A 134,252-nucleotide genomic window follows, 5' to 3' on the forward strand; every position below is an offset into this window, starting at 1 on the left:
AATGATTTGGCATGTCTAGATTGCCTCTAGGATTGTTTTGAACTTCATATGGATTTTATTTTTTATACTATGGATATACATTTAAAATAAGATAACGTTATATCTGGGCCTAAATGTCAGTCTAAGACACGGCCAGAAGATCGGTGCAGTTTTTAAGCCCTATTTCACTAGTCCTCGAAGCGTGTCGCTCGTCCTGTTTGAACGAGATAAACATGTTTGCTATGTTTACCTTGTCTGTTAGTTTATTCAGTTCCAACTTGTAGCTAAATTGAAACATTGGAGCATTACAACCCTGAAATGTTACAACTGAGGTGGGTGCTACATCTCTATAGTCTTACTTGTCCTCAGCACAGTTTAGCAGTATCGGGCTAGAAAGAGGTGGTGGTTCTGGTTATTATTATTATGGGGAAATGTTAGTTGACAGGAGTAATGGTGATTCTCAGATGTGTGTGTGTGTGTGTGTGTGTGTGTGTGTGTGTGTGTGTGTGTGTGTGTGTGCGCGCGTGGGTGTGTGTGTGTGGATGGGCGTGCGTGCGTGCGTCTGCGTATAGGGATAGGGATGTTGGGTGGTGATATATAGTTGTTGTTGTTGTTGTTGTTGTTGTTGTTGGAGGTTGTTGTCAGGGATAGGTTGTGGTCGTCAAGGACCAATGTTGTTTTGTACCAGTTAAGGGTGGTGTTGCCATGAGGTAGTGACGTTCATTTTCAACGGGCGACTATAGTTGGCAGGATGCTGTTAAACCGGAATATAACATCATTTTCAAATACTCCTTCGTCATCGATTACAGTTTAGGTATTTTGTCACCTAAAGAATAAGTCTAGCTGAACTTAAATCTGTCTCTAGTAATTACCGCTTTCCCAGGTATGAATTGATCAAGGGATGTATATAACAGGAAACAGTGCATAGATGACAGCCTATTGTGTCGGATTCTCTCTGTGTCATTCTGTGTCTATAATTTAGGTTTTCCGAAAATAAAAGTTTTCAGGGAGAGAGAATTACACAAGGAAAGTCTTTCTTATTTGTGTTTACAGCATCATGACGCTAAATAGTGTTTCTCGTCTTCAAGGACAAAGCAATGATCTCAAACATGTAAAAGAACTAAAGAAACAGAAAATAATGAACCGGCATGTTCGTTGTGCGACATTTAACGAATCATTTGTTTAATCTAAGGCAACATCTGTACAAAAATACTTTTAATATTTAAGCGTTATAATTACCATGCGCAATGTGACTGTGTGGTGCACTCAAATATCCAGATACGTTTGTTTGGAATATGTGAGTGAGTGAGTGAGTATGGTTTTACGCCGCTTTTAGCAATATTCCAGCAATATTCCAGCAATATCACGGCGGGGTACACCAGAAATGGGCTTCACACATTGTACCCATGTCGGGAATCGAACCCGGGTCTTCGGCATGACGAGCTAACGCTTTAACCACTAGGCTACCCGACCGCCCCTTGGAATATGTGAGATGGGATAACTCATGTGGATGGACTGCCACTGTTCACAATACACATAGAGCTTCACCGGGGCCTTCGTACTGTTATGGATTTTAACTCCAACTCAAGCCTTGACTTCATATCTGGGCAACATACCTTTGGTATCAGAATTTGAGTTAGCTGATGCCATTTACGGTCGGTAGGTGGAAAATATAACAAACGAAAAAAATCCAATTTCAAATATTTTTTTCAAAAGAATAAGTAGTTAATGTTTGTTTTCAGGTACAATTGAGCATACCCTATATGCGAAGATTTCACAGGGCGCCATACGACTCTTGCTCTAAAGTTGTTTGATCTTAGTAAAGTTTTCAAAATATTTTTTGGTAGACATGCGGAGGCCATTTCCAAATTAGCGCATGCCTATTTTGACTTGTAACCATATGTTACCCTGTTTTTTCTTCAGATGAAGTCTTGACTTGCCTTTGCATGTGTTTATTACGTGTATTACCGGTAGGGCAGGATACGCTCATCATTTAATCGCTAACACCCGGTATCATCACTATTTGAGAGTGATTAATAAAACACATGCTTATGATCTAGTTTGAATCGTACAACGGATTCAGCTTTAAGCAGACATTTTTTTATTATTGTTATGGAAACGTTTTCTGTCGGTTTTACTCTAATGTTTGTTTTTATATTTAAACGATATTTAAAACTTCTGATATAGTTTATCATAGGACAAACTTAACTATTTCACTGATGTGCTCACTCCAAGAGCAGTCGTGTTGGAGAGTAATAACTTAATGTTTGTGGGATTGAACTTCCTTGATCATAGTGTCTTTCATTTTATATTTTGGTTTAGGATTAAGAGTTAGTTTACGTGTGAACTGGATAGATTCAGTCTTGTTTGGATTGAATTTAACTTGTCTTTTGTTCGCCCAAGTAGAAATTCTACTTAAACCACGTTTTAGGTATTTTGCAATACGTATATTGACAGTAACATTTATATAAATAATGAATAAGAAAGGTCCCAGTGCTGATCCGTGTGGTACTCCAATCATCATCGGTCTTACATCAGAGATGTAATCGTGAATACTTAATTTTTTAACTCTTTTTTTTTCTAAATAAGTCTCAAACAATTTAAGCTATTTCCCCTTACCTTATGAATTAGGTTGGTGTATGATCCCCATGTGGCAAATATATCGATAGCTTTACTCAGATAAAAAAAAACCAGCTCTATTTTTTGCCATTATCTACAGCACATACAATGCAGTTGTACAAATACGTTCACTCGTTCGAAATGGAATCGCCAGCCATAAAGCCATATTGTAAATTAGTCAACCTATTTTTGTCTCTTAAGTAATTGAATACTGTTATATCCTTCTCTGTTGATGAACCACGTGGCATTGTTTACATTGTAGGGTCACGGTCACTTAATGACCCGACCCTGACCCGGAGGTCATGTTAACTTGTTACGTCATGATGTTACGTCACTTGTAGTCAGTTGAGACCTCCACATTACGGGGAGTAAAGTGTCAGTAGTGTTGTCATTTGTTGTGTTCGACCCTGTAAGATACCAGAGAGATATAACTACAGATATCAAAAATACATACTTTTAAGTGCATTTTTCAAACATCTTAGGCACACAGCTGTAAGTACTACATGTTTATAATTAAAACATTCATTTTCAATACGGGGGCACGGGTGGCCCAGGCTCTGTTCAGAGTTGCGTCCCTTGGGCACGTCAGAAACCAATGATTGTGGGTTCGAATCCCTGTTATGTTTCTAGGTTTGTCAGTACCATATTCGTGCTCGCACTCAGCAATATTCCAGCTATATGACGGCGGTCTGTAAATAATCGAGTCTGGACCAGGCAATCTAGTGATTGACGTCTTGAGCATTGATTTATCCTAATGCCTTTTAGCTAATAATGTCTTTAACACCAAAAGAAAATATCTGTCACCATGTTTACATTTTTTGGCAATAATGTTCCAAATTACGTATCTAAGAAGATATATATTTGTATGTATGTCTATGCATGTACATATCTTATATTTGCTTCTTTTACTTATCCTGTAAATACTCTCTAAATGTTACATGTATGATTAAGTCAATTGATAATGATTGTGTATGGCAACAAAATGGCCTCTGTCCCGTAATGGAATGTTTCTTGCAATAGATACATCTTCTGTTATCGGTAAAATGTACAATTAATGCTTTGTGGAAAGTGCCCCCCCCCCCCCCCCCCCCCCCTTCCTCTGTTCCTATTAGACTAACATATCACCTATGAAATCTTTTAATACACAATACAATTCTCACCCCGACTGAAAAAAAAAGTCTTTTCTGGTGCTGATTCCATATAGATCTGGCTAGAATTGGTTTCTAAATCTAAATTGTTGTGGGGTTTTTTAAATATAAAATACACATATGCCACAGTCATGGTGCAGGACTATACTCCTGTCGGTTGATTTTCTTGCAGCTTTCCGGTGAACGCTACTTTGACGATGTGCTTTTTAATGGGCACAGATAGCTTGCATGGCGTTATATAGCGCAGCACAGCAGTCGTCCATTTGCAGCAAAATTGCCTAATTATGGAACACAGTCCCTTGTGTTTAAGAAAGTCATAACGCATTGACTAGAGATAAATCTGTCTATCCAACAGGCTTAGCAACTTTGTCAAGTTTCAACGTCAAAATCGGAAACGCCACTCCTGACCTTCGTTATAACGTAAAAGTTTCAATTGCAATGCAAATCGTTCTTATTATAAAGTTTATTTTAGACAAACAATAGATATACAATAAACTATCAAAAGTGTTGTTTTGATCTCAGTTTCATTGTTACACGTCTTCTGATGTTGCGTTATATCGAGGTCCATGTATCCGTCTGCCAGGTGTGATGTCGATCTGACGAGCCAAAAATGTCTTCCCGTGTTATTAGATCTGCTCTGTTGACAGTGAAAACACGTTTTTAGTTTTTGTAGTGAACACCTGTTGGAAGCTAATAAAGACTGGCCAAGTACGCGAACTCCACGGTCAAAGTCATACCCACATCAATCATATTCAAACAATCCCCAACACCTGTTTAAGGCAAAATGATTTTTAATCTCTTTCAAATATATCGTGTATGGGTAATGCACATGCAATTTAATTCAATATGAACTTAAATAGTAGTATGATAATATATACATAATATTGTAAAAAGTCGAACTTCATATTTTGTGAAATGTTACTTCTTGCGTTGCACAAACTATACAATAGCTTAAGTACGATATTCAACAGTATATTAACAATTGGCCGTTTAGAATATAGTAAATAGCAGCTTTTAAGATGTGTCAATTTTCAAAAAGCTTGAACAAATGAATGTCCATCATGGTCTGGTTATCGATTTGGCTTAAAACATTTCCACAATCCTCAAGGTTCGTTGAGGGGTATGGATTAGCCTCGTCTAAATCCCTAAGGCTATGCATTGTCTTGCCATCTTCACAGATGACGGAGAAAGCACCGCCTGTAAATTACAATATTAAACTACTACAGCTCGCTTGCTTCCAACCCGAATAAAGGAGTACTTGCGATCCGAGTTCGTTTGTATTGAAAAAGGAAAAGATAACCGCTGCAAATGCGGAATACGGAATTGATTTTGTGGCCGCCCAACATGCACAAGTAAGGCCTGAGGGTTGAATGGGAAGGGTTGAAAACACATAGTGGCTGTTTCTGAGAGATTGTTTGGAGTTCCCGTTTCCTAGCTTGAAATAATAACAGTCCGTCGGCAACTTTTTTCATTTATATTATTTCAAGAGTTCTCATGTGTACGCATGTATACAAGGCGGTTGAAAAAGGAATTCGTATGTTTTCGAAAGCCTGGGGTTGGAATGATAATTGCGAAGTGTTCAGGTTTGTAGCAGTATAGAGGAACTACTTCTGAAACTGTTCATGAAAAATTGGATCTTTCCCGAGAGCTGAATCAAGAATCGGGTATCTTTAACCAGACGCCGTCGTTTAACTGATGGTGGAAAAAAGCCTTGTAATATTAGACTATATATATATACTAAACCGCAAAAGAAACGTCACTTCATGAAAATAATTCATGAAAGTTTCCCATTGCCATATCAATGCCTTTTTTCAGGTATCTCCCTGTTAACAGCCAAAAAGTGACCCAAATATGAATATAATGCGTCGCCAAAACGCAGCTTAACAAACGACCATGTAGACTAACATTTAGTCTCTGAAATCTTATATTACACAATATCCTTCTTGACTCTAAAAATAATAAAAAATTCCCTATGCTGATTTCAGAATTGTGATTGTGGAATAGAGCTAGCTTGAGCTGGCTAGACTTGCTTTTGTATGCATTTCTAGATTATTTTTTTTCATTAAAGAAATATATTCCACGGTCATGGTGCAGGACTAACGACCATGGTACAAAGTCCCGAATGCTTTTCACGAAAATCAAAATTCACACGCGTTTGTTTGTGCCTTTCTGATAAACGGCACCCCAACACGTGGATCCAACATTCTTGTATCGATACTAGCACCATGCCACGACTGACTGGCCAGACTGCACGAATGGTTGCCAATGATTTCAATGTCCACGCGAGAAGCATCTACAAAGGACAGCAACGATACCAGGTCACCAACAGCATGCAGTTGTAAGAGGCGACGCCCGGGATCGGGTGGTCAGGCTCGCTGACTTGGTTGATGCATGTCATCGTATCCCAACTGCGTAGATCGATGATCATGATGTCAATCACTGGATTGTCTGGTTCAGACCGCCGTCATATAGCTAGAATATTGCTGAGTGCAGCGTTAAACAACAAACAAACAAACAAACAAACAAACAAAAAAGACACATATATCTATACACACCACTAAGTTACGGAATCTCTCAGATCTTGATCGGAGTTTGCGCAAGGGGTGTGTATATTTAGTGATTTTAACTTTGCTGACAGTAAATAAAATTTCAACCATCGTTACATATACTACATCCATAATTACAAGGCTCTGTTGCAATATCCGATTACAGAATAACTTTTGTCATCTGAAGAAATCGAACGTATTTTAATTCCCGTTGATAGTATATAGAGAATCTCACCCGAGTGTCTTTTTGCCACTTTTATCAACGAGTGTTAATATATTTGAAATCAAAAGACACGAGGGTGAGATTTTATTTATCATCCAACATCATTTTTCAAACTTTTTCAGTTTGCAGGCAGTAATTAGCAGTGTCTTCAGTGTAAAAAGTACTGCTAACAGCTTCAGTTTCAGTAGCAGAGCTATTAGTGATGTCATTTGATTGTGACGTCACAATGGTCTGCAAAGCATTGTGATGCAATTTCATTGCAGCGATATCTACAGTGTAGATATAGCTTGATCTCATCCAGGCGATATCTCCCGTGGGAGCCAGTTTTGGATGATAAACAAATATATACGACGAAGTTAATATCTATTGTTATTACCCACGTGGTGAAGATACAGGTGGTAAGATACTAAATCCGTACGTCACACGTGTGTCGTACAAGGTTGACCTTGTGTTATTCGTTTTGATTGGATAACCGTGACCTCTGTCACACCGGGACTACTTTTTTCATTCATAAAAAAATCGCGAGACGTCATTCATTTTGCGATTACAAGGCAGAACTGAAGAAATTCATGAGAATGAGAGATATCTACAAACACTGTATTAAACCAAACAAGATAGTCACACGCATCAAATTCGGTTTGCATTCTATATAAGTTATGCATAGAGCTTCTACAGACATATAATCGAGCTAGATCTATAAATCGATTTACAATGTACGACTGCCGATCGAGCGCGTCCCTTGAGCGTGACGCACCCGTCCACTTTCGCAACTTTCAGATTGATTTAACGTAAAAGGATAAGCGTGGTGAAATGAAGTCTGTTTAAACTATCTGGACAGATATCTAGACTTACTTGGGATGATCCGGTTGTGCCATCGGTGTCCCCTTTGAAGCGTATTTTGTGGCGCTGTTTCGGTAGGTGTTGTTCATGAATGAACGAACACGACAGCACGACCAGATCACTTAAAGTTCACAGTTCCGATAAAAATCATTCGAAAACTCCGTGGAAGTGTGCCTGACTTCTGATTTTGTGGCCCCAAACATCCCAAATGTGAACAGTAACATTCCCTATCTCTAGCGTAAAACGCTGTGAGTGGATCGCGGTTGTCTTTTCTTATTCCGGTGGCGACCTTGCCCTTCGATCGTTCGAAGCTGTCACTGACATGCAAGCAGATTTGAGTCTGTTGATTTTCACGTCTTCAGTATATAGGGTGGTACAGTTAACATGAATGTCTTTGGCGAACAGTCTGATTTCCCTCTTCCAAAATGGTACGGACATGATATAAATTCAGCTGATAGATCAAGGAAACCGAACCATTTTGATTGCACAGACGGGACCCCGCAGTGTGATTGTTGGTCCGATATTCAAAGCGCGGCGCTAATGTGACATTTCTTATCGGTGTCCTGCTTACTAACAACATGGCGCTTGAATTACCATAAGTTGAAGACTTTCTTCCAAAAGGATCTTGAGCGTCGGTGCTGGTTTGTTTGCAAACAGATCAGCAGGCGCATGTTGTTAATACGTATGCATAAACATGTCAACAATGCCCATATTTGGTCATATATCAATATTCATGCGCAACCAAATTTTGCAACCGGTTTCAGTTTCAAACGATCGCAAGTTGTTATGTATTTACGCTTAAATATATATTTAACGTGGGTAATAAATAAAATACCACACTCATTCTCGTTAGATACCATTTTTACGAAACTCGTGAACTTTCTATGGTATCTGACCTCGCTTTCGCTCGGTCAGATACCATAGAAAGTCCACTCGTTTCGTAAAAATGGTATCTAACGAGAAGGAGTGTAGTATTCTCTATATAAGTCTGTCTTTCAGTACCTAGCCATCGCGACCCGTGAAGATTCCTGGGTAGAATAAGTCTTCAGCAACCCATGCTTGCCGTAAAAGGTGACTCTGCTTGTCGTTAAAGGCGACTAACGGGATCGGGTGGTCAGGCTCGCTGACTTGGTTGATGCATGTCATCGATCCCAATTGCGTGGATCGATGCTCATGATATTAATCACTGGATTGTCCGGTCCAGACTCGATTATTTACAGACCGCCGTCATATAGCTGGAATATTGCCAACCAACCGACCTAGCCCTCGCGCCTTGTCTGCATCACCGACAATCTGAGAATTGTTGCGAAATGCATGTCAAAACACTCTAACAGACATGAACGGAACTAAATTCATATATGAAATGTGTCCATGGTTCTTTAAAAATTGGGCCCTTGTGTTTTGGCACTCGTTGCATTCCTATCGGCCGATCTGAGAGACGCCACAATTTCCATTTAAATGCGAAATCCGCAATTGAAAAGGAAACATTATCACCGTTGATGTGAGGCGTACTTATACAGGGCTGGCTTGAACCGCCAGAAATAAACTGCCATCGGCACTTCTGTTTCCGTTTCCTGTACGAGTTAAAGTTTTAATATTTCCCGTCAAGTGGTCAAATCTAACGTGTTGAGAATAAATGTGTTCAGCACGTGGGTAACGGCAAGGGTTTTCGCCTCGGATTCAGCCATATCAAAATGATGGCAGTATTAAGGATGTGCGACCTCCTAGCTATAGACCACACTAGATATAAGTTATAACTTCAACCTCTACTGTAACACTATAACTACTACAACAACAACAACAACAACAACAACAACAACAACAACTACTACTACTACTACTACTACTACTACTACTATCCCAATTGCGTCGATCCATACGCATGATGTCAATCACTGCATTGTCTGCCCCAGACTCGATTACTTGCACACCGCCGTCATATAACTGGAATATTGCTGAGTGTGGCGTTAAATAACAAATTACTGCTGCTGCTACAACCACAAGTACCACTACTACTGGGGCTGCTTTTCCTCCTCCTCTTCCTCCTCCCTCTCCTCCACTCACTACTACTACTACTCTAATATACCATTACTATCTCTACTACTAATTTTTTGACCGCCTCCGTGGTCTAGTGGTAGAGCGTCCGCCCGGAGAGCGGAAGGTCCAGGGTTCGCGTCATACCAAAAGACGTTAAAAGATGGTACTTGTTGTTACCCTGCCTGGCGCTCGGCATTAAGGGGCTAAAACAAGGACTGGTTGGCCCGGAGTCAGTATACTGTGTCTGAGTGGGGTATTCATGTTAAACTGCGGCATGGTATCTCAGTGTGCTAGCACTATAAATCGGCATCAGTCCGGACTAGTACAAGCAGCCACACACACACACACACACACACACACACGCGCGCGCGTACATGCACGTCGCTATATAAGTGCAATAATCTTTGACGCGACGTTAAACCCCATTTCACCTCACCTACTTATTTTTTATTACTATTTTCCCATAGACATGTGATCGCCAGCAACATTGATCAAGCTCGGAAACCTGGTTGATTGCTTCTCATTGTACTGCGACGACGTTGACAGTGTTGCATGACGCTGACAGTTGCGCATGATAGCAATCACTGGTCCGTCTGATCCAGGCTGTATTATTGACTGTCATAAAGTTGGAATATTACTTAGGACTCCGTTGAAACAAGATACGATTACCAGTTACTGCTGCTTATATTACTACGACTACTGCTACTCGTGTTACTACGACTGCTGCTAATCATGTTACTACGTCTGCTGCTAATCATGTTACTATGGTTACTGCTACTCATGTTACTACGACTACTGCTACTCATGTTACTATGACCACTGCTAATCATGTTACTACGACTACTGCTAATCATGTTACTATGGTTACTGCTACTCATATTACTACGACTACTGCTAATCATGTTACTATGGTTACTGCTACTCATGTTACTGCGATGATTGCTACACATGTTCCTACGAAGAACCAGGTTCGATTCCCGACATGGGTACAGTGTGTGAAGCCATTTGTGGTGTCCCTCGCCGTGATATTGCTGGAATGTAGCGGCGTAAAACCATACTTCCTTAGTGTGGTGTTAATTTATTCGTTACTCCGATTAGTATATTTTTCACTTTGAAACATTTCTGTTGGAAATTTCAGGGCACGAGAGAAGGGCATTGTATACATCATTGCTATCTGTTGTCCACGACAACAATAAAAAATCAATATGTTCACTACTAATTCTAGGTGAGGCTTAAAACTTATGTTTCACCCCTCGTATCACCAGATAGATCAGCAAACGATCACTGCACGTGTTATACTGGTATTGAATGTCTACAACACGACGCACCTGGCGTTATAGCTGAGTGTATGGCTGTCATTACATACTGCGTGATGGATAAATTGTCACAAACTGAAAAGCCGCCTTTGTCAAATAAGTTTTTATGATTATCCGGTATTTGATATCAACATTATAAAACGTCCAACGGCCTTACTGATGATTTCTGCGATATTGATTGAGAAATTTCTATCGCTTATCGGCCTCCTTGATCCATATGGATAGCATTATCGTAATTAGAGCCAATTGATCTCTGTAACTCCATGGGGATGTAGATTGTGCCATGTAACATGTCTAATAATGATTATCAACGTGTGTATAAAGGCGCTGCCATTTGCTGTGATCGTTATTGAGCGTTGAACAACGCTGACGGAAGCTTGCAGCCGCATCGTCCAAATACAAATACCTTAGCTACACAATCGCGCTAACCTCCTTTGAGTGACCAAAGGCACATCTAAAGATTAAACTATAAATACATGTATTTTAATCTGAAGGCATACCAGTATTTAACATACACTTGAAATTGGATTTGACCAAAAAATTACGAACGTTATCAAAACATTACTAGGTTGAAAACAGTCTCCAAAACAATGAAAATGAAAGGTTCAAAACACAACTATCATACCTGTGTCAAATACATCACATTCGAATAACTATTTCCTTTTTGTTTCATTTTTGTTTCATGAGCGTATACTTTCTTTTGCCCAGCAGTGTAAATAATATCATTAAAGGTTACCGTCGCATACTACGTTTGAATTGTTTGATAGGCATTATTTAAGAAGTTGACGGAAGACAGAGCCTTGACAACGGTATAAGGAAACATCGCCATTACAGTAAAATAAGTTGTTATCCATAAATTGTGTCTACTTTGGCATACGTTTTTTTTATAAATGAATTCAAGCTTTATATGATGAACATTTGGTTAATATGGATTGGATATTAACTGCACGTTTAAAATGAGGATATCATTTCACAGGACACGGAAAATATACATGTGCAGTCATTATATATATCTGTACTGTTTCATAAGTCATCGTTTCACTTTGACCACTTTGACAGGAAGTGTGCCTAGTGTACGTATTTTACGAGCGCTTCAACAGCTGTAAACTACAACTTGAGCTTTTCACGTCGATTTATAAGTGCAGTTTCAGTGAAACATTGGGTAAATACAGATATCAATTAACAGATCACGAAATGATTCGAGTCACGTTTCAATTTACTGACAAAATTAAAACAAATTATGTTGTCAGTTCAGCCATAAATAAAGCGGGTGAGCGTGAGGAGGGTGATTTCATTGGACTAAGGGGCATAACTCGTGCCTGCCTTTGGATGACTGGCCAACGGGACACACAATTCGATGACGTGTGATCATCATGCATCAAGCAAGGATGGTAATGGTTACTGGTGACTTTTTAGTAAATATAAATGACTATATCACAGTAATAGTGTGTACCAGTTGGGTATTTTTAATATCATTGGAACCAAATGAGATTTCAAAAGGAACTCAAGATAAAGCCCCACCACACTTTTATTGTGGGATATATTCATTGCTATATATTTACTAGAATATTTCGATCTATGTGTTTGTTTCATGTTGAAAGCTGTTCTATTTAAAGTTAGATAATTTTTTTCGTGAATGTTAACTTATTATAAATTCTTTGATAATAAAAAAGGATAAAATACTGAACAGAAACAGACTTGCCAAATCTTGGACCAAATGTATCAGCCATATTTGAATCTCTATTTAAATCCACTCCTTCTCAAATAGGTTCTCTTCTGAAGTTTATTTCTGTTAGGTAAAGAATGAAGACCATTATTTCAACAACATATCAGTGTTATTCTGCTTGTAGACTAACATATAGTCTCTGAAGTGAACATATCATACAGAAAAAAACCAGTTGTTCAGTTATCTTAATAAAAATCTAATAAAAAGGGAGCCCAGTGATTCTCTTCATTTCCTGATACTGCAGTAATCTAGACTTGCCAAACATTATAGACTTGCATGGGCTGTAGTTGATATAAAAGTATCAGGGTCTGTAAGACAGACTATTCTGCTTGGATCAGTAATAATTAATTTTGTTATCTTACTTCTGTTAATATTTTTTAAGAACCAATCAGTGTACCCACAAGACCAGGGATTAAAACTTGTATTCCATTGGAGGGATGCACAGGTGGCCCAGTGGTCTTAGGCCTTTCAATTCACTGTGACATCCCTTCAGTCTGCCAGAATCAGGTGAATGTGGTGTGATACACATTCGTTATACCGGAAACCTATCCGCCATGCTTGTTTGATGCTCCTAATAAAGCTGCAGGCGGTAGCATAACTATTTGTAAAATAGGGCGATAAAGCTAAAAATAATAAGATTAAACCTTCAAATTGAACATCAAAGCGTTGCATTAACGTTGACAATTGGCCATCAATGTTGAAAAAAGTACTCGAAAATAGAAGTTCTAGTTAATGGCGTGCTGCAACCTCATCAGTGACATCTGTCGGAACCCATGCTTCAGCAAACACATATTTTGTACTTTGGTAATTAAATAATACATTTACTTATGAAAAGATTTAATTCAAGCCCCCTAAACCCCCTGCTATTTTGTGACAAAAATGGCCTCTGAAAACCTTAGAAACTGTTAGGGCCTACAAAGAATGAGCTCGTGCATATCCCTTACCAAAATGGCGAAAGTTGTCCTGTATACTGATTGTTGCTGTGGTTTGAACCCCTAGTTTGTACTGTTAAAGATCTTCGCTCAAGTGTTTAACTAAGTTAACGTGATAAACATCTACAAACTCCCTCACGTCAGCTGGCCTCTCACGTTCAGTTGACATGCTGTAATGTACTGGAAACACTGTTCAAGGTAGCGTTCAACTCGCACTGACATTCCCCTTGTACCGAGGGCGCTCTCAAAATTAGAAATAGGGGCTCTTAGAATATGATTTTGGTGAAAAAAAAACAGAGTTAAAAGATAAATTTTGCGGTTTATGCTGACAGCCTGAAATCTTTATATACAAGAGATACATTTTTCCAGAATTTTATTGCCCATAATTAAGGGTGCATATAACACACGAGTGTGTATTATACGCGAATAGATAAGTCTTGTGTACATTGATCAATTGGAAGGGGTGCTAATAGGTATTGTTCACTAGCCAATATCTTAGGAAATATCGCTGTGGGCGCTTATTAGAGCGGGGTGCTTATTACGTCGAATACGGTATGTTGTATTGCAGCTCACAACTCAAAGACGAGGCAGTGATGCTAATTGCAGCTCTGAACCTGAGACTCTGGTCAAACAGACCAGGAAAACAACAAAATGGATCTGTCAAAAGTAGATGATGGATTGGAAGTCAGTCAGACAAGGGTCAAAGGAATGACTATAACAAGGCTGAGTGTGAGTATTTGTGTTGTTTCTGCTGTATTCTGGGACAGTACAACCAGGTGACTGTGTAGACAAGGATCTCGCTGGTCACCCATCCATACTGTATTAATACTGCAGTATTGCATCCTCCCAATCATACTTGAGGTTCTGGAGGGGCCATCAACTCTGGAACAGCCATCAGGGTTTCAGAAAATGGGACACAATTATCATCTTAGGCCAGATCAATTTATTTTGTATTTTGCAGATTTTGCTTTTTGTCAATATGCCAAGATGCAGGAGACAAAAAAAACCCATTAAATGAAATGATTAGGGTGATTAAAGTTTACTTCCTAAAAAGCTATGAAATATGATACAAATACAAAGATCATACAGCATGTATCTTTTTCATTTTTTTAAAACTATCATACTATCAACTTTCCTCCCACATCATGATAATATTGAAATACTGTTCAATGCAGAATTAAACTCACTCACTCACTCACTCACTCACTCACTCACTCACTCACTCACTCACGACAGACAGACAGACAGACAGACAGACAGACAGACAGACAGACAGACAGACGCCCATGCTCAGATGCTTAGTTGACCAAGGCAGCTGATGAAGCTCATGTGAGGTGAAATGGGATTTGACGTCATGTTCAAGACTATGCACTAAATATATATGCTCAGCTGTTTGTCCTAGTCCCATGAAGATCCGGGTTAGAATAGGTCTTCAGCAACCCATGCTTGCTTTAAGAGGCGACTATGCTTGTTGTAAGAGGCGACTAACGGGATGAGGTGGTCAGACTCACTGGTTGCTGCATGTCATTATGTCCTAATTGCTTAGATCGATGCTCATGATGTCATACACTGGAGTGTTTGGTCCAGACTCAATTATTTACAGACTGTCATCATAGCTGGAATATTGCTGAGTGCAGCATTAAACAACAAACTCAACCGAAGCTTGTACTTGTCCGGACTAATGACAGTTTTATAGTGTTAGCCCACTAACATGGATACCCCACTCACACACAGTATTTTGACTCCGAGATGACCAGACCTGACCAGGGATTAAACCCTGTTAGCCCACTGCCACAGTTTAACATGGATATCCCACTCACATACAGTATTTTGACTCCGAGACGGTCAGACCACCGACCATCCACTCTCTGGGCAGACACTCTCTCCGCTATCATGGATGCTGTCAATGAGCAATGTCAGACAGCAGGGTGGAAGCCACAGCCTTGTGCTCCTTGAACCCAACTCACTCAGTATTCACTGACTAAAGTTGAGTCCAAATCATTTCTCCAGAGATCTGTTCACACAAAACAACATTCACTTAAAACAAATCCATGCCAAGTTCCAATTTGCCAAATGTGATACAAAACATTAGGCCCTCAAGTTAAAATGTATAAAAAAATTCTCATATGAATAAAATTATAACAACCTTCCCCCTCACGATGATCTTAGAATCTGCATTTGTCACATGGTATATGTCAATACATCAACATTATATCAAACCGCAATGGTAGATTTAACAGGGACAGGGTCAAAGCTTGTCAGCACTACGGCAAGCCAACACAGTTTTATGTGCAACAACACAAACATGTTTATGGGGCTTGAACTCAGGTTAATGTGGGAGCTGAACCGCTAAATGTCGCTTTACCTGCCGGCACAGACGTACAAATATTGTAGCAGTTCTGGAATGCAATATCACCTGAGCCACTTTAAGGCTCTATTACGGCTCATGTTTAAAATGATTCTTTTCAGTGCAGTTACTTTTATGAGGATATGCATATTTGACATCTGTGTGCATGTAGACTGGCATATTAGCTTTGTTTTTATCACCATATTTAGTAGGAGACAAGGTCACATTTAAAAGGAGACAATGTCGCATGTAATGGAAGACGAGGTCACCCTTTATAGAAGATGGCGTTTAGTTTGTTCCATTTTAATGAAGAAATTATAGAAATTGCCCTAAGAATATCTTTGATAAGCATTAAGAAGTTGTAAGAAGATGAAGACATGAAACATTTATAGATAGCAACTTCTATATTGTTTGTGACAATGTTTCAAGGCTACTTCTGTTCCCTTAAGGGGCAGTTGGGTAGCCTTGTGGTTAAAGCGTTCCCTCGTCACACCTAAGACCTGGGTTCAATTCCCATCATGGGTACAATGTGTGAAGCCCATTTCTGGTGTCCCCCGTCATGATATTGCTGTAATATTGCTAAAAGCGGTGTAAAACCATACTCACTCACTCACTCTTTCCCCTTCATCATGTGATAACAACTTCTATATTGTTTGTAACGGTGGTTTAGGGGAATAGCATGCTAATATGGTGCTATCTGGTTCGGTTGATTGTTCTTCTCATGGACATATATTTAGGTGAAATAATGATATAAAGAAAGAAGAATTTTGTTTGAAATTTTATCAATTGAATTTTGTTTGAAAATATGAACTTTGTAATACAAATATATGAAGTAGTCATTTGGTTATAATTAAAAAATATTCAACAATTTGTTTCGAAATGACTTAGAACATAATCTCTGGATATGCTTGTCAAGATATGCACGTTGTGCAATCTCCAAGTTTTCATGCCTTGCCAAATGGAGCTGACTCGGTTACGTTCCCAGAACATATGTATAACATATTCTGTTTCATTTGAACAATAACTACAACTTTTACTGTTTTTTTATTTTGCATTGGTTGGTTTGAAAAGTATTTTCCAAGTAATGTTATTCTTAAAGCTAATTGGTTTCACATTTTAATTCAATCTTGAATAAGATAATTTTAATGAATTATAATTAACTAGGCTCTGACACGTTATATGTACTCTGATATGCAGCAGGGAAATTGAACTTTCAAATGTTGATGTAAATGCTTTAAAATCAATGCAACTTTGATGTTCATTTTGCATCTCTGTTGGATGTTCAATGAGTTATTTTGAGCTTTCTTATCATTTTACATACCATGGCTGCTTTGTCAAGTAATGAAACACATGTTTACGTCTCACAGTTGTTGGGGTGGCCGGGTAGCTTAGTGGTTAAAGGTTCGATTCCCAACATGGGTACAGTGTGTGAAGCCCATTCTTGTGTCCCCCGCCATATTGTCCCCTGCTGGAATATTGAACGATGTAAAAACCTCACTCACTCACTCACTCACAGTTCAATCTCATTAAAATCAGGTCTTAGTTCTCGCTGAACAAAGATCTGAGGACATCCCATTACGCGTCACGTCAGGCCGACCTTTCGCGAACTCTGACCGACCAATGGAATTACTGGCAAGAAGTCGACATTAGCCAATCAGAAAGCAGCTTTCTCGTGTTTTACTGCACTAATTTCAAATTGGTGACTACTCTTCAAAACATATTTTGACAAATTCTCACTTCAAAATTTGAATCCTGAACAAAAGAACATTCTCGAATGGCTAATATATGGTCCAAATTGTATAGATTCAGTCGTTAAGCCCGTAACTATCGTTCGGAATACCCCGTTTTAAAGTTTTCGAGGCTGCATGATTAGAAATCACATTCCGACTGTCACTTTCATGATCTGGCAAGCGACGCTCTGATTGGTCAGATGAAAGCTCGTTCTGACGTGACCCCTAATGGGATGTCCTCAGATTTTTGTTAAGTTGTAGCGAGAACTAAGATCTGATTTTAATGAGATTGCTCACAGTTGTGTGTTATGGCAGTACACATGTCTGTTGTGTTTCTCCTTGTCATGGCTGCCATTCTATATCATGTCTAAGGATCACTATTTATACATTTCATTCTGGCTACTGCCCCAAGTTATGCTTGTTTTACTCTGCTAACTCAGGATGAATCGAGTCAGCCCTGCTTGCCAGAAAACCAGTAACCTCCTTTGACTTAGGTCACTTAAATTTTAATAATCGAATGCACATATTACAATGATCACAAGACTTTTCAATGTACTCTAGCCTTCACATTATTCCAGGGTGTTCCTTAATGCAGCTTCTATGGCTGTGACATTGTCTAATATTGTTCAGACTGTTACGATCTCCCCATTCAGCCGATTCACTCACTCCGTTTCTTCTATAGAAAATGTTTCACGCAGTGAGCATACGCCCCATTAACTTGCAGGAGATTCACAATCTAACAACCGTTATCAAAGTTATCAATAGAAAGTTATTTTCTGTGAAATTGGCTTGTCATTGTATATCTACATATGTGTATGCTATACATGTTTTCCCCACGGCATACATAGGTATGGCAATATTGCTCGTAGGGCGTACGGCAGGCTGGTATTGTTGTGGTATTCAATAGGGAAAGGTATTGGCATATTAAAGAATAGTAACGCCAGTGTATGTTGGCTGTGATTGGGAAATTAAAAATCCGTGGATACGGCAGAGTTACATGGAAATAGAATGGGAGATTTTGAGATTGTGTTTTAACAAGGTCAGTCACGGTTTGGATACATTGTTGAACAATACAAGAAATGTGCAGTATGGATACAATATAGTGAAAGCTCAACTGGGCTGTTTACGCTAACCTGAGACAAGTTTCCATATAGGTGAGTTGATCATATATCAGTGTAGTGTATCCAGAGACTATGAATAAAGTGTATTTGTATTTACTTGTCAAATTACATGTTTGTCTCATCGAGTGGCCGGACAAAGTTGATATTTTCATGAGACTTGATGTGAACATGTCAAGTTTGTCAGGTCGTGAGGAGATTGCTATGTTGTAATGTGCCCCTGTGTATACATGGGTACATACTAGAGCTGGGACAAGTCCAGATTTACTACCCAGGACCCTATTACCCACCCCTACCCGGGTACCTAAACCCTTATTACCCGACCCTACCCAGGTACCTTACCCCCTATCACCTGACCCTACCCAGGTACCTTACCCCCTATCACCTGACCCTACCCAGGTACCTTACCCCCTATCACCTGACCCTACCCTGGTACCTGACCCCCTATCACCCAACCCTACTCTGGTACCTGACCCCCTATTACCCGACCCTACCCTGGTACCTGACCCCCTATTACCCGACCCTATCTGGGTACCTGACCCCCTATAACCTGACACTACCCGGGTACCTGACCCCCTATTACCCGACCCTACCCAGGTACCTGACCCCCTATCACCCAACACTACCCGGGTACCTAAACCCCTATTACCCAACCCTACCCAGGTACCTGAGCCCCTATCACCCAACCCTGCCTGGGTACCTAAACCCCTATTACCCGACCCTACCCAGGTACCTGAGCCCCTATCACCCAACACTACCCGGGTACCTAAACCCCTATTACCCAACCCTACCCAGGTACCTGAGCCCCTATCACCCAACACTACCCGGGTACCTAAACCCCTATTACCCGACCCTACCCAGGTACCTGAGCCCCTATCACCCGACCCTACCCAGGTACCTGACACCCTAATACCTGACCCTTTCCGGGTAACTGACACCCTATCACCTGATCCTACCTGGCTATGTTTACTGGCTAGAAAATACAAGAAAAGTGAGTAACAACATCCATTAAATCTTGGTACATGATGAAGACAAACTCATTCATGCACATGTGTCAATATTTCAAAGAATTATTATCTTATCAGTAAAATCCACAAGCATTGAAATGTAGCGGCATTGAAAGCTGATTATATCATGTATTTGTTCAATGTGTTTCCTTTTATATTCCATGAATGAGGGTTATGACCTTATATAGCCAACCTCACATGATAAGGAGTGAGTGAGTCTGGTTTAATGCCACTTTCAACAGTATTTCAGTTATACCACGGCATGTGAGTTTCATGTGGGAGGAGAGCCCGAAGTGATGCATGTCTCAGATGTTTACCATTTTGGTGAAACACACTTAAATGGGAATGGTGCTGACAAACCAAGAAACATTATCAGGGTGATCTAAGATTCGAACCCACGTTCATAAATTCCAGGCACACCTAAGGGACAGAACTCTGATGACCAGAGGGATGCACTGGTTGCATGAAGTGATTTCTGACTTCTGAGCTATATATAATGGTACACACAGATAAACATTAAGTGTTTTCATATTTGTAGATGTTATTGAGTATTTGATCTCCAGAAATTTCAAGTAGAACTGACGACTTTTGCCAGAGGTTTATAATGTTAAAATTTTAAGTGCATCAAATTCTTAATAACGCCTGCAAATCTGAAAACACATGTTTATTGACATTGTTAAGTACTAAAGTTGACAGTAGTTTTCCGTAGCACAATCCCTCTGTGTGAACTCTCACAGCTGTGACACAAACCTAATGACGCTCTGAAATGCTCGGATGTTACGACTCAATGAATAATAATAATAATGAGTCCATCTGTATGGTGCCAAACATACCAGCTCGTGTGCTCATGGAACTTACATTATTACCCCAGTCAATGGATCAGTGAGCACTCGATTTTCATTCTCATCTCCCTGGGGAGTATACAACCCAAGCTGCCTGTGAAGCGCTAGAAGGTTAACAGTCTCATTACCATCTCATCCTACCGGGTACCCACTCACTGCTGGATGTACAGAGGCACATTTCGAACAAAGTCACTTGCCTAAGGAGACACCACATGTGGTACTTGTGCTTCAGTGTGGGGCAGGACCGAAGCTCTAGAAACTCACAGGAGTCGAGCTGCTTAACGTGGTCACCCATTCACCTACTCTCCGAGACCGACGTTGCTTAACTTCACCTGATTAGTGATCTGTGCACTGTGCACAGGACCACATGCCACCACATCTGGTGATGAATGAATGATGTCAATATGCAAATAAATCAATTAGTTCTGAAAAATATTGATGAAAGTTAATGTAATTAATCAGGAAACCATTTGACCAGGCCAAATGACACTTTTCTTTTCAAATTTGTGATTGATAAAAGTAAATTCTTTTCACAGCACATTCCCCGGCAGTACACACATCTCCAGCCATGGATTACCTGACTCCAGACTACCGACCCACATCTTCACGACGAGGGTCCAATGTCTCCCGCCGGTCGTCAGGGCCACGCCCACTCATAGCATGTCCTCCTGCGATGTCATACTCCCCTGAAGGCTCCCCCCGCCCCGACTCAGCGTTACACCGTGGTTCAGTAATATCATTGTTCCGTGAGTTGCCGTCCATGACGTCGACCCCCCTTGACGGGAAAAGATCGAGATGGAACAGCAAAGCCAGGAAAGCTTCTAGATACTCAGTTGTAAGTATGTTGCAACTTGAGGCAAGACATTTATGGAAAAATGTGAATGATGAAGTGCCAGAGAACCAAGAATAACTTTTAGTTTCAGAGTTTTTACCGGGGCCAATCAAGCAGTTATGAGCCCTTCATGGCATACTTGAAATGACATATTAGAAACTTGTGGAAACTTTGAAATATTGATATGAAAATATTAGACATGTTCAAATGGCTAACAACTAGGCTTTATCTTTCATACAATTGAATTTGTAGACTTCTGACAGGATGAAAGGCATAAGGATAACGAAAATAAATGGAAAGGCAGATTTTTCGAACTTCAAGGGAAATCTAACTATGAGCAAATCTTCGACCTAAGATGAATTTTTTCCACATGCTAATTCTCATGAAAACTAATACTGATTAATCAAGCTCCTTCCCAGCGTGTGACACCTTCGTTGTACTCTTGGTAACATCGCTGCCACCAGTGTGGGCGCGGCCATTACAAGAATCTTGAAATTTGCCCTCTAAGCCCATATGTAGGGTGGGTGATTTAACTTTGACTTAGCCCCCAGTGACTATTTCCTGTGCCGGCAAATGAAATCTGCCCTACGTGGAAGAAGCTTCCAGGATGATGAGGTCATAATGGCTGCCACAGAGGCGTGGTTAGAAGGCCAATCTGCGGATTTCTATAAAAGTGGTATTAAAAGCTTGAAGGACAAATGGAATAAGTGTATTGAGGTGAATGAAGATTATATGGAAAAGTAAAAGTGCAAAAGATATTCTGCGACTTGGTCTTATATTGAAGTTGCATAAGTTATTGGACGCCCCTCGTATTTCTCAGATCAATTTAACTTTTTGTTTGTTTGATCAGATTGGTTCGAGATTGCAGATGAACGGAAAATCACTCAAATTTCCCATTACATTCTTACTATGCCAATTACATGATAGCTGAAATGAAAGAAAAATTCAAATTGAGAAACAAAGAAAATAGTTCAGTTAGGGCAAGAGTATTCGCAGTCATTGCTTATTTGTAAACATAATGGAACGTCGGGTGCGAGTTCAACTCCAAGCATGGTTGTGACTACCTATCACTGTGGGGAGTTTTGACTGGTGGCAGTGATAGTATAGAGAGCTCAGCGAATAGGCTATCGCTGTGCGGAGCTTGACTCATTCATATGAACACATTAATAACTTTCATCATGATTTATAAACGTCTCCTCACATTTTGAATTATGCATATCCCATGAGCCAACAAGGGCCTTTTTCTCACACCTTGCCCTTTTGGCCAGTGAATTTTAATTGTGGTCAGATATAAAAAGAATTTATCAGATTCAAATTTGGTCAGAATTCAAGCCCAAATCTAGACTTTTATGGTTGCTTCATAGAAGAGAGCTTTACTGATTGTGAAATTTCCAGCAGATGAGATGAGGTGAAATGGGGTTTTACGTCGCGTCCAAGATTATTACACTTATATAGCGGCGTGCATGCATGTGTGTGTGTGTGTATGTGTGTGTGTGTGTGTGTGTGGCTGCTTGTACTACTACTAGTCCGGACTGATGCCGATATATAGTGCTAGCAGTTTAACATGAATACCCCACTCAGACACAGTATACTGACTTCAAGCCGACCAGTCCTTGTTTTAGCCCCTTAATGCTGAGCGCCAGACAGGGTAACAACAAGTACCATCTTTTAATGTCTTTTGGTATTACAGCAGATGAAATAAAGATGAATTCGAATAGGAATTTGAAAAGAATGAGACATATAAGGTTAGACAGGACACTTCTGAGCACCTTGTGCATGGTAAATACACTTACTGATATATGTATGTACACACAACATTTTGTGACAAACGTGGCTGACAAAGTTGACACAATTTGACAAAGTTGACGTTAATTACTATAAAGGCGTCATTTCGGTATATATCCTTGTCCTTGGTTGACAGCGGTATAAAGATCTATACCGAAATGTCACCATTACAGTAATTAAAGAAGTTGTTATCCATAAATTGTGTCTACTTTGTCATCCGTCAACTTCTAAGTAACGCCTGTCAAACAATTCAGAAGTGGGAGAATAGCCTCTATCTGGGCTGATCATTATTCACATAAACAATAGCTTTAGTTACCACTGGGTGGGGTAGAAGTAAGCCTTTTTATCCCTAGCTGATCTTGTTTGTCATATTTCAAATGATAGCACAGAGGGAGAAGTTTGGACTTTCAAAATGGGTGCTGTGTTGGACTATTTGTTATCCTAAATTGTTGCAGGTTTTGTGAGTTTGTTTGTTGTTTAAGGGACCTGTATTTACTATAGGGTATGGAGGGTGAGTGAGTATGGTTTTACGCCGCTTTTAGCAATATTCCAGCAATATCACGGTGGGGAACACCACAAATGGGCTTTACTCATTGTACCCATGTGGGAATCGAACCCAGGGCTTCGGCATGACGAACGAACACTTTAACCACTAGGCTACCCGACCGCCTCTGGTGGGTCAGAGGAATCAGGGGAGGGTCAGCAAAAGTAGGATAAGTCTCTAGGGGAGGGTCATAAAGATAATACACATGCTTGGGAAGGGTCATGAATACAACGTACAAGGACATGGGGAGGGTCATCTAAATATATGACAAACATAAGGGGAGAGTCATTATTTTCAGTACATTAGTGAATCAAAAGCCTCTGACCCCACTACCCCTGTAACCAATGACCGGTCCCTGACACCACATGAAGTAATATATATATTCCAGCTATATTACCAGCAATATTCCAGCTATTTGACAGCGGTCTGTAAATAATCGACATTCTAGTGATTGATATAATGAACAACGATCCACGCAATTCGGATTTGATGACAGGCATCAACAAGTCAGCGAGCCTGACCACCCGATTCTGTTACTCACCTCTTACTTCAAGCATAGTGTCTTTTTATGGTAAGTATGGGTTGCTGAAGACCTATTCTAACCCGGGTCTTCACGGAGGGATTGATATGGGCAATGTCAAACTCCTTAAGGGTATGATGACAATTACACAAGTCACTGAGCATGACCACCCAATCAATTTGGTCGCCTCTGACAAACCGGCAAAGGTTGCTGGGGCTCAACTCTAGCCCAGGTTCACCAGGGGGTTTGTTGAAGGCAGACTTGAATGTATCAGGATGAGGTGAAATCGCATTTCAAATTTTATTCCACTCTAAAGACCTATAGTGTGAACAATACACTTTCGAAAAGGTATTTGATTGTGGTGATAGTCAATCATTATCAACATAACAAGCCAGTGATATTCATGTTTATTATAATAATATCTACACATCACAAGTCAGGATTTACTCAAATCATTATTGACATAACAAGCCAGTGATATTCATGTTTATTGTAATAATATCTACACATCACAAGTCAGGATTTACTCAAATCATTATCAACATAACAAGCCAGTGATATTCATGTTTATTGTAATAATATCTACACATGACAAGTCAGGATTTACTCAAATCATTATCGATATAACAAGCCAGTGATATTCATGTTTATTGTAATAATATCTACACATGACAAGTCAGGATTTACTCAAATCATTATCGACATAACAAGCCAGTGATATTCATGTTTATTGTAATAATATCTACACATGACAAGTCAGGATTTACTCAAATCATTATCGACATAACAAGCCAGTGATATTCATGTTTATTGTAATAATATCTACACATCACAAGTCAGGATTTACTCAAATCATTATCGACATTGCAAGTCAGTGATATTCATTATAACCATTATAATAATATCTAAACATTACAAGTCAGTACTGACATAACAAGCCAATGATATGAAATGTCAATGCCAGAGAATAACCAGTCTCAATTATCCACCCAAACAGATACCATTGGGTGTAAAATGCAAAATATTAGAAGAATAGACCACCGAAAATCAGCGACGATACTCATGTTCATTATAATCATTATGCTACTATCTATACATCACAAACCAGTATTACTCATTATCATGACGACTGCCTCCGTGGTCTAGTGGTAGAGCGTCCGCCCAGAGAGCGGAAGGTCTGGGGTTCGATCCCCGACCGCGTCATACCAAAAGACATTAAAAGATGGTACTTGTTACCCTGTCTGGCACTCGGCATTAAGGGGCTAAAACAAGGACTGGTCGGCTCGGAGTCAGTATACTGTGTCTGAGTGGGGTATTCATGTTAAACTGCGGCATGGTACCTCAGTGTGCTAGCACTATAAATCGGCATCAGTCCGGACTAGTACAAGCAGCCACACACACATACGTGCATGCACGTCGCTATATAAGTGCAATAATCTTGGACGCGACGTTAAACCCCATTTCACCTCACCTCACCATTATCATGACATCTACATAAGAAGCCATTGATACTTACGATCATTATCTACATAACATGGCAGTGATATTCATGATCATAATAATAATATCTACAAAGTTATCCAATCTCAATATTGACGGAGCCAGTAGCTAATGGCCCAGTACATAAGTTTGTCATTTCAATTCATGTTATGTCAATAATGTAAAGTTTTACCCCACATTGCACAAGAAATGTTTTTATGTGGTCTGTATTGTCAAGCAGTATAGGTGGCAGCCCTTATCAGTCCGCCCTTTTAACAATTGACTATACAAACACTCAGATCTTTTGTTCGGTAGCTCATGCTGTCCCCTAGAAACGGGGCAGTCAATTAATTTATTTTTCGCATATTTCTTAATAAGTGTTTCTTATCATTCTGGTCATATAATAAAAGGCAGGGACTCTTCGGTGATGTTAAAGAAAATGAACACAAGAAGAGACAGGCCTATTGTTGAACTATCTTCCCCTGGGACAACCTGACTTTATGAAGGAGTACCTACACTATAGGCTGGTTTCTCAGCACCGCCACCAGTCAGTGCATTGAGGGAGGATATAAGAGGATTGTTTAAAACTTGTTTCGTTGCTGGGATGTCAAAGGAAAATTTACGTCAGTCTGACTTGGACCGATATGTGTAAATCAGTACGAAATTAATTCAAACAGGATGTGAAAAATTCACAATTGTGGAATTAGGGGATTAATTCAGAGGAATTTTATCTTTCATGCAGGGGTCTAATGAACACTTTTTAAAAGATTTAACATGAAAGGGATGTCATGTAGTTATTTATTGCGCGAGCTGCATTGTTCTGAGCATGCTCGGTTGGATTACTGCTGCACGGTGCAGGCGACTTATGCGTTGAAGAGTTGAGACATTTCAATGTAGTGACTACCCTGCCCAGAGACGTCCATTGTGTTGGGTATCTGGAGATATTTCAGGTGGATGCTGGGTTAGAGGGAGGTGACATGAAGCCTGGGGGACAGGATGAGAGGGACTCGGGGGAAGGGGGCAGTAATGGGGGGGATAGGACTGCTCTGCCTGACAGTGAGGAGGGCAGTGTCACTGGGATGAGTAAAACGACGAAGAATCGGAACGGAAAACCTCCCAATGGACTTTCAAGGACGCCATCTGGAAATCTTGTGCAGGTTATATTGTCTGAGTTTATGTTTGATATGATCTGTTTTGCCAAAGGATTATTATTACTAATTCTAATTTGAATTAATTATTTTCTTTGACAATGTGGTCTGTATTTTATATTTATTATCGTAATACCATATTTTCATGATGATTTTTTCATTGTGTTGAATGTTTTTGTGTATTAGTTGGTATTCGCCTTAAAATTGTTTCTTTTTCAAATAAATTGCTGGGTAAAAGAAAGTATGCACCCATGCTTGAGGGTGGCTAATAATGACACAGATAAGAAATTGTTCTTTGATGGTGTATTTGATATGGGTGTCATAGGAGTGTTTTTGTCCTTAAGTTTGAGTTGTTTGCGAAACTGTAACCTGGTATCATTTTGAAAATGTTAGTAATTTTTTGGTCAAATCCAGTTTTCAAGAGTATGCTATCTTTTCCTAGAAGTGTATGTAACCCAAATGGGGATTGTGGGTTAGAATTGGTCTCCAGCAACCTTGCCTGTTATAAGATGCGATTTAATGGATTGGGTGGTCAGGCTCAGTGACTTGGTTGAGTGAGTGAGGTGGGATTTATGCCACTTTGAACAGTATTTTAGTTATATCAGGGTATGCCAGCTTGATGTGGGTGGAAATCCCCAACTAAAGCAGGTCTTAGACATTTACCACTTTGGTTAAACCAACAAGTACGGGATGGTGCTGACAACCGTAGAATTATGATAACATTGAATCTGGGATTGGAACCATGATCATAGGTTTCTGGAATGCCTAAGGGACGCAAATCTGCACCTACTTCCAGAGACTGTGAGAACATGCTTATTAGTGCCTTGATTTACAGATGAATAGTTAAGTTATGCTTAATCATGACTATAAAATTAGCATAATATTATATGTAAAAAGAAAAGTTATCTAAATCTAAATTATCTAAATTTCCTTGATATAAACCAAGATGGTACTGGTAGACAAAGCCGTTTTACCCAATATCAGCATCTAGAAATAATATATGTCTCCTTGCACCTTGACGAGGAGATAAATATGATTAATTATGTAACACAATGATGTCTCAAGTTGACGTATGACTTCATAAATAACTTGAATAAATCATTGCAGTCTTTCAGTGAAACTTAGATAATGTGTGTGGCATCCTTTTCATATGTTTTGAGTGAGTGAGTGAGCTTTTTTAGCAATATCACGGCGGGGGACACCAGAAATGGGCTTCACACATTGTAACCATATCCGGAATCTAACCCGAGTCTTCGGTGTGACAAGCGAACCCTTTAAACCACTAGGCTACCCGACTGCCCCTCATATGTTTGAACATAACGATGCGTGTATGTATGGAGCTCTGACTCCAAACATCAAAATGACTCAGAAATCATGTGAACACCTTGTTGAAAAGTTGACTGAAAACAATGTTCTCCCACATCAAATCCTGCAGATAACTGGTTACAGGAACATCCATTCTGTGAACAGTTATAGCCACATATTCTGATCAGCCAATATCTACATAATGTCAGGACATACACCCTTGCCACACACTGACATCCCAGCTTGATGTTTCTGAAACACCCATTATTGATATTTTCAAAGTCTTGGTTGATATTTCCCATATTGAAAAGGCCACCCATGGTCCAGTAGATAGAGTGTTTGCCTGGAGAGCGGAAGGTCAGTGTTTTGATCTCCAGCCGAGTCATACTTAAACAAGTTCAAAGATGGGGCTTGTTGTTACCCTGCCTGGTGATCAGCATTAAGGAGCTAAAACAAGGACTGGTTGACTCATACTGTGTTAAAACACAGACCTATATATTATATAGGTCTGTGGTTAAACCTGTGGCATTGTATCTCAGTGGGCTAACCCTGTAAAACCGATGAAGTCCAGACTAGTTCAAGCAGACAGACACACACACATATAGTTGATCTCACAGTCCCTGAACATTAATTTTCCTTTCTGCCTAGCCCTTTCTATAATGCAAAAGCTCTAAATGAAGTAAGTCTAGATTTTACACAAGTTCCTTCCTATCTCACTGGGCTCCTTTTCAATTTAAATGGAGTTGTTTGTTTCCACACATGCAGACACACACACAGAGACAGAAAGACACACAGAGAAACACACAAACACACACACAAGCACGCGCACACTCACGCATTCACTCACTCTCTCACTCACTCACTCACTCACTCACTCACTCACTCAAGACAATGGACTCACAGGCTGGCAACATGTGGACTGCTTAAATTCATTTCCAACAATTTTACTGATCGATGACAAAACATTGCACATTATCTGAAGCCTCAAACCTCACAGATGGGATTTCAATGTTAGAGTGAAGAAAATCAACTATCGATTTGTTCCCAATTCCTATTTCTTTTGAGAACAGAAAATGTCACTTATATCATGTTTGAATAATGTTACATGCAGTGTACAATATTGATTAGTTTTAATGATTCAAACAGCATAATTGTCGCCCACTACTTGTAATATGAATTAATGGTGTTCATTCTCAAGTTGTATGTGTTTAAGATGCAATCTTTTGAATTTTGTAAAACCATGTATCTTGTTTTGTAATATATGTAGCCCTTTGTGGGTTGAAATTTTTTTAACACTCTCTTCTGCAGAAACCTTTATAGATTTGCTTCAGGGGAATCTTTGCTTGAGGAAGTCAGAGAGAACGAACTCAATCAAAATAGAAGGGTAACTGTAGTAGGCCTGGGATGGGTAACTCGGGTTAGGTGGGTCCTGAGTAGGACCCGGGTACCCACAGGACTACCCAGACCCGTGGTTAGTCATGTGATATGTTATTTGATGACGAAAACTCACTACAGCCTTGTAGTTACACTACAAGTTGCTAATGCTCGCATTTCTTTCTGACGATGCACACATTCCTTTTGACTTGTATTTGTTTGAGTAAAGATAAAGCTTCAGTCAACTTCTGTGTGCGCATGATCTTAGCAAGGGCTACGGTAAAACAATTACCAATCAGACATTTTGTTCCTAACTCTTGAGACCTACAGTGGGTACCCGGGTAGGGTTGGGTAATAGGGGGTCGGGTACCGAAAAATGGAATAATCTGATCTTTGATTTCTCATTTTAGTTTTGCAAACAGCTCTTTTGGTATTATGTTTGACCCGTGAAGATCTGGGGTAGAATAGGTCTTCAGCAACCCATGCTTGCCGTAACAGGCGACTATGCTTGTTGTAAGAGGTGACTAATGGGATCGGGTGGTCAGGCTTGCTGACTTGGTTGATGCATGTCATTGTATCCCATGTCAGTTACTGGATTGTCTGGTCCAGACTTGATTAGTTACAGACTGCCATCATATAGCTGGAATATTGCTGAGTGCAGGGTTAAACAAACCAACAGACAAACAAACAGCAATATTATGTTTTAGTCATTTTCAATATTGGTTTCTTTCCATTGCGATTCTAATTTTAAAATTCCAGATTAACCGGAGAGGGGACAAGATAGGATAAGGACCTCTTTGCCCACTGGAAATGTTAAATTTAAAAGTTACAGAAATTTTTAAATATTGGTATGACAATTATCAGACATGTTTAAATGGGGGAAACTGGCCTTTGTTTCTAAGGCCTTTCCATGGTGTTATGTGCAACCAGTGAAATGACAGGAAGAAGGATGTTCCAATAAATGAGTTTTCCAGGAATATTTAATATTTCAATATAATGAGATTGATGTAAAGTACACATAGCCTTCACCAATCAGGGCCATGCAGAACACCTAATGTAGTTACATTTTATGTCTCTTCCTTCACTTCAACCCAGAAGAATGGTGTACTCTAATATCTGTGATCAACTATACAGTGACTGATATGGATTCTCACTAATTCTCACAAAAAAAGCCGCTTTGAATCCAATGATAATATATCAAAGACACATAAAAATTGTGTGTTTACTTAATATTTAAGGCTACACATATTTTATATTTCGTTTCACAGGCCCACCACCCTACTGAAAAGCATCTGGAAAAGAAACAAAGTAAACATTAAAATATTTATTTTTATAATGTGTCCCACGAGTAATATAGACCCTCTTATACAATATAAAATGTTCCATGTCTACATCACTATCAGTGATTCATGAAGCCAGCTGCAGTTTGAACTCCATAGCAGCGTGACTTTCGTATAAATCAATAAATGATTGACAGCTATTTAATTTTATTTTTATTTCAACCCACCTTGTGTAGAAAAGCTGGGATAGATCTGTGAAACAAAATTGAAAAAGTGTGGCCTATGTTTCAAAGCTGTTGTATCCATGATGACACTTGATTGATATATTTCAACTTCTTCCTTCTTTCTATGCAACATTTCGGTAAACTTCTCAGGCCTTTTTCCCCTTATTGTAATGACGGGATTACAAGTCACTGTTGTAAAACTAAAACTAAAACGTATAACCTCATGTTTTATGAATTGTAATAAACTGAACTGAACAAAACAAACATATTTAAGCAAAGTAAGTAAGTAAGTAAGTAAGTCTTTATTCTGTAAGTAAGTGTGTGAGTGAGTGAGATAGTAAGTCTTTATTCTGTAAGTAAGTAAGTAAGTAAGTAAGTAAGTAAGTAAGTAAAGGGATGTTAAATAGTTCCTATCCAGTGAGTAGACATGCATTATCTTGTAGAAGGCAAACACAATACACGTTATAGCAATATCTCAATTTTGAATTTGTTTCAATTCTTTTACAATGTCCTATTAAAACATGCTGGTTTGTTGTTGCACAAGGGGTACATGAGGTTTTAGCCCACGAGCCGGAGACGCATAAAACCCAGTGTACCTGATATGATACTACTTACCTTACATGATTATCTTATCCAATGTGTTAATCTGCCATTGTAAAAGAAATAAAACAAATTGAAAATTGATAGAAAGCAGCTGTTTGATTTAGCAGAGGCTAACTTGTGCTATGTCACATGACTTCCTTTGGAAAAAGCGTGCAGCTTTTTGCTCCTGCTCAGAAATCCACATGCAGCCTGTCTTCTTCATGATGGGGTATAAGGGATTTATCCGCTTGCTCAGAAATGTATTTCCCTCCCAGGTGGGATGTATCATACTTTATCAAGATCATGTGAACAAATCAGATCTCATCATTCTGAAATGGAGGGGTGATAATCAATGCTGTACAGGTTGTTCTGAGTTTAATTGAGTGAAACTTTAGAGAAATGATTGATGTAAATCTAGCACATAAATACAAACAAGTAGATTTCAAAATACCGGGTAAGCATATTCTCAATCACTGCATAGTTATATCTTCTGCAAAAGGAAGGTCAGATTCATGTAAAAAATAGGAAATTCTTTTTGTCTGACCTTAATTTCAGCAATAATTTAATTATTTTTAATCTGTAAAATGATATTGGCTTATATTGGCACATACATAGATTGCAAGATTATCATCACCCTCATCTCACATCTCACATCTCCATCTACAAGAACCTGAAGATAAAGAAAATCACCATATGTGTTTCCTTCTTTCCTTATGTTATGACGAGGGAGCAAGGGTGGCCCAGTTGTCCAAGGCGCCGTGATTCGCTGTGCAGAGTTGGGCATGCCAGAAACCTTTGATTGTGGGTTCGATTCCCGGTTCACCCTGATAATGTTCCTATAGTCGTCAGCACCATACCCGTGCTCTTGGGGTTCACCGAAGTTGTAAACATCTGAGACCTGCATCATTTCGGTTCCTTACTCCCAATAAAGCTGACACACTGTGATATAACTGGAGGAGTGTTCCAAACCGTGTTATATCAACTCACTCACTCACTCACCTTATTTAAATAAAATACACGATAAACATAGTCCCATCAAATATATGATTACATGTGAATCACATGTGTTAACTGTTGGTGCTTTTATCATTATAAAATTATAACATAAAAAACTAAAATGCCTCAATCCTAACTCACATTTTTGATAAATTTGGATGACAATCTAATAATTTATTGTTGCCATATAGAAAGTAAATTTACTCAATTTTTCAAGGGTATAAAATATGGCTTTTAGTATTTATTTGGACCATTCAGTACATAGGGAGCTTTTGTTGTAAAAACAGTTGCTTACATAGTAAATGATTATATTGTGTCTGAGGGAAACCACAATAAAAGTATTACAGTCTGCAAAGTATTCACTTTGAGTTGAGTGTACTTGCTCCAGTAGTTTGCCTTTGGGGGTAGTTGACTCTTCGACTAAGATTAAGATAAATAGCCTATTACTGTCACTTGCTAGAACTCAGTGTTTCTGATTACATTCTGCTTTCTGACCCAAACTATTTGCCCAGAGCTCTTGATAAACTTTATTTCCGCAGAGTGTTTGTACGAACGCAATCAAAAGCTTACTAAACTGTTGCACAGGTAAACCCAGAAATGGGGCCTATGGCACTTTTTTTTGTTCATAATTTTCTGACATTGAAAACAAATTAAATCACTTGACATTCAGCGAGTTTTCAGATTGGAAGTTGGGAAGTATTTCAACCCGTATCCTTGAGACGTGAGTGCATCCCTTGTGGTGTAGATTTATCAAGTTTTCAAGTGGCACTGTTAAGAGTGATAAATTTCCATGAGCTTATCGGTTTGTTTTTATAAAGGGGTATATTTCACCAGCCAAGTATTTGTTGTAGTCCAGTTGTGTATTGTAAATCCTGCTCCCCCGGGATGTGACGGCTCCGTGGTCTGTGGGCCGTGCTCTACGTGTGTGGAAGGGGCCCTCGAAGGTGTCAGTCATGTGCTCAGTAAGAGTGATACTTAGCAGGCGGCACGGATCTCACGCTTAGCCATGCTCAAGCAGTTATGGTTCAACTATGGAGAAGTTAATGAAACGTGATAAAAAAGTGAAATTTAAATCCCCAGATAAGCTTGAACTTTCGGATTCCTCTGAGGATGACGATGACACTATTCTTATACCAAAACAGGTCAGTGGGGTGATGGTTTGCTAAATTATCACCAAATCATATATTTTTGTCATTATAGAAATTTATTTTAATTTCTCAAGTTTGCTTTGCTTTTGTGTTTTTTTTCCAGTTTGTGTTCTTATTTAGTTATTTAAAATTGATGACACTGTTTTTCTCATTTGTAGCTACATTTTCATTCTCTGACTTTGCTGTAAAAATAATTAAATGTTTGATGTATTGTATACATGCTACCTGCACTGTTAGTTCAATGTTACTTCAACGTCATGCTGACCCGTGAAGATCCAGGGTAGAATAGGTCTTCAGCAACCCATGCTTGCTGTTAAAGGCAACTATGCTCGTCGTAAGAGGCGACTAATGGGATCGGATGGTCAGGCACGCTGACTTGGTTGATGCATGTCATCGATCTCAATTGCATGGATTGATGTTCATGATGTCAATCACTGGATTGTCTGGTCCAGACTCAATTATTTACAGACCGCCGTCATATAGCTGGAATATTGCTGAGTGGGGCAAAAAACAACAAACCAACCAATCAATGTCATGCCAGTTTTAATTACATGTACTTTTCTTCAATCACCTGTATGCGTTTCTGTTTACCTATGAAAACGTAAAGAAGGCAAAACCTAATTTTTGTACAATGTTTGTTTTTGTTCCATATTGACATCTTTAAATTTGTATTCTTGGAAAGATAATCATGGTCATTTGTTTTGTTTTCTATGAGTATCTGGATCATGATGAAATATTTGTGGATGGTTGCTGTCTACCACTTCCTAGGTAGCTGGACATTAAACCTGGAACCTATTCCATCACTGATTGCTGTATATTTCCATGTAGAGGGGTGGTGCTTATCATTTTTCCATGTGCATAGACGTGTTGCCAAAACGTAATTCAACTTTGTGCGTAGTCAAATGGAGATAAGAAACTCATTGATTTCCGGACTAAGTTGTTTTGGAACCATCTACATCAAATCGTTTCTCTACAAATTTAAAACCTAGATGCCAGCCTCAGTACCTGTATGCTGCAATGCTAGACATCAGTACCGCTCCATCACCATTCTTAGCGGGGTGGCCTTATAAGGTTATATATATGGTTAAAGCATTTGCTCATCATGCTGAAGGCCAGGGTTTGATTGCCAACATGGAGACAATGTGTGAAGCCACCATTAGAATTTGGCACTAGTCCTATAGTCCTTATCAAAATGCCAGAACTTAAAGTATCATAAGGACTAGTTGAAATTTGCCATTATTAAGGGTTTTGCTGTGTTATCATTATAGGACTAGTGGACTAAACAGTTAGTTTTTATTGCTGGAAGCCAATTTCTGGTGTCCCTCTGCCATGATATTGCTGGAATACTGCTAAAACCATACACTGGATACTCTAAGAGAAGAGTTCAGCACATAAGAAGCTTCAACCTGTACTAAGCATTGTATTATATACCAGGGTAGTAGCCTACCCTCCCATCTACTCCCTCAGGAGACTCCCCCCCACCCCCCCAGCCCCTCACCCACACATTTTTAACCCCCTAGATACCGGGGTAGATGATCCCCTCTCTCTCCATCTACCCCCTGACAGGCTAAACTGCCCCTACAGAGAGACACCCCAGTGCTGAGATGGTGTGTAATCTGACAATAGATACAGGCGCTCTTGGCTTCCTGGTAACCACCCCATCTCCGCTATCGGCTGTCATCCTTAGATAAATACAATATGAAGTGTTTGTGTTGCTTGTCTTTCTGATTATATCATTTGGATGTGAGTTCAAAAGTGCATTCTGTTTATTATTGTGCCACTGCCAGTGTGTATTTCAAGTCCTTTATTTTGAGAACTTTGTGATTTTGGATAAAAAGGGGAACATATGAATATTGTGGTTGTGAATTGTGGATTAGAAAAGGTGTCCAGTGCCCAGTCCTTGTCAGAAAGTCCCCAGTACCCAATGCATGTCAGAAGGTCCCCAGTATCCAATGCATGTCGGAAAGTCCCAGCACCCAATACTCGGAAGGTCCCCAGTACCCAATGCATGTCAGAAGGTCCCAATTACCCAATGCATGTCAGAAGGTCCCCAGTATCCAATGCATGTCGGAAGGTCCCAGCACCCAATACTCGGAAGGTCACCAGTACCCAATGCATGTCGGAAGGTCACCAGTACCCAATGCATGTCGGAAGGTCACCAGTACCCAATGCATGTCGGAAGGTCCCCAGTACCCAATGCATGTCGGAAGGTCCCCAGTACCCAATGCTTGTCGGAAGGTCCCCAGTATCCAATGCATGTCGGAAGGTCACCAGTATCCAATGCATGTCAGATGGTCCCCAGACCCAATGCATGTCGGAAGGGTCCCTAGTACCCAATGCATGTCGGAAGGTCCCAGAGTACCCAATGCTTGTCAGAAGGTCCCCAGTGCCCAATGCATATCAGAAGGTCCCCAGTACCCAATGCATCTCAGAAGGTCCCCAGTATCCAATGCATGTCGGAAGGTCCCAGCACCCAATACTCGGAAGGTCCCCAGTACCCAATGCATGTCGGAAGGTCACCAGTAACCACTGCATGTCGGAAGGTCCCCAGTACCCAATGCATGTCGGAAGGTCCCCAGTACCCAATGCATGTCGGAAGGTCACCAGTACCCAATGCTTGTCGGAAGGTCCCCAGTATCCAATGCATGTCGGAAGGTCCCCAGTACCCAATGCATGTCGGAAGGTCCCCATTATCCAATGCATGTCGGAAAGTCCCCAGTACCCAATGCATGTCGGAAGGTCTCAGTACCCAATGCATGTCAGAAGGTCACCAGTACCCAATGCTTGTCAGAAGGTCCCCAGTATCCAATGCATGTCGGAAGGTCCCAGCACCCAATGCATGTCGGAAGGTCCCCAGTACCCAATGCTTGTCGGAAGGTCCCCAGTACCCAATGCATGTCGGAAGGTCCCCAGTACCCAATGCATGTCGGAAGGTCCCCAGTACCCAATGCATGGCGGAAGGTCCCCAGTACCCAATGCTTGTCGGAAAGTCCCCAGTATCCAATGCATGTCGAAAAGTCCCCAGTACCCAATGCTTGTCGGAAGGTCCCCAGTACCCAATGCTTGTCGGAAGGTCCCCAGTACCCAATGCATGTCGGAAGGTCCCCAGTATCCAATGCATGTCGGAAAGTCCCTAGTACCCAATGCATGTCGGAAGGTCTCAGTACCCAATGCATGTCGGAAGGTCCCCAGTACCCAATGCATGTCGGAAGGTCCCCAGTACCCAATGCATGTCGGAAGGTCCCAGTACCCAATGCATGTCGGAAGGTCACCAGTACCCAATACTCGGAAGGTCACCAGTACCAAATGCATGTCGGAAGGTCACCAGTACCCAATACTCGGAAGATCCCCAGTACCCAATGCATGTTGGAAGGTCCCAGTACCCAATGCATGTTGGAAGGTCACCAGTACCCAATACTCGGAAGGTCCCCAGTACCCAATGCATGTCGGAAGGTCCCAGTACCCAATGCATGTCGGAAGGTCACCAGTACCCAATGCATGTCTGAAGGTCCCCAGTACCAATGCATGTCGGAAGGTCACCAGTACCCAATACTCGGAAGGCCCCCAGTACCCAGTGCATGTCGGAAGGTCCCAGTACCCAATGCATGTCGGAAGGTCACCAGTACCCAATACTCGGAAGGTCCCCAGTACCCAATGCATGTCGGAAGGCCCCCAGTACCCAATGCATGTCGGAAGGTCCCAGTACCCAATGCATGTCGGAAGGTCACCAGTACCCAATGCATGTCGGAAGGTCCCAGTACCCAATGCATGTCGGAAGGTCCCAGTACCCAATGCATGTCGGAAGGTCCCCAGTACCCAATGCATGTCTGAAGGTCCCAGTACCCAATGCATGTCGGAAGGTCCCCAAGTACCCAATGCATGTCGGAAGGTCCCAGTACCCAATGCATGTCGGAAGGTCACCAGTACCCAATGCATGTCGGAAGGTCCCCAGTACCCAATGCATGTCGGAAGGTCACCAGTACCCAATGCATGTCGGAAGGTCCCAGTAACCAATGCATGTCGGAAGGTCCCAGTACCCAATGCATGTCGGAAGGTCACCAGTACCCAATGCATGTCAGAAGGTCCCAGTACCCAATGCATGTCAGAAGGTCCCAGTACCCAATGCATGTCCGAAGGTCCCAGTACCCAATGCATGTCAGAAGGTCCCAGTACCCAATGCATGTCGGAAGGTCCCAGTACCCAATGCATGTCAGAAGGTCCCAGTACCCAATGCATGTCGGAAGGTCCCAGTACCCAATGCATGTCAGAAGGTCCCAGTACCCAATGCATGTCAGAAGGTCCCAGTACCCAATGCATGTCGGAAGGTCCCAGTACCCAATGCATGTCGGAAGGTCACCAGTACCCAATGCATGTCAGAAGGTCCCAGTACCCAATGCATGTCAGAAGGTCCCAGTACCCAAAGCATGTCAGAAGGTCACCAGTACCCAATACTCGGAAGGTCACCAGTACCCAATACTCGGAAGGTCCCCTGTTTACAAATTCTCAGCTGTGTGCTGGCTGGCCTATGTCATCTGAAAGAATTTCAACTTACATCCACATAGATAAATCTGAGGCCATTTTTTATTTGGAATATATGACAAAACTATTTATTACATTAAATCTTCTCTACATAAAAATAGATTGAATAAATGTGACCTTAAGGACCAAAATATAATCCTTAACCCATACTCCACATTTATGATTTACAAATGTGTGTTAATGATATACTTTATGATGCTAACCCTCATGGAACAGAAGACGTGGAACTATTTGTCAGTCACTCAGGGACAATCCTCAAGATCAGGCTCGCTCACTTGTACTTCAGAACATTCTTTCTGCCATGTAATTGTATTTTCATGAGATAACCAGTGCCTGTTTCAACATACTTAGTCTTAGAAGTGATTTAGTGGCTGGGGTAACCTACATGGGAGCCTACCTACCCTGATCCGTACCCTCAAGGCTGTTTCAACCCTGTAGATACTTCAGATATACCAGGCAATAGACATGTGCACATATTTGCATTTGTATTTTTCACAGATTTCTTGCCCAAGGGCATTTAATGTCTCACACAGTTGTACGTTTATGTGTTAATATCTGTTGAAATATATCACGCCATGTTTTAATATGTCTTATACTGTTTACCTTTCTTGTTTAGCGTTTGTCATTGAAAAGCTTTTGATCTTGAATGTATTCCATGAATATTGTTTTTGTTTGACATTAGGAATTGAATTCATCTTAGCATAAAGGGTCCTGATATTGTTTACTATCTAGGGTGAAAGGACTCAAAAACAATATCATAAGCATAAGATTGGTCGGAATTTTATCATTAGAGGAATTAATGAATGAAGAGGAAATATGAATTTACTGTTAATGTAGCAACCAAACATTTACACGTTGTTTGTCCCACTATCTATGCTGCTTTGTTTTAACTAGTATTGAGACGGTGGTTGGTTCAAGCTCTTTGGAAAAATATGACTTCCGTGAAAAATTGAAGACAGAATAAAACAGATATAACTAATAATGTTGCTGTGTTACACCATTTACTGCCTAAATAAGATGTTATAACCTGTAACTAAGTAAAATTATTACCTTACTGACAAAAGGCTGTAAGTTTTATACTGCCTACGATAATGGCTACCCATCTGACTGGAGCTGCCTTGGGTGCAGATCTTGGTGGTAGTTGCAAATATTCAAATAACCATGAGGATGAGTGAGTTACAACTGACCAAAGTGCTATGTTGGCCAATAGTGCTGATTTTTGCCATACTGCTGATGTTGGCTCAAAGTGCTGATGTTGGCCATATACTGCTGATGTTGGCCATAGTGCTGATGTTGGCCCAAAGTGCTGATGTTGGCCATAGTGCTGATGTTGGCCATAGTGCTGATGTTGGCCCAAAGTGCTGATGTTGGCAAGAGTGCTGATGTTGGCCATAGTGCTGATGTTGGCTGACAGTGCTGATGTTGGCCATAGTGCTGATGTTTGCCATAGTGCTGATGTTGGCCAGAGTGCTGATGTTGGCCATACTGCTGATGTTTGCCATAGTGCTGATGTTGGCTATAGTGCTGATGTTGGCCAAAAGTGTTGAGGTTGGCCATAGTGCTGATGTTGGCCACAGTGCTGATGTTGCCCCAAAGTGCTGATGTTGGCCATAATGCTGATGTTGGCCCAAAGTGCTGATGTTGGCCATAGTGCTGATGTTGGCCCAAAGTGCTGATGTTGGCCATAGTGCTGATGTTGGCCCAAAGTGCTGATGTTGGCCATAGTGCTGATGTTGCCTGACAGTGCTGATGTTGGCCATAGTGCTGATGTTGCCTGACAGTGCTGATGTTGGCCATAGTGCTGATGTTGGCCATAGTGCTGATGTTGGCCCAAAGTGCTGATGTTGGCCATAGTGCTGATGTTGGCCCAACGTGCTGATGTTGGCCATAGTGCTGATGTTGGCCACAGTGCTGATGTTGCCTGACAGTGCTGATGTTGGCCATAGTGCTGATGTTGGCCATAGTGCTGATGTTGGCCATACTGCTGATGTTGGCCATAGTGCTGATGTTTGCCTGACAGTGCTGATGTTGGCCCAAAGTGCTGGTGTTGGCCATAGTGCTGATGTTGCCTGACAGTGCTGATGTTGGCCCAAAGTGCTGATGTTGGCTCATAGAGTTAGTGTTGTTCTAGAGTCAGCCAGGATAAGTTACATAATCTTTTACAATGGTACAAATATACAAAGACAAACCTACCCAATGTCTTATATCTGTATTCATACTTTCTAGGTCGACCAGCAGGATGTGCCCAAGAAGAGGAGGAAGAGTTTTACCAACCCAGAGACCATTGAAACGTGAGTTTACATAGTATCAGTACTTACTACAGAATCTAGCCAATCAAACTACATATGTAAGGAGAAGGACGTCATATATATCAGATGTGAAATATAATATTTGAATATGATACAAACATCACTGTATTGTAGAGGAGAATACAAGTTTTAGTTTGCCCCTAGATCTATATTTCACATGAAATTATTGCACAGAAAATACATCTTTTGTCTGTTGTGAACTCATTATGATAAGCTCATAACACGAATTTACCAGATGAATATTTAGTTGCACAATGGTACACCCTAATCGTACAAAACCTTTCAGCTCTAATGAACCATGCAGAACTTCCCACATAATAAAAAAATGTGTCAGTTGATCTGTAAATTAAGTATGTACCAATCCAAACTGTACGATAATAAGTTAAAGCTTAATGCCATCTGGTGCTAATTTGGTCAACTATGTGAACAATCTTTCGTGAGGGTGAATAAAGGGAGATAACTCTTTACTCCCCCAAATTAATAACTCCATGTTCATCATTGAGGTTTTTTAAAAAACTGTTCAGGAAATAAATATGTCAATATATTAGTGGGAAAATCATGCATTAGATATACAATGTTTTATAAATATACAAAGTAACTGATGAATCTCTCCGTAGAGAGTCCTTTATAAAAGCTAATGAAAAGTTAAAAGGTTTAAGATTCATGACTTTATAAATATGACAGAGTTCATGTCACCACAATTGATCTTAACATCTTAAACATTGATCTTAAAAGTAAAAGTAGTGTGGTGAATGTTATTCCAGAAGACATTTTGTCAGATATTCTGGCCTGATAGCTTTGTAGCAGTAAATTGCTGTTGAGGGGAGGTAACTCTACAAGCTCTGTTGTGGGTCCTCGTGCAGCAATGTCTCAAAGAGTTGATTTAAATAAGTCAAGTAGAATATTTAAAGTTGACATCATTATTAGCAATGACTTAGTGTAACAACTAAAGGTGTACTGTATTCGACGTAATAAGCGCCCCGCTCTAATAAGCGCCCACGGATATATTGGCTAGTGAACAATCCCAATTAGCACCCCTTCCAATTGATTAATGTACACAAGATTGATTTATTCGCATATAATACGCACTCGTGTGTTATATGCACCCTTAATTACGGGCAATTAAATTCTGGAAAAATATATCTGTCGTAAATAAACATTTCAGGCTGTCAGCATATCTTTCAACTCTGTTTTTTCCCCCAAAATAATATTCTAATAAGAGCCCCCTATTCCTAATTTTGAGAGCACCCTGGGCGCTTTTTACGTTGAATATGGTAATCATTTTGAGATTTGGAGCATAAAATTTTGTATAGGCCAACAAGGCAACTTTCTTTTCATATTTTGTACACAATACTGCAAGACAACATTTCCCCTAACGGTATATTGAAAAAACATTGTGTAATGTCATCTTGCATGTCAACGTGTCAACAATGATCAGCTCCACATGGAATTTGTTTCATCCGGTACCAATATACATGTATATTAATTTCACCCTGTGAAACTGAGCACATTTTCAGTGATTCGATGAAACACATTTAAGGTCCAGGTGATTACTTTTATAGATCAGGGCTAGGGTTAGAGTTAGGGACCATTTACACTAGGAAATTTATTCCAGACCTAAACACTTGGAGAAATGTGGGGGAATACATTTTCCCGGTTGTGGAAAATATGTCAAAGTGAAAACTGTTCCATGGGAAAAATTCCCGTGGAGAAAAATAGTAGAAAGGAACACGTTCACTGCAGGAACAGATACTCTGTGACAAATGCACATATGTAAGGTGAGATTACATATCCAATGTCTTCACGTTCAAAGGACACACATTTCCCAATTTTGCAAAGAAACATTCTTGGTCATTTTTGCAGTTTTTTGTAATATTTTCATCAACTTCCAACAGTAATAATTTGGTACAAGCAAACCCCAAGGAACTCGCTGATTGAAATTACAGACACTGTGAATTCAGTCTAATCATGCAAGCTCTGACACAGTGAGTGAGTCAGGCTATTTCTGTTACCTCACAGCACATTAGCTTCATGTGGGCAGAAGGCCTATGTGATGTAGGTCATAGATCTTTACCACTGAAACCCATCAGCGGGACAAGGGTGCCGACTGACAAAGGGTCATAATCAGGGCAAATCTGTATTTATAATCACATGGATCTGGCATTGCTATAAGACAGACATACTACTCAGGCCCACCTAGATCACTGTGCCTTCTACTGGTACAACCAGTGTGGATGTGGCTATTTGGAAAAGGAGGGATGCATTTGGTGATTACTGGAACGGCAGTTCAAGTAAATGTGTTGAAAATATATCACAAATGAGTTAGGCATACTGTTCATATACATTTACTTATAGTATCTAGACCACCTGTAGACGTTTTTAGGTTAGACATTTTTGTGCACCTCTCCCTTCTTATTTGAGCAATATGCTGTAAACTATGTTTATGACGAACACGCTTATAACAAACTGACGTAGATAACAAACTATTTCTTGGTTGGTCCTGCCCATTGGCTCTATCTGTGTTGTACATATTCTTATGACAAACTACGCTCCTAACGAATTAAAATTAGTGGTCCCTTTGAGTTTGTTTTAACCATAGTTTACTGTAATTGATAAAAGGGAAAATATTGCAGGATTTGTTTGAAGAATCATGAATGATTAATTGCTCGCAGTAGCATGGGTTTCTTTTAACAAACCTTTATTATGTTTCTAGGTTTGTCAGCATCATACTCATGCTCATGGGTTTCACCAAAGTTGTTAACATCTTTGACGTCTTCCACTTCCAGGGGTTGATTTAACTGCTGGCCCATTGGCCCGTGGACAGTTCAAATTACGAAAGGCTTGCTGAAACATAGAGTAGATGTCCCCACTGGCTAGTCAAAATTTCCCCCTTCTCTGTGGATGTTTATTTTTTTTAATTGGACACTGCTTGTGAAACATGTAATTTTGATGAGAAAATATTTAGGGGGAATGAGGTCGTGTGAATGGTGAACTCAAAGGTTATCTTGGTAGAATGACACAGCCAGTGACTATTTTGTAATGTTCTGTACAACAACATCTCTATTTCCTCATACAATCACCACGAAATAAGGCAAATGGAAGCCAAGATTTAATCTCAAAGTGCAGGAAATGACGTTTTCGGGGAGAGGAGTTCTAAAAATTTCGTAGCCTTCCTGGGTATCTCTGTCATGGCCTCCAACATTTTGTTTTGGGCCAGTTAGTTTATAGAAGGGCCAGTATCTTTTGAAAGGAGCAAGCCCCGCTGGCTACTTGCGAATTTGTTGTTAAATCCACCCCTGACTTCAGGCCTTATACAGCTGAAATATAGCTCAAGATGGGGTCACCACCCAACTCACTCACAGAGAACATGCACCAAGCATAGGAACATAAGTTTCCAATTCACAACTGTGGTGGCCATGCTTGCCCCTGGTGTTTTGTTGCTAAGGCCAACTTCAGTATATGCTTGTGTTTATTTGTTCAGCACCAACACTTGATGAGCTCTCCTCCATGTTATTTATTACTCCATATTTATTTTGACATTCATGCAAGCTCCAGAGCTGCCCACATAACCAGATGGCGTGACCCAGGTGACCGCCCTGCTTGTTTGAGGTCAGAGTGTCCGGCTTGACCTATGTGAGGTCAAGGTGACTGGGTCGAATGTAATGACTTGACATTTGTACAGCACTTATGGTGTTCTCATATGTCATTGTCATTTCTTACTTTATGTGTATTCAAGGGCCTATTCAGTCACTTGACCACAATACAGTGATGGACTGGGACTCCTACAGTACTTGCTTGACTTGTATATCTGTAAGGGTATTAGACTTTTGGTTACTACAGAGTTGAGATTATGTATGTGTTCTTACCTCATACATATTGCACCTGACTCTATTATAAGGCCTTCACTCTAGTTTGTGTGTTTCTCATCTCCATCCTCAGCTTCAGAGGGAGAGGTCAGTCGGAAAAAAAAAAAAAATAAAAAAATAAAATAAAATGAAAATGCCATTGGTTGGGAATACTACCTGAGGACCTGCAAACACATTTCACAATTTGATCTTCTGTCCTGTATTTGTTTATCAGTTCACTGGTCATTTGTTTGTGATCTTCTGGACATTTGTTCATGATCTCCTTGGATATTTGTTCATGATCTCCTTGGACATTTGTTTGTGATCTCCTTGGACATTTGTTTGTGATCTCCTTGGACATTTGGTTATGATCTCCTTGGACATTTGTTTATGATCTCCTGGGCATTTGTTTTTGATCTCCTGGGCATTTGTTTTTTATCTCTTTGGACATTTGTTTATGATCTCCTTGGACATTTGTTTATGATCTCCCTGGATATTTGGTTATGATCTCCTTGGACATTGGTTTTTGATATTCTAGACATTTGGTTATGATCTCCATGGACATTTGTTTTTGATATTCTAGACATTTGGTTATGATCTCCTTGGACATTTGTTTATGATCTCCTTGGACATTTGGTTCTGATTTCCTTGGACATTTGGTTAAGATCTCCTTGGACATTTGTTGATGATCTCCTGGACATTGTTTATGATCTGCCAGACTAATTATTGTGACATCCTTGAAAAGTTGTTTATGAACCCACCAGGTATTTATTTATGATCCTTCGACATGAATAAAATAAACTGATTTGTCCTGGATACTAACATACCCAGAGACGGTAAGACTGTTGTGCTTTGAAGCCTTTTAATACAACAGTTTTAATGGAAACTTCGATCTTTAACCCATTTGGCTGACTTGGGTACATAAACGACACAAACCTTTAATATGATGTATGCAGGGAATCAGGCCGTGTTTCAAAGTCCCCAATCTCGACTCGGCCACGTTTCAAAGAAAAACAAATTGAAAAACTATCCAGTCTATCTCGTAAAAAATTTATATTAAGTGAAATCAATATTCAACAAAAGAAGTTGGTTACCTGCCTACTCAGATATTAATACACCTGCAGTCCTAAAAGCATTGATCAGTGTAGGAATCCCATTGAAGTGATAGGACCTGATTTTGACAACTGATATAGATTCCTATTGATCTGTGATTGATTGACAGGCAGCATGTATGCACTTAACAAGGGGTTACTTCTACAGTAGATCTCAGCTATGTTAGGGGGTAGTGCCACGACCAGGCTGGGAGAACCCTGTCTTCTTGGAGGGTGGATATGATCATGTATCAATCACTGATAGGAATTAATTACATATATGCTTTTTATTCAAATATTATTGAAAATGACAAAAATATTTTGAAATGTTAAGGTTAGATTAGAATTGATTTAATTCAAAGTACAGTATTCTAATAAGCGCCCACGGCGATATTTCCTTATATATTGGCTAGTGAACAAACCCAATTAGCCCCCCTTCCAATTGATTAATGTACACAAGACTTATTTATTCGCGTATAATACGCACTCGTGTGTTATATGCACCCTTAATTATGGGCAAATAAATTCTGGAAAAATATATCTGTCATATATAAACATTTCAGGCTGTCAGCATAAACCACTAAATTTATCTTTTAACACCAAAATGATATTCTAATAAGAGCCCCCTATTTCTAATTTTGAGGGCCCCCTGGGCGCTTATTATGTCTAATATGGTATTTATTATTTTTACCTCAAGAGGTCAGTGGGAAATAAAGAGTTTTTGGTAATTAAAAAATATGTGCACAGCAGAGAACAATTGTGTCACACATTCATGAAATTTTTCATCCTCAACAAATTGTGGTAATCATGTCTCAGGGTTTCTTTGTATTCATGACCTTCTCATTGTCAACAGAAACAAGATTAAATATACCTAAAAATATACCTACATACATTTGTATGGAAATTGGTTCTGAAGCCAAACTGAACGTTTAGAAACATCTTTATTTTATGAGCATATCACATACACTCACAAGGCATAATTGATTATGTACATATTGTTATATTTTCATTTCATGCACCTGTTACATTACATATAAGGACCAAACTTGGTATTACATTGAAAGTACATGGAATGCATGAGTGAGTGAGTGGTTTGAAGGTGCTTTGAGCAGTGTTTCAGTTATATCTCGGCATGTCAGCTTGAAGTGGGAGGACAGCACAAAGTTATGCAGGTCTCAGTCATTTACTACTTCAGTGAAACCTGTAAGAGTAAATAAAAGCAACAAAACACATTTCCATAGTTACCGTATTCGACGTAATAAGCGCCCAGGGCTCTCTCAAAATTATAAATAGGGGGCTCTTATTGGAATATTATTTTAGTGAAAAAAAACAGGTGAAAGATAAATTTTTGTGGTTTATGCTGACAACCTAAAATGTTTATGTACGACAGGTATATTTTTCCAGAATTTAATTGCCCATAATTAAGGGTGCATATAACACATGAGTGCTTATTATACATGAATAAATAAGTCTTGTGTACATTGATCAATCGGAAGGGTGCTAATTGGGATTGTTCACTAACAAATACATGTATATTAGCAAATATTGCCGTGGGCGCTTATTAGAGCGGTGCGCTTATTACGTTGAATACGGTATAAGAAATCTCTGCCATAAGTAGAGATCACTGTACAAGTTTGACTATATCATAAGTATGTCAAGGAATCTCTACCAAATATTGATAGTAACAAGTGTGCGTATAGGTGAGCATATCCTACTCCTTTGGTGGCACCTGTCACAAACACATGCAAAGGCAACTCAGTTTTTCATCTGAAAAAACACTTTTTCCTTCTTTCCTTTTTAACTGGATAATCTGAAAAAGAATTAGACTTATATCATATTTTATCTATTTGTAAAAATATTGTCATATATCATGTAACAGATATCAGTTTTATCCATCACATTAACTGATATAAACATGAACTGATACAATACAAACGATTTGGTGTATATAACAATCAAATTCAAAGTACTGTATAAATATTCTCATTCAGATCACATGGTACTGATCACTAAGAAATTCTAATAAAACACCTATTGATTATTATTATGATACAATCAAGTACATTTTCATATTGTATTTCACCTTTGTCCTCTTCATCATGTTCACAATGACAACAATCAAAATAATGGTACTGATCTTGAAGTAATTCTAGAAAACACCTTTTGATTATGATTAAGATACAACGATATTAATTTTCCTATCATATTCCACCTTTTTCCACTTCATCGCAGTCATAATGACAACAGTTAAGTTCTTGTCATACAGCTGTAGTTAATTGCTTGGCGCTGCATCGATTTATGCATACGTGCAGCTTGCATGGTCTACTTAAAGGCCAATACCCAAGAACTGGTTAATGCACATTATGTGAAATAAATGCAACGTGAATATAGAATTTTTAAAACTTCACACAAAAGGAAATCTTAATCTCTTTTTAGTTACATGCAAATAATGAGCAATGTTTCCAATGGGAAAGGCCTACAATCGTTTTCCTACGAGGTTTAGAAGCATTAGCACATTATCGTAATGATCCTAATAACAATATTTCTTGAGTTATTGCTGTCTTAATGGTTATTATGGGTTTTAGTTTCCGTTCTAACACAGCCAATTTCAATAAATGCTGCTTTATCCACCACTAATGTGTATGCAACATTGTCAAGGACCTTTTGCAACAAATAACCTGACCTCCGCGAAACTTGTTTTTCGGATCATGTCAACACATGTTATCACTATTACTGTCCAAGCAATTTATTAAAACCTGCTATATAATTTGTTCCAATAATATTTATATGCCTTGAGGCTAATGGGGACTGATAACAGCAATGAAATACCATATCAGGCAATTTATTATTCCATAATGATAATGATATGTCTGGCTGTTTTATCTGATGTACTCTGTGCTGGGAGCGGGATGCTAAGGTGAGATGATTGATTGGCCAGCATTGATCTTTACCAAGGTGATAAGCGCTTGTGACTGATTCTGTCTGCAACCCTTTGTTTTCATGATGAGAAATTCCATTAAGTCTAAGCTAATCAGGCTTCATGTTTTCTTCCTGTCAGTGACCCTTATCTTTGATTGGTCCAAGTTGGTGAGACTTTGTACAGAGAAATGTCCCATTGAGACTCTAATAGTTATCTTGTTGGGGAACGGATTGTTACAATGCCTTATGGAAAATGTTGTTTTTATTGATTGAGAAATTCCATAGCGCCGTTTCTAAGGGAGTATGTAGATTTTTATTGGAGCTCTGATTCCAGACTAAAAGAGACGTCAGGTTTGTTTGGACAAAGAGCATTGGCTGTGGGTTAAGTCGGTGTGACATTTCATTGGGGGATGCCGTATCATGGAGACTGTTTTCCTGTTGATGTGGATGTTTCAACAATAGGGATAACACAGCAATCTGTGGACTATATCGGGTTCTGTGTACCCGCCGGGATATATGGGTCTGACAAACCATGCCAACAATCTGTTGAGGAGGAATTCGTATTGTGATTGTTTTGGAAACTGCAAAAAATATTTCCAATTTGAGGAGAAATGTGTTTTTGACTGTCATTTTGTTTCCAAGGAAGAATTTGATGGCACTGTTTAACCTGGATTGAATATACCAATAGCATTACTATTGGAATAAACTGAAACTTGTCTGCGTAGATGGAGTAGTATATGAAAACATTGTGATTTGTTTCACATTCTTAATCTGAGTTTTTAGATTTCTGACTCTTGAGATGGAAATTCAACGGTGCTAATTATGAAAAAACTGTATCAGGGATACTGACATTGACATGGTATCAGTCTGGACGGATAGTGTATGACTTGACAGAATCAGTTATACACTGTACAGCTCCCTCTAGAGGCAGCAATGTTCATGGAGGTGTTGTACTTCGCATAATGGCAAGCACCAAGAAGAAAGCAGCACATTTCAGCACTTCAGGGTACGTTGGCTTTCCTCGCAGTCAAAGATGAGTAGGCGCATCAGGGTTGAGGAGGTTCACTGTGTGTGTGTTTCTGTGTTTAAATCTAACTGGTGTATATGAGAGTTCATTAATGACAAACTTTAGAAATCTATCCCAATAAGTGGCAATGCAGCAAAGAATCAGAAATGAAAAGTCAAATTGTCAAAGAAACAACATGGTATATCCATAAGAAAAGTAAAAACACAACATTTTCTACAGGTCATACACTGCTTATGTCATGCAAAAGTGTATGGAAGTAAGACCTCAAATTTCTGTCACAGCAAATCAGTCACCCATCCAGCTGCTCTCCACCACCAGCTTTGCTTAACTTCACCTGATTTGTGACCTGTGCACTGTGCACAGGTCCACATGCCTTCAGTTAGATTATATCATTTGGATTATCAAAATATCTATCTTAGATACTCTGCATGCAGACCTGCGGACATATTAAGTTGTCATTCTTGGAACAATATTGCATTTCATTAATTAAGAAGATTGGTATTAACTCCACAATTTTATACAGGTCTTCATTTAAAGTCATACAAAATTCATGGGTTTACCTTGGTCAATGTGTTTTGAGTTCTTGGACTGTTGTGGGGGTGCTAGGGATGATGAGGGGGTCCCAGGGTGATCACTGCTCCAGGCCCAAACTTTACAAGGTGTGTGTGCTGATCCTATACTTGTCATGGATGTGGATATCCTGGTCAGAAGAAATACATTATGATTGAGTGACATGGACGGGACAAACATTGATTGTGTCTCTTATGAGAACAGATATGTCAGATAAGTCTTATTTCCATGCTTCAGTTGTATTTGTTTCAATCGTTCCAACATCCATATATCTTGCATCCACAGAGACTTGATGTGGATAATATTTTATCCATTTTTACCTGACCATACTGAAATATGAAATTTATCATGGCCATTTCTCAGCCATTTTATTCAAAAAGTTAAATTGGTGTATGTTTAGTTAGTAGTGAGACTCAACACATACATCTGACTTTGTTTTTTAGGCTGTTTACTACATGTCCAGGTGAGCTACAGTGCCGTGGTACTATTTTAATGCATGTAAGATGCAATATTTTGCATCATCCTGAAATATATTAATCATTGCTTGCTTAATTTTCACATCTTTGTGTATACATCTTGAGCATATATCTATCAAAAATAATTCCTCAACATTGATTTTGATATGACAATCTTGAAGAGGTGAACGGCCGGTACACTGCCATACCACAATATAATTTTTTTACACGATATACAGCTTTTCCATTGGACGAGAGGTTGGTCACATGACCGTGAAATTGACGTTCATAAGTGTATGAACGACACAATTTGACGTTCATACGTTTTTCACGAGACCGTGTTCTTTAAATGACGTAAACACTGACGGACTACTTCCACATTCCTGGGGAAACCCCTGGGAATTCCCTAGCATGAAAACATACATAAGCGTTCTTTCTGATCATTTAGAACCTTTATTCTTGGTCTCAGCGTTTCAGTATACATTGAGAAATGTCAGAGAGCGTGACTGCATGATTGTTCACAAATATCCTCGCTGCGGCCTATCCTAATGAACAAACGATGAAATGCACATCTAAACTATCGTAGTGTCGACTCAATCCGTGCCAAGGCTGACATTGACCGTCTCCAGCAATCTATGAATTTACCTTAGTGTCTGTTTGACGCATCTTTATTCACCTTTCAATGATCGGCCAGTTGATCAATGATGACGTACACATGTAACCGCCACACGTTCATTAACAACTTCGGAAATCTCTCCCTTCACGTTTATCGTGTCGGCCATTTTGACGTCTTGTACTTGATGTAAATGTATTACGACGCGCTGTCATTGTGACTGACTTACTCAGGTAGTTCTTTACAGACCTTTCTCATCTAATGAGGATATGATTTGAACACATGTGCTGCTTAAGATGTTTCTGAAGAGCAAGTTGTGCATCCATACGCCCATGTAATCTATCTTTTCGAGGAACTATTTTACTCCGCAATATAGCTGGTTGTTGTATGGCTGTCAGTGTAAACATGAAGTCACACGTATGTAAATGAAATTGTGTTTAGATCTTGGCCTACAACCTTTGAGGTAAGAAATTGTGATGAAAAAATTATAAAAATTGACTTTCACTTTGTGTGAGTTCATTGGAGTATGAACCTTCATAGAGTGAGGGCCAAACATTATATGAACGTGGTCGCCAGCTCCGACGTTCATACAGTTTGGCCCTCACTCTATGAAGGTTCATACTCCAATGAACTCACACAAAGTGAAAGTCAATTCTTAAATGAAATACAAATGCTTATGTATCACAATCAATTGGAAAAATACTTATGTATTGCGTTTTCAAAATCATGCATATTTTCATGTTGTTGGCAAAGTTTACATAACTGACAAGTCAAATTGAAATTAGGATATTCAGAAATTAGCAACTGATTCCTGAAATTGAAAAAGCAAAACTAATGCGGCCAGCTTCCTGTATATGATATTTCTATTATGCACGAGTTGAGACCGTAGCAACATCCAAATGGCAGACTACTGTGAGGTTGTCAAAAATATGCCAGGGAAGTTTGGTGTTTGGGACCATTTTGGACTTGGGGAAAAAACTTCAATTCATTTGGGTTCATGACAAATTTCAGATGAAACAACTCATGCAATATATTGTGGTATGTATCCCAATACATGAATCATTATTGCAATAAACTGTTATACAAAAGTCAGGCTAATACCCATCACTACAGTCTTGAGTGTGGAACATGATGTACCCACAAGGCATTGAGCAGAACCTGTTTGTAATAGAAATATCAGAAACTTGCATGTGGAACATTGATTCATCAGACGTCACAGTATCACACTGCAATATGGTCTTTACAAAGTTAACATTTCAAATTGTTTGGGTTTTCCTTTTTGCTGTTTAATCCATCATTTTATCAAATGTTTTTTGACAATATGTTATATTTTGTCCTTGATGTTTTGACGATGCATTTCGTCACACTGTACACATCATCTCCTGAGAGACCACTGGACTAATGAAGCTGAAATTTCACATGCTTGTTTCCATCAATGACACCTCCATTTGTACAAGAGGCTTGAGTTGAATTGTCAGTACCTGTTTTCAGTATGGGTTGATAAAAACTATTTTTGAACACAACTCTGCAGTCCGTAGCCCCCCCCCCTGGATTATTTTATAGAAAACAGTTTTATTTGAATCAAGTTGGGGACAAGTGATACTTGTACAAATAACGGGTACTACAGCCTTGCTCTGGCATTTATTTTCAAAGTGTAATAAAATTGGGTGTAAACATTTTCTCTGAAATGGCCAGACTGGTGAACCTTGGCATGCATCTTTCTTCTTTGATTTTAGTTACTTGATATTTTAAGCCGTTGACTAGTGAGTGAGTGAGTGAGTGAGTATGGTTTTATGCCGCTTTTAACAATATTCCAGGAATGGAAATACACCAGAAGTGGGCTTCACACATTGTACCCATGTGGGGAATTGAACCCAGCCCTTCGGCATGACGAGCAAACACTTAAACCACAGGCTACCCCACCGCCCCAAACTGTGGATTAAATATACAGAGGAGCTGAAGTGCTGTGTCACTATTTGTTTTAGCTTTATCTACTTTGTCTAGACATTTTTTTATTTTTATTAATAATCTATGACCACAATGTACGATTTATGTAACACTAAAAACACACCTTTGTTCCGCCACATACTTGTTCATAAACCAGTTAGCCCAAGCAGTACTATGTTTCCTATTGAGAGTACAATGAATGTTGCATTCACGTTCTCATGCTGACTTGTTCCTGGCTCCAGTGGCATTATGTTTATTATGTGTAAATATCAATTCAAATCTATTTTTAGCCAATAACCATGTTTGGAGTGCCCTTTTGTTAAATGCCTGATTTATCACAAGGTATTAAATACCATATTTATTGATTTCTGCAATAACAAATACTTACCATGCCCAGAAACCGATATAATAAATAGAAAAAAATTAAATCTGATCTCACGCCTTTAACTCCAAAAGTTTTTCCCGACCACACTTCTGTCAACTTATTATATATAAATTGCCTTGCTCCCAAATACCCTGTAGGTGCATATGCCCTAATCCATGGCGTGATCCCGCCCAGGCAGGGGGGCCTTTGTATAAATGACAGCAGTAGACTATGTAATCCATATGTTGAACCATGCTGACATAAATACATCACCTTCATGTGGGAATTGACGCAACAGGTGTATGACAAAGCTCTACCTTAGTGACTGGAACATTTCATTAACTTCGGCTGCTAATGTAATACATCTTGATTCTCAGGGATAAATCTTCAGTGTAAATATTATTGATCAGGTCAGTGAGTTGACAAATGTTATAATGATTAAACACTTGAGGGGGCGGTTGGGTAGCTTAGTGGTTAAAGCGTTCGCTTGTCACGCCGAACACCCGGGTTCGATTCCTGACATGGGTACAATGTGTGAAGCCCATTTCTGCTGTCCCCCGCCGTGATATTGCTGAAATATTGCTAAAAGCGGCGTATAACCATACTCAGTCAGTTGAACACTTGAGGTTAAATCTGCGAAAGTGCGAGTTTTGAGGATCATAGATTCAGTGTCCGTAATGTGTGTCTTACCAAAAGGAAAACTAAAATCTTTAGTGATTTGCATAAAAGTATATTTCCATAGTTACATTTAGTACTAGCGACTAAATGTTTTTATTGCAGGTATATCATCTCGTGGTGACGTAATCACTGTTTTTTTTTTCATTACGTAACCGTCTCTACTCTTCACTTTCGCACAGCTGTCAATCCGTGGTACATCGCATTGTCGCTCTCCGCTTTCCCACACGCCCGCCCTGTTTGCCTCCATCTATCTCATTTCCATTGTACATCAATTTTATTGTCTATGACAGGTACCAGGCACAACAAATTGTACATATCTAATTATATATCTCTCTAATATTGTACATATCTTGACAATGTGAATAAAACAAGTCGTGGAGTGGCGTGGTTCTTCTGGGCTACCTCCTATATCATCATAATTTATATTGATATATATACTAATTAGGGTTTCCGGTTACCTGCTTTCCAGCGGGAACCCAGACTGGGTTACCTTCTTACCAGTTGGAACCCAGTCTTTCCCGGGTTTTCACTCGGGCATCTAGTAACAATTATATTTGGCAACGCAAGTTGCCACATAGCTTGGCCTGGCGGCGTTCGCTCCCATTTAGACCCGCAGCGTTGGTCGGGTTGCGTCGTTTCCGTCATTTGGGCCGTAGCATTAAGTATATATTAACAATTAAATTTGGCCTGGCGGCGTTCGCTCCCATTTAGACCCGCAGCTGTGGTCGGGTTGCGTCGTTTCCGTCATTTGGGCCGTAGCATTAAGTATATATTAACAATTAAATTTGGCCTGGCGGCGTTCGCTCCCATTTAGACCCGCAGCTGTGGTCGGGTTGTGACATTTCCGCCATTTGGGCCTTACCATTAATTATATATTAACAAATATGTTTGGCGACTCAAGTCGCCACATAAATACTATTTATTCCATTGCTAAATTGGGGTAGCCCTTTAGAACCTCCACACCCTCGGCCATTAAATCCACTGTTGCGTCTTTGTCATTCTTTCAACATAGCCCACCTTCCTCAGGGAGGTGGGCCATCGCTGAAATATCCTGCAATAATTCCTCAATATCTAAGAGAAAATGAGTTGGGTTTTTAATACCAGTTTGAACAGTATTCCAGTTGTATCACGGCATGTCAGCTTAATGCGGGAGGAAAGCCTGAAGTGATGCAGGTCTCAGATGTTTACCACTTCGGTGAAACCATAGAGCATGGGTATGGTGCTGACAAACCTAGAAACATAATTGAGGTGAACAAGGACTCTAACTCCAATCATAGGTTTCTTGGATGCCCAAGGGATGCAACTCTGCACAGCAAGTGCACTGCCTTGATGACTGGGCCACCCATGCCCCCATTATGTAGGAAGGCTTCCTGACAGCACTGTATGGATCTCTTGTCACGGACAATGTTAAGTGTATATTAATGTATGCCAGCGAGGCCATGTTGATGTACTGAATTTACGATTCTTGCAATCATCATAATTTATTACCTTCCTTAACTTTCGACAATGCCTGCTGTGCTTAATTTCTGTTCTGACGTAAACTCCAAAAGAAAGTATATGCTTGAAAATTGAATTTAACCAAAAAATAACAAATATTATGGAAATGTTGCTAGGCTGAAAACAGTTGCCGAAACACTGCAAACTTAAGGTTCAAAACACAATGATACCTGTATCAAATACGTCTCCATCGAATAACCATTTCTTGTTTCATTTTTAGTCACCATCAAACATGGATGTATACTTTCTTTTGCCTGGCCGTTTATTTGACGAGCTTATTGAATACATTTTAGAATAAATATTTTTTGTGACATTTTAAATGTATCTGAATTGATTAAATTCTTTTCAGATACATTTGTCAGGCATAAGGACTACATTCAGCTTAAATCTCTTCCTGAATTTGGCCGGTGGGGTAGCCTAGTGGTTAAAGCGTTCACTCAATACACCGAAGACCTGGGTTTGATTCCCAAAATGGGTATGATGTATGAAACCTATTTTTAGTGTTCCCTGACATGAAATTGCTAGGATATTGCTAAAAGTGTCATAAAACTCACTCACTCAACATTTCGGAATGAATTTTATGGACAGTAAAAAGTTTGATTAAAATCTTTTCTGATGTATTTGTCAAGCACACTTTTCTACATTTAGCTGCAAATATATTAGTAAATTGTTTATTGGACTGTTCACACTTATCAGTTGCACGTTTAATCTTGATCAACAATTTCCTTAACATTGTCATGAAGTGAGCAGTCGGTCACAGATCAGAGAGTTCGTTCCTGCATAGATCACAAAAGTGCAGCTAATCATTTGCCATATTTGATCCTAATCATGTGTGACCAATCACATCCATTGTCCTCACACAATATCTATCATGTATCTATTTCAAAGATATACTGACTGTTCCACGCCATTAAACCCTCGCCTTTTCTCTAAACCTCTGGGTAACACACCTGAGCCATTATCTCAACAGCCAGTGATAGGTTTCACTGATAGACCGTAGAGTATCAGCCTTTTGAATCCAAGTTCATAAGGTCTTTGTAATAATCCCTACACAAATACCTTCTGGCACCAAGATGACCCCCTGTAAATTTAATTCGTGTTATGTCGCTTAATGTTCCATAAAATACAACAGTCTTTAATTTAAAGTGACATGAATCAAGTTGTCAGTTTTTCTGGCAGGGGATTAAAAAATGTTATTGAAAGAAACCCCAATGTTTGCTGTGTGAACTAACACTCACCGGAGTGGTAAGTCTCTCAAACAAGGTAGTAAATGCATGTTCCATGATAAGAGTCCATTAGGTTGGATGTTTGAATGACTTCCAGTCATTGATGTGCCGATGTTTTGTCCAAAGGATTAATGAGAAAGGAGAGAGTATTTGCAGTGATATTGGCTGGTTTATGGAACAAAGACAGTGTTTGTGTCCACATGTTTCTTGTGAACGGGGAATACTGGAGAGAAGTGGCATGTTGATCTCATCACTGACCTTGGTCAGTTGTGGTTATTTCCAGAGAAGTTTGTGGAAATTTCGAGTGTTCCAGATGGATGGCAAATGATTGGTTCATTAAACCTCATTTGTTAAGATCGTGGGGTAGAGTTGTGTTTCATGTCTTATCGGGCAAAGAAATGACAAACCTTTAACAGAATGCATTCATGCAGTTTGAGGATTTGTGGACAAGACCAAAACTCCACTGAAAATGAATGCATATAAACAGACAACAGAATATACGGACAGGAATGGAACTATTCAAACCACATGTTCAACAAGGATTAATTTGATCATTACTACAATGAAGAAAATTTGATCATTTGGTATAAGGCAGATAGTTGTCAGCATAAATTATGATGAAGAAAGTTAAGAGACTGTCATTGGCTCAAGCTGTCCATTTTGCTGAACCTGAAGTGAAATCCCCAAGATCTGTAAGATCAGATCCAGTTCTGTCTGTGCGTCTGCCACCGCTGCAGACTTCTACCCAAGATGTCTGTCACAGTTCTACAGACGGGAAACAGTTGGAAGAGCAATTCGGGGAGGACTTTTACGTGTCTGATGATGATGCCCACTGTGCTGCATCCCCATCTGAAGCACCCCTCAGTGCACTGGACCTTGTCCGCAAACATTTCAGTCACATTAAGTCATTCCTGGAGATGAATTTTGACCAGGAATCTGACGACGGGTGAGTAAGAACTAAAACAAGACAAGGGAGATAATGCTGTGATTAGTGGCATGGGTGGCTCAGACATCTAAGGCACCAAGGCAGAGTTGTGTCCCTTAGGTGTGCCAGGAACCTATAGTTGTAGGTTCGAATCCCAGTTTGCATGGATTATATTTTTTTGTTTGACAGTACCATTCCTGTGCTTGGGTTTCAACAAAGTAAAGAACATTGAAGACCTGCATCACTTTGGGGTTTTCTTCTACATCTTGCTAACATGCCATGGTATAACAGAAGTACTGTTTAATGATGTGGTGTAAAACCCAACTCACTTGCTTACTCACTCACTAAGGGAAAAAAAATAATAGTCTTGGTTCTCAGACACTGCCTGTATTATCATAAAGTCTTCCGCACATTCTGTTTTTATTTCCATTTTTAAAAAATGTAAAAAAAACCTAATACTTGAGACAATGCGATCCAATATGACACGCAGTTACTTCCCTTTATATGAGCAGGGCTTTACTGTGCATCTCATGTTATGGTCATGGCGGCAATAGGAGTTTGTATGCTTTTTTTTTTAGGGAGGCCCTTTCCCAGGTTGATGGAACACAACTGTTTAATTGTTTACATACTAGTTTGAACAAGCTAGAAGAAAAAAACCCACTACCGCCCGCATTATGTTTTCAAAAGTCATTGCCTGAGAACCAATTTTTTATATTTTTTTAAGCCTAATGCTATGATCAATATAATCAGCTTCATTTTAAATACCAAACATATAGCTCTTAGTATCATACGGGGTGCCGTTGTACAATACAACCTTAGGGCTACGACTGTCGTAAGTCAGTGTTAAGGTATGGGAGTTACGATCACCTTAGCGCTAAGATCGCTTTGTATAACGGCACCCTGGACACTATAACTGTCAGTGTTTGTTCACAATTCCTTAAATTTCAATCACATATTTGTTATAAATAGAGTGAATGTTTTGCTCAGTACAGTGAATGTTTTTCTCAGTACAGTGAATGTTTTGCTAAATACAGTGAATGTTTTGCTCAGTACAGTGAATGTTTTGCTTAATACAGTGAATGTTTTGCTCAGTACAGTCAATGTTTGCTCAGTACAGTAAATGTTTTGCTCAATACAGTGAATGTTTTGCTCCATACAGTGAATGTTTGCTCAGTACAGTGAATGTTTTGCTCAGTACAGTGAATGTTTTGCTCAGTACAGTGAATGTTTTGCTAAGTACAGTGAATGTTTTGCTCAATACAGTGAATGTTTGCTCAGTACAGTGAATGTTTTGCTCAATACAGTGATGTTTTCTCAGTACAGTGAATGTTTTTCTCAGTACAGTGAATGTTTGCTCAATACAGTGAATGTTTGCTCACTATGAATAATGGCCTGGGGGAGGTGCAGGTGTGGGGGTGGGTGAGGAATGATAGAAATAGACAGGCAGTTCTTATTATGTATAAACTTTCAGAATCTTCTCAGATCTGTTCATGGCATCAAAATGAAACCAGTTTTTTTTATGATTGGTTATTCAAAATGTGAATAGTTTGAATGTTTCATCACAGAAACCAAATGGTTTACAATAACTTGTGCCTTATCTCATCAATAATTATGTTTCTAGACACAAAAAAGTAAGTTCAAATTTCACTCATTCACTGACAAAATTGAACAAATAAATGAAGGTTTGGTACACTCTATCTATACTGTGCATTTCAATGAAGGATGTTCGAAATCATTTGAAAGATAATGTTCAGTTAACTTTGATAAAGTTATATAGTCCTACCAGTTTCAACAATGAAGTATTGATTAAATTTCATGGTGTTTCCATTTCATAAATACACTTTGTACTCCTGTAGATTTATTGATAAAATGTACGTTATTAAAACACGAACTGTGTATTTTTGCCTTCATGTCCAAATACCAGTACAAGCAGAAAAACTGAAATAAAATTGTTTGCATAAGAGCATGTTAATAGCCCGAAGCTGATAACCTCATCAGTCACGATGTCACAGGATTGTGATGTATGACAGGTGAAATAGGTTCTTGGCCAGTAATTGATGGTAATGTTTGCATTCTGTAAACAAAGCAACATGGCGTGTAGATATCAATAAAAGCTGTCCGAGCCAACACAATGTGATATTTGTCCAGGCATTGATTTCAACAGTGTTTACAGTTTTGCAACATGGAAACATTGAGAATTAATCTCAATACAGATAATATATCATGCATGCTCTTGTTATACAGAGATGTTTGGTTATATTTTATCATACATGCGATGGATATAAGAAGAGTTTGTTATATTATCTCTAATCACAATCGCCTCCAGGGTGTAGCGGATAGAGTGTCTGCACAGAGGGCAGAAGGTTGGTGGTTCGATCCCCGGACGCATCATACCAAAAGATGTCAAAAGGTGGTATTTGTTGTTACCTTGCCTGATCCATGGCCTTAAGGGGCTAAAAACGAATTGGTTATCTTGGATTTAGTGTAATGTGTCGTAGAGGGTATCCATGTTAAATTGTGGCATGGTATCTCATGGGCCAGCGCTATAAAACTGCCTGAAGTCAAGACTAGTACAAGCAGCCATACACACACATGCTTGTATGTTGTTGTATGAGTGAAATAATCTTGATGTTGAACTCCATTTCACTTGACCTCAGCTCTCTTATCCTAGTAGAGCCTTGTATAAGGCCATGTCAGTAGAGCCATGTCAAATGTCAAGGAACTGTAGGATTTTTACATTTAGGTCAAACCATTATTTAAGTGTTTGATGAGTGAGTGGGTGAATTGGGTTTAACGCTGCTTTGGAAAGTATTCAAGTTATTTCTCAGCTTGACAACTTAATCTGCGAGGAAAGCCCGAAGAGATGCAGGTCTTAAACGTTTACCACTTTGGTGAAAAACAAGAGCATTGGTTTGTTGCTGACTAACTTAGAAACATAATTGTGGTGGATTTGTTTGACGAAGCCTGCCCTAGATTCTGACCTAAGATGCTTCATCATAACTCCATGTCAGAATGATGAGGTCTGATTGGTTCTTGTGATCTTGAAAAATACAATGTATCCCGCTTGTGAGGGAAATATATTTCTGAGCAGGAGAATAAATCCCTTATAACCCAACACGAAGAACACAGACTGCACTTGGATTTCTGAGCAGGAGAATAAATCCCTTAAACCCCACCACGAAGAACACAGGCTGCACTTGGATTTCTAAGTGGGAGAATAAATCCCTTAAACCCAGCCTCGAAACAAAGTCAATGAACATCACATGACAAAGCACAAGTTAACTTCAGTCCAAACGAGCAGTTTTCTACAAATTATGAATTTATTTTTTTTCATTTACAATGGCAGATTTAACATGTCGGTAAGATAAATTTTATTGGTACATGTGGTGTATAGCATCGTTAGGCTTTATACCATTCAAACAGATACAAAATATGTCTCTTTATCCATTTCCCACAAGATAAAAATGCATATGGATAGTTGTAAATCAGTAATTTGATAAATATATGTTAACACCACGCTCAGCAATATTCCAGGTATATAATGGCAGCCTGAAAATAATTGTGTCTGGACCAGACAATCCAGTGAAAATTATTATGACCAGCATCCCTTACAGTCAGAGTACGATGGCACACAATCAGTATTGATATTTTTATTAGAAATCTGTAAATAAGTATAAACATAATCTCAATGAAATATTCAAAAGCTTAACCTTAAGGAAATAAAGTGGTATGGGTTTATGTAAGTAATTGATAAAAATTGTCCACCAGTAGAATCTTTTCATGCCCAGCATGCCAAATGTGTCAAACATGGCAACTCTTACGATCTCTTGATCAACAAACTAGGTAAATTTGCATTATTTCTATTCTGATGGATTTTCTTTGTCTGTAGGACCCGTGAAGATTCCGGGGTAGATTAGGCCTTCAGCAACCCATACTGCCGTAAAAGGCAACTATGCTTGTCGTAAAAGGTGACTAACAGGATCGGGTGGTCAGGCTCGCTGACTTGGTTGATACATGTCATCGATCCCAATTGCGTGGATCGATGCTTATGATGTCAATCACTGGATTGTCTGGTCCAGACTTGATTACTTTACAGACCGCCGTCATATAGCTGGAATATTGAGTGCTGCATTAAACAAACAAACAAACAAACAAACAATCTTTGTCTGTAGACTTTTAGTGACAATAGTATGATGTGAATAGGGCTGGGATGATTCCAAATTTTCTACCCGGGTACCCACCCCCCTATTACCCGACCCTACCCAGGTACCCACTGTAGGCCTCAAGAATTAAGGTACAAAATGTCCGATTGGGGATTCTTTTACCATAGCCCTGCCAAAATGTATTTAGACACATGCATTAAACAATCTGTTCATGCATACACTGAAGTTGACTTAAGATTATATCTTTACTCAACCATATGAAAAATCAGAAGCAATTTTGTCATTAAACAATATATCACGTGACTAACCACAGGTCCGGGTAGTTCTGTGGGTACCTGGGTCCTACTCAGTACCACCCGACCCAGGTACTCAAGTTACCTGTCCCAGCCCTAGATGTGAGGCAGGCGGAGATGAACATTTATGAGGCTGTAATTGTATAAATTCATACGAGGACATTGTGGAAATTTGTATTTTACATTGTTACTAAGTGTCACATCAATATACCAGTCATATATCTCAATGGCCTGTAAGCATGGTAATGGGAGTACACTCAATATTGATTATTTCCTGTTTTACACTGTTTACAAGACAGGCTCACCTTTTCGTGAACAGCTTGTATCACCACTATTTGATGGTGATTCATACACACATGCTTATCATATACCGTATTCGACGTAATAAGTGCCCAGGGCGCTCTCAAAATTAGAAATAGGGGGCTTTCATTAGAATATTATTTTGTCGAAAAAAACAGAGTTGAAAGATAAATTTCATGGTTTATGCTGACAGGCTGAAATGTTTATATACGAGAGATATTTTTTTCCAGAATTTAATTGCCCATAATTAAGGGTGCATATAACACACAAGTGCGTATTATACGCGAAGAAACAAGTATTGTGTGCATTGATCAATCGGAAAGGGTGCTAATTGGGATTGTTCACAAGCCAATATATCAGCCTGGGCGCTTATTAGAGCGGGGCGCTTATTACGTCGAATACGGTAGTAATATTCATACAATAGACTCTGCTTCAGTAGAGATTTCTTATGATTATGGAATGTGTTTTGTTGCTTTTGTTACTGAGGTTGGGTAAAATCTAAAAGCTAAAAATCTATTTATTAAGCTTCATTAATGCTGTATGGTTATTTAATTTATGTTTTGAAAGTTTTCAAACTTTCAACCTACCAATATCCACTTGCTCCAAGTTTGTAAAGTTGAAAAATAATTAAACTATTTGCTGACCATATAAACCATTTGTACTTGTAAGCAAATTAAGCCTGCTACGGAGCTTATAATGTTTCATAATATGGTAGAACCACAAAGTAAGAGATAGGAAGCCTGACTGAATACTTTTTATTTCTTATCCAGTAAATAAACAAAACAGGTTTGCCAATAAATAAACAAAACAGTTGATCTGCTACCCGCTTGTTTGGTGCCTGATCTGGTACTCCAGTGTCCAGTGTACATAGGTCTGTTCAATATGTGTTTGTTAAGAGTAGGTCAATTGAAATAAATTCAAACTAATTAGCCAGGTTAAAAAAGTACTATATTTTTAGATGTCCTTAATGTAAAGATATTGACCCACATAGTGTGGAATAGAATAAAATGACTACAGAATAATAACTCTTTCTGTGCATGAATTACAACATTTCACAATGTTTACATAATTATTTATGAGTAAATTATGAGGGCAAAGATTCAAGAGGATACACAAACATGAAGGCAGATATGCCTTGGAATTTAAGTATATAGACAACAACAATTTTAGAAGTCTATTCACGAGATAATTTATTGGATGAGGTACGTCAGACCTGATTGTCAGTGTTTGACTAGGGGATTGTTTACCTCACGTATGAACTGTGATGTGTGTGTGCTTTGGAAGCAATGATTAGCCTGTGTACATGAACAGAACCAGCATTGATGGGCGGGTTTTGGAAACCACATGTACAAATAGAAACGCTGTACTTACATGCTGGAAACAGGGTGGGTGGGGAGAGAGAAGTGAAGTTAGATGGGGTAAGGGAGGGGGAGGTATTCAGGGGGGTAGGGTACGAGATGGGTGGAAGAGAGTGGTTATGAGGTCTTACGAGAACACTTTGATGTACTTTAGATTTGAGGAGAGATTGCCTGTGGTCTCATTGGTTTAACTGAATGGCTTTTCTAGGGTCTCGTCTACTTTGTGATTGTTCCCTGACACTTTTGGTTCAACTCTATGATCTTTGTGGGATTTTGTTTATTTTTCTCCAGTAACACTTGTTGTATCTCGGCTGTGAATAGTTTATGTGCCACTATCACTTTGTGATCTGGTTGTACCGATCTTACTGGATTACAAACTGAAGATTCTCCTCAAAAGAAGCTTTGATTTTTGTCTCTGATTTATTCTGTTGATGTATTTACTTGGAAAAATCAGACAAAAAAGGCCATATTTGATACGGCCTTCTATGGATCTTCGAGTCCAAGTGTTAATCATTTTCCAATGGACATTGTGAGACTTTCTAATGGTGACAGTGTGATACATTTTAATGGTGACAGTGTGAGACTTTCAAATGGTGACAGTGTGATACATTTTAATGGTGACAGTGTGAGACTTCCGAATGGTGACAGTGTGATACATTTTAATGGTGACAGTGTGAGACTTTCAAATGGTGACAGTGTGATACATTTTAATGGTGACAGTGTGAGACTTCCGAATGGTGACAGTGTGATACATTTTAATGGTGACAGTGTGAGACTTTCAAATGGTGACAGTGTGATACATTTTAATGGTGACAGTGTGAGACTTTCAAATGGTGACAGTGTGATACATTTTAATGGTGACAGTGTGAGACTTTCAAATGGTGACAGTGTGATACATTTTAAAAGTGCCAGTTGAGACCTTCTAATGGCAACAGTGTGAGACTTTCTAATGGTGACAGTGTGAGACTTCCTAATGGTGACAGTGTGAGACTCTCTAATGGTGACAGTGTGAGATGTTCTAATGGTGACACTGTGAGACTTTCTAATGGCGACAGTGTGAGACTTTCTAATGGTGACAGTGTGAAACTTTCTAAAGGTGACAGTGTGAGACTTCCTAATGGTGACAGTGTGAGACTTTCTAATGGTGACAGTGTGAGACTTTCTAATGGTGACAGTGTGAGACTTTCTAAAGGTGACAGTGTGAGACTTTCTAATGGCGACAGTGTGAGACTTTCGAATGGCGACAGTGTGAGACTTCCTAATGGTGACAGTGTGAGACTTCCTAATGGTGACAGTGTGAGACTTTCTAATGGTGACAGTGTGAGACGTTGTAATGGTGACAGTGTGAGACTTTCTAATGGTGACAGTGTGAGACTTCCTAATGGTGACAGTGTGAGACTTTCTAATGGTGACAGTGTGAGACTTCCTAATGGTGACAGTGTGAGACTTCCTAATGGTGACAGTGTGAGACTTCCTAATGGTGACAGTGTGAGACTTTCTAATGGCGACAGTGTGAGACTTTCTAATGGTGACAGTGTGAGACTTCCTTATGGTGACAGTGTGAGAGTTATGATCTATGTATATGAACATGTCATGCATGGTAGAGGGATAACAGTGTAGTGACCATTCATTTGATTGGATGTGCTTCACTCACACGACAAAATGGAATTCTTCCTGAAACGGATGAATAGAAACAAACCAGTGCAGGACAAATCAAGGTAAAGTTGATGATGTATTTCCAGGTATGATTTACCTGTTCTTCCCTGTCACTGCCATGTCTTTGTGTCTGGCTGTAACCATCCGAGGAAGACAAATAGATGTAGCAGTAATTAAGTTTAATGTCAAGATGGTTTCGAGGGCCACAGGTGGCCCAGTCGTCATTAGCGCCGCGCTTCGCTGTGCAGAGTTGCGTCCCTTGGGCACGCCAGAAACCTATGATTGTGAGTTCGAATCCCGGTTCGCCCCGATTATGTTTCTAGGTTTGTCAGCACCATACCCGTGCTCGTGGGTTTCACCGAAGTGGTAAACTTCTGAGACCTGCATCACTTCGGGCTTTCCTCCCACATTAAGCTGACAAGCTGTGATATAACTGGAATACTGTTAAAAGCGATGTTAAACCAAAGTCACTCACTCACTCACTCAAGATGGTTTCCTTTTTTCAAATTTCTTTCAGCAATTTTTCCAACAGTTCCTATATCCATCTCATTGCCTGAAGCCACAGTAGATGATCAGGTTATCATGTAGTGGTTGTCTTTGAGTCAGGCATCAACTATTCAAGTCTTACATACTTCCATCATCCTGTTCTTGAGGAGCCATGAAGATCCAGTCTTCAGCAACCCATGCTTGCCATAAAAGTCGACTATGCTTGTCGTAAGAAGTGACTGAAAGGATCGGGTGGTTGATGCATGTCATCGTGTCCCAACTGCGTAGATCGATGCTCATGATGTCAGTCACTGGATTGTCTGGTCCAGACTCAATTATTTACAGACCAGTGTCATACAGCTGGAATATTGCTGAGTGCGGCGTTAAATAAGAAACAAACAAACATGTATTAAGATTGGGTTTGTTCATGAGTTTTTCATGAAACTGATTGTCCGGCAGTTTTAGAGGTTGTCCAGAGAGAACATAGTCTAAAAACCTTAGGATTGTTCCAGAATCCACAGAACTCACTCAGTTGTGTTTAAAGCAGTTCATTCTCATAGCTAATAACTTTTCAGTTAAACATTCATCATCAGAGATCAGGGAAGTCTTAACATTCCACTTCAGCCAGAGCACTTCCCCCTTTTTAACCTTTTTTCTTGATCAATATTCAAAATGCATCAGGCAAAATCAAGTAAACAATTTGAATAACAAATATAACAGACAGTCTTTGATGGGCATTTAGAGTTAGTGAGTATGATTTTACACCGCTTTTAGCAATATTCCAGGAATGTCATGGTGGAGCCCCTGTATCCATGTGGGGGATCGAACCAGGGCCTTCGGCTTGATGAGCGAATGCTTTAACCACTAGGCCACCAAACCGCCCCTTGCAATTTAGAAGTTTGATGAAACAGAATATAAACATATATGACAGAAAGGTTACCAAATAAGACATAGTATTTAATGAAAGACAGCTCTTTATTAACTAACTTTTACTTTTGAAAAAAATATTTAAGTAAAAAACTTTTGTGTAAAACTCTAACTACAAAAATAAGATTATGTGGGCTTAACATAAATGTTTGAGTAGCAAGCTGTGCATCATAGTCCTTGATTTCATTTCAGTTTTAGTCCCATTGATCGTATAAACAACACAGTGAAATTCTCCATTGAAGCAAGCCACTTGTATTTGCACCTGAACTCAATGTTATCAGGGCTTCATGAAAATAGAACTATTTCTGTCACCTAATACTTTCCATAGACAAAAGAGGACAGGGTGGTGAAGAAACTGAATAGACGTACCTTGAAGCGTGTAGAAAGGATTGGAATTCTGTTAACCACACAAGATTGATTTAGGTGCGTGTATTGTTCTCAAGAAAAAATCATGTCTCTGTTTGCTTTTCGTCTCTACTTGCACTGATCGTTGAGAAATAGCAGAATATGGGGATAGTATTACAGTTAGGAACCCCATAAGCCAGTTAAGCCCAGCTAGTAGATAGTTATGCAGGCTGTGTGGACAAGCTTGACAAAGTGCTCCAATTAAGATAGTTTGATTTGGATTTTGGGGTTTAAGTGGTCAATTATGTTAGAATAGGCATGCCAAGGAAAGTGTTTAAGATTGGATTTGTGGAGTCAGACAATTCAAAGGATAGGATTATCACTGAAAAGTGAGTAACATGTTTGATATCTTGATTGAAGAAGTGACACCCCTGACTTGGAGCTATTTTTACTTCATTTCTCAAATTCATTACAGGAAAAGTTGTGCTAGACTGACGGTTCAGAAAAGTTTCTTTAACATTATCTGTTGTGTGCAAACTGTAATTGATGATTCAGTTATTGAATTATGCGAAGCTTGTTTTTTTAGGTTTGTTGGTTGGTTGGTTTGTTGTTACGCGCCGCACTCGGCAATATTCCAGTTATATGACGGCGATCTGTAAATAATTGAGTCTGGACCAGACAATCCAGTGATTAATATCATGAGCATTGATCCACGCAATTGGGATCGATGACATGAATCAACCAAGTCAGCGAGCCTGACCACCCGATCCCGTTAGTCCCCTTTTACGACAAGCATAGTCACCTTTTACGGCAAGCATGGGTTGCTGAAGACCTATTCTACCCCGGATCTTCACGGGTCTGTTTTTTTAGGGTTATTGTTTGTTTTTGATTTTCCTACTGAAGTAATAAACGAACTGTATAATACAACACAGTAACGGAACTTTCTCTTTCCTTTCTGAAAACAAATGATTAAATGTTTTGATCATAGTGTTGCTTTAAACCCTGCTAAAATATAAAACGTCAGCAATCTGTAAGTCTTGATTATCTGCCAAAACAGATTCAACTGGGATAAAGGGCAAAATAGTCGTGCACATGATATGCATGGCTCACTGGAAATCACCCTCCATGATGTATTACCTTCTCCATCTTCCTGAGGCAAGGGAGTTAACTGACTATAAAAGTCCAGTTTCCACCCTTGCTGAACTAGACTGGAATTTCTGGGCTCGATGGTACCACCACAAGTGGCTATTACGAGTTATGTCGCTTCTATGTCCTTCATATTGACCAATCAGATTCGACCTCTCATATCACTTGCATTTGCTTCAAATAATATGGCGCCGCCCAGTGAAGATGATCTGATCGATAATTAAGATCTATATTGTAATAATAATGATAATAATAATAATAATAATAATAATAATAATAATAATAATAATAATAATATTTCGCGAAGTGCATCAAATCACGTGAGCATCTTGATTAAAAACATGAAAAGATTTGGAAAATATCAGTTGACGCTAAGTTATCTGAACACATGCTTTGCAAATTCTGCAATTGACCGTAATCTGCACGGCAGTTTACAGACTAGATGTTGATTGGACTATGCACAGACTTGTTAGTTCAACCAAACTATAACTCCATAATTGCATCCTAGTTCGGTAAGGGTGGAAACTGAACTGTCAGTTAACTCCCTTGCCGCAGGAAGGTGTACCCTCTCTAAGCGTTATATACTATATTTAAAGAACACCTCATTCATTACTATAGTTACTGCATCATGCCATGACAGATTAACTTAAGTATGATGAAGAATCAGTGTTCCTTAACTTCATTTGAGAAGTATACTACACTACTCTACATAGTATTTTTAAACTAATTTAGAGATATCGGTTATAATTTTCCATAAAGATTTTCCAGATCAACCTTTTACTTTGTCAGTAAACAGTACAAAGATCCATGAGATATTGACACACAAATATATCAACTATTAACAACATTGATGTGTAAACACAGTATTATGAGTGCATTTGGGGACTGCACTTAACTACACTTTATGTCAGAAAGGTACGTGTGTATACATACAACAGGGGAATCCCTTCTATTACGTTAAAGAGTGTTTTCTATAATGCTTAACAGCCGTTTCTTCAAACAGTATCATGTTGTTCACCCGGTTAGTGGCTGTTGACTTGAGGATTAATCAGGATTACCTCCCTTGATCAGAGTGATTATCAAGCAGGGTTCTGTGTTGACATAAAGATATCATACCACACAGAAAGCAAGAGCCATTGTCAACCAGAGTCTGAATTACCGAGGTGCTACTAGACTGTTTGACTGGCTCTTGCACATTGTGATTAATTTGAAATCTGTTGAAAAAAGTGTTGATTCTGTTACACTTATTAAATACAGCACAGTTTATACAAGTGAATTACCAAATTTTCAAAATATTTTTTTCTATGTTTAAGGTTAAGAGGTACTGTGAAATAGATGACATGAGAGAATCATTTGGTATCGTACAATGCCCTGCTTGAATTAAGAAGTCACTATTTATGAAAGTTATTATGATATGTGAACATATTTGCCTCCGATAGTATGTCCCTCTGTAATGTTATTAGATCTACAGGTGTGAACCCAAACAGAACCAACTGGTTACCAGATTGCTGAACGAATCGGTGTTGACAAAAGCAGTCTGAAATGGTTAGCCTCGGGATTTACTGTTTCATTAAAATGAATGGAGTGAGTGAGTTTGGTTTTACGCCGCTTTTAGCAATATTCCAGCAATATCACGGCGGGGGACACAAGAAATGGGCTTCACGCATTGTAGCCATGTCGGGAATCGAACCCGGGTCTTCAGCGTGACGAGCGAACGCTTAACCACTAGGCTACCCGACCGCCACTTAAATGAATGGACACACTCTATTCATTCAGTTGTTTCTTTTGCCATACTCGACAACTTTCCAGCTATGTGACGGCAGCCTGTTATTAATCAAATCTGGGTCAGGTAAACTGATGACTGTTATTATGAGCACAAATCGACTCCATCACCAACCAATCCATTATTCACCTCATGAACATAGGGGGCAGTTGGGTAGCCTAGTGGTTAAAGTGTTAGCTCGCCACATCGAAGACCCAGGTTCAATTCCCGACATGGGTACAATATGTGCAGCCCATTTCTGGTGTCCGCTGCCGTGATATTGCAGGAATATTGCTAAAAACGGCGTGAAACCATACTCACTCACTCACTCATGCACGTAGTTTTCCCGGGAACCTCTTCTATCCAGAAATATATTCTAAGAATATCCTTATCAAGGAGCACATTACATAGGAAAAAACATTAATGTTATACAGTCAGCAGCATTCCAGCGATGATCAAAGAAACCTGTAAATAATCACATCTAGACCAGACACACCAGTGACAGTTATAGTCCTGATCATGTGCGGATGGAGAATCCCTCTGGTCTTTCTTGTTTTTGTATTTTTGTTTTTCTCTAAAGGCAAGGATCCAAAATAGTTATGACAGTGGTGCCTTCGTTTGAATTTGTGCAGCTATTTCTTTGTGGATAGGTGACATAGTTTTGTACACAAGCAAGATAGGTCTGAAAAATGTCTTTTTACTGTTGGTGTCTGAGGTAGTAGTGGCCAGAATAAAGTCATTGATCAACCTGAGTTTGTAGAAGATCACCTGTGAATAACCACAAGCAGTAAATCACTTGAAACAGAATAATCAAACACATCCACCTTCAATAAATAGTAAACTGTTCATTTCAGTTTCAACAAGGCTGAGAATGTCCGCCTTGAGGAGCACATCAAGCTGCAGCATCTGGAGCAGTTGCTCCACGAGTTTGAGATCCACGACCCCGAGGACATCCTCATCCATGAGGAGACCGGCTACTTCCCTGCCAAGGTCTTCAAGAGGACCCCAGGGTGTATGAACGTGGAAGAGTTCAAAAACACCATATCCAAGGTGCTGGAGACCAATGAATATGATGACTACTTGGAGAGGCTCTTCACCAAGGTCAGTGTAGCAGGGATACATACTATGCATAAAACACTATCTACCCCAAGTGATCTTGCCACATACAGAATACAGCATAATATCCAATTAAGTTTAACAGAATAATACTCGAAACTCGTCAAACTTTGAGACATATTAATTTAATACCATACAACGGTCCACCTTTAGAATTCAGGCATCCGTTCGACAAAGTTATTGTAGTGCTAAGGTTTCATAGCAACTCACATACGTTAACATAGACTTACGACTGTCGTTGCGTTACAGTACAAACTTCTTGTGGAACGGGGCTCTGAACCACAAAGTTTACAATCACGTCACAATACCTGATAATGTAATTTGTGGAATTTTGTTGCAAGATCCATCGGCGAAACAATTTATCATCTCCACACGCAATGTCGTTGAATAAGCCAAGGGATGTTCGGAGCTTTCAATATTTGTTTGTGTAACTTGTTCCGACAGTACATAAGCATGCGTCTTGGTATTACACAATGTGTAATACAGCTGTATCTTTATTAAACGGATGATCTCTTCACGGACAAGTAATAAACCAAATTTATCTTACCAAAATGTTTAAATATGACATTGTAAAAGAATTAACACAAATTCAAAATTGATTGAAAGCATCTGTTCGATTGAGCTGAGCTCGAGGTTAACTTGTGCTATGTCACATGACTTCCATTGACTTGAAAAAGCGTGCAGCTTTTTGCTTTAAATCGGGGTATTTAGGGATTTATTCTGCCTCTCAGAAATCTACGTGCAGCCTGACTTGCTCGTGGCTGGGTATAAGGGATTTATTCACCTGCTGAAAATTTATTTCCCTCCAAGGCGGGATACATAGTATTTTATCAAGATCACATGGACCAATCAGATCTCATCATTCTGACATGGAGGTATGATAATGTTTCTCAGTACACAGTGTACTGGGGGCAGGGGAAGGGGATGTTTTTTCCAGAACTGCGGTAATGGATCCAAGTGTAAGTGTAGGTTAACAAAAATGGAGATATACATGATGTTTAATCATACACTTGACATATGAGAATCTGTTTTATTTACCATGGAAAGATAAATGTATCCCTGTCAGAAGTGGAGAGTATATAACAGTGGTTGTACCACAATTGCAATGGTTGCCTTCAATAAACACCCCTACAAGTTACCACAGTATAGGATTCTCAATGGATGCCATGTTTTTTTGGTTCACCTTGACACATCATTTGTCAGTATGTGTTACCATAATATATGATCCTCAATGGATGTGGTAGTTGCCATGTTTTTTGTGTTTAGCTCGACACGTCGTGTGACGGGTACGTGGACTGGGATGAGTTCTGCACCTATCTCCTGCTGCTGTACCGGGAAAACGACTACCTCCGCACCAAGAAGGAAATCCCCTTCCTTGTGGAGCCCAAGATCAGACATGCTGTACACAACAGGGTGAGAACATGGAACATTCGTTTGTTTGTTGTTTCATACCACACTTAGTAGTATTCCAGTTATATCATGGCAGCCTGTAAATGATGATATCTGGGCCAGACAATTCACGATGACATGCATTAAACCAAGTCGCCGAGCCTGACCAACAAATCCATCATGATTCCCCTTATGACAAGGACCGCCTCCATGGTCTAGTTGTAAAGTGTCCGCCCGGAGAGTGAAAGGTCTGGGGTTCGATCCCCGGCCGCGTCATACCAAAAGACGTTAAAAGATGGTACTTGTTGTTACCCTGTCTGGCGCTCGGCATTAAGGGGCTAAAACAAGGACTGGTCGGCTCAGAGTCAGTATACTGTGTCTGAGTGGGGTATTCATGTTAAACTGCGGTATGGTATCTCAGTGGGCAAGCACTATAAATCGGCATCAGTCCGGACTAGTACAAGCAGCCACACACACATGTGCATGCCATTGCTATATAAGTGTAATAATCTTGGACGCGACGTTAAACCCATTTTCACCTCACCTCATCTTATGACAAGCTTAGGTTGCTGGGGACAAATTTTGACACAAGTCACTGAAGCCTGACCAACAAATCCATTATGATTCCCCTTATAACAAGCATCACGAGTGTCGTAAACATGGTCATGAACACGAATATAATATCCTCTATGTCTGATCAGTCAGCTGGTGTAGAACTTCTCTTGGACAATCCAGGATGTACTTTATTGTAGTCAATACGAGGTACATTTAATTCCAGTGTTGTATATTTTGTCGTTTCATCACAAGATGTCTTTATTTGCAGCAAGAAACTACAACCAAGATCATATCTGTTGAAAACCCTACCCGATATTTAACAATAAGTAAGGTAGGTGTAATCACACCTAGGTGTAGAGTCTGATTGTTGTCTGGTGTTGATGTTTTAGAATGAATATTTTTGTTGTCATTCTTTGCATATATGCTGAACCTGATTCATGCAGGTTTTTTCAATTATCGACCTTTCATTATCTTGGTACTGTCTACTTGTGCTCTGTGAACTCTGTCTGGCAAATAGCCATTAAATATCTGTTGGAATGTATAAAATAGAAGGTAATTACTTTGACATCAGTGAAATGATTCCCTGATTTGCCTGATCATGCTGGTAATGTAAACTGAGCAGAAATTCTGCACAAAATACTTTTACCTTGTGTCATCTTTTGACTTGACACCACTGCAGTGATCTCGAGTGAGTTAGAGAGTGAAGTTTAACACTGTGTTGAACAGTGAATGAATGAGTTGAGTTTTATGTGATTTGAACAGTATTTCAGTTATGTCATAGCGTGCTACAGTGATAGAAAGTAACATGTTTTAATATGTTCACTAATGTAGCAAATCCCTTAAAATGGCTAATTTCAACTAGCCTTGATGATACCTTAACGATTGGGCAATTGGCAAGGACTATAGGACAAGTGCCAATTTCTAACGCCGTGTTAGCTAAATTTAGGAGGAAGGCCAGATATAATGCAGGTTTACACCAAGGCCGAATATAATTGGTACTGACAAACCAAGAGTGAATCTGGGATTCGAACCTATTATCATAGGTTCCTGGCACCGCTAAGGGATGCAGCTCTGCTCAGCAAATTGACCCTGGCCCAAAGCACACCTGATACCACTGTAAGGTTGTATACTTCATGTTCTGCAGGAAGGGGGTATGAGTGTGTGGAACTCCAACATTTCGTATGAGAGGAATTATGTCATCGAGGATGACACCACAGAGACAATAGGTCAGAAGCGTCGCTTCAAGATGTGGATCACAGACGTCGTCTACATGCCCAACTGTCATAAGATTGCCATCGGATCTACGAGTCGAGACATTCGCTTCTATGATGTTTCCACCACCCAGTATTTTGAAGAATTCCATTTGTTTGGTAGGTACTGGTAACAAATTTATGCCTGTAATTTGTTTGTTTGTCTGTTGTTTAATGCCGGACTCAGCAATATTCCAGCTATATGACGGCGGTCTGTAAATAATCAAGTCTGGATCAGACAATCCAGTGACTGACATCTTGAGCATCATGGTATATTATGACATGCATCAACAAAGTCAGTGAGCCTGACCACCCGATCCCGTTAGTCGCCTCTTACGACAAGCATAGTCGCCTTTACGCAAGCATGAGTTTCTGAAGACCTATGCTACCTTGGATCTACACGGGTCTATGCCTTTACATGTTACAGCCGAAACTATACAGACAGCAGTGTCAGAAGTGAGCGTACCATACTTTATTAGTTATATTTTCATTGATTGTTTCTATCAGTAGTGTAGTGTATTTGTTGGAATATCATGCTCGTGTACTTGAACGACCCGCACCTGTACTGGGAGGAACAACAAGCAAAAGATGTCTGGTTTGAGCAAGGATTTATTCGTGGATGAAACGAGGTACCTGGGCCCGTTTCACAAAGCGATACTAACATTACAACTGTCGCAACTCCCATAGTTTAACACAGACTTACGACAGTCGTAATGTTACATGACATGATTTTTCCTTCACATACCCTGCAACACATCTGTGTATTGATATACATGTAGTACTTCCCTACAGTATCGTTCACCTGAAGCTTGCATCTGCATGTCTCTCTGTTCCAGCAATGACTGATGTACCCTACTGCTTTGACTACTGGTATGACCAGAAGGTAGGAGGTCTTTACAGACAGGAACACCTACTCATTACTTATTTCACGTATCAGCTCAAAATTGTCTGATTTGAGCCATTTATTATCTCTACTAGCAGGCTATCATAGAAAAAAAGGCTTTTGAAAAGATTTGGAACATTATTTGTATGTATCAAACATAATTCATTTCTTCTTCAGTGGATATAGGTTTTTGAAACATCCTGTTTTCCAGTCATGAGAATTTCATCTAAGACGGAACATAAGAGATTTTTGGAAAATTTCAGTTTTTATTACCCCAAAGCCAGATAGTCACTCTTAAGAAAATAGAATAATCTAAAATTGTTTCCCTGCCTGGCCGACAAGTGATACATGCGACATAATAGTGAGTTGGAAAATCATTTTTCTTTTACTCTGCAGACCTGACTTCTTTACAGACCAAAACCATAAGTGAAGGTGTTAATATATTTGTATTTTATTTCAACCCTGACCCACAGTTTGAGAAAAAAATATTTAAACAGACAAAAAAAAAGAAGGCCTAATCAATGTGTTGCTTCCCTGTCCGAGACATGTACAATATCCCAGAAGGTTCAGCCCCAACATAATGATGTGCACTCTGATACTACCAGAACCCCAACAATCGGTCTCTGCTAGCCTTCGGTGTGGACTCCGGGGACATCAACCTCCTCTACTTCAACAAACCCATCACACAGTTGTTCGAGACCCCCTTCCAGAGTGAAGGGGGAGTACAGAAGATATTCATGCAGGTAAACACATTTCAAGGTGTAATAAACTTGTAAATGTAAAACATTGTATGAAATGAAATTGTTTGCACTCTTCTAATATGGATCATCTTCCCAAGGCAAGGGAGTTAACTGACTATCAAAGTCCAGTTCCCACCCTTGCCGAACTAGGCTGGTATTTTGAAGTTACATTTTGGCTGGCCTAACAAGTCTATGCATAGTCCAATCAAAATCACGCATCAAAATCAAAATCCGGAACGTAAACTGTCATGCAGATTTTGGTCGATTGCATGATTTGCAAATATATGTACCGCCAACTCGTTGTCAACAGATATTTTACAAATCTTTTCATGTTTTTAATCAAGGTGCTCACGTGATTTGATGCACTTTGCGATGTAAGACCCGTTTTATCTCAATATAGATCTTGAGTTTTGATCAGATCGTCTTGACTGGGCGCCGCCATTTTGTTTGAAGCAAATGCAAGTGATACGGAAGGTGGAATCTGATTGGTCCAAAGGATAGGCTTAGAAGGGATATAACATGTAATAGCTACTGGTGGCGCTACGAATGAGCCCAGGAATTCCAGCCTAGTTTGGCAAGGGTGGGAACTGGATTTTTAAAGCCAGTTGATTCTCTTGCCTCGGAAATGTTCATCAACACACTGGTGCACCTATATCAGTCCTGCCTGGGTAGTCTTTCTAAGCCTTCCTCTACCCACCCTAATCTTTACCCCACCTGTTAGCCGATATCATTCCATCATTCGGGATATCACACTTTTAGATTTACCTAAGTGTCTGACAACTGCATTCTGTGATTGGCCAGCTTCAATCATGTGTATTGCGCACATTTTTTTCTTTTTCTGTCATCAATGTTTAAAACACCCACCTGCTCGACAGTCTGAGATGGTCTATTTTGTAGATGGATGGTCAGTTTTGAAAAGTTACATGCAAGATGGTCGGGCTATTATTGAATTTCCTAAATGACCTATTTAGCCTTCTAGTTTTAATTCAATGTAAGAGGTAAATTAAGTGTAAACGTTAACACATTATTGATGGATAAAATTTCAATCATTTGAAGTTTCTAAGTTGACAATCCACCAGTTGATTGTTATTTTCTGAGAACTTACATTTAACAGTACTATTCTTACGTTTACCCTTTTCTTACTTTTGTTCGTTAGTCTAGAAAATTCTGGACTTTATTTGGTCTGGTAACTTTGCAAAGTTGCCAGGCTTGTTGTCTGACTGAAATTCTAGGGAATATTAGACACTGCTGTTATGTACACTTTAGGAGGCATTTTCCTGTTTTGTACCCAGTCAATGAACCATGTGGTTGTGACATTTATTGGCACATGGAAGTAACCAGGATGTGTCACCATGAATGGCAGACTATTCATTTGCAATGTGTAAAGTGTGAGCCAGTTCACTATCCACGTTCAGTAAATGTGTCTAATGCAACGAAACTGGTCGTTTTCTTCTTGGTGTTCCCTTAATTATAGTTCCTCGTATATGTTCAGTTGTCAACTGTTGCCATCTCCTGCTGTAGGACCTGCACCAGCACACCAAGTATGTCCAGTTCTCTGTTCTGTCCAACATCCACCCCGGGATCATCAGACAGGTCCGCTTCCTGCCAGACAGTGACTCCATCATCTCTTCCTGCGACAGTGACCGCAAGTCCGTGGTCATCTCCGATGTCCAGAGCCTGAAGCGGTCTTATGTCTTCCGAGTAGATAAGGTATGTACTTATTCACAATGTTCAATTTACTGTCACTGAAACACTGGCCTCAATTTCCTGTGGCAGATTATGGATATGAATACTCCTAAGGCATTGATGTTTTTCTTTTCATGCCGAAAGTTTTTCATGCTCTGATCTCGCAAAGAAACCCTTTGCACTCCATAGAATGCTGTGTCCTGTTCGGTGACCTCAGGTGGTGGTTTAAGCATTAGCTCGTAATGCCAAAGGCCTGGGTTCTATTACCCACATAGTTTGAAGCCGATTTCTGATGTACCCATCCATGATTTTTCTTGAAGATTGCTATCCACAGAACTAGTCTGAGCATTTAGATGTCCTATCCTTTCACATTGCTATACTTCATGGAACTGACACAGAGACATCCAGATGGAACAAACGTTTCTACTCCAACCATTTGAAGCAATTACAAATACAGTGAAATCTCAATGTCCATTATTGTCAGGTCAGGGACAATTTGCCTTAATTATGTCTAGCAAAAGAATGTTTGCTGATTTGTAGGATATATAAAACAAATGGCTCTTTTGTGTCTGTAGGGTGTTGAGTGTTTTGACTACAACAAGAACATCAACATCCTGGCAACTGGCAGCTCCGACCACTACATCCGTCTGTGGAACCCGTACGTCACGAGTAAACCAATCACAGTCCTTGTTGGTCATGCTACTGGTGTCATCGGTATTGCTATTCATGAGGGTTTCCGACAAGTGTTCAGCTATTCCAAGGATGCGGTTTGTATTGACATAGTTTAATGAGTGTTATAATAGCGCAAAAATGCTTCAGATTTTGTCATACGTGATATGGAACCACTATACCATTCAGTGGAATTAATATATTTGTATCTTGTATTTGTCTCATCTATGTGCTGAGATGTGTTTCTTGGGAACTTGTCTACCATGTTCTGTGCATGCTGTGGCGTCACTAACCCTATTTGTCCTTGGGGAGTTTAGAGGCAGAATAATAACCTGTGGTCCTTGAAACAAGCAGCTAATATATAACTGTCCTGTAGGCCAAATCCCACATACCTACTTACCAACTGGCTCCAGATATAGCATATTTCATTCACAAAAGAGAAAGTGTCACTTTTATCATTATTAATCAACATAAGATGTGCTTTTTACAATAAATCTTTCCTGATATTTTTAGTCCTTTCTCAATTGTATTAAATATGCATGTTTCGTCAGGCAATAATATTATGCTCTTTGAATCAAATTTGAAATCTGTTACATTGACAAAATGTCATGTTTGTCACCCATTAGGCCTTTTATATTTTAAGTTGGTTTACAAAATCGACTTACAAAAAGATTCCTGAAATTCAAAGAAAGAATTTACTTCTGATAACTTTGAGGGGCCAACTCAGTTCTACAATTACAGTCGAACTTCCATGTGTCAAACTCGTGGCCCTGGAAAAAAGTTTGAGTTATCCAGAGTTCGAGACAACCAACTAAAGTGCATTTTCGAAAACCAAACATCATGTTATGAGAGATTATGACATGTAATCTAATCATGTTTTGTTTCATACTTCGTTTCAACTTCGATAACCATATGTAATTCATTTTTGTATTCACAAACAATTCAATATCACGTTGTAACAACTTCAAACATATTGCCATTTTGGAAAGGCTTAAAAAGATGGAATGGTAATAAAAATACGGATTCTTTACATTTGTAAAAAGTCTTGTCAGGATTTTTTATCCATGTGAACAAAGTATTTCTTGGAATACCAAAAACATTTGCAATGTCAGCTTTGGATAGCCGACTGTTTACTGTAGGAGTTAGTTTGTACTTATCAATAGTCTTCACTGTTAATGTTCTCTTCTTAGGTATAGTAAAATCTGATACTCGTAGTTCAAGAATACATTTACTAACATAATCTTTATCATTTTACTCATTTCTCAATTTTTTAACTGCATACCAGCAAATGGGAATTCCACACATCCAATTCAACAGATAGTTAATTATGATAAAAATAGATGTAATTTGCAAGGATGGGAAGGTGAATTTGAGACAATCAGAAATTTGACACTTCCTAGTTTGACACAATGAGTTTGATGAAATGAAAAAAACACATGTGATTTTAGCACAGCTGTTCGTAAGAAATGGTGCATAATATGTATTGAAGTCTTTATTCTCACTAAAAAGACCAATGAGTTATCTTTCGGTATCTTGTTAAAACGTGTTTGTTTTTCATTCATTAGCAGCAGTACTAATCTGGAAGTTTATTTTCGACCACCATATTAAATTTTAAGCCAAACATTTTGTAAACCAGCCAATAAGAGGTCTTACAATGCAAAGTATTATCAATTATATATCAATCCAAAGTGAAACAGAAATGTGATTAACATTATAGTGATAGAGTGGGGCTGTGTTTCACTTTTGTCATTTTGCGATTTAAACCAACCAAAGTTTTCTCAAAAAATTGCGAACAGTAGCAAGAAACATAACTTGGTGTATAGGGGGCGGTAGGGTAGCCTAGTGGTTAAAGCGTTCGCTCGTTACGCCGAAGACCCGGGTTGGATTCCCCAAATGGGTACAATGTGTGAAGCCTATTTCTGGTGTCTCCCGCCATGATATTGCTTGAATATTGCTAAAAGCGACGTAAAACCATACTCACTCACTCATTATAGTGTATAGCATAGCATTCCAAACACATGCCATGGGTTGTGTGTATTCTTACAAATATTGTGACTAACTTTTGTGTCATTTTATGTCGTAACCAAGGTCATGTCCCAAGGTCACCTGTCGATCAGCTTTGTTTTGTCTAGTTCATCTCTTCATATTTCGTATCACCATGACAAAATCTGATACCGATATCTAATCAGTCTTGTCAGACAACTTACTGCTGCAATGATGCAATTAGAATATCTGGGCGGCCTAAATGAGTTGTCTGCATCAAGACAGATACAGCTGTCATTGTTTGGGTAGTGTGAACACAGCTAGGTTGTAGGGACATTGGGTGACAAGTAAGTATCGTATCATTTTTATTTTGTAGCAGTGTGCATGGCTCTTAGAGTGACTGTTGCACTGGGATTTGTTCATATTTTTTGTAAATGTTTTTGTTTCTGCTGTTATTGAAATGAATAACTGAAGGGTTTTATTACATATGCAAAATGTATTGGAATGAAATAAGATTGTTTGAAATAAAATTAACTATTTCCTTTATAGATATGATTGGTCTACGCTAAAAATATTTTGTTTGGGTTGACTTGAATGAGGTTACTGATAATCTCTTGAAAAGAATACCCCTACTGATACCTGGAATGCCTGCAGTAAATGAAAGCAGCAAAACCATATCCATGATTATAAGAAATCTCCACTAAAAGCTGAGTCCTATAGGCGATAAAGATGTGGAACATCACATTATAAGGGGCAAGTTTCTTCTAAATGCAATAAAGGTGTGGAACATCACTTTGTTAGTGGCAAGTTTCTTCTATAGGTGATAAAGGTGTTGAACATCACTTTTTAAGGGGCTATTTTCTTTTATAGGCGATAAAGATGTGGAACATCATTTTTTAAAGGGCAAGTTTCTTCTATAGGCGATAAAAGTGTGAAACATCACTTTTTAAGGGCCAAGTTCCTTCTATAGGCGATAAGGAAGTGGAACATCACTTTTTAAGTGGCAAGTTTCTTCTATAGGCGATAAAGATGTGGAACATCACTTTTTAAGGGGCAAGTTTCTTCTATAGGCGATAAAAGTGTGAAACATCACTTTTTAAGGGCCAAGTTTCTTCTATAGGTGATAAGGAAGTGGAACATCACTTTTTAAGGGCCAAGTTTCTTCTATAGGTGATAAAGAAGTGGAACATCACTTTTTAAGGGCCATGCTTTCTCCTGTAGGTGATAACAGTGTGGGACATCACTTTACACAGGGCATGTTTTCTCCTGTAGGTGATAACAGTGTGGAACATCACTTTACACAGGGCATGTTTTCTTCTATAGGCGATAAAGGTGTAGAACATCACTTTTTAAGGGGCAAGTTTCTTCTTTAGGCAATAAAGGTGGGGAAACATCACTTTTTAAGGGGCATGTTTTCTCCTGTAGGTGATAAAGATTAAGGTCTGTGACATAACTTTACAAGGGGCATGTTTTCTCCTATAGGGTATAACGGTATGGGACATCACTTTCCACGGGGCATGTTTTCTCCTTTAGGTGATAACAATGTGGATCATCACTTTACAACGGGCATGCTTTCTCCTATAGGTGATAACAGTGTGTGACATCACTTTACACAGGGTATGTTTTCTAATGTAGGTGATATAGGTGTGTAACATCACTTTAGAAGGGGCATGCTCCCTCCTATAGGTGATAACGGTGTGTGACATCACTTTACTAGGGGCATGCTCTCTCCTATAGGTGATAAAAGTATGGGACATCACTTTACAATGGGCATGTTTTCTCCTATAGGTGATAACGGTATGGGACATCACTTTACACAGGGCATGTTTTCTACTATAGGTGATAAAGGTATGGGACATCACTTTACAAGGGGCATACTCTCTCCTATAGGTGATAAAGGTATGGGACATCACTTTACACAGGGCATGTTTTCTCCTATAGGTGATAAAGGTATGGGACATCACTTTACAAGGGGCATACTCTCTCCTATAGGTGATAACGGTATGGGACATCACTTTACACAGGGCATGTTTTCTCCTATAGGTGATAAAGGTATGTGACATCACTTTACAAGGGGCATACTCTCTCCTATAGGTGATAACGGTATGGGACATCACTTTACACAGGGCATGTTTTCTCCTATAGGTGATAAAGGTGTGGGACATCCGAGAACACACTTGTCTTCAAACGGTGCAACTCAAGTTCCCTAGCAGCATCCACGGACGGATGCCAGAACACGGTCAGTTCCCCCTCCACTTGCAGGGGGCGCCACACAGCGCAGTCCTCGTTACCAGCAACGACTACATCGGCATGCTGAAGCTTGGGCAGGTGGCAGCACCACAGAGCGTAATGCCCACCACACATGATACACAGCTGTGTTGTGCCATTTACAACCACTTCTTCAAACAGGTACATATACACGTGTGGCTTATTGAAATTTAACATTTGAAACCTCTGGCTAACAATGTCAGTTCCATAAGGAATGTCCAGGCATCAAGTACTACACCCACAAATCAGGAAACATGTAATGTTTGTCTACTGATACCTGGTACCCAGGTTTGGTATATAAGTAGTGCCACAGGTTTAGTAGTTTGGTACCATCTTGCCTTTGGCCTAATAGATCTGCATAATTTGAGAAATGATCAAAACTTGTTCATATGGATGAGTTCTTTGTTAATGGCAACACTTTATATACTGGACTTTTGTCTAAATATATGAGTAAAGATTAAATGTGTTAAAACTTAAAAGGCTGTTTTAAGAATGCTGATTTTCTCAGAATAATCTTTTGTATATGGTGAAAAAAATAATCTTGTGTCATGGACTCATGGTTAGACCCTTTTCTCTCAGTTTGGCCATTCTTACAAATATTGTTCTGCTGCAAGTCCAAAATGTGTTGTCGGTTTAAGAAGGAAAATTGCTTGTGGTCAGCCATTTAAACATACATTGTACATGTATCTGATTTGTCATCTGACTTTTCAATCTGGCCCAAATATTATGAAAGGGCCTTCATCCTACCTCATCCTTTGTGTCATTTATTTAGTGATTGCGTTTACTCTTGTGGTAGAAGTGTATTGGAAATATGTCTTCATTCCTCAGTGTTGAGATTGAGTGTGTATGTATTCCGACAGGTCGTAACCGGCTGTGACTCGTCCTGTATCGCTGTCTGGGACATTGAGAGTGGCAGGAAGTCTATTGTGTTCTCCAATGCCCATGGAGACGAGGAGATCACCTGCATGGTCTTTGATGAGACGTACAGGAGACTCATGACCGGCGCCAGGAATGGAACCATCAAGGTAGGTGTTGCAGACAGGCTACTTGCACATCTGCAACACTAATCTCAATCGCATAAAAATCAGATCTTAGTTCTTGCTGCTGCTAAACAAAGATCTGAGGATATCCTGTTACATGTCACGTCAGAACAACTTAGGTATTCCCAAAGACATTCTAATACGTCTAATTATGTTCGTCTAATTCCGTCAAAATCATCATTTGTCTTGCAGGGAACAAATTTGAAACTGAAGAGATTTTCCATAGCCAGTGAGAAGTACTGCCATCTATTAGACATTCAAGAATTTTCTTTTGTTCAGTTTTCAGATTGTGAATAGAGAACTTTTCAAAATATTTTTCAAAGCATTCTCAGGATTGACTGTTGTCTGTCTGACACTAGTGTCATAAAACTTCAGAAAACTGCTTTCTGGTTGGCTTATGTAGATTTCTTGTTAGTCATTTCATTGGTCGGTCAGGGTTCCTGAAATGTCATTCTGACAATACCTGTATGCAATAAGACCTGATTTTAATGAGATTGAACTAATCTACATATAATCTCCATGATATCAGGTTCCAGATTACTTGTATTACGACCCATGAAGATTCGGAGTAGAATAGGTCTTCAGGAACCCATGCTTGCCGTAAAAGGTGACTACGCTTGACGTAAGAGGTGACTAATAGGATCGAGTGGTCCGGCTCGCTGACTTGGTTGATGTATGTCATTGATCCCAATTGCGTGTATTGATGCTCATGATATCAATATCTGGATTGTCTGGTCCAGACTCGATTATTTACACAGACCGCCGTCATATAGCTGGAATATTGCTGAGTGCAGCGTTAACAACAAACAAAAAAAAAGCAAAAAAAAAGCTTGTATTACAATGTCAATAGCACAGTTCAATCATTATGGCAAGGTTACAATAACTTATGAATCACAGGGGGGGTCGGGTAGCCTAGTGGTTAAAGCGTTCGCTCGTCACACCGAAGACCAGGGTTCGATTCCCGACATGGGTACAATGTGTGAAGCCCATTTCTGGTGTCCCCCGCCGTGATAATGCTGGAATATTGCTAAAAGTGGCGTAAAATCAGACTCAATCATTATGAATCACAGTTTGGGGGACAAAAATACCTTTTTGAAATGTATATTTGATGAAGCCAGCAATAAATTTATTATCAAACATGTAATCTGCAAAAACACACTGAAATGATGACCATACGAACATGCTTTCTATACTACTCAATGTTTGAAAGGGATAATCAGATTGTCATTCTATTGAAATATATACTTGACATATTATGAGAATCAGTTTTGTGTGTATGGAAAGTTGTAAATATCCCTGTCGGAAGTAGAGTAGTATATACAGTATGATTCACAAATAAACCTCAGGATTTAGAACTTGTAATGGAAAATATCGATGGCAGTGAGAAGGATAGGGACAAACTATCTACATTCTTATCATCTATCTTGCTAGAAGTTTGAAATGAAGATTGATTTGGAGATCTTATTCTTGTTGGTGCTTATAACCTCCAAAGGTCACACCTAAACAACCTAAAGAGTATTAGAGCTAAAATTGATGGAATTATCATAAAACCGCCTGCATTTAATCAGAAATGAGCTGGTCACTGTAACTTGATAATGCCCTCATATTGCTTGACGATGAGCCATTATCACGCCTGTTGTTAGGTAACGTCATAGGATAGGGATAGGTGACATCACGTTCAATAGTGATGTTATCTGATTTGTTCTCTGACGTTTCCATATTTGTAAAAGTGGGTCAGTGACATTCGTGTTGATTACAGTAAATATTTCAAAATCAATATTGTTATTTCTTTTTATCTGATAACAAATTCCATCCATTTTTAGCTATAATAACGGTAACGCTATTTTTCAGGGCATTATCATTTGCAGAAGCCCTCGGTCTTTTCAACCGCCCTCCTCTGTCGGGCTGTTAATGGAAGACCTCGGGCTTCTGCCAATGATAATGGCCTGAAAAAATAGCATTACTATAATATCATAGAAAATAATATTTCTATGGGCGTAAGTGTAATTTTGGGTGATGCATTCGAAAACTAATGAAATTCCACCAGTTGTATGTAACAAATCTTCCTCACTCACTCACTCACCTACAAGCACCTGCCTTGTCATGTTGTAGGCATGGAACTCACTCACTCACTCACTCACTCACTCACTCACTCACTCACTCACTCACTCACTCACTCACTCACTCACCTACAAGCACCTGCCTTGTGATGTTGTAGGTCTGGAACTTCCAGAATGGCCATAACCTGCACAAGCTAGAGGCTGCAGCAGAGGCCGAGGTCACCGGGATCCTGCCAGTCCGGGACAAGAAGATGATCCTGTCAGTGGGTTGGAGCAGACTGCTCACCATCTACGATGACTCAGACCAGGACGTGAGTATACAGGGACAGAACCATCAGTTACAATAAGCAACAGGTACTTGTGTACGTTATTCACTGCACTATAGGTCATGGATACATTATTCCTGCATTCAATATGTAAATAAAGATCTGTAAAGACATAGTGTATACAGGCTGAAACAGCTACATTCAGTTGTATGGCTATTGGTTTTTAAAATGTTAAATGCATAGTTGTATGCAAGAAATACAAAAGTAATTGTGCTATGGTGATTGTGTATTTTAGCAAATACTCTGGAACATTGTAGCCCTTGAGAAAGTTATTCTCACTTTCGGACTCTTAAGAAACATTTGTAATTTTCTTTTTAATTACAAGAATAGCTGTAAAACATCTCACTGACATCTTAAAGACGACTTTATTTTGAAAACAGGTCATCAACTGAGTATTTACAGTGTCTGTGTGACGCCACACCCCTAATTATAGCGCGAGTAATCGCGATAACCATGGCCGTCCAAAAACGTATGATGTCCGAAAACCTATGATCCAACGATACTATTATTTCTTTGTAGCACTCTGCTGTACTTTGTAAGTCACCTTTAGGTAGTAATATCATCATGACATGACCATCTCTTCTCTGGTTAGAATTGGTCCCCAGCATCCTGTGCCTCTCGTAAGAGGCAACTTAGATCAGGTGGTCATCGTTGGTGACCTAGCTTATTGCGTGTCCTGTTGCGTGGGACGTTGTTCATAATATCAATCACTGGATTGTCTGGTCCGGACTCAATTATTCACTGGCGGCTGCCATATTGCTGAGTAAGAAAGTCAATAACAAACAAACCTGTCAGATGGTTGGTTGGTTGGTTCTTTTACGTCGCACTCAGCAATATTCCAGCTATATGATGGCGGTCTGTAAATAATCAAGTCTGGACCAGATAAATCCAGTGATTGACATCTTGGGTATCGATCCGCGCGATTGGGATCGATGACATGCATCAACCAGGTCAGCGAGTCTGACCACCCTATCCTGCTAGTCGCCTTTTACGACAAGCATGAAACCTGTCAGAACAGAATGTGAACATGCAATGGTACTTTGTCGTGTTCCAGAACATGTACATCACTGCCAACCAAGACTGGAAAGGGGGACAACTCCACAAAGATGACATTCTCTCCATCGACTTCTGCCCACCGAACTTTGTTGCAACAGCAGGATTTGATGGGGAAATTATTGTATGGGATTTGGAAACAGAAAAAATGTTTATAAGACTACGTAAAGGACAACAAACAAATTTGTAAGTGACAGGGAAAAATCTTCTTTTTTTTGTCACCTTTGTAGATAAATGTTTCATGTTTTTCATCTGCTGAATTTTTTTTCATCCTCAAAGAGATTCTTTTGTCAAGCCATCCTAATTTACAATGATTTACGAAGGTGATGTGTGATGCTGCAGACATGTTGAGATGTTCAGAGTAAAAGTGATGATGCTGATAGCTTACATCCAGGTCTGTAATATGTACTTTTATTTCCATTGCAGAAATAGGAAAATAGAAGATTTAACAGCTTCTTTGAAAAATGAACGACCTAATTCTAGACACAAGAAAAAGCATCGAGTCCAGAAAGGGTAAATGAAGCAGCTCAAGTTTACTGATGATACATGATCCACAACTGTAGGAAGGACATGGAAGTTAGAAGGGGTGATGATGCTCCTCACACAAATAGTGCATGCATGCGTGCATGCGTGTGTCTCTGTGTGTGTGTCTCTGTCTGGGGTGTCTGTGTGTGTGTGCGTCTGTGTACATGTCTGTGTGTGTGCCTGCATGTTTCTGTGTGTGCGTGTGTCTGTATATGTGTCTGTGTGTGTGTCTGTGTGTGTTCCCTCAATTTTTGTTTCAGTAAAAAATAGATGTCATGCTCAGAGTTGTTTTCTAAATACAGCTGCCATTGTGGGGATTCCAGGTTCAAATTGACCCAAATAAACCTTTGCTTGTCTCATGAGGCATATGAATGGCTTGGATGGTCAGGCCCAGCAATGTGATTGATAGCATGTCAATGGTGTGGATCATTGCTTATAATATTAATCATAGGTTTGCCTGGTCTAGACTCCATTATTTTCAGGCTGTTGTCATATAGTTGGAATATTGCTTACTGCTGCATTAAACAATGAACAAATTACAGCTGATTGACTTTTACCGAAGGTCATGGGGTCAAAGTCATCCTGTACTTAACTGAAATATGCATCCCCCATAATCCATCTGCTTCCATATAAGGGTGACACCCTTGTTCCAGCCCTGTTCCTGCACTGTCAAGTCCAATCTTGCCAACGATTTACTGCCTACTTTACAACGATTTATGAAGGTGATGCCTGACGCTGCAGACAAGTTGAGATGTTCAGAGTAAAAGTGTACGATGATGTTTGCTGCCCTACATCTGGGTCTGTTCTTGTTTGTGTGTCCAGTGAGCCGGTTCCAGTGGACAAGGTGATGTTCCTGCGAGACCGGGCTGCCATCAGGTTCACGGAGAGTGCCGTGGTAGTGTCCAGTGAAGGGGGGGTGCTTCATTGGTGGAATATCTACACCCCGAAGTCAGAGCTAGGTGCAGTAGCAACTGTTGATTACTTTATATAGAGCATATTTGTCTGTTCTGTCATGTAACATATTTATCTCATTTTGTGACAATGGCTGACAACGGCTGACAAAGGAGACTCTATCACTCCATGAGATAAGTGTTTCATTTGATAAGAAAAGAGAAAATAATGTCCCGTTTATTATGTATTTGCGTGTTTGATTTTCATGTTTTTACAGTGAAAATCACGGTGTGATTGAGGTGGACTGGATGTTGAGATCCAAATGAATAGAGAAATGGTATTTAATCTGCATCAGATTGACTTGTAGTAGACTGATAACTATTAGTCGCTGTGGTGGCCATTTTGAAAGATGGCCGCTACAGACACTACTGGACATATCTGCGATGGCCCTACAGCAGAAACAGCTCTTCTTCTTCTCTAGGTTTCTTTAGTGCAACAGACAGTGTGGATGACTCCGTGTTGGCCATGTGTTCAAAACCAAGGAACACAGCCGTGATTACAGGGGATACAGCGGGAAACATCAAGGTGTGGGACACCTCGGACTACTGTGTCAAGCCAGACCCGAGACATGTAAGTACTGTGTCAAGCCAGACCCCAGACATGTAGGTACTGTGTCAAGCCAGACCCCAGACATGTAACTACTGTGTCAAGCCAGACCCCAGACATGTAGGTACTGTGTCAAGCTAGACCCCAGACATGTAACTACTGTGTCAAGCCAGACCGGAGACATGTAACTACTGTGTCAAGCCAGACCCCAGACATGTAAGTACTGTGTCAAGCCAGACCCCAGACATGTAACTACTGTGTCAAGCTAGACCCCAGACATGTAAGTACTGTGTCAAGCCAGACCCCAGACATGTAACTACTGTGTCAAGCTAGACACCAGACATGTAAGTACTGTGTCAAGCCAGACCCCAGACATGTAAGTACTGTGTCAAGCCAGACCCCAGACATGTAAGTACTGTGTCAAGCCAGAAACCCAGACTTGTAGGTACTGTGTCAAGCCAGACACTAGACATGTGAGTACAGTGACAAAATATACCCTCGAAATTTGCGTATAGTGTCAAAACATACACTAGACATGTGAGTATGGTGTCAAAACATACACTGGACATGTGAGTATGGTGTCAAAACATACACTGGACATGTGAGTATGGTGTCAAAACATACACTGGACATGTGAGTATGGTGTCAAAACATACACTGGACATGTGAGTATAGTGTCAAAACATACACTAGACATGTGAGTATGGTGTCAAAACATACACTGGACATGTGAGTATAGTGTCAAAACATACACTAGACATGTGAGTATGGTGTCAAAACATACACTGGACATGTGAGTATGGTGTCAAAACATACACTGGACATGTGAGTATGGTGTCAAAACATACACTGGACATGTGAGTATAGTGTCAAAACATACACTGGACATGTGAGTATGGTGTCAAAACATACACTGGACATGTGAGTATAGTGTCAAAACATACACTAGACATGTGAGTATGGTGTCAAAACATACACTGGACATGTGAGTATGGTGTCAAAACATACACTGGACATGTGAGTATGGTGTCAAAACATACACTGGACATGTGAGTATAGTGTCAAAACATACACTAGACATGTGAGTATGGTGTCAAAACATACACTGGACATGTGAGTATGGTGTCAAAACACACTGGACATGTGAGTATGGTGTTAAAACATACACTGGACATGTGAGTATGGTGTTAAAAAAGACACTAGGCATGTGAGCATGGTGTTAAAACATACACTAGACATGTGAGTATGGTGTTAAAACATACACTAGACATATGAGTATGGTGTTAAAACATACACTGGACATGTAAGTATGGTGTTAAAACATACACTGGACATGTAAGTATGGTGTTAAAACATACACTAAACATGTGAGTATGGTGTCAAAACACACACTAAACATGTGTTTGATATTTATAGGTATTTATAGGTATATATAGGCATACAGCTGAACAGAAAGGTTCACTGTGGTTTTGGGATTCCGAGTCAGAAAAGAAGTAGAGTTAAACGTTCATCAGAAAAACCATAAGGCTCTTCAACGCATCATCTAGGTATGTGTTGTACTTAAGTAATTCAGGCAACAACAAGAACTTATCTGAGGACCATGTGTGTATATTTATGATTAATTCTATCATAAATAAAAAGGACTGGAGCAAACCATCTGACTTGTGATTTTGAGAGAGCTACATCATCCCTAGAACCAAGGAGTGGTTGGTTGATAAGTACAAGTGACCAAAGGTAGAATGGTAAGGTACCCGGAACCTAAGGTTACATAATGTTGGAGGACATTTTATCCACATTGAGTGCATGTGTGACAATTCTGTGGTCGACCTGTACATTGATCCACGCCCCTCACCAGTCTCCCTGCCATCCACAGCGAGTCAGGACGCGGCCGCCCCTGGAAGCAGCATTCAAGGCCCATGATGCAGCAGTGGTCAGTGTGGAGTACCTTGAACACGATAGCCGGGGCTTCATCCTCAGTGCCTCCACTGACAAGACTGCCCGCCTCTGGACAATGGAGGGCTACTACGTAGGGACCTTCGGTCAGGTAGGAGACTTTTCATTCAAGCTTGTATGACTTGTCAAGCAGTCATGCTGAGCCTCAAAGACTGTCAGTTTGGAAATGGTGTTGGTAGACCACTGGTATATTCCCTGCCGGACATGATGGCAGTGGGAGACAGGTGTATGTCCTGATAACCTAGGTTGGTTCTCCTAGATCCACTACCTGCTGGGTCCTGTTTCAACTACCCGGACCCATGGTCACGTGACCTTATTTATAACTATGAAATAATGCATCTGCAGTCAAAACCGTGCTTGAACAAGTGCACTGTTGACATTTTTATTTTATTGTTTTATCTTTCAACCAACCAAAAAACATTATGATTGGTGATAAAGGTAACATGTTCGGCGTGGGTATAAAATATTATTGTGACTTTGTTTCATTTAATTTTTTTTACATAGGCCTATACAGATTGTTGGCAAATTTCAGGGATGAAGAAAGGTGACGCAAACATTTAAACCATTGTTAAAATACCCCCCCTGGTAGGTTTATATTTTTCAACTTATATTGGTTGTTTAGACTTTGTTTTTCTTTCAAAAAGTTTTGAATATACCAGACTGGTTTAAACTGACTGTTTAGACCTGGTCTAGGGCCAAACTAGAAGCAGGTACAGTCATACAGCCCACTTTGTTCATAGATACCCCGAGGTCAGGGAATAATTATACAATCCAGGGTACCTGGGTATCCATTTACTGACCAACCCAGCCCTACATTATAGCCTCTTTTGCTCAGTATGTGCACTTACTATTATTACAAGTTTCAATTATTTACCAATTTACATAATAAATTAAATAAATAATAAATTTACATAAGTAATATGGGCGCAAAGAAAGGTGACCCAACACGAGAACTAGATGCCCATGTTTTGATGTGAAAATTGTGTCCAAATTGCGTAGAATGATGCTTATGATGTCAATCACAGGATTGTCTGGTCCAGACATGATTATTTACAGACCACCATCATATAGCTCGAATATTGCATCGTGTGGTGTTAAACAACAAATGAAAATGTCAACTGAAATTCTAAGGGAAGGGAGGTAACTCTTGACTTCTCTATTACCCACACAGAAATTCCCATGGGATCTGAACGATGCATCCACATGGGCCCACCCAAAGACACCTTTCAACATGGATGACGAAGATAAAGGTAATTAACCTTGAGCTGTGATAATCAGCTTATTACTCCAGCATTTGTGTTATTTGGGAATTAATCGCTTTTTGCGTCAAGATGTCACTTTTTGTTGAAACCGTCCATAGTGGACATTCACTTCAAGAGACAAGGACTAAAAGCGATACTGTACGAGCAATCACTACCACAAGAGCTATAATTTTAATCCACTCTTTTGATGTACCGTTGTGACTCTATGGTGATGTTTTTTGATAAATCCACAGTAAATTGATTATTAGAGGGTAGAGTGAGGTGAAATAGGGTTATCATTGCGTCCATGATTACTGCACTTTGTGGCTGCTTGTAATGTAGATGTAGATGCTGATGTAGATTGCATGTTAACAGATGAATCCAACACTGAGGGGACCGAGGCCCCCAAGAAAACCTCAACGACCTCTACGCCTCGGGAAGACAGTGATGTGGAGGAAGAACTGGAGAGAGGAGAGGACAAGGAGGAGACAGCTGCTGAGGAGCAACAGCAAGATGAGACTGACAAGCCTGAATCAAAGACCAAACTAGAAGTGGGTTTGTGTTTTCTTCCTTCATGAGTCTGTCTGGCACAAGATTCAAAATGTTGTAGTTTGAACTCACAGCGAAATTGTAAATCATGAAATTAGTGCTTCACCAAATTAATGGGAGTGCCAACCCCTAGCCTAAAATTGGTCATGAAATGAATTGGAGTGCCAATCCCTAGCCTAAAATTGGTCATGAAATTAATGGGAGTGCCAACCCCTAGCCTAATATTGGTCATGAAATTAATGGAAGTGCCAACCCCTAGCCTAAAATTGGTCATGAAATTAATGGGAGTGCCAACCCCTAGCCTAAAATTGGTCATGAAATTAATGGGAGTGCCGACCCCTAGCCTAAAATTGGTCTACTACATACTTATGGGAGCTTTTTAATGTCATTGTGCCCAGTATGTGCAGTGAATCTGGCGTGGCAAACCCAATATCTCCGCATATAAATGTGTCACATTATTTATGCAAGCAGTGCTTGCATTAATTTCTTGCTTGCGTCAATTTCATGATTTACTGTATTGTGTTCATGGATCACTGATGTTTGACTATGAGGGGGTATTAAATTGTCTGTCAATTTCATTTTCTTCTGTGTATTTATTGAACCTGTCATAAGTTCTGTTTCACTCTTTCGATTTATTTTAAAAATTATATCTGTGTATGGCATTTTGATTTTAATAAATGATGAAGACAATAACAATATGCTGCTGCTACAGGGTCAAGAACAAACTGTTTTTCAAAGCAAAGGCTAAAATCAAAATTATAAAAATTGTGTTTATTTCATGAATGTGTACGCATTGATAGGAACCATTTTTTGAAGATTTGAATGTAAAATGTTCTCGATAAGTTTTGGAGGGGATCATCTTGGAAACATTAGGGATTTACAAAGTTTGATGACAAATAAAATTTTGTTCCTACAGAATAAAATTTCATGAAAATACCGTTTTTCACCCATTTTAGCCTCACCTCTGTATTTTATATCATTATCAGACTATAACATGCAAGTCTCATTCTAATTCATGTGAACGTGTATTTAGGTTTACAAATTCGGCAATCCTTGTGAGGCAAAGAGACCCTTTCCCTTCCTGTATTCCTCCTGCTCTTGTACACTGACGGTGCCAGAAGAAATCAAGTGCATTAGTCGCACGATCTCACAAATATGTACTGTAGGTCATTATTGCCTAATCAAAACTAAATGACATAAAAACACAACCTTTGAAACAAACAAGTCTCACGTTACAGAATAGTTACTGTATTTACTGATATACATGTATGTAGTAGCACCACCTTTCAAATTTGATGAGTCAAACAAAATTAAAGATTTTTAATGAATATTGTTTATGGGCAAGTTTATGTTGTAAATAGAGAAATATATAAATATTGCACTGTTATTAATTTCAAATTGCATCGGGGAAACTAGCTTTGAGTAAAAAGATGAAATCATTCAATACAAGACTTACTAACTGCTTTGAAATTTTTCAAGATATCAAAATTTGAGTAATTGATAAATGATCCTATGGTGGGATCCAGGTCCAAATACAAATATACTTTGAGGTAACTATATTAGAGTGAAGACCTGTAACTCTGCACTACACCACGTCTGTTTTCTGTACCACGTCTCATACCAGCACATTTCTGTCACAATCACACTTTCACAGGCACGGCCTATGTCTGTAGTTGTCCGTCCTGCCAAGTCTGTCAGCAGTGAATTCCCCCGAGATGCCAAGTTGAAGTATCGGTCACAGACATTCGCGTTCGGGTTTGAGAGAACAGACCCTTCTAAGGTACAGTATCCCCCCAATAGATTGCTTTTAATTGTTTAAAGGCCAGAAATGTTTTCACATTGCACTGCACTATTGAGAATTGTGTACTTTTTTTACAATTAAAATGGTCTGATTTTTATTTATTGCTTTTAAGATTTTACAGTTGCTGTACATTTTATTGATCAGTTTGTATTTTTCAGCTGTATAAGAGATATGTCACATAGTATTCTGATAATTACGGTGCAAGGTACCTACAGTAGTAATTCCTGGTGGACAGATCATCCATAATGTCATATTTTGTAATAGTTTATTCTGTATATTACTCATACCCATGTCCTATTGTATTGTTCTGAACAATGAAGGACATCCTATTGTATTGGTCTGAACAATGGAGGACATCCTATTGTATTGTTCTGAACAATGGAGGACATCCTATTGTATTGTTCTGAATAATGGAAGACATCCTATTGTATTGTTCTGAACAATGGAGGACATCCTATTGTAGTGTTCTGAACAATGGAGGACATCTTCCTGAGGTAAGGGAGGTAACTGACTGTAGTCCAGTGGAAAGTTGACTTTTATAGTCAGTTATCCCCCTTGCCTCTGGAAGATGAGTGAGTGAGTTGGGTTTAACACTGCTTTGATGCTTTGAACAGTTTGCCAGTTATACCACAATGTGTCCGCATAATGTGGGAGGAACGCAAAGTGATTCAGATCTCAGATGTTTACCACTTTGTGAAACCAGTGAGCACAGGTATGGTGCTGGCAAACCTATAAACACAATCAGGCCCCAGAAGATGTATGGAGCAGGGTGTTACCCTAGTGCAAATGGACAATCAGCATGGACAATTGCTGAAACGCACATTTGCAAATATCGAAAAGTTAATGCACTGTGTCAATTAGACTGAAATTGAGAGAAGATATTTACATGTGTCAGTTCTCTCTTTTAGACATTCCTTGGGGTGAAGGTAGAGAAGGAGTTTGCCCGTAAGAAGCTAGACCGCCAGGAGCGCCGGACTGTGTTCGGGGAGATCAACCGAGGCACGACATCCAGATTTGGCAAGCTGTGTTCTCCGTACCAGGCACTGACCACCACGGTAATGCATCATGGGCAGCATACAGTGCATGTTATCAAATATGATTTATTTTAGGGAGGTGGGGTTGGGGGGTGGGAAGAACATGTGGGATTGGTCTTAGGACTGTATCATATTTTGCTAACCACCAACCCCATTTTATGTAACACTTCTTCAGGCCCTCCCCTCCCCCTACCCCCCCCCCACCAACCAAAAAAAATTAAATAAAAATAAATGTAACATTTTTTCATGAAGCTAATGATATACTTGTCCCTTAATAATGTTCAAATATATAATAATCTTGTGACCCCCCAGTCCCCCTTTTTCTGTGACATTTTTTCATGACACCCACCTACATCACCCACCACCCTAAATTAAATGAACAGTCCCTTAGAAAAATAATGTTGGTCCATACTTTTTGCCTGTTGGCATGTTCTGCCTATTAATTAAATATTTTTCTAAGACCAGTAGAAACTTGATAGAGTTTGAAAATTAGTTGTTTTTTGTAGCTTGTCCTGCTTGAACAAGACAAAAATGTTTGCTATGTATACGTTTACTGCTCGAAGCACTCAGAACTGTTTCAATTTCATGACGCTAACATAGTACTAGCCTAAGAGGACTACCATCATGGATTTGTACAATTGCTCAGAACAATTTCGTAGTCCACGGGTATTGAACAAGCATTATTTACGAAGACTGATGTTATGATGATTGTATGAGTCATGTTACAATCCACATTTCAGGACTTCAAGGACGTCCAGCTTCCTGATCAACTGCCTGTCAGTGATCGACTCAAGAGTCTTGGTTTTACCGGCATCAAGCCCACTGAGAGTGATATCACCGCATTAAACTTCTCGTATGAAGTTCCAGACTCGCCCCCTAGTGGGGAGGACACTTCCTTCTCACGGGGGAACCTCACCAGTAAAGGATCCGACAGTTCTACTAAACTGCCGCCTATCAAATCTGGGAGGTGGTCAAAGTTACCGGATAAATTGGGTGGCTCTAAAAAGTCATCAACTGTTGCATAATGGATCCAGAATCTCCAGTATGTGAGGAAGATTATGCTACTGTATCTAAGCAGTTTTGTGGAAGATATTATCACAACATATGCTTTTCAATACAACACCGAACAGGGAGATGGCAATTCCAGCAATTGCTGGAAGTCTTTTTTTTAAGTCAATGATCTGATTCTCTAGGTGTTCATCAACAAAGTTTCAACAGGATATCCATCAATAAGAAGATCCTGGATGTTACACCTGCAGATAGATAAAAGCAGACATATACTATAGTTTCAACAGGATATCCATCAATAACAAGATCCTGAATGTTACACCTGCAGATAGATAAAAGCAGACATATACTATAGTTTCAACAGGATATCCATCAATAACAAGATCCTGAATGTTACACCTGCAGATAGATAAAAGCAGACATATACTATAGTTTCAACAGGATATCCATCAATAACAAGATCCTGAATGTTACACCTGCAGATAGATAAAAGCAGACATATACTACAGTTTCAACAGGATATCAATTAATAACATGATCCTGAATGATTTCGTGGCATGTTTTGCCAAACTCTGAAAGGACTACTTTGCAAATACATGTAGTAAAAAAAAATCAAGGTGCTAATAAATAAAAGCATCACTTAAATATTGAATGTATCATTTAAATGGTGGATAAAAATTAACTATAAGCTTTTTAACAACTTGAAATCCCATTTAGAATATAAAAATGTAATTTAACTAACCATTGAAGAAGATCACTGAAACAACATCTTGAAATTTCAAGTTGTTTGTATATCATTTTCAAGCATGACAAGGTTCATAATGTAGTGCAAATTCTTTAATTTGACCTCTGTCAACATTTGTTGAACAGCAATAGCTGAATTACATGGTATAAGTGAATTGACAACTCAAAAAGGGAAGATTATTTTTCGAGGGATAAAATGGAATTCTGCATTATTTATCAATGAACAATCTGTGCCTGTTCGTTGCACAGAATGTATTATAATATTTTCAGTATTTAAGATGTTTTCTGGAAACTGGCTTCTGCTGTTTCATAGTCCTTGATGTTGTTGTTGGAGAATAGTACATAAAAATTTGCTTACCACTGCATGAGTAAGTGAAAGAGTGCTAGTTTATCTTGTGTTGTATACCGGGTCTGTTCCATATTATTGACAGGTTAACATCCATCAACATTTTCATGACACTACACACTGTAAATTGAGATAATGGCTGATTGTCCCACCTTGACCTTGAAGCACACTGTTCTCTGTGTGCACCAGCGATGTCTGAACTGTCTACCTGAACAACACATGTGATGTCTGTGAATGTTTTGTCAATATTTTTGTAATCCGTGGAATTATGTGAGTTTAATTTAACACCTCCTTGAACAGTATTCCAGTTATAACACAGTGTGTCAGCTTGATGTTGGAGGAAAGTCTGAAGTGAAGCACTTCCACTACCACTTTAGTGAAACAGTGCTGACATACCTAGAAACATAATCAGGGCGAACCAGAATTTCGAATCCTGTTACACCAAAGGGACGCAACTCTGCACATTGTAAGCTTCACATAGCCATATCTCAGCATGATTGTTGTTGACATTTACAAACATTTACAAACATTTCCTAATTTTCCTGTACTTCTGCTTGCTTGAGATTTTGTTCAAAGTATTGAATCACTTTGTGTACATTGACATTGATCTTTTTCTCTTTTTTGACCTTGACCCAGGTCATTCTGCTCAATTCTTTAAAAATACATTTTTTTTACTGTAAATAGACCTAAAAGTAGTTGTGAATATTCCTAATCACATGTTTAAAAATTGTATTTATTGTTCTTCATGAAAATTATTTATTTGTGGAACGTGCCGTGGAAGTATATCGAACAGTAAATACTGCTCAATATGAATATTTAGAAGAAACACATGGATAGGAGTTATAGGAATATATACATACATGTTCTATTATACAAAGATGTACAGAACTCATGGCTAACACAGACCTGTGATATTCTCACATTGTATATAACAGCAGTTGCCATGTGAGCCATACCCGATGTCCAGAACAGGAGACAAGGAAGGCATGCTTGAATGTACTTCCACACATTATTAAATGTTATTGAAATAGAATTTATTTTACTTACCTACGTGAAGGACACACTAAATTAATCACCTGATCATCAAATTTCCAAAACCCTTGATTGAGATATTTTAGAGATTGATATGGTTCATTGGTCCAGGGATTGCTCTTCATTGAAGACCGACACAAATCTAAGCTGAGCCATGGCTGGGCCTCTACTCCAAGATGTACAAAGTCATGATAAACAACAACTTTAATATCTGCATTCATTTTCATTGCTGCATCAGACATATACTATAAAAAGTGGTAAATACTATATTTAGAAATTGACTTCAATAATCTTTGAGTTTATGGGGGTAATAACATAAAACGTTTGTGCAAACTGTGTAATTCAGCACGGCAGATTTATGCAAAGTGTCTGTACCGGTTTTTACGTTTATACTTCCATAAATGCAAATATATATTGAATTTGTTTCTTATTGATAGATATATGGACAGTAATAACTTTACAGACTGCTTTTTTTGTCAGTAACACAAACAATCTGTAGACAATAATACAAAAAGTCAGCAAGTCTGGAAACTGTTGTCCCTTAGAGGGTGTGGCAAAATCTTAGGGTGGGGTGGGGGTGGGTGTTGTTGAGGGGGTATAAATGTAATAATAATTGATTGCTTAACCAATCATTTCATAAGAAATCATGTGTAATGTATTCATGAAGTGGTAACTGGTATATTCTATCTTTATTCTATAATATGCAGCTATATTTAAAAAGTTCAAACAGAAAGTCAAACAAGCTGTGTAATATTTGGTATCACTGGACTCAATCGCATTAAAATCAGATCTAGGTTCTCGCTGCCGCTAAACAAAGATAGCGAGAAGATCTGATTTTAATGAGATTGTACTGGACTAGTAATCACTACATGCTGGGCACAACATGATTAGTTCATCATAATAAATGTAAAGATATTTTAGCCAACAATCAAACTTCAACAGAAAAAATAATTTGCAGGTGTAGTAGTAGTGGTTTATTCAGTAATGTCATGTATAACCTGTGCCTATGGCCTATATTAGTTTTTTTAATAAACAACTACTACACCTGAAATATAAATGTTTCCATAGTATTATGAAAGAGAGAATTTTAAAGTATTTGAAACTAATATGGTATAGACCATCAGACTTTTAGATTAAGATTGTCAGTTTATTTTGATTACAGAGTTTAATTGTGACATGGATGAAGTCAAGGTGATGCAGAAAGACCCAGCACCAGTACCGATGGTCCCCCTTTTACAAGGGATGTATGGGGGGGTGCAGATCTGACAATTAAAATTGCTAAAAAATACTTTGGTTGTATCCTGACAATATTTCATAAATTTCAGTCTTGATATAAGTACAAGGGTGTTAAGGTTTACTGTATATAACATTATGAAATATACTAGATCATGTTACCATTTTTGTTAAGTTTGTATTTTTATACATTTTAAATCCATATATTTTAAATGTGTGCTTTTTTGTATATGCAAATTATACCATATCAATAGATTTGTTTTGAGTTGTTATTCTTTATTTAATACAAAACTTGTGACATACAATCACCGATCACAGTTTTAATTTTAATGATTGGGGTTTAATCAAGATCACAATTCAATGAAATATATTATCCGAATGAATAGAAATATGAGGATGTGAATTGAGCTTGGATATAAGCAATCGTTTTGTTGACAAGATAGGTTTCACATACCTGTTGCTATCACTGGATTGTCTGGTCCAGACTCGATTATTTACCGATCGCGGTATAGCTGGAATATTGCTGAGTGTGGCGTTAAACAACAAACAATCAAACAAACAAACCTGTTGCTATCATTAAGGGCAACTAAGATGGGAATCTGTTGATCAAAATGGTTGTTGAGTATGACCAGTGGTTGTATGTTTGGTGAGTGGATCACACAGACTTTCAACTGTTTGTTTGTTGAACGCCGCACTCAGCAATATTCCAGCTATATGACGGCGGTCTGTAAATAATCGAGCCTGGACAAGACAATCCAGTGATTGACATCATGAGCATCAATCCACGCAATTGGGATACAATGACATGCTTCAACCAAGTCAGCCAACCTGTCCACCCGATCCCCGTAGTCACCTCTTACAACAAGCATAGACACTTTTTACAGCAAGCATGGGTTGCTGAAGACCTATTCTTACCCGGATCTTCAGCTGTCAACTTTCAACTGAACTGCATGTCATCACACATCAATAGTACAGTGACCCACACTGGTTGGATGATCAAGCTTTAATTAACCTCTGCAACCTGTCAATCAAACCCCATTGACCAATAAAAAAAAAGTGAAAACATTCAAAATTCCAACCTGTTCCACTTTTATGAAAATGAAATATTTTTCAGGTCAGTTTTATATACAGACCAGTTTCCAATCATCACAAACATCTAACAGTTAATAAACATGAAAGTTGGAAGACAAAATAACTGAAAATTATTATTAGTGTATCTAGAATTGCACGATGCTAGACAAGTCTCCTTCAACGTGGCACTTATGGAAAGCTTAATTATCTCCCCAAAATGACATGGTATAAATTACAAACGTATCTGCGTGACTTACTGTGTTTAGTTCCATTGAAATTGAGCGGGGTTCTTATCAGTATGCAAACTTTATGGGGAGAGTGTCTTTGTAATGTGTGTTGCAATTTCTATGTAACGTGTATATAAGTCCATAGTTTGGTAGCTCGTTTTCTTTGGTAGGCCTGCAATTCTATTCTGATTGTTGGTGCCGTGGATAACTCCACTGTGGTGAGAGGGTAGTTACTAACAGTTGCATCGATATAGCGAGAGTGGGTGCTAGTCTTGCGGTTAAACTTGCCCAAAGTATTTCCAGCTCCGCCTATTATGGGATACCTCTGTGTGTATTCCAGGATAGAATTGGTCCTCCGCAACTTATGCTGGCGACGAGAGGCTTGTCATCATATAGAAATTCGCGTGTGTTGATGCTATAAAATAAAGGGTGGTAATCAGATTGATTTGGAGACTTGAACCCGAGACTCAAGTTATAAAAAATACTAAGGGCGACAACTCTACCTTCTATAGAAAAAAATTACATTGCCCCTGAAATTTCTTGAAAAACATGATTATGCTTCAGACCTCTGAAAGAAACGTAACTGCCTGCCACAAAAAAATCATTGTTACAGTCTCATAGTGATAAACAAAACAATATCTGGTTTTGCCTCGACAAGCATAGTCGCCATTTACGGCAAGCATGGGTTGCTGAAGACCTATTCTACCTCGAATCTTCACAGGTCTCATTGGGTATGAATACAAACTTAATGTAGCAAGCTAGACCAATACAGATAACAGACACACTTGCGTTAGTTTCCTGAAAGCATTTGTAGATCCACAAGAGAGTATTTGACCAAGACATGGCTTGTCACGGGTTCCAGAGTAGGTCTGGGACGAGTCCAAATTTACTACCCGGGTACCCATCACCCTATTACCCGACCTTACCCGGATAACCGCTGTAGATATCTAGCGATAGGTACAAACTGTCCGATTTGGAAAAGTTTGACCGTAGCCCTGGCAAAATGTATTTAGATACACGTGAAAAGCGATCTGGTCATGCATACGCTGAAGTTTACTGTATGACGTTTTGCCTTAACTCAAATATATAAAAGTCAGAAGGAAGAGTGCATAGTCAGAGGGAAATGGGAACATAAGGGACTTGTAGTGTAACCATGGCGTTTTAGATCATTTTTGTCATTAAACAATATATTACGTGACTAACCACGGGTCCGGGCAATCCTGTGGGTACCCGGGCCCTTCTTAGGACCCACTCGACCCGAGCACCCGAGGTACCCGTCCCAGCCCTAGTCCAGAGGTGGTATATGGGAGTGGGGGAACCAATTTCCTTTTTAGACACCTTTGTTTGGGGTACTTTTTACACGTTGTTTTGTAACCTGCCAAATAAAGTGGAACACTCTAATCCGGGATGATCCTTTTACGTTGAATTTGGCTGGAGAAACAATGTTTGATTTTAGTTGTTGATTAGTTGTAATGTCTTTTTAATAATGTATAGATAATCCCTAACGAACACAAAGCCAGACATATACTAACTGATAACAGACACAGTTAACAGGTCCAGCGTACAGTGTGTATTTGATGCATCATTGGTCAAAATGATATTCGATGCAATTTCCTATTTTGACTTGTACGAAATGTTACCGTGTTCTTTCAGGTGAACAATTGACAAGCCTGTGCGTGTGTTTATGACTGGTGCCATCGCTGGGGCAGGATATGCTCACCTTTTCGCGGAAATCTGGAACACGTGCTCATTATATTGGCGGAATCATACCATGGACTTTCTTACGATTATGGAAAGAGTTTTTTGTCGAACAAAAGGCGTGCAGGACATGCATACAGTCATTTATTAATAAAACTTGATACCATAGACATGCGTGTGGCCAAGCTCGCAGAACTGTAATCTTGGAAAGGTTAATACAATGTACATGTTATTGAAGGACATGCGGTTCCCCAGCCGTGAAGATCCGGGTCGGAAAAGGTCTTCAGAACCAATGCTTGTCGTATAAGAGGTGACTATGCTTGTTGTAAGAGGCGACCAGCGGGATCGGGTACTCACGGGGGAAAAAACAATAACAAAGGCAACAACCAGTTCGGGGAATTGCGTTAGATCAGTGCCCCTTTTTAAGGGGCTAAAACAAGGACTGGTCGGCACGGAGTCAGTATACTGTGTCTGAGTGGGGTATTCATGCTAAACTGCGGCATGGTATCTCAGGGAGCTAGCACTATAAATCGGCATTAGTCTGGACTAGTACAAGCAGCCACACATACACGTGCATGCACGTCGTTATATAAGTGCAATAATCTTGGACGCGACGTTAAGCCCCATTTCACCTCACCTCATCTTTGTAAGTGGGTGAGTTTGGTTTTATTCCGCTTTGAACAGTATTTCAGTTACATCAAAGCGTGTCCTCTTCATGTGGGAGGAAACCCCCAAGCCATGCACGAAACACAGGTGTGGTGCTGACAAATAAAGAAACATAATCAGGACAAATTTGGGATTCGAACCCACGTTCATCAGTTTCTGAAATGCCCAAGGGACACAACTCTGCACCGCGAATTGTGGCACCTGAGACGACTGAGCCACTCGTATTCTTGTGCATAAACAGTGACGTCCATATCATTTGACGAAACCAGGTGACACAGGCATTTGATGCAATGAAATGTAAACAATTGTGCTACATACCTGCCTTGACTAAAGTACTCACGGAAATGAAAAAACCCTGTTTTTTCGATCTCAGATTTTAAATAAATGCAGTTAATATACAAAATTTATAAATATTCAAACAACTCAGTTAGTACTAATTGGGCCTTGGCACAAATACAGCGTATCAAAGGTTTTTATGTCTTTTTACATGTAAAAGTGTGTAAAAATATGAACAAATAGACTATTGTGAAACTGAGCATAACCACTAACCAGGTGTCAGTAGATCAAGGTGAATGTCCATGACCTATGACATCTTGACAGGTGAAAACAGGTGCTTAAAACCCACGTGCATGTGATTTGTCGGTGGTTAGTGATTTGTGAGTGGCATTGTAGGATAGTGAATCATCGTCAAAATATCAGAACGTAAAAGTAACATATTCCCTTCTCAAACAACAACTTACATGTCATTATTATTACGTACTTAAACATAGCTGTTATTTTTATTGTTGTTTTGATAACTTTTTTCCAGGCTAATTTGCATAATGCCTATAGCCTGTTTCTGCCATCATGTCAATTTGGACTTAGTTTTATTTTTGAATGTTGAAAGTGCCTATAAATTACCTCCTGTAAAGTACATTTTGTATTGAGCACTGAGATAAAACTAGCAAATCCAGACTTGTACTTTTCCAGTTGTTTTGTTATTTCGTATATACATCTACCTAATGCTTTGTGTCAATTATTAAATCCAACAAAACAGGGTTTTTTTCATTTCCATGAGTACTTTAGCTATGCGTTCCTCTTTCCTGTATTCCGAGCAGTGTAAACATGTCCCGTTTATACAGTCAATGAACATTGAATTTTTATCTGCCCATTATAAATAACCTTTTATCACGACGTGACCTTGGGACCAAACAAAATACAATGTCGGCGTACCGCGTCTGGCAGAGAACGCAACATTACCTTGCTACCTCATTTATCAAAGTTACTATGGAAGATTAAAACCCATTAAATCGAACTTCATCAACTCGAAATATCATATAAGACGGTGTAATTGTATGGTCCCGACAGAATATTTCTAACGGCTTGTTTTCGAACTACAGATAGGTATATTTTCGATGATTACCAGGGCCCCTGTTTCACAAAGCGATCGTAGCGTCTATGTATGTGAGTCATGCTCGTCTCAGCACTACGATCGGTTTGTGCAACTGGGCCCAGGACATCGAGTTCACAATTTTGTCTAATAATTACAAAAAGAAAAAACATATTGAAATCAGAGTTGAAATTTGTCGATGTATTATTCAAAACATCAATAATTAGTGTTTCATGATGCCCTGTGAAAAAATACACCTTGGTTGAAGTTAAGCAGCACTCATTTCATATCTCGAACTTCGGTGTATGTTTTAGACGTGACTACGTGTAAATCAGATGTAATGTTGGTGAATACCTGTGATGCCACCGGTACCTGCTGAAAGATAGAACAAGACGACTGTGTTTTTTAACCAAAAAGCGAGTACTGAATGATAACAAGGGATTGAATGAAGCAGAGGAAGTGAGTGACTGAGTGAGTTGGGTTTAACGCCCCTTTTAACAGTATTCCAGTTATATCACGGCGTGTCAGCTTAATGTGGGAGGAAAGCCCGAAGTGATGCAGGTCTCAAACGTTTACCACTTCGGTGAAACCCACGAGCACGGGTATGGTGCTGACAAAACTAGAAACATATTCGGGGCGAACCGGGATTCGAACCCACAATCATAGGTTCGTGCCCAAGGGACGCAACTCTGCATAGCGAATCGCGGCGCCTTAAACGACGGGGCCACCCGTGCCCCCGAAGCAGAGGAAGACTTCGAAAGGGTCAGCCACAAAACATATTACAGAATCGATTCTGGTTTCTGTATTTAACTGAGTTTGTCAATTTGTAAAGGTGCAATGTCAGAAATTTAACACGTTCCCGTTTTTAAAAAAAGTCTATGTTGTATGGAATATGAATATATTGTATTATATGTAGCAAGCGGTGCCTAGATTTTTTCCAGATGTATGTACCTTTTTATGTGAAATGATAAGTCTAAAATCATCTGTGTATTACAGAGTAATGCCTGACATGGTTCGGCGCCAGAGTAATGTCGGACTTGGCACGGTGCTAGAGTAATGTCGGACTTGGTACGGTGCCACAGTAATGTCGGACTTGGTTCGGCGCCAGAGTAATGTCGGACTTGGCACGGTGCCAGAGTAATGTCGGACTTGGTACAGTGCCAAAGTAATGTCGGACTTGGTTCGGCGCCAGAGTAATGTCGGACTTGGCACGGTGCCAGAGTAATGCCGGACTTGGTTCGGCGCCAGAGTAATTTCGAACTTGGTACGGTGCCAGAGTAATGTCGGACTTGGTACGGTGCCAGAGTGATATCGGACTTGGTTCGGCGCCAGAATAATGTCGGACTTGGTTCGGCGCCAGAGTAATGTCGGACTTGGTACGGTGCCAGAGTAATGTCGGACTTGGTACGGTGCCAGAGTGATATCGGACTTGGTTCGGCGCCAGAGTAATGTCGGACTCGGTTCGGCGACATATATGAATCACAATAGACTCAGCGTTCATCAGAAATCAGAAATGTCATGATAACTCGTCGCTTAACAGACCAGCAAATGATTCATTCCAATAGATTATGAATCATTCACGTGATCATATCACTCAATCTCAATCAAATCATATCCTTTGATCCGATTCAATACCCCTGTCTGTAAATAAAGATCGGATCGCTCTCTCCGATTCAATATCTCTTTCAGGAATATGAGTACAAATATCTGATTTACTGGATATGTATATGTACCTCACTGAAGCGACCTCTGGCCTTCTAATTTTCACGTTAAAATTGAAGCTATGGCGATAGAGGTATCAAATCGGAATAATACATGTGATTTAATGAGATTGTATATAATTCAATCATTTCTAATGTGAATTGCATCCGTGGATGAGTGAGTGAGTGAGAGAGGCCACATGAAGCACGAGTGATTATGGTGTTCAATGTGCCGTGTCCTCAACACTCCAAAACCTATGGGTTGGCTTGGCATCTGTCCTTTGCGTCTCAGCTCAATAGAACTTCAGCCAACTCTGACAGGGATCCATAGTGGAACTTTTCGTGCACGTGACTATCACATGGCACACTGGAACATGGCGGAAGTTGTATCAAAATATGACTATTCCATACTCCTTCTGTCAATAATACTTCTAGTATCCACAATCATCCATGTATCATCTTTGTATACAAATCCGTGGTTTAAAAGATATGGCAAATGGATATTCGTGAAGATCCGGGGTAGAATAGGTCTTCAGCAACCCATGCTTGTCGTAAAAGGCGACTAATGTGTTCGGGTGGTCAGGCTCGCTGACTTGGTTGATGCATGTCATCGTATTCCAATTGCGTCGATCGATGTTCATGATGTTAAGCACTGGATTGTCTGGCCCAGACTCTATTATTGTATAGACCACAGTCATGTGGCTGAAATATTGCGGTACAGTGGTAAACAACAAACAAACAAAACAACACATCCGGGTATGATCTATATGTCCGCATGGCTGTCCATTCCGTATTGATGTAGAATGAAATACAGCAAACTACGGTTATAACGAACACGCTTATAACGAACTGACCGATATAACGAACTTACTTGTTAGCCCCGGCCATGTGTTGCATATATGCTGTATATATGCTTATAACGAACTACGGTTATTACGAACTAAAATGGATGGTCCCTTTGAGTTGGTTATAACCGTAGTTTACTGTATTGTTTTCAGCAGTCAACAAGCTGCAGTGGCGTCATGCATCATCAGGTAGCATCATCATGACCAAGCATTCAGAGATAGCTAGTAAACCATAGTTCGTATCTTATACGTATTGAAGCTCATTTCTGGTGTCCCCCACCGTGATATTGCTGGAACATTGCTAAAAGCGGCGTAAAACCATACTCACCTATACGTGTTCCACACAAGAGAGAAAAGGAATGAAATCATATCAATGTTTCTGAAATAATTGAAAAGAAACACAAATCTTTCTGATGGCCTATTCTTGTTTATGTAGACATTAAAATGTTTCCCTCACGAACAGAATGCAGGTTCCAAATCACAGACGGAGGCAGCGGGGATTGTTACTACACGCCCCACCCACCCTATTTTCAGTCCTTTGTGTTTTTGTTCATTTCGTGCATCCTCCCCAACCCCAACACCGCCACCCCTTACCCTCAAAGAACCTCCCCATTTTTCAAATCCTGGATGAGACCCTGAAGCTGTAGCCAGTATAAGAATCAGAAGTTACACCTGACCGTACACAACTCTATAATACTGATATGCACAACGGTAAATGTCCATAAACTCTGTTGTCTGCAATGTACAGATGTTTAACCCCATCGGTACATAACAGACAAGATATTAATGAGGATCTGGAGTCCACTGAGGTAGTTGTCATCACGTTCCGTGGTTCGGAATGCATGTGTGAAGTCTATTAACCTCACGTCAACTAACGAACAGTCCACGCAGGCGGATCCATCCAAACAACCACACCTTGCAGAACTGTCCAATACACAATCGGGTATATCACATGTAGCCAATGAGGGCCCCGCTGAAGAAACAGGTCGCGTGACGTTGTCCAATGGTTGTTCAGCATCTGTATCAACATGAGAACTTGGATCCTCGGGACAGTTACACTGTTCACCAGTGTTATCGGAAGATGGTCTTCTGTGGCATTTGTCACGGCCATGGGCGGGTGACACGCGACATGGAGGCACCTCTGACCTGTTCATCTGTTGGTCGTCATTTTGAAGACCCTCATATACTATTAATAGGGAGCTTGCATAAAAGGCGAACTGTCTCTGGCGGAGAAACCACCGTCGGATTCTCTGGAGCTTGTGGAGAAGGCACAGGATCACATCTTTCCTTGGGTTCTCAGGGAAGCCGAAATATTTGCCTAAACCTGCAATGTCACAAGTTGACGTTAATGGGATAATTTTACAACAGAATATAGATTAACAGACATATTCTAAAGTCCCGGGAACCCTTGCTCTATAGTGCGTTCTGAATTGATGAGAAGAGGACCAACGTTTCAGAATGCTTTTCAGGACAGTCAGCATGTCCAGGGAACAATCTTTTTTTCAGTAAACACTGGGGACGAATTATGTTTTTCAATTTTAAATCGACTCGGCACACGCACACCCCACCCCACCCCACCCCACCCTACCCCACCCCACACACACACCGTGAATCAATCTGTCGGTCCCAAATTCGTATCCACTGAAACTGGACTTTTATAGTCAGTTAACGCCCTTGCATCGAGAAGATGTGTTAGGCACCGCAACTCATTGTGCAGTGTGGTGTCTCTTAGTCACGCTAGAAACACGCGTTTCTAGATTTGTCAGCACCATACCAGTGCTCTCAGGTTTCACCAAGTGGTAAATGCTTGAGACCTGCATCACTTCATAATTCGTATCCTCATGTATGAACGAACACACACAACACACACACCAGAAAATCACTCATCCGATCCCATATTCGTATCCACAGGCATTTACATATCATAGGCGCAGATAGAATAATTACGTGTTTACGGGTCAGTGAAATTAAGCAATCAGTTCCAGTCTGACTGACTGAACACAGTACAACATGTATATGTACGATTCATTAATAAACATAATAACATATCGTTACGGTAGTGTTGAATGGATAATTATGGCCGACCAAGGAATTCCATCCTGTAACCACAGTAACTATATGATACATGCGGGATATATATGATATGATATGATACATGCGGGATATATATATATATCCCGCATGTATACCCCGCATGTATCATATCATATACATATATACAGAAAACTACGGTTATAACGAACTCAAAGGGACTACTAATTTTATTTCTTAATAACCGTAATTCGTTATAAGCATATATACCTCATAACTACAACATATAGTCGGGACTAAAACGTTAGTTTGTTATATCCGTTAGTTCGTTATAAGCGTGTTCGTTATAACCGTAGTTTACTGTATATATAGCCGTGATAGCTGTGATGTGGTACAGGAATAGTTGTATATGATGTCACTGTACCTTCCACTAGAACTTGGTCAACACTGTAGTTGTGGCAGATGTATTTGTCCACTGTCTCGAACTCCCGCTTGTCTGGGTTGTACAGCTGCAAGAACAAGAGCCTTTGTCACACTTTGAACAGTTTCATGATTAATCCAGGGTCACATAATCCAGGGTACACGGGTGGACCAGTCGTGTAAGGCGCATCTTCCCGAGTCATGGGCGTTAACTGACTATAAAAGTTGCCGAACTAGGCTGAATTTCCAGGCTCGATCGTAGCGTCAGTTAACGCCCTTTCCTCGGAAAGTTGTGTAAGGCGTCGCAATTCTCTGTGCAGTGTGGCGTATCTTGGGCACGCCAGAAACACATGTTTCTAGATTTGTCAGCACCATACCAGTGCTCGTAGGTTTCACCAAAGTGGTAAACGTCTGAGACCTGTGGCAACAGCAGGCAGTCTGAATCATTAAATACATTTCATATTTCCTACATCAACATTATAACCATTATCACATATAGTTGTGTTGGGTGTTCCGTCTAAATTTTTATTTCTACTGCTATAAAAAAAATTGGTATATTTTTAAGAAAAGATGTAAAACCGTAAATGATGGAAAATAATATTTTTCTTTCGTTTTATATATATATCCGACTGTTATTTAAAATAATTTGTTATTTGGGTCCTTCCAAGAACATAACTTCAGATTTTGAAGCGGTGACTGCAAAAAGGCGTCATCCGTCTCCCAGATATGTACAATATACGTGAATCGTGCTATCAGGGCCTGCTCCACCACACGGGCGTAGCGTAACGTCTGTATGTTCTATACGCAATGATAATCCTAGGGCAATGTTGGCTTTCTTGAACCAGACCCGTTCCCCAAAGCGTGATACGACTGTCGTGTCTCCCATACATAGACTAGCAGCAAAACGTCAAATCAGAGCTGATTGTTTAGCACCAGCACCATACCAGTGCTCGTAGGTTTCACCAAAGTGGTAAACGTCTGAGACCTGCATCACTTCGGGCTTTCCTCCCACATTAAGCAGACACACCGTGATATAACTGGAATACTGCTAAAAGCTACCTTCATCCCAACCCACTCACGTGTATAATGCCACATGGTTACATTACGCTGCCACGCGGTTACATTGTTCAATGTTTGCCAGTTTAATGATTAATCAACGGTTAGATAATGTCCTAGTATAGCTGGACGGTGTTGCAATCCAAACCATATGTGATGATTTGGGCGAAGGTGGCAAAGGCGTTGACGTTTACCACATTGGCGAAACCCACTGGGATTGCGCTGACAAACCAAGGATCATAATAAGGGTAAAATCTGGGATTCGAACCCACGATACGGTGATCCTGGCACGACTAAGGGACGCAACTGTACACAGCGAATCGATGCATCTTAGACAACAGGACCATCCCTGCCCCCTGTATTATATAAACTACGATGCGACTAGAATTGCCGATAGCACGTCCTACATTGATACCATGATACGGTAGGATACGATGATTTATTCAAATGTCATCCTCAAGAACATCCGAACACGGATCGTTTTGATTTAAAACTAAGGAAAGCCAATTCCACTTGCACAAACTGTGACCTCAAACAGTCCACACAATGTGACACATTCTGTGACACATGTTCACACGTGTGTCGCCACCTCCCTTATGTCTGCTGATTACCCTCCATGGTCGGATGTCAACGGTAATGGAAAGCATAGATCTCCCGTAAATGATTGCGGCAACAGCAGGCAGCCAGAATCATTAAATACATTTCATATTTCCTACATCAACATTATAACCATTATCACATATAGTTGTGTTATATATTCCGTCTAAATTTTTATTTCTACTGCTATAACAAATGGGATATTTTAAAGACAAAAATGCAAAACAGTAAATTAAGGAAAATAATATTTTTCATTCGTTTTGTATATATATCTGAATATTATTTAAAATAATTTCTTATTTGGGTACTTCCAAGATAATAACTGCAGAATTTGAAGCGGTGACTGCAAAAAGGCGTCACCCCTCTCCCAGATATGTACAGTAAACGCGAATCGTGCTATCAGGGCCGTGCTCCACCACACGGGCGTAGCGTAACGTCTGTAGGTTCTATACGCAATGATAATCCTAAGGCAATGTTGGCTTTCTTGAACCAGACCCGTTCCCAATAGCAATCATTGTGATACGACTGTCGTCTCTCCAATACATAGACTAACAGCAAAACGTCAAATTAGAGCTGATTGTTTAGGTCAATAACTCATAAAATGGTGCTAAACATTATCGTCGTCTAATCATTATCATCCTTTGCCTCAATTAATCAGCATACGTAAGGAAGAGGTTTTGCGACTGAAACGATCGATCATTCAGCAACGATATAATAACGGTTCATATATCTTGTTACACTTTTTTTAAACAGCGTGAATATATATTTTATAGGGCATTATGGTGTAATGCTCAGTTTTCAACTTATCGTTTTCCCCACAAATGTCAAGTTTAGTTCAATACATCACCAATTCATCATCACACTGACTAGAAATCCCCAACGATAACCAAAACTAGATTATTTTTATCGTCTGACTTAGAAGATTAGTAACACACATTGTGAATCTAATAAATCATTGAATATTGGTCACCGTATCAGACAGCCCACGGCGAACTGAACTAGATTTTTTATCGTCTAAATTAGAGGGTTACTGACAAATTTTGAATCTAATTTATTTAGACTAAATATTGGTCCCCTAAAGTCCTATTACGGGAATTAGAAGATTATTAACACAAAGCGTGATGCTGATTTGAATATAGAAAAGTATGTTACTACAAGAAAACGATGAGTTTTGTGTAATGTATCGTGTATAATATCCTCTAGCTTGACACCGTTGACTTCCCCGTGTGGATTACGGATAGATTTAGTTCCCAGCACTGTTGCTTGTCTTATGAGATTTGATTTATCGGGAGTTTAAGCCCGCTGACTTGGTTCATAGCGTGTCATCGTACCTTGACGGCGCGCGACGTTGCTCATAATATCAATCACTGGTTTGTCTGGTCCAGGCGGTATTATTTACGGCAAGTCGCCATATAAGAAACAATCAACAATCAGTAATGGTTGGCTGGTACTTACCGTCATGCCTGACAGAGAGAATCCAAGCTTCTCTGCATATGGGTATTTTGATCGTCTTTGTGCGACCTTCTCTGGCCACGCGAGGGGGTCTGACGTCACGTGGCCCATCTTGATGTCTATCATGCAGGGTTTCCTGAACCGGGACATTGTGTTTTCTAACTTTAGATGTCTCACTGAAATGAAAACAAAAATCATTTCCTTAAAGTGCTGCATTGTAGCTGTTGCTAATAGTGTATTTGTATTAATAGCCGCTTTAAACAGTATTTAAGTTACATCACGGCGTGTCAGCTTGATGTGGGAGGAATGCAGGTCTAGATGTTTAAAACATTAGTGACACACACAAGCACGGGTATGGATATTGTTTAAATTAATACAACGGGGGCGAACCGGGATTCGAATCCACGAGTATAGGTTTCTGGTACGCCTAAGGGGCGCAACTCTGCACAGCGAATTATGGCGCCTTATATGACAGGGCCACCTGATCCCCACCACTACTACTACTACTACCACTACTACTACTACTACTACTACTACTTCTACTACTACTACTACTTCTACTACTGTGGCCACATTTACTTTACCGCTATAACTACTGCCACTAATTTTGTACCGTTTAAATGTAATGTAGCTCATTTTGATTTAATGTAATTATATATCAATGGCCTCTTTCAGGGTCCTCAAATTCGATTGTGGGCTGGAATATTGCTGAAAGCGGCGTAAAACCATACTCACTCACTCACTCAAATTCGATTGTTTCAGAGTAATGTCCCTTGGTGGCGGTCGGGAGCGCTGGGTGGCGAAATGTATTTCAAAGATATGTATCATCTCCGCAAAAACGATGGAACTGTATAATTGGATTTTCTCGTTTGAAAACTTTTGATAATCTAGTTAATTGGCAAAAATGTGAATATAAACTTCATTACGTTTACATCAGTACATTAGTTTATTTACGGGGCAATCTTTCAACTATGGAACATATCCCAACTACAATAGTCTGGATGGATTCCCGTGTGGGTACAATGTGTAAATCACGTTTCAGGAGTTCTGCGGAAATATCGCAAGTGGTGTTAAGCACTCATCCCGCTCAGTGGGAATTCCGGATTGGAGCTGGTCCCATGCGACATATGCTTGCTCTAATTAATTAATTGTATATATCCTGGTTGATAAGTGAGTTCGTAGGGAACTTCTATTTCCTGCGCTGCACCTGACTTAGCTCCGAGAAGATGCGCCATAAATTGCAATTACAACTGTATTAGTATTATTATCAATATCAATATTATTATCATCATCATTAGTATCATTAATACTATTATTTGTATAAGTATTATCATCATCATTAGTATCATTAATATTATTATTTGTATTAGTATTATCATCATTAATATTATTATTATTTGCATTAGTATTATCATCATTAATATTATTATTATTTGCATTAGTATTATCATCATTAATATTATTATTATTTGTATTAGTATTATCATCATTAATATTATTATTATTTGCATTAGTATTATCATCATTAATATCATTATTATTATTAAGTATTATTATTATTATTATTTGTATTAGTATTATCATCATCATTATTATCATTATTATTATTTGTATTAATATTATTATCATCATCATTATCATCATTATTATTATTATTATTATTATTATTAAGTATTATTATTATTAGTAGTAGTAGTATTATCATCATCATTTTTATCATTAATATTGTTATTTGTATTAGTATTATCATTATTATTATTATCATTATTATTATTTGTATTAGTATTATCATCATCATTAGTATCATTATTATTATTATTATTATTTGTATTAGTATTATCATCATTAACATTATCATTATTATCAAAATTGTTATTATTATGGATTATTTACTAACAGTTGCATCGATTTAGTGAGTGACTTGAGGTTATAATTGCACACGTATTTCCTTTATATCGCAAAAGCTTATTACGGGATGCGTGTGGATTCCGGGATGAAAGTGATCTCATGCAACATAAGCTTGTGGTATGGCGACGAAACTGATCGGGTGGCCAGGCTTGGTGACTGTGTGTTATCGTACCCCGACTGCGTCGAATGTTGCTCATGATATCAATCACTGGTTTGTCCGGCCCAAAAATAATTTACCTACAGGCCACTGAAATAGAGCTTTAATATTGATAAGTGTGGTGTTAAACAACATGCAAACGTTAACCACTTCTCCGTCAGTAAAGTTTAAACATTTAAATGTCTACCTACCTTCGGCTCTCTCCTCCACGCCCATAAAACGGGGAAGGAAATCCCGTAGCGTTACGATGTCGTCAACCTCGTCGTTGTGCTGATGGAAGACGGTGGTGTAGAAGTCGACTTCACGACGTCCTGACACACAGTTTTGGACGGGCTTGAGAACAGCGTGTTGGCCCAGGTATACAACCCCTGCACAAAAAGGGATACGTCACATAGTCCTGGTGCGGCGTAAAGCAATATTCATTCATTCATTCATATAGGCACCTTGGGGTGGTCAAATCTTATTTGTCGTCGCATTCCAGTGGAGACCGATTGTTCTTAGATTATATACTTATGTAAAGAAATAAGGGAACAAATATAGTGAGTGAGTTGGGTTTAACGCCGCTTTTAACTGTATTCCAGTTATATCACAGCGTGTCAGCCTAATGTGGGAGAAAAGCCCGAAGTGATGCTGAGCTTAGCCGTGTACCACTTTAGTGAAACCCACTAGCACGGGTATGGTGCTGACAAACCTAGTTACATAATTGGGGTGAACGGGGATTCGAACCCACGATCATAGGTTACTGGTGTACCCAAGGGACACAACTGCACAACGAAATGCGGCACCTCAGACCACTGGGTCAGCCGTTGCCCCGTAACGACTAGATAGATAGAACGATAGATAGAACGATAGAACGATAGATAGAACGACAGATAGAACGATATATAGATAGATAGATAGATAGATAGATAGATAGATAGATAGATAGATAGATCACGGCGTGTCAGCCTAATGTGGGAGGAAAGCCCGAAGTGATGCACGTCTCAGACGTTTACCACTTCGGCGAAACCCACGAGCACGGGTATGGCTGTGACAAACGGACGGATACGTCTGACAGACAGGCAGACAGACAGACACATTTTGCAATCATGTTTATACCTGTTTTTCTCTTCTTTCCGAACTTCGTGTACGTGACCCCAGGGGTCAGCGCGTGTTCCACGTGGGTCATCGCCATAACGCTCTCACCAATTGCAACTGACCAGCACCTGGAACAAAATATATGGTTAGTCTGGCCATTCACAGGTGACCGGACACTCGCCTGAAACCCAGCGTCAAACACTCCCTCTCCCTCTCTCTCTCTCTCACGCGTCGTTCGTTTGATCAACACAGGTTACAAGGTAAGCTTTGGGTTTGCGTTCACGAGGCAATCGGCAGCAAACTAATACCCCCTTTGTAGTGGATTCGATCCCTAGTGGTACAAGAAGTCAGATATAATTACCCCATTGTAACATATTCCAGGGGCCACAACGATAATAAAGGCAAAGTGGTTGGTTCATACCTAGATTATTAAAACATGTAAGTAAAACTGCGTCATGTGCTTAAGCTAAGCAGGAGAGCACTCACCCTTACTTACGGGAAGCTAGGCAATAACGAGGATTACAGGTGGACATGCGGAAATCGTGTTTAAACGAGGTAGTGTTCTATTTCACTGTGAAATTCTATCATGATTCCAAAACAGGTAGAACACATTTCAAATGCGTGTCGTATATATATATAAGTAACGAGGATAATGCATACCAACATCGGAAATCGTCAGTCGTGTTTGGCTTGCATGTTAAATTTAGTCATTAAATCTCCCGACTCTATTTCTAGGCCTCGTTTATCAGAAATGATATATTACAGTGATATCATAAAAGGCAAGCTTGACTTTTAATTTGTGAAACGTGCGTATTTTAACATTTGTTTTACTGTCGTGTAAAGAAAGGTATTGTTTTCTACCGTATATATCATAGTCTCCAGTAATACCACAAGAAGGACTGGTCTACATGTGTTTAACGTGTCTGACATCGTAAAAAAACACCCAAACAATGCGTCGCATTTTTTGTATTAGGACAAGTTGCTTAGTAACCAAACGGAGCTGTGACAACATCTGGAAAACAATAGCACATATTCTGTGTGTCCACATATTATACAGTATATATGGCCAGGCCACCAGGTGAGATCAGCGCCCGTAACCAACTTAGTTATCTTGTATACAGATTCGTTCAACCTCGTCCCAACGGTTTCACGAGGACGTTGTTGACGCATCCTAAAATATTGTACATGTTGTTTGACAATGAATAATATGCTACATATACAAAAAAAAATACATATTTACCGCAACAAAACAGCAATAGGCAACCGCCGCGATCAGCTGTGCTCGGGGGAACACATGTAATCTACAGCATTACCTCGTTATATCGCTGTGGTACAGGTGTAGCGGTATAATGAAACGTAGCAACATATATGTACATGTTGTTAATGTATTTCGTGATAAGTAGAGCATTGAGTTTGTCAGTGATAAACTGATACAAATACACTGACACTATGTAAAAAGTCCAAATACACAAGAGTATATTTACCGTTTCTATCCAATCGAACTGAGTTGTCAATCACGTAACTCTTTACATGATCAGGTAACATCGAGCTGTCAATCACCATGTGGTGTTGCAATGTACAACGCTCACGCGAACGTGGTGCGAGTGTGTGGCTGGTTGACCGGGATTGCATCGAGCGTCTTGTCGTTTAGTATGGCGTCGTTATCTATATATGTATCATGACATCATACCACGCATCTAAATACTCACATCTTAAACTGTCCGCTTGTCCATCCACGTGTATATCCACGACGTTCCAATATATGTTTATTCAATCTAACTTTAAACAAACTGGATTGAGAGTTTTTTCAGTGAACTTGGGGACCGTATAGAAAACGCATTTCGCACATATATTTTCACATTCAAAGAAATTCAAAGAAAATTTAACCAATTAAATTACCTGTATGGTAAATAATTCATTCAGCACGTTCCGAATGCTCTGACGCTGTTACGAAATGGAAAAGGGTTGTGGAAAAGCTACTCACTTATACGGCCCCCGTTACCGCTTTTACAGTGGTGGAAAAGATACTCACTTATACGGCCCCCGTTACCGCTTTTACAGTGGTGGAAAAGATACTCACTTATACGGCCCCCGTCACAGCTTTTTCAGTGGTATGATAACCGTATATTCCAAAGACCAGGCTAGCCAGGGGGGCGGTTTGATAAGAGGACATTTGTCAAAAAATGTACTCGTTGACACGAGGTAAGAAATAACAGCATTAGTTACGTAATTGGTCGCTCCCGTGTCGCTACTGCTAGAGTAAGCAGGTGTCCGCGACACTGTTCGTCATCGACATGAAACTTACACGTCTAGACGCGAAATAGCCATCGATGAATGAGTAACAAGATATTGATGACGTTGTACATTTCATGTGATTATTTACGCGTTGATTACCGTTATCAGATATACTGTAGACGTAGAAAGTAACGAGTCAATTGAATTATTGATTTTTTGTTTCATTTGAAAGAAATTATAAATGTGTTTTCAATTGGACGTTTTTATAACACGTTCCGGACAATCGAGTTATCCGTGTAACATAACACTATACCGTTATACCACAAAGTAGTTCGATAAGTAATTCGGTCATCGATGCTTTGATGGATCGTTGGAATGTATGAATACCACGTTCGTTGCCATATAATCTCTGTTATTGGGAAGCATAATTTCCTTAAGGGAAACATAGTTATTGTATAAGCTTGGTATGTTTTGTATATTTCGCTTTTGTTTACAATACGATTTCACCTGTTCACCAGTCGTATGTGATTATAGATGTCTATTTTCCCTACAGTGCAGTTCGACTACAGTCACTTTGCCTAGAAGAATTGCGATGTGGCGTGGCAGTTCGCCCACACATATAAACACATCCCTTTGTTGCTAATGGATAAGTCGCAACACCAGTTTTATAACCGAATGAAGAGTAATTTAGAGAGAAAAACATTTCACGATTTGTAAAACAGGCACACGTGACCTAAAAAGAGTGAGAAATTGGCTTTCGAATTTATCCCAATGTTAAATGTTGATAATACTAATATACTAATACTGAAGGTAGAATTGACGTATACATTTCAACTACTTTATTGTTTCGATGCGGCGTTTTGTTACATGTGCTGCTATCTGTATCACTTGCTTGATAATGGTTCGAGCACCGTACCAAAATGTCGCATGTTATTAAAACAATTAAAGTTGAGATCCACGTGAAACACTGTCTAAAGTGTAAAAATACTACTACTAATACTAATACTAATACTAATACTAATACTAATACTAATACTAATACTAATACTAATAACAAAACGGTCAACGAATTCCATGTCTTTTCTACATACCTTCAGATCTTGAAATCAACTACACTTGTGGGAGCAACAGCAATACTACTATGTGTTCGCCAGCTCGTGACTGTTTTAATAGTTTCAATGCTCCTCGAGATGACGCTTGGTGGGCGTGGCTACGTCACGCGTTGTTTACTGTTGTGACAGAGACTGAACACGAATTAAAGTAGTTAGGTGAGTGAACAGTCAAATTGTTGTCACAACTGTTTGTGTGAGAAAATACCCCAACTGTTTTTTAAACACGTAACTATGATTTGAAGTTCACGACAAACAGTCAAATTGTCTGTCACAACAAGAAAATACCCATAATTAAGAAACTGTTTTTTATACACGTAACTATGGGAGCATAATGTGAAACACGACGAAGGAAAATTACGGATCGAATGTTTAAAAATATATTGTGCAGAATATGTAACCACAGCCTTACCAAAGTCATATCGTAGTGCACCAGCTAAATTCAGGTGTGGGGTTGTCCCCGTAAGTCTGGAGACTGGGCGTTTTGAAAACCTGCCGTTACAACGGCGAATTTGTCCTCTGTGTTGTAATGACGTAGAACATGAAATACATGTGTGTTTTTAAATCATTTTGATCATCTGAATGATGTAGATAAATTATGCTTGTTATTCTCCACCGTTGATTTTGTTAAACATGTCGCCCAAACCGTCTATTTTATATTTTTCCGTCATCGAAACCTTCTGTATATATCTTAAGTATTACACTTTATATTTTATCTTCCCGACCTTGTATAAATGTCTTTTTAATTGTTTTATTCTCTCATAATTCCATAAGGAATAGTGTGTGTACTATTTTATAAATACCTTGATTCTTGTTGTAAATAATGCTGTGCATCAGTGAGACATAAATATAATACCTGTCGGTCTGTCTGTCCGTAACTATGAGTTTAGGTTTATGAGAAACTTGATGTTATGAACGTAATATATATAATGTACATTGATTATAATCTCCGTATTTAAATAGAGTACGTGCTCATCAGGAAACGAGTGAAGAATATAATGCGTTGTTTAAATTAGATCTGTATTATCAGAAACAACCACCGTCAGAGGTATATGAACGTGAAACATCTAAGCTAGTGTCTGTATGTGAAAGTAAAATATTAAATGAATGTCAGTATGTGAAAGTGAAATATGCAAATGAATGTCTGTATGTAAAAGTGAAATATGCAAATGAATGTCTGGATGTGAAAGTGAAATATGCAAATGAATGTCTTGATGTGAAAGTGAAATATGCAAATGAATGTCTTGATGTGAAAGTGAAATATGTAAGTGAATGTCTGTATGTGAAAGTGAAATATGCAAATGAATGTCTTGATGTGAAAGTGAAATATGCAAATGAATGTCTGTATGTAAAAGTAAAATATGCAAATGAATGTCTGGATGTGAAAGTGAAATATGCAAATGAATGTCTTGATGTGAAAGAGAAATATGTAAGTGAATGTCTGCATGCGAAATATGTAAGTTAATTGTCTACATGTGAAAGTGAAATATATGGTGACATGGCAATAAATGACCCACCAGTATTTATGTGTTTAGTTATCTACAACAGACTATAGCTAACACCTCTAAGATCTTCAGATCTTGATATCAACTACACTTGAGGGAGCAACGGCAATATACTATGTGTTCGCCAGCTCGTGACTGTTTTATTTCTTTCAATGCTCTTCGATAATGCGCTTGGTGGGCGTGGCTATATCACGCGTTGTTTACTGTTGTGACAGAGACTGAACACGAATTAAAGTAGTTAGGTGAGTGAACAGTCAAATTGTTGTCACAACTGTTTGTGTAAGAAAATACCCAAACTGTTTTTTAAACACGTAACTATGATTTGAAGTTCATGACAAACTTGATGTTATGAACGTAATATATATACGTAATATATAATATATTTTTTACGTATATATTATATATCATTTATTACGTTCATAACATCAAGTATATATTATAATCTCCATATGCAAATAGAGTACGTGCTAATCAGGAAACGAGTGAAGAATGTTATGCGTTGTTTAAATTAGATCTGTATTCTGTTTATTCTCAGAATCAACCACTGTCGGATGTACGTTAGTGTGAATGACTATACAGTTCATATACATAGGATACAAAACGGATTATATTTAAACTATATGCTTTAAACATATTTTTATGTCAAAAGAAACTCCGAATCGGTAAACAAGCAAAACTTGCTTATGTAAATAGCTCTTCAGGTAATAACTTAACAACAGCTGGTTATATATATGCTAAACATAAACATACAAAATGCACAAATGAAATACACGAAGCCAATACATTGAAGCAAGTGGTGTCTGTGAAATAAGATCATGCAGTTTTCCATTACTACATGCATAAAATTAAGCTACTCAAATCTTTTCTTTGGACAATGAAATCGTGAACTGATTGAAGAATAGACATGTTTTTAGAACTGATGTATGATCTACTGCCATTTAATATCGTTTTTAAAACATACCTATATGTGTAGAAATACACAGTGTTTCTGATATCATCGTGTTTTTGTCAGGTATAGAAAAAGTGAATTGCATCTTCAAAATGATATCCACAAGTGCAGTCTGGTATGTCTGATACATGTCGTCTAAACTTATCAGCATTTAAGTCACTGCAGCCGATCCTGAGGTGACAGTGGACAATTTGGCATGATCTATGACCGTATTTTAAGTCTAAGTTATTAATAATTGTATCAGAAAGATTAATTAAGTATTTAAATTCTAAATAAAATCAAATAAACTATACCATATAGAATACATGTCTGTTTACAAAGGTAATATCATTGAGTGATTTGCGGAATACATTTTGAAGTTAAGTAAAACATCTTGACAGATAAAGTGACACCTTGCCCAGGCGGAAACCCCACAAACCAGTGAAAATATATAGTGCATTGCCTCTTGGTGACAAGAGTACTGTACTCAACTTACACATTTTATTCTCGAAAGACCACAAGTACAAGTGTAAATTTCTAAAAGTAGAAAGCATGATGACAGAAAAAGCAATACTAAATCAATATGTACAAACAATAAACTATAAACATCCAACACTTTTTCAATGCAAACGGTAAATAAATGTATAATATAAATACTTTGTTTTGTTTTATTTTTTTTAGTTAAAGATCCCAATTCACGATGAGTGGTCACAGTGGAAATAGTGAAATGCAAGTTTGGCTTGTTTACCGCTCCATATTTCTTTTGCAATAAAACTATTTTCAAACCAAATAGTAAAATGAAGATATTGTGGTGATACTACCAGAACAATTAGGTTTTCTACAGCGCACTGCACTGTGCTATTCTTGTTATCCTCCCTTTGTTGTAGAAAACCACTTAAGTGCATTTGAAATACTAAGAAAATTAGAGTTACGAACCATGGGGTTTTATAAATTATGTAATGAGGGACTTACGACGGTTATACATTTTAGACAATGATACGGCTATTTTCTTACACAGGGAATTATTGGACATAAGGTAGAGAAACTGGTCATCTGTGGACAGCTGAGGGAAAGAAGGATGTACAGTAGAAGCAAACTGAAAGAGATCGTAACGCAAATCAGCATAAAGTTGACAAAACATAAGAAAATGAAGTTCATCTTCGACAGAATTACTGTTGCAGAACTTACATATTCTCTCCCCAAGGAGGATAACTGGACGTGAAAACCTACCAAGTTCTACCTGCAGCGGGAGTGTTCCACAGCGGAATTTACTTAGTATACTTCTCTCGCTTCTACCAAGAGGAGAGTTGACATAATCTTCTACATGTAAACTACATGCTGTATCCAAATCCATCAAGCAAGATGTCTAACCCGTGATGTTTACTGGCTACAACGTCACCTCTAGCATCCACAGTGAAATGTGACCAGTGGTCATGAAAGGTGATCTATTACAGAATAATTTCCTGCTAAAAACTCTTAATCTTAATTATAACCATCCAAATCTTAAATTCCTTAATTTTCTGCTCACATGTGCAGAGTAGATTCTACAAACCGCTAAACTTAAACGTGCTTTAAGAACATCTCTGGTCAGGACAGAATCTTCTTAATCAGTACATAATTCATGGCTTATGCCTTCTTAATCAATTACTTCATTAATTCCGATCAGTTGTCCCAGTGTGGACACTGTGACTTCATCCAATTCCCAGTGTGGACACTGTGTACAGAGAGGCGTGGGTAGGTCGGTGGCCACACTGGGAGGTTACCAAATAAAGCAATACACATTTGCATATCACGTACAAGTCGTCCATTGATCATTCACACAAACGTAATTATTTGTGATAAAGCAAACACATGGTTATTTACTATTTAGAACGACGGCAATAACAGATCATAAAACAATCAATATAGTGTACACTGCAACACACTAGTGTAAATAACTGACCACTGTGTAAATATTATGTATGTATACACCTTGATTATCTTTGTAACCTGATTTCTATGTAGAAAGAGGTATTCAAATAAGCGCTGTCTTGTTTACCGATCCCAACTTTCACTTGAAATAAAAATATGTTTAAACCAGATCGTTTACTTTTTTGGAAGGAAGGAGGTACTTGAAGTTAGTGATGTTAGAATCATGTGTGTATTTGTCGGCTTTGGGAGAGGCTCTATATGCATTGAATGCTTCATATCTAAATAGGTAAAGAAATTCATCAGCTATAGCTTGCGATGTGCCGAGTTTGTTTGTCCGTCGGTCTATGCCCAACTAGCTGCCAACTTCTATGGGTAATTGATGCTTCGGAATTTCAACATAGGGTAATTATGTTAAGGTAGTAAGAAGAATTTTCCAAATGACTATATTTATAGTAGTTGTCTTTTGAACTCCGTTCAACGCCCGCCCTCCAGTTTTATAAACTCGATCTTTCAGAGTATTTTCAGATACGATTTCTGTCAAACTTGTTATTGTCATAACGCTCCACGCGTCATACGTCGGGCTAATCTGATTGAACGCAATCACATATGTACCATACGTAAACTGGAAAGAATTTGTTTTCCGGAAAGTGTTTCCTTCCGAGATATTATGGTCTTGAATAGAGAACTTTGTCATTCACACCAAACTGCAAAATGTTTGTCGCGTTATTTGTGCGATCATTAATAGATGTGTTATTATGACGTAGATGGAAACACGTCTTGTTGCGTCCCCTTCCTCCCACCTTTGTCCTTCTCCAATTTTCTTCATCCTCCGAGCGACAGAATGATCACATTGAATCTAAGAACGCAGACAGACAAATATTTGCAATGGTAAGGTATGAGACATGAATCTATATATACTATAGAATGAGTCACAACAAAAGCGTAGTCATAGAAAGTTGTGACAAACAATACAGATGTTGTTTTCCTAGACTTACATCTAGTGTCTGAAATGAACATATTTTACAGAAAATACAGTTATTAACTTATAGTGATAAAATATAATGTAAAGGAGCCAGAGACTTATTTCATTCCAGATATTGCAGTTATCTAGACTTGCCAAATATTATAGACTTACATTGGCTGTATTGCATATATTTGTTTAAGGGTCTCCATACTAACAAAACAAATATCGTTATGAGCAGTGGCTGTCGTCACAAGGAGTTTAGCCGATTTATCGTTTTGGCTTTATTCAGAAATTGTTTTCTTTTTCGGCCTTCATTTGCTAAATACAAATGGGTGAAGAGGATAATGAAATAACGTGGTACCTTGTCGATTCTGAAGGAAAGAAATTGTCGGAGGAAAGCGAAGAGCTTCTGATAAATGAAGTCAAATAAATTCGTTCTTCTTATGAATATGGTAAGGTTTTGTCGCTTTTATCCTCACACTTCTTTCAGAAGATCCAAATGCAATATTATTTTCAAAACGATGCTTTTAACACAGGTGGAACGTTCGGCGAATTCTGGGGAAATACAGAGAGAGTGAGAATATTGTTTATCTCACCTATACATATATAAAAATAGATACATATTTGAACAATAACATATACAGGCCATCTGAGGGTTATCAGAGACTCAATCAACATAAACAAGTGAATATAATAACAACAACAAAAAATATTACAGAGACAAACCGAAAATACATATAACAGCCGCTTGGGAAATTAGCCTTACATAAACATCTAATTAGCTGCAATTTACTGATTGATCTACAATAGACATACTATACAGGCTGGTGTCATCCGTGTTGTATAAAGAAACACGCCTGAAGCGAAATAATTGTTGTTATTACAGTTAAACGTCTCGTAGTTTTCAAAGAAGGATTTGCTTTTGTGTTTTTTGTCGTTTCCGCGATCGAATTACGCTTTACTAATGATTTGTACAGTATTTTTACAAAACCCGTCAACTTGAGATTTGTGATCTCTATCATGTGGGATGAATACTGTTGACATTTTTATGTATCGGAATGTGAATATTTAAGAGAGTTGATATTCGTAGTACGGTAGGCAAAACAAGTATTTAATATAATCACGTGTGTTGCACTCTGTGAGAGTCAATATGATGTACACGGTCATGTAATAAGCTTTATACGGGGAATGTTTTTATAAAGAGATGTACATGCGCTACTTGTATACAGACACAGACATAGATCCTGGGAGAAATTATGTAGCATTGGTGTGAAAGGGAAAATGTTTCTAGCACTTCAATCTTTATATGATAATGTGAAATGCAGTGTACGTATAAATGGTATGCTTACACCCTGGTTTAATGTTAATCGTGGTTTAAAACAAGGATGTTTACTTTCGCCAGTTCTGTTTAACATTTTTATTAATGATTTGCTTGACAAGCTAAATGAAACTGGTATTGTTATTTGTGTTGATGATATTACTATTGCAGCCTTAGCATATGCTGATGATCTTATCTTACTTGCAGAATCGGCAGATGATTTGAATCGTCTATTACAGGTTATGAATACATGGTGTGTTGATAATAGTATCCTTATTAATAATGACAAGTCCAAGATTGTACACTTTAGAAATGTAAGTGTTCCAAGAACAACAGCCATTTTTAATATTGGTAACTCTGTTTTAGACATTGTTGATTGTTATAATTATTTAGGCCTACTGCTCACGGAACATCTTGACTACAATGCTATGGCAAAAGCAGCAGCTAAATCGGCTAACAGAGCTTTAGGTCTTCTCATATGTAAATATAAGGCAGTTGGAGGTATGCAATCCACTACTTATTCAAAATTGTATGATACGATGGTTTGGCCAGTCTTGAGTTATGGGGCATCTATCTGGGGTCATCGTGACATTTCTTCTGTAAATGCTGTTCACCATCGTGCTTTGAGATTTTTCTTAGGGTTGGGTAAATACGCTCCAAATGTTGCTGTTAATGGAGATATGGGATGGATTCCTCCGATAGTTAGACAATGGATGTGTATTGTTAGACAGTATTGTCGTTTTACTAAAATGTTCCTTAGATTAAATAAGTATGTTTTTATGTGGTCTGAACGTTATGCTAGTGGACGTGTGAAAAACTGGAATTTTCGTGTGAGGGCAAAGCTGAACGAATGGGGTCTGAATATTTCTGAGAATGTTAGCGTGAAAAGTGTAGTTGTACGTGTGCAAGATATTTGCATGGAAAAGTATGTGTCTGATTGGAATGAACGGTTATGCATGCCTGGCGGAAGAACGGGTAGTAACAAATTACGTACGTATAGAATGTTTAAAGATGGGTATGGATGTGAAAGTTATGTAAGTATGTATATGCCTCGTTCTTACCGCTCTGCCTTCTCCAAATTTAGATCAGGTACTGCTCCTCTGAAGTTGGAAACAGGCAGATATACGAAAATGAATGTGAATGAAAGAGTGTGTTTTCAGTGTAAGGAAAGTATTGAAGATGAATGTCATGTATTACTTGATTGCCCTGTGTACGATGATTTGCGTGAAAGTTTATACGAAAAGGTGAGTTTTAGCTATCCCAACTTTCTAGAGTTATGCAATACGGATAAACTTACTGTACTTTTTAAATATTATGTATATTTTACAGCCCAAACCTGCTTTTTAATTCTCCAAAGAAGAAAAGATATTTTATATGGCTAGTTACGGGAAGTATATTTTCATACCCCTTTTACACCAATATGTTTAACATGTACATACTGTGATACATTTTAAGTCTCTCGTAACCCTTAACGGGTGGCTCACTTTTATGTCCTTTTATTTGTATTTATGTAATTATTTCTGCGAGGTGAGACTCAAATAAACAATCTGTATACCCAGTACTCAAGACATATGTGTACCTGTATAGTTCCCAGCATGAGTGTACATTCCACACGTCAACGCCAGATAATACTCAGATCTCGAATAACTGCCGAAACAGCTTCCAGGGGACGTAAAAGGCAAAATAGTGATGAAAATATATGAATGGTTCACTGAAAATCGATGTTTGCGAAAAGGGTAAACATATACAATGGTTTTATAACTGAGGTGATTTTACAAATTTTATTCAATGAATCTGGATCGGTAAACAAGCCAAGACGGCTTATGTTCATACTTCTCCAGTACAAGTTATATTCATGAATACATTATACAAAATAATACATGATGATATACTATGTTACATTATACAAAATAATACATGATGACAAACTAACTATGTTACATTATACAAAATAATACATGATGATAAACTAACTATGTTACATTATATAAAATAATACATGATGATAAACTAACTATGTTACATTATACAAAATAATAAATGATGTCAAACTATGTTACATTATAGAAAATAATACATGATGACAAACTAACTACATGTATGTTACATAATACAAAATAATAAATGATGATAAACTAACTATGTTACATCATACAAAATAATACATGATGATAAACTATGTTACGTTATACAAAATAATACATGATGACAAACTAACTATGTTACATTATACAAAATAATACATGATAATATAATATGTTACATTATACAAAATAATGCATGATGATAAACTAACTATGTTACAATATACAAAATAATACATGATGACAAACTAACTATGTTACATTATACAAAATAATACATGATGATAAACTAACTATGTTACATTATATAAAATAATACATGATGATAAACTATCTATGTTACATTATACAAAATAATAAATGATGTCAAACTATGTTACATTATAGAAAATAATACATGATGACAAACTAACTACATGTATGTTACATAATACAAAATAATAAATGATGATAAACTAACTATGTTACATCATACAAAATAATACATGATGATAAACTATGTTACGTTATACAAAATAATACATGATGACAAACTAACTATGTTACATTATACAAAATAATACATGATAATATGATATGTTACATTATACAAAATAATGCATGATGATAAACTAACTATGTTACAATATACAAAATAATACATGATGATAAACTAACTATGTTACATTTTACAAATTAATACATAATGACAAACTATGTGACATTATACAAAATAATACATGATGATAAACTAACTATGTTACGTTATACCAAATAATACATGATGACAAACTAACTATGTTACATTATACAAAATAACACATGATGATAAACTAACTATGTTACATTATACAAAATGATACATGATGATAAACTAACTATGTTACATTATATGAAATAATACATGATGACAAACTTGTCCAGGCAAACACAGTAAGAGTGAGTGGAATATTGCAGTAAAGAAAATATATGTATACCATTTCCCACCTAGAATGACGAAACCATGTTTTTTGGTTGCTTTTGGAGTCGTTCCTATTATTTCAAATGGTGTTGTGTTTTCAGGCTACCTACATTTAAAGTACAGTTATGCTTTTATGAACACCATCAAATCGTCTGTGTACGTATCCTATGTATATGCTGTTATCAACAAACAATCTCTCACCGTCTGTCTTAAATGACTCAATTATTGTAATGTATTTGTGTATGCTTTACGTTGATGGAGGTGAGACTCAAATAAAATATCTTTCTAAGGGCCGAAGGCTTCAAGTCGGATTATGTGGAGGTACGCACAGAGTATACGTTCGACACCTTTGATCATTTTATTGCTTATACAGCAATATACAAAGATTGATATACTATGATATACATTGTATGTATGTTAATGTCTGTATGTGAAAGTGGAATATGTAAGTAATGATGAGGATACTAATTTATGGACGAACAAGCGTCGTTTCGGTGTAGGTTCTAACACCGTTATCAAGCACACTAACCGACACCGAAACGTCGCTTTTAATTGTAATAAAGAAGTTGTTCACCCATAAATTCTTATCCTTCCTTAGTATACCCAAGTTCAAAATGCCTATCAAAGAAGTGGCAATCTCAACCATCAACGGACTCATATCACTTGCTTGATAACGGTGTTAGAACCTACACCGGAACATCGCTCTTAATTGTAATAAAGAAACACTACCAGTGGATAGTTTTATTCTATCTTCTTGCCGATTTAGAGATTTTGTCTGAGATGGATTTGCTATACGATACTGCGATGTTGTTGTGCTGATGTGTTGAGAGATAGCTTGGACGCCGAGCTGAAGGGACCTGTTTTTTGTAGTTTTTATGTAATGACATAAGCCCACAAGGGCGAAACAGTATGATGCATACTACAGCCTTGTGAGAAAGTGGACGTTAATAATTGTAAATTACTGGAGATTCGTGATGCATTACCCTGAGATATTTGGACTATTTTGTGATTGACCACTGGTCATCTCAATGTAAGGTAAAACAATCTTTCTTTGTACCTTTATATTTACAATGAGTCAAATTTATGAATGTTAGGATGACAATAGAACTTTGCTTTGAGATATAGTTGCCGTAACTTGACATACGATGGACAAATAAGCAGGAAATGGTACTCGCTTTCAACACAGTCTAATTTACAAAGTTTGCATTTTCATAAATTTCTTGGGATTTTATAATGACGTCCATTCTCAATTTCCAAAGTATGACAACTCAGTCTGAATCTCGTGAGGGTTGTTCTCATATTTTGCGAATTTAAGAATGACAAATAAGGTTCACATTTAACATAAGTTTTAAAAGAAGCATAAAATGACATTTTTGAACTTGCAAGAAGTTCGCTATGCCAGATCTGCTGAAAATTGTCTTTCAAACGTTGTTTAAACATATTAAGAAACACCTTTTGGTTTCAATACATCTCCGAACCCAAGTTTACAAAGACAATTCCTTAATTTAGTTACCCAATTGACACGACCATGTTCTTCATACAGGTACAACATATTGTAGCACTTTCTTGGTAAACGGAAGTCTGGCATCTTTAGTATGTTCAGCCAATATTTCAGACATCTGGTCAAAGCATATACACGAATAGGGTATCTGCCACACTCGCCCAATACAACGTTGTTTGATGCGGATAATTTTAAACCCCAAAAGCGTTTACAAGCATATAATTGCACAGTTTCCAATTTGTCAACATTTTCAAACCCCCAGACCTCGGCACCATACAGTAGCACTGGCATGATCTTTGCATCGAAAATTTGGAAGTAGAAATTTGGTGATAAAGATTGTAGCGAATGTATGCCTCTGAAGATAGTTATCCATACCCTTTTCGCCTGCAGGGCAATCTTATCAAGAGTTTTAGACCAGTTAAGCCTGTTATTAAAATACAAACCCTAGTAAGTATAACCGCAAGCAACTTCAACCCTTTTCCCTTTGTAAAACCACTTTTCGAAACGTGACAAACCACCACCATTTTTAAATACAACAACTTTGGTTTTGGACATATTAACTGACATTTTCCGAGTGTTACAAAAGTTCTCAAGGACGCTTAGTTTCTTCTGAAGGTTAGAAACACTATCACCAACGAGTATTAAATCATCTGCAAATAGAAGTAACAGGATATTGATAATGTCTGGATGGAGCTGTACACCAAACGGACACTCCGCTTCCATCTCAAGAACTATTTCATTTATAAAAAACTGGAACAAGAACGGGCTAAGTACACAGCCTTGCCTGACATCCAAAGGGCAATCGAATGCCTCAGACATACGATTGTTAGACCTTACACTTGCCTTAACGTCCTTGTAGATTGACTGCAACATTCTGCTTCCTAAAGATACGTTTTGCTCTTTTATACTTTTATAATTTGCATTCTCTTTATCATGAGATTTACCATTATAGATCCATTCACTACGGCGTTGTCGCATTGTACGATGCAACGTATTTAAATTATCTTTTTTCCAGTATGGTTTTAATTGAGATTGGAAATTTAAAGATGGTATACTTAGTTTAGCTGTAACATTTAACGATTGTAGGATATAGTCGTGATAACTTTCAATGTATTCATGAGGAGATGCGTACTGAGTTTCGTCAAACTGAGCACATCTAAAATAGTTTTCAGTTTCATATTAAGTCTACGTCATTAGCTTTACGCCAGTTAAGATGTTCACCGCCATAGTGTCGTGGCTGGGAATCAGTACTCAGACATGGGAATATCGGACAATAGTCTGATACTGAGTATTGAACACCAGTATCTAAAGTATAACGAACAACATTACTAACATGTTGGAGATTAATGAACACATAATCTATCATACTTCTTATAGTTTTACATTTACTAGTGAAGGTAAAAATAGCATTATCGTCAAGGGGTACGACAGAAATTAGATTTCGTTCAGTGAGCACTGTTTGCAGATATTTCGCTCTGCGTTTCAATATAATTCCATGACGCAGGTCTGCATTGAAATCACCTAGAAGAATTGTCTCCCCTTGATGAGAACATCTATCATACATCTCCAGTACATTATTAAGTTTTTCTATGTATACACTATCTAATACGTTAGATGAGGGAAGGCGAGCACCAATTATATACATAGGGCATTTATTAATGAAGAGTTTGGCCCCAACGATATGCTCGCTTGAAGGTACAATGTATACTGATTGCTGTCGGCCTCCGACATGTACTTTTACGAATAAATATGGCTATACCCCTTGCGCCCCTTTGAGATAAGTGGTCATGCTGACATTAAACATAGACGTTAAAGTCATCATCCAAGTCATAGAGTAGAGATTCACGTGTGTCGTCCAGCCAGTGTTCGGTAATAACCAAAATGTCACAGCTCATTAGTTTTGAGCGAATTTCATCTAAGCAATTCAATGCCCCACGCACATTCCACGTAATCATGCGAATGGTTGCCATTAAAACAAGTATACATGTCGCAAGTCTAAAATTGTTCATCTTCATTATTAATAATCAGCCTTATCGTAATTGTACCACACAGTAATCGGTAGCCACTCACGACAATAAACGTTTTTTGGCCAGAAGCAGTCATCATCCAAAATGATATCTGCACATTGCTTTTGGACAGTTATTTTAATGGTGAAGGTCGCCCTTCCCAGTGTTTCATGAGTCTCACATTTGTGATAGTTACATCACGATTCTTAGCATAGTCACATATAGCATCTTCAACAACGTCAAATGGTTCGTAGGCTCTGACAGTTTAGGGTGAGTCTTTTGTTTCTTTTGTTTCTTTTGAGGGAAATAGGTCTGTTGGAATTTGGGCTTCGTAACAGTCTCCGAATATAAAAGTTGGTTTCTCGTGTTCATGCAATCTATTTTTCCATCGACAAAGCGCACATTCTTGTCAATAGATATAATTGTTTCTTTCACATTTCCCCTCAATTCAAGTAACTCGGTCACTTTCTGTTTGAGTTGATTACGTAATTGAATTAAGTCCGTCTCCATTGACTGTTCATTTGAACGAAGTGTCTGAATCACAATCGTACACCTTTTCACTTCATCGCCCTTTTCATCATGTGCACTGATTAACTGTAACATATCTCTGTCATATTTGTCTTGAAATTGATCCATTTGTCTGCACACACTGTAAAACTTCTTGTTCACATCTTCATGCAAGAACATTAGTTTCAGCAATATACTTGACTATATGTCCTTGTCCTTTTCCATAGCTACATCAGTAGTAGGCTTCATACAGGCTTGCTTTGGTCTACTTAAAACATCAGTCTGAATCACATGAGCTGGAATAGCACCTTTAACAACTTAAAAAGCAGATACACATAGATGCATATTATTCTGCTACGCTTTTAGTTTGACCATTAATCAAAATGCCCTCTGGAAAGTCTCCACACTCTGCTTTAGCTACATCATAGACATATTCTCTGATAAGACTGAGCCCTGTATCATCATTATCATAGGCGTCAACCAATTTCTGCTCACAAGTCTTTCTATCATTTTCGCCAATTATCTCTTCAAGCTGCTTCAACATATTGTAGTCCAGTTCATCTGGCAGTTGCGTTGAGTTGAGTACTTTGACTCATTGTAAATATAAAGGTACAAAGAAAGATTGTTTTACCTTACATTGAGATGTCCAGTGGTCAATCACAAAATAGTCCAAATATCTCAGGGTAATGCATCACGAATCTCCAGTAATTTACAATTATTAACGTCCACTTTCTCACAAGGCTGTAGTATGCATCATACTGTTTCGCTCTTGTGGGCTTATGTCATTACATAAAAACTACAAAAAACACGTCCCTTCAGCTCGGCGTCCAAGCTATCTCTCAACACCGCAGCACAACAACATCGCAGAATCGTATAGCAAATCCATCTCAGACAAAATCTCTAAATCGGCAAGAAGATAGA

At 38.9% G+C, this 134,252-nt stretch overlaps 2 protein-coding genes across 4 annotated transcripts; one reads left to right on the plus strand and one right to left on the minus strand.

The window, feature by feature from the left end:
• The first annotated feature begins 18,367 nt into the window (after positions 1 to 18,367).
• Positions 18,368 to 99,365, plus strand: LOC139467409 (cilia- and flagella-associated protein 337-like). Its single transcript, XM_071248967.1, has 24 exons — positions 18,368 to 18,597; positions 20,947 to 21,245; positions 40,393 to 40,457; positions 70,923 to 71,169; positions 72,451 to 72,597; positions 73,397 to 73,459; positions 74,273 to 74,498; positions 75,215 to 75,261; positions 75,867 to 76,004; positions 77,523 to 77,711; positions 78,263 to 78,454; positions 82,485 to 82,748; positions 83,468 to 83,632; positions 85,866 to 86,018; positions 87,088 to 87,272; positions 87,513 to 87,599; positions 88,434 to 88,570; positions 88,984 to 89,132; positions 90,982 to 91,152; positions 92,233 to 92,311; positions 92,678 to 92,853; positions 94,506 to 94,631; positions 95,561 to 95,707; positions 96,427 to 99,365. Exons 2-24 carry the CDS (start codon positions 20,979 to 20,981, stop codon positions 96,709 to 96,711), a joined length of 3,705 nt encoding a protein of 1,234 aa, XP_071105068.1. The 5' UTR covers positions 18,368 to 18,597; positions 20,947 to 20,978; the 3' UTR covers positions 96,712 to 99,365.
• An 8,682-nt stretch (positions 99,366 to 108,047) lies between these two features.
• On the minus strand, positions 108,048 to 119,669 carry LOC139467413 (inositol polyphosphate multikinase-like). 3 transcript variants are annotated; one of them, XM_071248974.1, is made up of 6 exons: positions 119,650 to 119,669; positions 116,345 to 116,451; positions 115,438 to 115,614; positions 113,185 to 113,357; positions 110,081 to 110,165; positions 108,048 to 108,949 (listed from the first exon to the last, which is right to left on the minus strand). In XM_071248974.1, the coding sequence occupies exons 2-6, from the start codon at positions 116,418 to 116,420 to the stop codon at positions 108,378 to 108,380; spliced, it is 1,083 nt and encodes a 360-aa protein (XP_071105075.1). In that variant the 5' UTR covers positions 116,421 to 116,451; positions 119,650 to 119,669; the 3' UTR covers positions 108,048 to 108,377. The 3 variants fall into 3 exon arrangements, with proteins under 3 accessions (XP_071105075.1, XP_071105072.1, XP_071105073.1); XM_071248971.1 differs by lacking the exon at positions 119,650 to 119,669 and adding an exon at positions 118,033 to 118,111; XM_071248972.1 differs by lacking the exon at positions 119,650 to 119,669 and adding an exon at positions 117,808 to 117,939.
• Between the last annotated feature and the right edge of the window lie 14,583 nt (positions 119,670 to 134,252).

Source organism: Haliotis cracherodii, unplaced genomic scaffold, assembly GCF_022045235.1.
Source record: "Haliotis cracherodii isolate W230 unplaced genomic scaffold, xgHalCrac1.p SCAF_2, whole genome shotgun sequence".
NCBI lineage: Eukaryota > Metazoa > Mollusca > Gastropoda > Lepetellida > Haliotidae > Haliotis > Haliotis cracherodii.

What these genes read in the sequence shown, in the direction of transcription:
- LOC139467409 (XM_071248967.1), top strand. Translation starts at nt 20,979, where the DNA reads ATGGATTACCTGACTCCAGACTACCGACCCACATCTTCACGACGAGGG. An exon ending in CCAGGAATGGAACCATCAAG is followed by an intron (nt 83,633 to 85,865) that starts GTAGGTGTTGCA and finishes GTGATGTTGTAG; the next exon opens with GTCTGGAACTTCCAGAATGG. An exon ending in AATCAAAGACCAAACTAGAA is followed by an intron (nt 92,854 to 94,505) that starts GTGGGTTTGTGT and finishes ACACTTTCACAG; the next exon opens with GCACGGCCTATGTCTGTAGT.
- LOC139467413 (XM_071248971.1), bottom strand. An exon ending in CGGAAAGAAGAGAAAAACAG is followed by an intron (nt 115,615 to 116,344) that starts GTATAAACATGA and finishes CTTTTTGTGCAG; the next exon opens with GGGTTGTATACCTGGGCCAA. An exon ending in TGACCAAGTTCTAGTGGAAG is followed by an intron (nt 108,950 to 110,080) that starts GTACAGTGACAT and finishes GTGACATTGCAG; the next exon opens with GTTTAGGCAAATATTTCGGC.